General features: G+C 50.6%; 4 protein-coding genes and 2 long non-coding RNA genes across 13 annotated transcripts; 3 read left to right on the plus strand and 3 right to left on the minus strand.

Annotated features, from left to right (window-relative positions):
• The first annotated feature begins 5,446 nt into the window (after positions 1 to 5,446).
• RARA (retinoic acid receptor alpha) lies at positions 5,447 to 49,806 on the plus strand. Of its 7 annotated transcripts, none has more exons than XM_049859216.1 (9): positions 5,447 to 5,534; positions 26,422 to 26,969; positions 41,528 to 41,676; positions 42,953 to 43,094; positions 45,107 to 45,267; positions 45,545 to 45,721; positions 47,016 to 47,220; positions 48,079 to 48,237; positions 49,017 to 49,806. In XM_049859216.1, the coding sequence occupies exons 2-9, from the start codon at positions 26,792 to 26,794 to the stop codon at positions 49,238 to 49,240; spliced, it is 1,395 nt and encodes a 464-aa protein (XP_049715173.1). In that variant the 5' UTR covers positions 5,447 to 5,534; positions 26,422 to 26,791; the 3' UTR covers positions 49,241 to 49,806. The 7 variants fall into 7 exon arrangements, with proteins under 7 accessions (XP_049715173.1, XP_049715177.1, XP_049715174.1 ...); XM_049859217.1 differs by lacking the exon at positions 5,447 to 5,534 and adding an exon at positions 14,474 to 14,564; XM_049859218.1 differs by lacking the exon at positions 5,447 to 5,534 and adding an exon at positions 26,119 to 26,317.
• LOC126062117 (uncharacterized) lies at positions 14,514 to 18,685 on the minus strand. Its single transcript, XR_007513980.1, has 3 exons — positions 18,525 to 18,685; positions 15,950 to 16,074; positions 14,514 to 14,851 (listed from the first exon to the last, which is right to left on the minus strand). It is a non-coding gene; the product is annotated as an uncharacterized LOC126062117 (long non-coding RNA).
• A 2,602-nt stretch (positions 49,807 to 52,408) lies between the features above and the next one.
• GJD3 (gap junction protein delta 3) lies at positions 52,409 to 55,613 on the minus strand. Its single transcript, XM_049859222.1, has one exon. It carries the CDS (start codon positions 55,601 to 55,603, stop codon positions 54,674 to 54,676), a length of 930 nt encoding a protein of 309 aa, XP_049715179.1. The 5' UTR covers positions 55,604 to 55,613; the 3' UTR covers positions 52,409 to 54,673.
• Positions 55,614 to 55,713: 100 nt separating this feature from the next.
• On the plus strand, positions 55,714 to 60,635 carry LOC126062118 (uncharacterized). Its single transcript, XR_007513981.1, has 3 exons — positions 55,714 to 55,725; positions 56,156 to 56,209; positions 59,436 to 60,635. It is a non-coding gene; the product is annotated as an uncharacterized LOC126062118 (long non-coding RNA).
• A 642-nt stretch (positions 60,636 to 61,277) lies between these two features.
• On the minus strand, positions 61,278 to 85,763 carry TOP2A (DNA topoisomerase II alpha). Of its 2 annotated transcripts, none has more exons than XM_049859214.1 (35): positions 85,629 to 85,763; positions 84,677 to 84,832; positions 84,376 to 84,466; positions 84,020 to 84,083; positions 82,312 to 82,457; positions 82,132 to 82,229; positions 81,702 to 81,914; positions 81,145 to 81,318; positions 80,851 to 80,952; positions 80,604 to 80,741; positions 79,115 to 79,253; positions 78,085 to 78,242; positions 77,647 to 77,772; positions 77,324 to 77,434; positions 77,074 to 77,179; positions 76,876 to 76,985; positions 76,530 to 76,622; positions 75,881 to 75,995; positions 75,658 to 75,779; positions 73,992 to 74,140; positions 71,827 to 72,058; positions 71,537 to 71,671; positions 71,189 to 71,389; positions 70,809 to 71,004; positions 69,142 to 69,233; positions 68,875 to 69,039; positions 68,673 to 68,756; positions 67,574 to 67,756; positions 65,752 to 65,842; positions 63,683 to 63,832; positions 63,312 to 63,435; positions 63,173 to 63,216; positions 62,565 to 62,702; positions 61,947 to 62,149; positions 61,278 to 61,635 (listed from the first exon to the last, which is right to left on the minus strand). In XM_049859214.1, the coding sequence occupies exons 1-35, from the start codon at positions 85,647 to 85,649 to the stop codon at positions 61,507 to 61,509; spliced, it is 4,599 nt and encodes a 1,532-aa protein (XP_049715171.1). In that variant the 5' UTR covers positions 85,650 to 85,763; the 3' UTR covers positions 61,278 to 61,506. The 2 variants fall into 2 exon arrangements, with proteins under 2 accessions (XP_049715171.1, XP_049715170.1); XM_049859213.1 differs by having other exon boundaries at positions 61,279 to 61,635; positions 62,565 to 62,705.
• Positions 85,764 to 97,402: 11,639 nt separating this feature from the next.
• Positions 97,403 to 109,071, plus strand: IGFBP4 (insulin like growth factor binding protein 4). The gene is made up of 4 exons (XM_049860479.1): positions 97,403 to 98,044; positions 104,993 to 105,150; positions 105,972 to 106,106; positions 107,840 to 109,071. The coding sequence occupies exons 1-4, from the start codon at positions 97,696 to 97,698 to the stop codon at positions 107,972 to 107,974; spliced, it is 777 nt and encodes a 258-aa protein (XP_049716436.1). The 5' UTR covers positions 97,403 to 97,695; the 3' UTR covers positions 107,975 to 109,071.
• Positions 109,072 to 115,228: the final 6,157 nt, after the last annotated feature.

A 115,228-nucleotide genomic window follows, 5' to 3' on the forward strand; every position in this document is an offset into this window, starting at 1 on the left:
TTTCTGGGTTGGTTTCCAGTGGCATTCAATGGCAGTTTGTGACGGAGACACCAGAGGGCACCATTATAACACTGACTGCCTTAGAAGTACAGGCTTGGGGCTGGGGTATATTTCTTTTAAGAGAAGGGGGAAAAAGTACTGAAGTTTGATTTCTATGGGAGGTCGCTATACATTTGTAACCTAATCAAATGCTTGGAATGCAAACCTTGTGTGAGATGAATGGTCTGAGAGCCAGTGACCAAGTCTGCCTCTCCCTGAGCACCTCTGCTACCTGCCTCCTGCTTTTCTGACAGGGACTTGAGTTTGGGAACTTGATATGTGTACAAATGATCTGTCGGCCACTGTTTCATTCATCCTGCCCACTGTATCCCTGCAATGCGATCTGGGTTACAGCAGGTGGTATGGGATAGAAGAAGGGTGAGCAGAGAACCCTCTGAAATGAACACTACCCACTGATGTGTGTAGCAGAGGGTCATCTGTAGACCCAAGTCTAAGTGCCATTCCCACTCTTGGACCCCTTTATGAGAGCATTCCTCCCCTCTGAGGGTCATTTGCAAGTGGGGAACACAGTGCCATACCTAGAAGGTTGGAAAGTGTCTGGGGCTATAAGGGTTAACAAGCATAATTGCAAAGATTGTCCGAAGGCTGAGGGAAAGCAGAGACTGAATGGGATTGAGAACAGATGCGAGGCTTGATTTAAATTACATTTTATTGGATGCTGCTGCCTTAAGAGACGTGACTGCTTTACAGTTTGTTTCCACACTGTGGGCAGCTGCTGTCTGTTCTGTGTCCACAGTAGGATCCTGCCCAAGAAGGAGCAGCCTCCCCACCTCGTTGTGTTTGAGGCTTGGCGCCTTCCTCTTAACTGTAGGGCTTGAGTCAGGAACATGGCTTGACTCGCAGCAGGGCTGCTACGTATCCTCCATGGCTTCCAGCCAAGACCACATTATTTGCGGATTCAAAGGGGCCAGATTTCTTTCCCCTCTGCCTTCTCTCTCCCTCCCCCCTGGTATTTGGAAATAGGGTTTTCTGTGTATTGGTTTGTTAGTTTCCTTTCCTTCGGTTCTCCCTCCACTGTCAATTTCTAGGTCATTGCTGCTTTTAAGACTTCAGCAAATGGAACAGGGTTGATTCTGTCAATGATGCGTGAAGCAGACTTAGAGTCCCTGCCTGGCTTCCGCTGCCCTTGTGGGAGGAAAACTGATGTATGTTCGTCAGTGAAGTCTTAAGTGTAATTCAGACAGCCAGGGAGCAGCTCGAGAGGAAGAAAGTCCTTTCCTTGCTGGCTTTTCTCGTTGAAGCTGAGAGCTACAGGAAGGTGGTGGGATTTTTAGCGGGATGGGATGGGCTTGTGGTGACTAGTATTTGCCACGATCATAGGGTTCTTCACATGGAGTAGTGGCAAAGATGCTGACCTACATTCTTCCTCTTGAAGATGGTGGGCTGTGTGTCCATATCCTGGTTTCTTTTTTTCTCCCCAAAGAAACAGATTAAGCTTCCTTGGAGCATTGGTGGGTATTGTCATGGAAAGAACACAGACATAAGAAAGCTGGGGTGGGTTTCAGCCCCAGAGCTGGCTCAGTAAAGACTTCCCTGTGGCTACGTAACTGGCAAGAGTGTGAGGTCCAAGCTCCCCAGAGATCAAAAAAGTTGGCGGAGCCATCTCTTCTGTCCCCCCAGTGCTCCCTCTCTTTATTAAGTGCGCTTTTAAGATACACCAGTAAGAACTGAGAAGTGGGAATAAGATGTGACCTAGGGATTTTTAGAAATATCTATTGAGAGATGTTGGTACTACAACTCAGGGAGACCAAAAGAGAGCATCAAAATTGAGGTTTTATTCACATTTGTATCTGCCTCCAACACTTAGTGCCTGGTACCTGGTGGTGGTTAGCTGCCACTGAGTCAGCCCCACCACACATGGCAATCCTGGTCTCATGCCATCCTCGTGATTGGTTGAGGATTAGACAGAGGTGATCCACAGGCTCAGTAAACCAAAAACCCATACCTGTTACTGTGGAGTCAGTTCTGACCCAAGATGACCTTACATGTACCAGCGCAGAACAGCTCTTGGCAGTAATCTTTATGGAAACAGGTTGACAGGCCTTTCTTCTGTAGTGCCACTGGATGGGTTAAAACTGCTTATGCCACCCAGGGACCTCTTAGGCGCCATACCTGGTAGGTATTGAACAAATAATTGTTGAATGAACAGGTAAATGGACCCGCTTCGATGCTGCCTTGCCCTCCGTTTTGAGGACAGTTCTAATCTGGAGGTAAATATTGCTGGTGCTTTTGCACTAAGGTGCCGAGCAGGCCCCTGTGCCCTCTTACAAAATGTGTCTTGGCACACTTGTGGGGCATTTATTGCCCTCACAGATGCATTCCAATGGCTCCCTCTGAAGTAGCAGTATTTTGCTTCAGGCCCCTTCCATGTTGCTCTAGGGAAGCCTTTGTTATGGGGGGAGTCATACCAACAGACAGGGAAGAGGGGTACCTGTCTGGATGTTACCTAGTGTCCCTAGACTGGCCAGGAGCTGTGCCTTTTGTTGGTAAGGGGTTAGGGGAAACCTACTTTCCTGCCCCACTTTTTAACTGTTGGGGCAAGTTGTGATCTCAAGCTCTTCCTGAAAAGATAACGTGCCCTCTTGAACACATTCTCTTTTAAGCTACTAACAGCCTGGGTCTTTCTCAGAAGAGGTGTGTTTTCTGAGGGGGGAAAAGGCATGCCCTCTGGCTTCCCCTTAATTTTCAACCCCAGCCCCAAGGCATGGGCAGGAGAAGCTAATTGGGTGCAAGGGGCCTGGGTAAAGCCTGTCTGAAGCCTGGCGAAAGGAGAGAGCAAGCTCCTCTTTAAAAAGGCTCTAATTGAGTTCTGATTCAGCCTCACTGCCTTTGATCTCTCCTCTGTTTCCCACACTGCCTGAAAGAGCTAGATCAGCACTTTATAACAAGGGTGCGCCTGCTCCCTGCTCCCGCCCTTCCTTTCCTGACGCTCTCTGCTGCGGCCATCCTTTGCTTGTCTCCTTCAGTTAAGATAATGAAGATGCTGAGAGATAAAATGTGTATTTAATAAGGGTGGGGGTAGGGAGGTGGAAAGGGGGAGCCAGGCCCTTTTCTAGTTTGGGGCCTAGCCAAGACTAAAGCTGAAAGCAAAGCCAGAGTAAGACTTGGCCCCAGGGTGTGGGGGTTTCTGGGCCTCAATCCAGCTGACTTCACTGCCTGCTGTTTGCCCTAAATTCCCCCACCTCCACCCTCTCACCCCCACACTCCTTTCTTGCTTGCTCCCAATGGGAGAAGGGACTCTTGCTCCAACTTTCTTTTCAGCTGGTAACTTGGCCTTTCCTTTGGTGCCCCCCAACCCCAGAGTCAGCTGCAAGGTCGGGCTAGGGCAGCCCCCTCTAGCCTAGGCCTGTAGAAGCTGTGGGTTCACAGTGGGGGGTGAAAAAGCTGAAGTTAATGAAGACCAGCTGCTAGTCTGGACTCTGCTTACAGCTAGCTGGAGGCCGGGCTTTGGTGGTGGTTAGAGGTACGGGGTGTGTGACCTCCATCCCTGGGCACAAGGATATCCTTTGGCAGCTGAGGCTTGTGCTTCTCTGGAGCTTGGTTTTTATCCTTAGTTTGTAAGAGTCGGCTGTTTCCCTCATCCCCTACTCTTCCCCTCCCCAAATAGCACTCAACCTTATTGAGCTTTATAACAGTAGTGGTGGCCCAGCTGAGATCTGAGGATCTCTGAGCCCTTTTGTAAACACTCATTAACTCCTCCTAGGAAGAACCAAGAGCCCTGTTTAACAGCTGGGAGAGAACTGAGGCACATTGGGGTGAATGGCATGACCTGAGCTCACCCCATGGACTCTACCCTGGGGCCCTCCATCCTTGCTATCTAGCTCCTTTCCCCAGTTCTTCCTGCGGACAGAAAGAGCCAATGCTATTGCCCTCTCCTCTTCTAGGAAGCAGCCATGCTCTCCTTTCCCTCAAGTCTGTCCCTGAGTTCCCCCGGCCCTTCACCCCGTGACATTTCCCCCACTCTGCTGCTGGAGAAATAGCAACCCTCCTTGCAAAATGTTCTCAATCAAGCTCTCTGCAGATTCACACCCATCTTGCCCTGGCCCGCCAAACCTGCGTTCCTCCCGTTTGAGCTATCCTAAACTGGGTCAGTAACTGTGAAGTCGATCTGATTGTTAAGCAGCCCCCCTGCCCTAAGCGGTACCTGGGGAAAATCTTCCCTTTCTTTTCCTTGTCCATTCTGGTAAAGATTCAGGACCCTATTAAGGGCTGGTGGGGATACTAATTGATCTTCAGGTTCTGCATCCTGTTCTTCCATTGACGATTGCTATTTCTGGTAATGGGTGGAACCCAAAGTCCTTTTATTTTTTTCTCCCTTTTCCTCCAGTCCCACCTGATCATACCCTCATTTATATTTGCATATTTGCACACATCCCTCTTCTTCCCCTCTCTCCAACACACAACACACACACCTCTAAGGTACAGAGCTATAAGGGTTTAAAATTCTACCTGTTTGTAACAGCCATCCTGCCCCCTTTATTTTTTTTATTATTGTGCTTTAAGTGAGAGTTTACAAATCAAGTCAGTCTCTCATACAAAAATTTATATGCACCTTGCTATATACTCCTAGTTGCTCTCCCCCTAATGAGACAGCATCTCATGAGTCTACTTGAGCCAAGAAGCTCACTCCTCACCAGTATCATTTTCTATTTTATAGTCCAGTCCAATCCCTGCCTGAAGAGTTGGCTTTGGGAGTGGGTCCTTTCTTGGGCTAACAGAAGGCCTGGGGACCAAGAACTCCAGATTGCTTCTAGCTTCAGTCAGACCATTAAGTCTGGTCTTTTTATGAAGATTTGAGGTCTGCATCCCACTGCTCTCCTGCTCCCTCAGGGATTCTCTGTTCTGTTCCCTCTCAGGGCATCCTGCCCCCTTTAATTGCTGGACAGGTAAGTTTTCCCCTGGGGTGGCTTCATAGGTCATTAGGAATAATGGGGAGGGGCGGGAAGCCTGTCTGGATCTGTAAGGGAGAGAATAGAAGTGAGCAATTTCCAAAGAAGCATAACCCCTTTCTAAAATTCCCAATAGCTAAACAGCTTAGACGAGTGGTAAGGAAAGAGCTCTTAACCCCATCTCCAGCACCAAAGCCCAAATCTATCTGTTTAGGGCAGCCAGGAAGGAATGTCTATTTCCTTCTGTCCTGTGATAGTCTATTCTCAGCTAAGTCATCCATGTGCTGTGGATTTGAGACGGGGGTGTTCCTATTCCCAGCCTGTGACTCAGACCCCCATCTTTCTTCCAGTGGGTTATATTTCCCCCATCAATCCTCAGCTCTCTGCACTTGCTGACCCAGTCAGGGCTAGTAGAAGGCATGGAGAGCCCAAGTGTGTGGAGAGCGGGCTTTAGGACCCAACGGGAACCCGTGCCTCTTGCAGCAGCCTAACCCAGAAGCAGGGGGGAATCCTGAATCGAGCTGAAAGGGCTTCCCCGGTTCTCCTGGGAACCCATCGCCCCCCTGCCGGCACACACCTGAGCAGGTAGGACCACGCACACCCCTTCTCAATTTTCCCTTGGCCCCCCTTCACCTGGGCCTCTCTGCTTCTGATCTTGCTGTCTCCCTCTGGCCAGTTCAGGCTTTCCCCGTTCCTCCTCCCCCATGGCTCAGTGTAGTCCTAGGAGGTAGGAGCCTGGGAACAGTAGGGTGTCTGAAGGCTCAGAGCTCCTGCACCCTCCAGCGCCCTTCCGACATTTCCCCCGAGCGTCCCGTGTTCTCTAGCGAAGACTGGAAAGTGGGGGGAAGGTCTGCCAGGCCCCACGCCCTTGTACCTTCCTTTGCAGTATTGCCTGATACCCCTTCCCCCACCTTACCTACACAGGAGAACTGGCAAATGCTGGGGTAGGAGAGAGTGGCTGGAGCAGCAGAGAGACCTGAGGCTCCCGGGGGGCTTCTTGCTTCCTCTCTGTTCCCCAACCCAAAGGGCTTGGGACTTTCCCCCTCACTCCTACTCATCTTATAGGAGAACTAATGTCCCCTTCCAGGGTCATCTCATACTTGGGTGGCCAAAAGCTTTTCTGGAGGGTAGAGGAGATCATGGACATTTTGGTGGCCTTTTCCTCTAGGGAAAGTTCTTTCAGCCTTGAGCACCCATCCTTGCCAACAACTAAACACATATTGCAAGGAGCCCCCCACCCACCTCAGGTTATGTCTGTGTATGTGGGGATAGACCATGTGATTGTAAGACCTATAAGCTTTGGATAGAGGTGGCTGCATGCACTGAGGGGGAAGGATCCCAGAGTGTGGCCCAGGCCAGAACAGCCTCAGCCCAGACGGCTGGGAAAGGGGGTGTGGGCCAGATGGGGGAGGCCACCCACCCATGCCAGCTCCCTGGGTTCCTTGGCTTTCAGAGCCTCAGGCTCCTGGTGTTACCCCAGAGCTGGGAGGCCCTGAAGCTTCTGTCTTCCTGCAGCCTCATTGGGAGAAACCTGGATGGCACCTACTGTTTACAGAGACTTAATTTTCCTTCCCCTCTTTTTTTTTTCCCCGTGGTGGGTTGACAGACCCTGCTCTCTGAAGATCTAGGGCATCTCGTTCTGGTTTGTTGGGTTTGCAGGTGGGGTGTGTGACTTCTCTGAGTAACTGTGAGTGTGTCTCTTGCCTCTGGGGATAGTAGACTGGGGAGGGGAGTGATCAAAGAGACTGGTCACACTGCGGGAATCCCTCCAGCTCTCAGTGTGAGGTGGGGGTGGGTGGCATATCCCCATCTGGTAACTGTCTGGGGTGTGCTCTGTATTCCTCCATGGCTCCCCAGAACCCCTAGGGTTGGGTTTGGAGGAAAGGGTGGATAAAGGACTGGCTTCAGACTTGGTTCTGCTCTTGACCCCCAGAGGAAAAGTAGAGATTTCTGGGATTTAGAGGCCTGAATTTGAAACTTGGGTCATTTAACAAGGTGCATGCATATGGTCCCCCCCCACCAAGCCTCGGTTTCTTCATCTGTAAAAATGGCTATGAGTAGCAAACTCTGCCTACCTGAGAGGGACACTGCCATAAGACCCCCCAAGATCATGTAAATCCTTCAGCCTAGTGCACATGCTGGTTATGGCTGGAGGAGTTCTAGCATGGGCTCCTCTTCCTAAATATAGGTCAAGATCTTCGCCTTCAGTTTCCTTCCCCATCCTTGCCCATCTCCAAGACAGAGGAGCCTGGCAGGATTGGTGCCCCAGGGGCTGCAAAATTCTAACACAGGTTGTGGCTGTTGCCGGAGAGCCTGTGGCTAGGAAGGACGGATGTCTCTCCCAGCCTTCTTTTCCTCTGAGGCACAACACCTTTTCCCCTGAGCCCTGTCTTCACTTTCCTTCTGCCATCCCTGCCCAGCGTCCTTGTCCCTGTCTTTCCCCTGCCCAGTGGCCTCCTTGTCCGGCTCACTGGGCAGGAGCCCTAATCGGATTCGACAGCTGAGATATGTGTGGCGGCTGAGAGCAGGCGGGAGAGAAGCCAGTGGAAGGATGGTATGAGGGCTGCCCCTGGCACTGCCTGGGCCTCCTGAATGCCACCTTGGGCCTGCTGACTCCTTGGCTTCACTTGGCCCTTGGAAATGGGTGCCAGAGGAAGCCCAGGAATGGATGGGCTGGGGTCTGGAGATTAGGGGGAGAGCACTGGATGGCCTTGATGGCAGTGTCTCTGACTCAGGGAGGAGAGGAGAGGGAGGTGAGAGCCCGACTGGCCCCACCCCTTCACCATTTCCACAGCCCCTTCTCTTCTTCAGAGTGTGTTCTCCCTCCCCACCCAGCCCCTTTGGCCAGCACCTTCTTATGGGTCCCATCTGGGAGCTGCTGGGGGCAGCATGTGTCTGCCTTGTGCTGGGCTGTTTTCTCCCCTCTGAGGTATTTCTCTTATTCACTCTCCAGGCTGGGTGCCAGGACTCCTGGGTTTCCCACCTGCCTCATGGTGCTGGGCTCCCCTGTAGGCCTCCAGCGTGTCACTAAGCTAGTTTCCTTCCTGCTGTACAGGGAGAGCCTCCTCCCAGGGCTGGGAGGTATCAGGAATCCCAGGTGGGATAGGGGTGGGGGCACCATAGCCCCTGGCACTGTAGCACCCGGCTCTTCTCTCCCAGCTTCTGACTCAGCTCGAGGGCAGCAGATGCTGGCGCGGAAGGGCTGGCAGCCCTGACCAGCCTGGCAGACGAGGCCCAGTCTCACCTCCAGGCTTCCATCTTTTATGTGTAGATAGCCAAGATCTGTCCTTTTTAGCTTTTTTCCCATGGTATCTGGGGATGGCTATCAAAACCCCTGAGTCTGCACTCACACATTTTGGGGAGCAGGGGAATAACATAATTGAGACTGGGGCACTATTTTGTCTTCCCTCCAGCTGGGTCAAGATGAAGGAAGCCAGTACAAATTTCCCCATGCCAATTCCCTCTGCCCTCAAAAGACCAACTGGTGGAGCCAGGCCTGCCCTTTCAGCGCCCACAATGTGGTTGGCACTGATTTGTCAGAAATTGGGAAGGTTTCCCTGTAGTCTGCTTGCCTCAGTCCTCCTCCTGCTGGGTAGGGGCAGCTCTGTGATTGCAGGCACTCATGGGCAGGCCTCCCCCTAGGGAAGGGGTGTAGGATGTCTCCGAGGTGGCCAAGTTGGCGCTAGCCCTAGGCTGGAGTGCTGGACATGGCTCTGAACTGGGAGTTTGTGGGGGAGGGCAGGACATGGGCCTCCCTGCCCCCCTCATTTCCTGCTCTTTGGGCAGCTGTGGGCAAGAAAGGCTGCAGGGACTATTTTTAGTTGGTCTGTCCCCTGGCAGGAGGGACGTGCAGAAAAGCACGGGGCAGGCAGAGGGGCTGGCCAAGGTGAGGGGAAGCAGGCAGGCGCAAAGTGAAGAAGGGCCAGAGGGGCAGCAGATGGAGCAAGGAGGCTTGCTGGCAGGGGCAGGACCTTGCGGGAAAGGGCCTGACTCAGGTAGATGGACTGGGTTCCCAGGATTCAGTCCAACTGGACTCAGAACTGGAAGGGGCTTTAGAGGCTCCCTAGACAACCCTCTCTCCTTAGAGGGGGAATTGAGGCCTAAAGAAGAAATGTGACTTACCCTTAGGACACCCAACCAGTTGTTGGTTACGTTGGGACCTGAACCCAGTCCCCATGCACTGTCTGTCTTCCTGTCTTGTCCGGCACCATACCTAGTGGTGCCTCCCTCCGGCCAGGCATGTCTGGCCTGCTTCCATCTCTGCTTGTTTGTGCAGGGTCTCCAGTCAACCCCAGCTTGGTTTTTTTTTTTTTTTTAAGTCTTCACAGTGTGGATAGCATCTGTGTCCAGGCTGGATGGAGGTCAGGGCTGGGGTTTGTTTGGGTGGCCTGTGGCCACTGGTATGAATGGAGGTGCTGGGCAGGTTCCAACAGGCTCACAGGCTGTGGGGCTTGGAGGCACCTTAGAGAAGAGGCATCTGGTCCAACTCCAGCATTTTAGAGACCCAAAGAGGGCCAGGGGTTTGCCCACAGTTCCAGGATGGGTTAGGGGCAGACTGCGGACTAGGATTCAAGTCTCCAGACTCACCAGAGCCCTTGGTGAACACCGCTGGAGTTTGTTTGCCAATCCCTGGAGGTTGTTTGCCAATCCCTCCAACAAAAGAAGGGAGTGGGGCTGGAGTGAGGAGATTATCACAGGCTTCAAATCACAGATCAGAAGTGACCCCTCCTCTGAGGCCTAGAGGTGGGGCCGCTGTTTTGAGGAGAGTCTGTGAATGTCCTAGAGAAAGTTCAGTGGAGAACTGTGGTCCCTTCAGAATCCAGGCTGTGTTTTGTCTCCTGCCTCAGCCTCGCCCCCAGGGCCACCATGTTGCACAGCTGCAGGAGTGTCATTCTCTAGGCTATGACTTCAGTGGCGCCCCCTGGAGTTGTTCAGGGCCCTGCTTATGTAGCCAGCATCCTGCATCTGTCCCTCACCGTTTTTCAAATCAGCTCTGCTTCAGAGCCAGCTGGAAGGAGGTGTTCCAGACAGGCCTTAATCCAGCACCCCCTCCCACCCCGCTCCTGCCACTCAGCGTCTCCTGTTCCTCTGCTGCCCACCCCTTCCCCAGCAAGCACGTCTCAGTGGGCCACAAATTGTAGCCAGGAGCCCCTCCCCCGCTCTACTCAGCTTCTGTGTCTCTGGGGGGCTGATTTATCATGCCCCCCCATCAGGTCTGCTGCAGTGTGTGAGAAATCAATAGTGCAAATGGATCGAGGCTGTGCAGCCTGTCAACTCCCCTTGGGCCCTGCCAGCTCTCCTGGGACTTGGGGAGTTACTGAGTCCACTTCCGGCTCAACATACACACAAATATACACACCTAGCAGTTGTAGCCCAATCAATGAGCAGAGGAGCTCTTTCTGTTTGTCTGTCTCTCTCATTTGCTCATATACTGGCCTGGTCTTAGCATGACAAATACTCTTGAACATTTATTTTCTAGCTTGAGTGGAGTGGGGGAGGAGGGGGGCTTAAAGGGCAGCAGGCTGCCAGCTAGAGGTGGGGAGGGAGGCAGGTGGGTGAGGAAGACTGGGTCCCAGGAGGAGGACTAGCTGGGGAAGGGATTGGGTGACAGTCCACCCCATCAGCCTCTGGTAACTCAATCCCTGCACCCCACCCTCCCCATTCCCCTCCTGCTGTACTTCAGCAGGTGCTGGCAGAAGCTGGGCTGGCGTAATGTGCATAAGCGCATGTATGTGGGGGTGAGAGGGGCTGTGGGGGCAGGGGGTGCTGCCAGGACATGTTAAAGGAGACTCATAGCCTGGGTACAACTTGGGTGGCAGGAGGAGGTGGGGCTGGTGGGAGAGTGGGTGGAGAGTGATGGGCAGGGGGCAGACAGGCTGCAAGGGGGCAGGGTGGGGCAGGGGTCTCACAAAAATTGTCTGCACTGGAGCAGGGCTTGGCATGGTGGGAGGTGGGCAGCGTGAAGGGGTAGGCGGGCACAGCTATGGCTTGTTCCGGGATGCTGAGGCCTGAACTTCACCAGGGGGCGCCGATAACTCTGTAACTCTGGAGGGCACAGCCTGCTCCTGTCCGGATCCCTGAGCTGTGCCTGCTGGGCATCACAGTCCCGGTGATGGTGACTAAGTCACTTCTGTCCTGGGGCTGGCAAGGTGCCAGACTCAGCTCTTCTCGGTAGGTGAGTCACTGCCCTGGCATCTCCCCCAGATGCAGCTGAGTCACTTGGCCATGCCTGCTGGGGAGGTGGGCACCAGGCTTTGGGAAGGATTATGTGTGTAGCCCCCGGTGGCTTCTCTAATCTCTCTGCTGTCCTGGTCCCACCCATAAACCTGGCCCCACCCGAAAGCCTGCAGAGCCAGACAAGGATGTTGTTTCTTCCATGTGTCCCACTGAGGGGGTAAAAGAAGAGGCAGTGGGCTACAAAGTGGACTGGAAATGTGTTCAATTTGGAATAAATGGGTGCTGGGAGTGGAGAGGGCTGTGGGGGTGAGTCCTAACTATCCCGCTGACAAGCTGTGTGACCTTGGGCAAGGCACTTTGCTCTCTGAACCTGTTTCCTCATCTGCACAATGGAAATAGGAACCCTGCCCTAGATTCCCCTCAGGACTGTGAGAATCTAATGGGGTGGGGCCACGAAGGTGCTTGTGAGAGGAACTCCTTTGGGGATGAGCTGTGGGAGGCTAGGGAGGGAAAAAGTTTGTTGAGGCTGTTTCCAGCAGGCCTCCCTCACCCTGCCTCTGATCAGGCTCCCAGGACTCTATTTATTCTTCAGGAGTTATTCACAGGCTGCCAGAAGGAAACCTTATTTTGCTACCAATATTGGCCCGCCTTGGTGTCTAAAGCTATTTTGAATCTTGTTTGACTACTGGGGGCTGTCACTGGCCCCTGTACCTAGCCGGCCTCTCTGTAGTTTGCAGGGAATCCTTGTCTTGGGAAGCCAGCTGCTCAGGTCCCTCTTCAGCCCATCTCCTCTGTGTGTAGGAGGGGAGTGGGTAGACCCCAAGGAGGGGTGCCTGTCCTAAAGAGTGATGAGCCCCTGGGCCTATGGCTTCCCCCCTTTTCCTGGTGCCTTCTGGGTACTCTCCCCTTCCTCAAGAGGTTCCCTGGTGGGAGGAGGGAGGGACCTTGTTAGGGGTCCAGCACAGCTGGACTTCAGCTGCTGCTGCAGGTTGAAGACTCCAGCCCATCCCCTTCCTTGCCCCCCACCCCCCACCAACCTGGGGACCTCTTCTGACTCCTGAAGTCAGGCTGGAGTAGAACTGGACCTTGGACAAGGAGCACTCCTGCCCTGAATTGTTTGCTTGTGGACATGGGTGCCAGTCTTGTGTGCACGAGTGTCTGACCCCCTGTGGGGAGTGAGTTTGTGTGTGCATGGATTCTGTCCATCAGTCTGCCCCCGGTGCGCCCCACTCTGTTTCATGCCCTTGTATGTGCACAAACGCCTGTCTTGTAAGGGCTTGTTCCATGTCCTCATAACTGTGCATACCTGCATGCCTTGGGTATGCATGTGGGGGTGCCTACATGGGTGACCAGAGTGCGCATTTGCATAAGGGTGCCTGAATCTAAGTGTGCAGGAGCGTACCTGACCCTGTGCTTGCAGGTGTGCACGAAAGTCTGTGAGTGTGTACTCCTAGCTGCCCCACGTGAGAGGCAGTGTAGCTTTGTGTACGTACACTTGCATTTTTGTGTCCACGATCCTTTCCATCTAGTCTCAGCTGGAAGTAGGACTGGTAGGATCTAGACCGGGGAGGAGCCTGTGGGGGCTGGGGGTGAACCCCTGCTAGGCTCAGCCCTCACTCCGGCGGCGCCCCCTGCTGCTGTCTGGGTTCAAGCTGAGAGGCTATTGGGGGGCGAGGGCTGGGGGGGAAGGGGTTAAGCCTCGGCGTCCACATCTGGGAGCCATTGGCGCATTCTTGCCCGCTGAGCGCACGTTTGCGGATGGATCTGGACGGGACAGGGTGGGAGGGGCAGGGCGGGCTGTTCGCACCGCGAACAGACGGAAATCCAGACGAGAGCAGGAGACAGCGCCGGCTCAGTGGGCGGGAAGGGGCCTGGGGAAGCGCTGTCCCGTGCTGCCGGGGCATCCTTCCCCCGCTCCGCACAGCGGCGTGAAGCCTCCTTCTTAGCTCCCCCGATCCTCCATGGGGGGATGTCTCCCCCGACTTGTTCTACCATAACAAGGTGGGGGGAGGGGGCTAAAGTAAGAGGAAGACAATAGATACCTCAGTTCCAGATCTGGCCCTGCAACCAGTGCGACCGTGGGCATACATACCCCTTACCGCTCAGGCCTCTTTCCTCCTCTGTAAAGTGGAGGTGGTCAGACCGATGATGGTATCTGAGAGCTCCGCCAGCTGGATCAGGCTGAGAGTCTTCACTGGGGCGGAGGCCTGGGAACGTGGCACTTCCCCTTCCAATGTGAAGTCCTGTGGGGCCACTTGTGGTCACTTCTCTGCCCGGGAAAGGTGTAGGGGGAGGGTTCCCTAGTGATTTTGCTTCTGCCTCCCTCCATCCAGTGAACTGCTAGAGGTGGGGGAAAGACCCTCCCAAAAGAAGCAGTAGACTGGGAGAAGGCTTGTGACTGTGTTGGGGTCTGGGGTCTCTGAAAATGGAGGTTGGTTCAGACCCTGTCCAGCAGGAACGTGAATCCCAGCTCTCCCGGCTTCTCTAGCCAGAAGCAGCTTCAGTCTGAGCCCTCTAGCCAGGTGTCCTCTTGGCGCCCCCTACTGGAAGACCCAAAGAGCTGCTGCCCGTTTGAAGAAGGCGACTTGAGGGGGGGAAGGGTTGGGTTGGGCCAGGTTCCCCTGGCCGCTCGAGTTGGAGAACTTTTGGGGGAAAGAGTGGGTGTACATGCGGGAGGTCTACTCTTAAGCTCATTTTTTGCACATGAGAAAATTAGAATGCAGAGAAGGGAAGTGACTTTTTCAAGGTCACATAGCTCTCAGTTCCAGCTGGTCCTTGGGGGAGGATTATAAATATGGGAAACACTGGACCCACTGGATCCACTTCCATATTACGCCCCCGCCTCTCTTCCCTGGTTTAGGAGTATGGTGGACGGCGGTGCGCTCCAGGCCCCTGTGAGTGTGGGTATTTGTGGTTGGGAGAAGGGAGTGTAGGATACCACACATCGCAGTTCTCCACCAAGCCCCCTTTTATTTTTTCCGCAGAACTTCATTCCCTCCCCTCTCTGAGTCCCCACTTCTGGGACTGAGGGAGGGTTCTTCCAGATTCCCACGGTCCTGGCTTCTGGTACGGCGTCGCTCCTTTAAGAGCCCCCCTTCCCTGGGCCTATTAAAGAAAGGGGGGGGCGTGATTCTGTGGCCCCGCCCTTGCACTGGTGATTGGCCCGTGAATGGGCAGGGCGGGCCCGAGGGGGAAGCCTCCTCCCTTCTCGGTACCCTCTGCCCGCCCCCCAGCCTGGGGCTCCGGGTAAAGTTTCAGCCTCAGCACGTGACTCACCATGGCCGCTGCCGTCGCCCCGTGCCCCTGAGCCGCGGTCCCCCGGACGGCTCTTCTCAACGGACCCCGCACCCCTGACGCTGAGAGCACCAAGGCGCAGGGTCAGGGCAGGCGCTGCGCCCGCCGGGCGCTTCAGACGGATTGCGCGCCCCCCACTGCAAGGTAAAGCCTCCCCCAGGGATTTGGGGGAGCCCCGGGCTTCCGCTGGCATTGGGGGCCCCGTGGCCTGCTCCTGATGATAGGAATTGCGGAGTCCAACGCGGGAATCCCGGGTTTCCTCGGCTTCCCAACCCGCCGCCGCCGTGTCTAGGGTGGGGGAGCCCCGTCTGTGTGTCTGTCTGCGCCGGTGTTTGCGCGTGGCCGTGAGGTGTCTGGGGTTGTCTACCGTGAATGTCCCTGGTGCCCGAGCTGTGGCAGAACCACCGCTAGGAACTCTTGCTCTTTTTTTCCTTCAAAAACAAGCAAAACAAAAAGACTTTCAAACTTGTTTGGGGAGAGATCGGATGCCCAACGGACTAGCCCCCTCCCTCTTTCTCTCCTGTTATCTGAGCCTTCCTGTGGTTTAGAGAGAATCAGCCTGGGGGGTCCACCCTCACCGGAGGAAACCTGGCTAGGGGGCGGGGCCCCTTCAGCTGGTTTCCCCTATGGAAAGAGGAGAGCTATCAGAATTGGGTGCGGGAGTTAGTGCAGTGTGTGTGTGTGTGTGTGGTGGTGGGTTGTCTCTGGACCTGGTGCTATCTTGGCGTTATAGAATCTTTTTGGGGTCAGAGGCGGATGGAATACATTGGCCGTCCTTGCTCTGCTGAGGGTGTCGGGGACCTGGTGCCACCCACGAGGCGGGGAAGCTGCTAGCCAGATGTGTATGTGTGTGCATGTATACAGGGGTGTGCTGTGAAATTAGCTAGGAAGGTCCCTCCCCTCCTCTCTGGACACTGCCCTACTGTCATGCTGCTCTGTGGGAAGGGTGACAGGTCCCCAGTGTGCTAGGTTGGGGGTGGAAATCAAAGTACCAGCCTTGGAGAAATTTCTCTGTTAGTCCATCCTGCCTTGGATAAGATTCCCAGTGTGCTGGCATGGAGGGGGTGCCCCTGTCTCCACCTGGCACCTGCTCTCTTCTCTGTAACCAGAAGTGCTTCTGCCTGTTGGCTGTGTGCAATTGTGTGTCTGTATACATTCTTGGAGGGAATTGTTCCTGAGAACACCCAGCTGCCCTCCTATCCCCTCACCCACCCTGTTCACCCCTAACCCCAGCTTCTGCTCTTCGCCACCCCCCACCCCAGCTTCTTGGTTAGTAGATTCAAAGATATTTCTTGTCCCATTCATTCGCTGGCTGCAAGGTTGGTCTGGGGAGGTGGTGCAGTCAGGACCCCCAGGTCTTGTTAGGGAATTGGGGCTCAGGCGTCAAACTCCTCCAAGGCCTTGTGCTTGATGGGAGGTGGGGCAGGGGAAGCCCCAGGTTGGAGTGTGGGGGGTGGGCTTGGAGCCCTGGGGCTTCCCCTGTGGGAGGCGGGGGATGAGTCTGGGAGTGGAAACAAGAGAAAGAATACCTGGAGCTCCTGGAGGAGGAAGGGGGTGGCTCTGGAGTCAGGGAGTTTGTGGCTGTGAAAGATGTTGGTGGATTCGGAGGAGCTCAGACATCAGCACTGCCTGGGAATCTGGGCCCTGTTGTGTCCTGAGAGAGAGGGTCAGACTCTAAGCCCTTGGGAGTTGAGGATTTTCGATTTGGAGGGACTTTGAGGGTGTGAGTGAGTATGCATGAGGTGGTTACTTGTGGGGGTAGCAAGAGAAATGAAGTTGCGGTGACAGTTCCAAGGAGACTCTGGGTTTGGAATGACTTAATCCTGTCCCCCTTCTGCAGTAGCCCCTAAGTCTCTGTCCCTTCACTCTGACCCTCAAAGCCCCTGCTGCCATCCTGGGACAGCTCTCTAGCCCCCCTCCTACTCCTCACTGTGTGGCAGCCTGGCAGGAAGCTAGCTGTGGGCAGCCCGCTGGGCACAGTCACTCACACGTGCCATGACGTGGTTCCTGCACCCTGTCTAGTGTGGGGGAGAGGCCATGGTCTGAGCGGACTTTCGGGTTTGTTTTGGGGGGCATTGACCCAGATCCCAGACAATAAGCTCCCTTTCCCCTAAATCATTTGGTCTTGGAAGCTGGCTCTGGTCTCTGGAACTCCTGCCCCACCTCATGTCATTCCTTGCTCAGACTCTAGGGTCTTAGGTGGGATGGTCCCTAGCAGTATGTGATGATGTAAGGGTAGGGTCTGCCTAAAAGTACAAGCCTCAATGTCCAGTTCCTGTCCTCTGGGAGGCATGGGCTGGAGGTGGGTGTGTGGAGCTCTGCAGGGTCTATTTGGGAGCACTGCCTGGGATCTAGGGGGATGGGCACCTGGGGAAGGTAATACCATCCCTTTGACTAATGAACAGGGTATCTCTTCTTGCCCAGCATGCCCACCCCTCTCTGGTGGCGGTGGTTTTGGGAGTGTGGGAAGTTGGCAGGGTCCCTAGCAGGATGACCAAAGTTGTCTTGACTTACTGGGTTTTGGGAAAGGAGTGTGGCAACTGATACCCCAAACTCCCAGGGCTTTGGCTGCACATCCTCTCTGACGCCCGCATTCTCTCCTCCCTCTGTTCCCTTCTCCACCCTCCGTCCGCTGGCTGTCTGGAGCCCACACGGCTTGCGGGTGGATGAGAGGGAGGGCCTGGATCTCCGTGTGTGTCCGGGGAGTGTTCTGGGAGTTGGCAGGATTGGCTGAGGGTGTCTGGGTGTCTCCGCAGGGTGGGCTGCGTGCAGGGACCTGGCCTACAGTGTGAGAATGTGTCAGCGTCGGTGTGTGTGCCCCCGTCTGGCTCGGGTGTGGGTGTTTCTTGCTGCCTCTGGATCTTGCCTCCCAATCCAACACCCCCTCCCAGCTGGGACCGCCCGCCTTTGCTCTCTCTCCCCTGCAACTGGAGCCTCCCCTGCCTGTTCCTGGAATTTGGAGAGGAAGAGGAGGAAGAGGCAGGCAGACAGACCTCCCACACTCTAGCGCCTGCCTGGCATCATGGGGAAAGGCAATAAGTGCTATGGAACTAAGCTTTCCCTGGCTTCCCCAGACCCCACAACACACATCCCATCACGGGGGCCAGGAGCTGGGGCTGACAGAAGGGCTGTGGGCTGCCCCCTACCCACTAGGCAACGATGCCTCCATCTCCTACCCAACATCCCATCCAGGGCCCCTGTCCGACCCCCAGGCACTGCTGTCAGCCTGGGGAGGGGGTGGGGGATTAGGCTGCTGCCAGCCTGGCCCGCACCTGTTGCCAACCCCCAGCCCTGTAACTGGAGCTGGCCAGGAGGGGGCTGCAGAATGACAGGTGGAATTTCTGCGGCTAGGCAATTCCCCCTCCCACTACCACTGCGTATGCCTTTCCCTTCCGGCCTAAATAAGGAGAGCCTGTCCTCCCCGCTCCAAGTGTCAACCCGGTCTCATGGGTGATGCCCCTGTCCTGCCTGTGGGGGCAGGGCCTGGGAGATGGGCAAGGGGATGAGTTTAGTGCTATTGCCAATGACCGCCTCCCACCCCCACTAGCTGCAGAGAGGGGCTGCCCTCCTTCAAGTTTTCAGAGCTCTGCTGGCCTAGCAGTACTAGGGGGTGTAGGGGGGAGTGTAGATGGGGGTGGTTCTCTGTTAATGTTTTAATTGCATAAAAACTGGGAGCTCAGCTCCAGGCCAGTGGGGAGTCTGAGTCTGGCTGGCCGCCTGGTTTGGGCTAAATATAGTCTGGGACATCTGCAGAGAAGGGGAGGGGGGTGGAGGGAGGTTCCATTCCCCCCACCTCCAGCCAAGGTGCCCTCGTCTGGGCGGGCACCTTGGAGCAGGGAGGGGGATTCCTTAGCACAAAAGGCAGGGGAGAGGCGGAGAGGGCTGGGCAGAGTTGGGACTTTGGCTGCCTGGAAGCCTGTAGACGCCTGTGGTGAACCCCAGAGGCTGGAGACCTGGCGGTGGTGAGGGATCCTCTGGCTCTCCGTCCCCTCCCCCCAGAGTTTCCTGAGGTCATGCAGCCTGCGTGAGTGTCACTGTGCCCGACAGAGACATACGGCGTGTCACCATGACCCACTTGCCGTATGCCTGTGTGTACACACCTACCTTGGAGTAGCTCCCTCCCGGCCCCTCCTCCTGGAGCCTCTGCCCCCTGGGTCCTATCGCGGGTCCCAGTCCTCTCTCCCTCTGTCCCTTGCCCCAAAGTGAAACCTTCAGCCCAGGAATCGAGACTTGAGAAGGGGAAGCTGCGGTGGGGAGTTCTCTGATCTCCAGTCACGGCAGGAAGTGGAGGGAAGGCGGGCCAAGGGGGGGGAACCGTAAGTGGCAGGCAGGCGGGGAAGGAGAGCCCTGTCAACCCCAATCAGTGCACACTGCAGTGGAGGGGTGTCCACCTTCCAGGCCCCTCTTCCTTCCAGCTCCAAGTGGGGAAAACTTGGGGGACAGCTGATTCCCCAGGGGCTGCTAACAATCTTCATCCCCCCCCAAAAAAGTCTTCCTGTCACGTGGCTGTCACTTCCTGTCCCACTGTGGTTCCCTGGCTGTTTGTTGTTGGTTGCCATGGAGATGGCCACTGTGGGCACTACCCCTGGTTCTTGTGGGGAGGGAGCTGCCTCTCCCCACAAGGCCCATAGTCGGGGGGGGGGGGGGCTTGGAGGACCTGACTAGGGGGCTGTTTCAGGCTGAGTGTGTGTGGTCTCTGATGCCCCAGATCCCCCAGGGCCCCCACAGACTTCTGTCTGTGGGAAGGAGTCACAGCCACCTACTCAGACTGTGTTGGGGAGACTGTGACCGCGTCTGGCCCTGCTTGACTGTGGCTGTGACTGTGTGAGTCTGACTGATTTTGCAAACCGTCTTCCCTCCAGCCAGGGCCCTTTCCAGTGTAAGGAGGCCCGTTCTGTGGAACCTCTGCCTTGCCTACCCACTTGTACAATTTTGGAGGCTTCCCCCTTCGTTGTTCTAATGGAAACTACCTTTCCCAGGGAGTTTCTATGGCTGGGAGGAGAGGCGCTGAGTGTTTCTATGGCTGGGCGGTATCCGTGGCTGTGTGTGTTTTGGGTGGGTAGACAGGTGGTGGCTCTGCAGACTGTCCTTGTCCTCTCCCCTACACACATAGCCTGTGCCAGCCTCTCCCTGATCTTGCAGGCCCTGTTCTTGAAGGGGCAGACCGTGAGCTCTGGGACCCATTCTCTTCTCCCTTGTGGGATTCCCTGTCATTTGGGGAGGGAGGCAGTAGAGATTCCCTCTAGTTGTAGCCCTAGCTGACTGGACGGGTGTGGAGTAGGAAGTTCCTGGGGGGGGTTGCCTGGTGGAGGGGCATGGGGTGGGGCATAGTCTGAGTCAGGCCTGGTCTGGGGTCAGAGCCAAAAGGATATCCTGAAGGGGGGGCCAGGGGTGTCATTCTCAGCTTCCCCACAGCCTGAGTCCCCAGGGAGTGATGCTGGGAGGGGGCTGGTAGCACTGAGTTCTGCTGACTCTCTGCTCTAGGAGTCAGAATGAGGTAGTCTCAGGGTTGGGGCTGAACTGAGGGATTGCTGTAGCCCCCACCCCAACCCCTGCCCCAGCCTCTAGATGTGTTTCCTTGTTTCCCTGCGATGGAGATGGGCTTCCTGCATGGGGGGAGGCAGTGGTGAGGGGGACAGCTACCACGGTGAGGGTGGGGAAAGCCCCATGCCAGGCTGAGCTTGAGGGCGGTGGTTTCCAGACGGGGGGGGGGGTCCCCTTTTGTCTGTGCCCCTTTGGTTCCCTACCCAGGACAGAGCTGCCTTTGTATGGTCCACACACTCCTGTGGTCTGGTGGTGGCCTTGCCTGGATCATCTCTTCCTCTTCCTGTTTTCTTCCTTTCCCGTGGGTTGGTCTCTCTCCTTGAGGCCTGGGCTGCCCCCTGCCCTTTTACCTACTTTCTGCTCTGAAGGAACATGGAGTGGGAGACTTCAGCTCTGGTTCTGAGTGGGCCCTTCGGCCACTCACGGCTTCTGAGGTCGCGAACTTGTCTTTCTTTGGGATGTGGTCCTTGGGGTGGAGGAATTGGGAGCACTGCCCTACATGGTAGAGACCTCCGCTTCCTCCTCCCAGAACCTGGGCTTGGGTTGTCCACCTGTCTTTTCTACCTCGTATCCAGTCACGCTGAGATTGTGGTGCGTGGAGGTTAGGCAGCTCCGTGTAGCTGAAGCAGAACCTTGGGCAGGGTGGGGTCCAAATTAAGGAGGTATCTGACCCACTCTTGTGGATGGATGCTGCGTTTTGAGGCAATAGGTTGGGTGCAGCACCCAGAGGCAAGAGGCTGGACTTAAGCCTTCCCTTCCCCTCTGAGGACATGCTCAGAGCCTGCATATACTTGAGGCAGGTTTTCAAACAAAATCCCTACTGAGCCAGGCCTGTAGTTCCACGACTTGGTGGAGAAGAGGTGCCCTCTTCCTGTCCCAGCCCCCTTCCCAGGTGATCCTTCTCAGGCCCTCCTGGGGTGGAAGGCTGCCAGGTCTGTTTTAAAGTGAGGCTGGCTTGCCTGGCCTTCTGCAGCCCATATCCTGGTGAGGGAAGGCAAACAGGTAACCCCCATGGCCTGGTTGTGGGCTTGCTGGGGAGGGCGAGAGCCTTGGACAGAGGAGCCCCTGGAAAAAAGAAAAAAGGGAGTAGTGGTTACCTCCACACACACAGATCTGAGGAACATGGGGGAAGGGAGAGGCTGTGGCTTTGTGTATGTGTGTAAGTGTGTTTTCCTGGAAAGTTTATAAATAGCTCCAGCCTACTGTTCTAGTTTGAAATTTGCCCTGTCCTGCCCTGCCCTGTCAGCTCCTGGCAGGGTAGGGGGTCCAGAGGGAGCAGGTCTTTGTTTCTCTGCCAGGTCTGGAGTCTCCCCCTCCAACCCCCACCCCCAGCTGAGCTTGAGCTCTGGGTGTCATTTGCATATGATTCATTGACTGTCTAGAATGCTTAGGAAACCCCCTGTCTCCCCCTTTTTTAAGCTCCCCAATTCTTGTCTCCTTCTCTCAGCCCCTCTGGGAGTGCCTGGCTTCTTCTGTTCCTTGGGAGCCATTGCTGGTGGGGGTGGAGTTGGGGAGCAGAGAAGAGAGAATGAATGCTTGAAGAAAGGAGGCTGGACTCAGCTGGGCTTGGGGACCCCTGGTTCCTCTCTCCTGAGGGTAGGGGAGGAAATGGTCTCTTTCTCTTTCTTTCCTCCCCTCCTCAAATCCAGAAGTTTCCCTTTTTTGGTTTGTGAAATGAAACCAGGGAATTTGGGAAAAGGTTGTGGTCAGGCCTCCACCCACACCCCGAATATCCCTTTCCCCACATCCCTCTCCTCAGTCTGGTGGGAAGCAGACCCTGGAAAATAGGGTGATTCTCCCTCCCAGCCCTGTCAACAGATGTTGGGCCTGTCTCCTGAGGGGGATAGGAAAGCAGACAGGCCGCTGAGGCCCTGGTGAGAGATGCTGGTGAGAGGTGGGGTAGGAGGGGAGGGGAGGGGAGGGGAGGGCACCAGTTACCGGGCCTCTCTGGTGTGCCAGGCTCTGTGCTAGGTGCTTTCCAGGATTTCTCTCTCTAATTGCACACCCTGTTGTTGAGGTAGGCAGTTCACAGACGAGTAAACAGGTGTCTAGAGAGGTGAAGTGACTTGTCTAAGGTCACCTGGAGTGGCAGAGCTGAGATTTCATCTTTCAGACCTCTGGGTCTTTCTACCACCTTCTGGGTTCAACCAGCCCTCTCCTTTTTCTCTAGGTATGTGACTCTAGGGATAGAATGAATAGGCAGCTGGGGATGCCTGCCACCGAGGAAGGGATTCTGGCACCTTTTAGGAGTGAGGGAGACCACAGTGGGCAGGGAGAGTGGCTAGTGGCAGATACTCTAAGCCCTGTCCCCCTTTTCTGCTGTGTCGAGGGAAGGAGGCTGGGCTCAGTGTATCTGGGAGGTGTGGGGGGAAGGAGGCTGGGCTCAGTATATCTGGGAGGTGTGGGCTTGTGGTTTTTTCTCCCTTGAGGGAAGGTATCTGTGGGCAGTGGAGGTGGTGGCAGAGGGTGGAGGTTGGATGTGGGTAGTTTGTTTTCCCTCTCTTTGGGGCTGCTTTTGATTCTCTAATGGTGCCTTCTCCACCCCTAGGTGCAGGGGGCCTGGGTCCAGGCGTCTTCCCGGAGGTTATGACTCCAGGCAACCTTGGAAGTCAGGGCCTGTGCTCTTTTGCCCCTGCCCCCACTATCCCTACCTCTGCCCATCCCTGTTCCTTGGCCAGCCAGGCCCTTGGCCCATTCATGTGACCTTTATCCCCTTCCGCAGCTCAAGGCCCTCCCCAGGGAGCTGAGTAACTTTGCAGGAAAGTTTGCAGGCTGAGCTGGGCTGGGTGTGCTGGAGCCTCTCATAGGGGTTGAGGGAGCCTTGCAGCCTCTCCCTAGGGAGTATATCTGTGGGCGGGGGGCTTAAAGTTTGGTCCAATTTCAAACCCCTTAGGGGCAGAGTTGAAGTATTAATTCTAAGTTGGTTGTGGTTATCTCCTTTCTGGAGAGACCTCCCAAAAACTGAACCTCTCAAAACTGGGTCAGGGTGCTGGGGGTCTGGTGTGAATGGCCTTGTAGGCCTCAGCCTTGGCTCAGAAGGCCTTGCTTGGGGTCAGCTGCCTCCTGGGCCTCACCTCTAGGGAGGAAGTCCACTATGCATAGTTGTGAACCCACCTCAGTTTTTTGGGGGGCACATCTCTGTGTACATTGCCCCCGTGTGTGTTGGGGGAGGCACTGGACATGGGCTGGGCCCACAGGGAGAACCTTGGCTGCATGAGAGCCAGAGAATATGCTGTTTGGGACACAGTGTGGGGCTGTGTCCCAGGCCCGTGCCTGTAGCCCTGAACTGTGTTCATTGTGTGGTGGAGCCCAGGTGTGGAGAGATGGTATCTCCAGGTTCCCTCTCCTCACGTGCGTGCCTGCACACACACAGGCTGGGGCTCGCAAGCGTGCTCTTGCCCACCCGGACGTGACAGTTTCTGCAAGTGTGTGGTGTGCATTTGTGTGTGAAGGTCTGGCTGTCGACACTGGTGAGGTTCAGCCAACCCCTCCTTCCCTTGCCTGGCTCCCCCAGCTCAAGTTCCCGTTGTGTGGGGCCCCACAGGGGTGTGGGGGGGGGGCAGGGCGGCAGCTGGTCGGGTGGGTGGGGCCCCTGTTCCTCTGACGTCAGCCCTCAGCCTGAGAGGGAATCGGGCAGGGGCCTGGGGAGGGAAGGGGCACCTCACGCAGGGACGAGGCGGTCATAATTAGTAACAGTAAAAATCACGGGTATTAACGAGGTCCAGATTTCACTCCTGGGGCAGTTGTCCCCTCACTAGCACCACGTACCTGTTCCCCTCCTGCTCTCCCCCAGCCCAGAACAGGCTGGCCTGCCCAGCTGGGCCCAGAAGTCCTGGCCTTTTCCACAGTGCCCTTGGCAGGGACTCCCCAGTCCCAGGTCTGGTCCTCAGCCAAATGCTGGTCATGTGCATGTCCCCTGGACGCCAGGTCTGAGCCTGGAGCCTGGAACCTGGTATGGCTTGAGCTTGGGAGGCGGGGGGAGGGTCCGAAAGGGAGGCAGTCCTAATTTTGGGTCTGTGGCCTTGTTTCTTTTCTTTTTAAACAGCTTTATTGAGATGTAATTCACATATTATAGAATCCATTCAATTGAAGTATACAATTTCATGGTTTTAGTATATTCACAGAGTTGTGCAACCCTCACCAAAATCACTTGTGGAACATTTCATCACCCTAAAAAGAGCCCCCGCCATTAACAGTCACTTCCCATTTCCCTAAGCCCCACCCCCCAACCCTGTTGTTGTTGTTTTTGTGTGCCTGTGTAGATTCCAACTCATAGTGACCCCATAGGACAGAGTAGAACTGCCCCATAGGGTTTTCTAGGCTGTAATCTTTACTGGAAAAGATAGTCAGGTCTTTCTCCTGCTGAGCATTGATTGATGGGTTCCCACTGCTGATCTTTTGGTTTGCAACCCAGTGCCTCAACAGTTGTGCCCGCAGCCTTAACTAACCCCCTGTGGTCAAGTTGATTCTGACTCTTAGTGACCCTGTAGGACAGAGTAGAACTGCCATGTAGGGTTTCCAAGAATGTAAATCTTTACAGAAGCAGACTGCCACATCTTTCTCCCGTGGAGTGGCTGGTGGGTTTGAGCCACTGACCTTTCGGTTAGCAGTTGAGCGCTTAACTACTGTACCACCGGGGTTCCTTCCCCGACCCTAGGCAACCGTTAATCTACTTTCTGCCTCCATAGATTTGCCATTCTGAACATTTCATGTAAGTGGAATTATACAATATGTGGCTGTTTTTAACTAGCATAATGCTTTCAGGGTTCACCCATGTTGTGTTATGTATCAGTACTTGATTCCTTTTTATCGGTGAGTAATATTCCATTGTATAGATATGACATGTTGTTGGTCCATTCATTAGTTGATGGGCATTTGGGTTGTTTCCTCTTTTTGGCTGTTGTGAATAATACAGCTGTCAGTGTTTGTGTACATGTTTTTGCGTGCACTTATGCTTTCGTATTTCTTAGCTATGTACCTAGGAGTAGAATTGCTGGGTCACATGATAACCCTGCGTTTAACATTTTGAGGGACTGCCAAATTGTTTTCCAACACAGCTAGCTCTACTATTTTACATTCCCACCAGCAATGGATGAGGGTTCCAATTTCTCCACATCCTCGCCAACACTTGTTATTACCTATTTTTTTGATTATAGCCATCCTAGTGGGTGTGAAATAGTATCTCACTGTGATTTGGATTGGCCATGTTTCTTTTTGTCTGTCTCTTTTTTTTTATATATGTATATATACATATGCACATACGTATTTATGTGTTTCTAACCTCTTATATTCAAAATGGAACCCTGATGGCATAGTGGTTAAGTGCCATGACCCTTAATCAAAAGATCGGCAGTTCAAATCCACCAGCCATGCCTTTGAAACCCTATGGTGCAGTTCAACTCTGTCCTGTAAGGTCACCGTGAGTCGGAATTGACTCGACAGCGATGAGTCTGGTTTTTTTTGTTTTAATATTCAAAATGGACTTGAAGCATCGTCTTGTGGTTCTCTTTATTTTTCTCTTTGCTTTTGTTGCTGCCTGTCTCTCTCTTACTGTGTCGTGGAATCTCTGGGTTCATCTCCATCTCCCTCTGCCCCATAGTGTTATCTGTTCATATCCTCTGGTCCCAGCTGTTCAAACAGGGTGTGGATCTGTGTATACACTGGGTGGGGGTGGGGGGCATCTGGCCTTTCATCTTTTGCCTTCCTCCCACCCCTATTCCAGGGGTGTTGCTTTTTGCAGACAGAAGAATGTGGGTGAACTCTGGGAACCCCCCTCCCTTCGTTGCCTGTGGGCAGGGGGCTTCCATCCTGGGCAGTCCCTGCCCTCCTGACACACTGCCCACCCCTGGCCCAGCCAAGCTGTCAAGCACTGGGGTGATACCAGGAGTCCTTGGTTTCCATTTCCCCATTTGCGTGTTTGTCAGCAGACCTCCTCCCAGAGCCTGTGGGACAGACCCATCTGGGGTGCTGGGACTTGGATTTGGGGAGGGGGGAAGTGGTGTAAGAGGGCCCACTGGCTTAGGAGTCATTTTTCTGAGAAGTGCCAATGCTTTAGGGAAGCGACTTTTCCTCCCCTCCCTCCTCCCCCCAGCACACATTCTCTGCATCTTGACCTCAGGTAACCCTCTCTGGGGGAAGAGGGCCAGCTGCCGGCCTCTGCTGCGGGGATCCTCTGGGGTGCCACCTTGGGCCCTTTCCCCCCAGGATTACAGTGAGAGGCCCTCTGCAGCTCTGGGCTCTGTCCCTATCTCCCCAGCCTGGCTGTGCTCTCCTGCCACCCCCAGCAGTGTCTGGGCCCTGCTCCCAGGCTGTTTCTGCCGGCCAGGCATGGTGCCAGCTGTCTGCTCAGCCAGGTGCCATGGGAAAATCTCCGGCCGCTCAGGTTGGGGAGCTCCGCGGGGAATGCCTGTGTGCCCGCTCCTCAGTGCCCACTCACCTGTCTTTCCTCTTTCTGCAGCATCACAGGACATGGCCTCCCCCAGCCACCTCGCTGGGGCCCATCTAGGAGTGGCAGCCTTTTCGGCACCCTGAAGGCCAGCTCTGGACCCTCCCAGGAAAGTGCCAGCCCACAGAGCTGCTTGACCAAAGGACCAACTAACTCCTGGGACATCCCCCAACTCACCTGGCCCCCAGTTCGGGTGGGGGCTCCAAGAGGCCGAGATTAACTTGCTGGCCTTGGACAGCAGTGCCAGGGCAGAAAGGGGGGGTGGGCTGACCACCCAAGCCCCCTCTGGGCCTGGGCCCCATGCCCCAAGGAGGGGCAGCCTGAAGCCTGCCAGAACCCCCTCCAGACTGTGTGCTTGCCCTTTTGACTGTGGCTGCTTGGCATGGCCAGCAACAGCAGCTCCTGCCCGACACCTGGGGGCGGGCACCTCAATGGGTACCCAGTGCCCCCCTACGCCTTCTTCTTTCCCCCAATGCTGGGTGGCCTCTCTCCGCCAGGCGCCTTGACCACTCTCCAGCACCAGCTTCCAGTAAGCAGCTATAGCGCACCATCTCCAGCCAGTAAGTCAGGGCAGGGTGGGGGGCTTAGTGGGAGGGGACTGTGGAGGGCTGCAGGGCCTCAGAGCTCTGAGCACCTCTGTTCTGCCACGGGCACAGTGAGCTTTGAGGTCCTCTCTAGGTGAGGGGACCATTATTTGGGTGGCTTGCAGATGCAAGCCCCAGGATGTGTAGGCTGCTTGGTGATCGTTGTGTTTGATGTTGGGTGGCAGAGGGAGAGAGAAAACCATGCTGTTCCAGGCTCACGGTACTCCTTGGGCCCTTCTTCTGTGCTTTGCTATTGAGGGCCTTATAAATAGCTCCAAGGACTAGACACAGAGGCCCGAGGCCAGTAAACAAACCTCTTGACATTGGGTGGAAATGGTAGCTCTGCCGAGTGGCACCCCACCAACCTCCCACCCCCACACAGGGCCTGTGAGGGAAAGGACTTCAAGTAAAAGGACTTGAAAGAAGGGGTAGACAGAGGGAGGCTTGCTGGCTGGGCCCCTCCTTTCCCCCTGCCAGTGCAGCCCACGGGCCATGCTAAGATATGCTTCCCTTTGTGGGGAGGGTGTGAGGGAGGGCCCACCGGAGTGAGCCTCGTGGACAGGGTGAACTCCCAGGAGGGGCGCTCGACATGGACTCTGGCCGTGGACGCATGCATGGGCTTGAAGGGGCCTGTATTTTCTCCCTGCCAACGCCCTCTGCCACTAGGGTCACCTATGGCTGAGTGGGGGTCTCTGTACCCCTTCCTGGCTGGCCGAGCCAGGTAGTGGGAGGTGGCGGTGGCTACGGCCAACTGGCAAAGTCCAGGCCTGGGGCCTGCCAGGCCGCTTACAGTAACTCTGGCCCCCAGGGCCCAGCTGGGCGCCAGGCCAGGGTGGAGGAGGGAGCTGGGGCCTGGCCTGGGGCAGGAGGGGGTGGAAGCAGCAGAACAGGCGATGGACGGCTGGCTGGCCAGTCAGATGCTGACCTGGGAAACGTGTCCCATCTCTCCTGGCCGGCAGGGACTGAATGCCCTGCCCTGGGCACCGACTGCTGCTGGCCAGCTGCCTGGCACCACTGCCCTGTATGCCCGGCTGGGCTGGGTCAGTGCCCCCTTCTCAGTGTGGGGGCAGCACTCTCTCCCCGGAGCCAGGGAGTCTCTTTGTCCCTGGGGCAGGACCTGGCAGGGCGCCTCACTGCCCGCACTGGCCGTCTGCCCACTGCCACCACTGCTTCCTGGATTGCCTCCCCTGGCTTCGCCGCAGCCCCCTCCCTGCCAGGCGCCACCAGCCGGATAGGAGTTGGGGCTCTGTCTGTTCTCCTTTCTGCTGCCAGCCCTTCTATGATCTGGGGCCGGGGGGTAGGAGATGCGGCCTCGGTTTCCCCATCTCAAACCTTCATTTTATGTTTCCTTCCTCTCTTTTCTACCTTATACAGGAGTTTGAAGTGGGAGACTGGGAGTCTCAATTCTGTCTGTGGTTTCTGGTATCTTGGACTATTTGCTGCATCTGAAGGGACTGGGATTCATATTCTGGGCTGGAGGAGTGTCTGCTACCTGCCTAGGTGGGAATTTTTTGGAGGAAGAAGTCGGGGGCTTGCAACCTGGTGCTTTTGGGCATCTTGCCCTTTGCCCAGGTGATATGAACAGAGCTCCCAGACTCACTGCCCACCCGGAGAGGGTGGCTGGAGCTTGGCTCCTGTCCTTGCTGGGTTCTGTGTCAGACTAGGGAATGCTTTGCTCTCCCCTGAATGTTGCAAGTTTCTTCCTCTTTCTTAGAGGTGGGTGGGCAGGGCTTCCGGGTCTCCGCCCCACCCCTATGACTTCCCACCCTGGTAGCCTTCTCACCCAGGGTAGGGGCAGGGGTGGGGTGCCCACATTTGGGGCAAGTGTAGCCTTTTCTGGCTCTCCCCACCCAGGTTGGGCAATACCCCCTTCCTGCCCCTGCTGTGAGCCACCAGCCTGTTGGTTTCCCAGCTCCTCCCTCTTTCCTAGTAAACAACAACAACTTCTCTCCCTACCCAGATCCCCAGCTTCTCAGCTTCTCCCTGACCTTCCCCTTTTCTGGGACCAGAGGTGTGGCCATGAGCCTGAGGGAGGTAGGATGCTCCCTCCTTCTCCAGCAGGGTTAGGCGGGGCCTGGCCACTGGATCTCCTCAGCTCTGGGCAGCCGAGCATGGCAGATAAAAAATTCAGGAGCATTGGAGAAGGAGACAGCTTTCTCTCCCCAGCTGTCTTCTGGGGCTGGTGCGGGGGTCAGGCAGTTCCTAGGAAATGGTGACCCCTCCTTCCTGCAGTACAGTAGTATGCTCTGGTCCTCAACAAACTTTTTGTAGGGAACCTCACTGACGAGGCTTCTTTATCCTACTCCCCACCAAACAAAGGCGCTGAGGTGGTTCCTCCTTCATCTCACCTTCTTTCCCCCAGTGGGGAGGGGGCTGGGCCTTTGGTGTTCTGGGTATACCCTTCAGAGACCCAGTGGCCTGTGGGATAACAGAAGTCCTCTCCAGGTCACTGTGGGGAGGGGTGGGTGTTTGTCCTGCTACCAGTCTCCCAGGGAGCTAGAGCAGGAGGCCCCAGAGATGCTGCAGGACTGCCCCCCAAACCAGCCCCTAGCTGGGACCTAGTCTCGAGGACTGGCAATTACTGTGGAGGTTTGAGATTCTGTGTGCATTGTGGGAAGGGTCAGGGTTCTGTGTGCTTTGGGAGAGGGTGTCAGGATTATGTGTACTTTAGGGGTGAGGGGTCAAGGTTGGGTGTGTGTTGGGAAAGGGGTTAATGGGCTTGTGTGTATTGGGTGGAGAGGGTCAGAGAGTTGAGCATGTTTTGGAAGAATCAAGTCAAGCACCAGGGAGGGGATCTCAGCTTGTTGGTGTGTTGGGGTTGGGGTGGGGTAGCTTAGGGCATAGAGTATGAAGGGGAGTGGTATGTGGATTGCTATATGTGTGTTTGAGGAGGGAGGGTCTCTATTTCCTTTTTTTTTTTTAATAATTTTTATTGTGCTTTAAGTGAAAGTTTACAAATCAAGTCAGTCTGTCACATATAAGCTTATATACACCTTACTACGTACTCCCATTTACTCTCCCCCTAATGAGTCGCTCTTGTAGGCTGGAAAGGAAAACTGCCCTGCCTTGTTTGTTGCTTGCCCTCAGAATTCAGGGGCAAAGGGGTCTGACTGGGGGCTTGGAGTACGCAGTGTGGCTTAGTGGTTAAGAGCTTAGATATTGGTGCCGGTTCTGGGTTCGAGTTCTGGCGTTGCTGCTTGCTATGTGTTGGTAACCTTTCTTAGCATGTTTCCTTGTCAGCCTAACAAGAATATTACGAGAACTTCCCTTAGAGGATGAGAATTAGGCAAGAACATAGACGTAATGACCTTAGCTGCAGCCTTGTGTGTGATGGTGGGGGTGCAGCGCCTACCACGTGGTAGTGAAAAGGAATTCAGGCCCTTTCTAGGTGGGAACTGGAGAGAAGGAATACCTACATCTGTGGGGCACCTACTGTGTGCTGAGGACTTTGTATATGTTGTACAAATCTTAATCCTTACAGTCCTGGGAGTGGGGCTTGGTTCCCATTTACACATGAGGAAACCGGGGCTGGCAGAGGCTAAGTGAGGGCAGAGCTGGGTCTGTGGGGTTGATAGCTGCAGGAGGGGCTTGTGGGGGCACTCCTGTGTGTGGAGAGCCTTGGGGGGTCAGTGCCATTGTTGACACCCCTGCCCCATGGCAGAGACCCTGCTTCTTCAGTCTGACCCCTGTCTTCCCCAGTAGGGGGCACAGGGAAGGACCCAGGCCACACTCCCTCTTCTCTGTTTTGGATGCTGAGGCTGGAGGGAAAGGGAGACTAGAGGCCAGGAAGATCCGCATCCTATCCTGGAAGCTGCAGATACAGTCTGTTAGCAGCCGTCCCCAGCCCGGAGTCTGCCCGCTGTAGCCTGTGGAGTCTGCAGAGCTCAGTGGGTACCCTCCTTCCAGACAGACACAGAAGGAACAGAATGGAAAAGCCACAGTTGTTATTCTTATTTTGTTTCAATTTGGGGAGTAGGGGCAGGGAAGTTGGAAGCACTCAATAGAGGAGCCAGGTGATGAGAGCCCCAAAAGAGTGGATCAAGACTTTTCTGTCCACATACTTGCTCTGTGTGCCTAGGACTGGGGGATGGCCACAGGATCTCTGGGTGTGCCCCTTCTCCTTGTCCCCCTTCTCTGCCACTTCCTCCCCTTTGCAGTCAGGGAAGGCATCCTGGAGGAAGGTGGCTGGGGCCTTTCCCAAGCCAGCTGCCTGTGCATCCTCCCTCCCTCTCCCTACTCTTTCCCTGGACAATAGGAGGGACAGCCCAGGGGGAGGGGGTATTGCCTAGCAAAGGCTTTCATAGGGTCCAAAATGCAGAATCAGCCAAAAGACTATGATCTGGGGCTTTGAATGAAAATGGGGCCCCTCACCTTTTATCTCCCAGCATTGATAATGCAGCGGCCCCCTCATGGGCAGGATCCCAGAAAGGGCTGGGGGAGGGGACAAAGGAAAGGAAGCCTGTCGCCCTCTCCACCCCATACCAATTGACATATGCTCCTGAGGCTACTCCCATGCAGGGCCTGACTGCCCTTTGGGGGTAACATCTGAGGAAGGAGGAAGTACTTCTCTTCTCCAAATCATTTTGGGGTGGCTCAGACTGCTTCCCTCCTCCAGCTCCCTCCTCTTCCCCCTCCTAGGAACGTGGGCACAGTACTGGCTAGGTCAAAAATAGAGGCCCTTCCCACTTCATTTTGATTTCTGGGTTGCTGGAAACCCCAGCTAGCCCATAGACCACAGCTCCCTTGGGCAGAAGTCTTAAAGGACACCTCTTCCTGCTCGGCCTTCAGCAGGTCGCCCTACCTCTTTCTGAGTCTGTTTCCTCCTCTTTAGATCCCTTCCTGGCTGGGCCAGTTGCTGTGAGGCCACTGTGACCCACTTGCTGGCCAGCGCTTGCTGGCGAGGGCTTGGATGAGCTGCAAGTATCTTGCAAGGGCAGTGATGATGGGGTGGAGCTAGGCATTGTCCTGGGAGATAGTCACCCTGTACTGGGACCCAATGTCTGCCTGGCACCGGGCCTCATGACTTCCTGTTTGTTGGGCCTCCAGATAGGGTTGGGGACAGGAGGGAACCCTGCCTGGCATAAGGTGGCCAGTTCAGCTCAGCCCACATGTGCTGAGGGCCTAATAAACGCAAAGCCCTGGAGGGGGGTGCGGCTGAAACAGGCCCCAGAACTGCCTTTTTCCCTCCTCTCCCACTGCCCTAGGACATGGCGTTCTGCTCTGACCCACTGCACGACCTTGCTCTTGCCCAGAACAGCCATCTCACCCCACACCCCCAGGTTCTCCTCCTGTCCTGCTCTGGAAATACTCTCCATCCTTTAAGGAACATCTTGCATGCTGCCTCTTCCCAGAAACCTTTGCAAATGTTTCCCCCTTTTTTTGCCACACTGTCTCCCCCTTCCTTGCATGCCTATGGGTCCTTATTTTTTCTCAAATAACACTCATTTACCACCTAGTTACACTACCCCGTCTTGTTCCTACTGTGAATTGCTATCACTTGGGAGGCCTGTCCCTGATCATAAGTTCTTTGATGGCAGGGACAGGGTCTTGGGTCCCTTAGTGCCTTGTAGCTCTGAACACAGAGCCTGGTGCATAACTGGTACCCAGGAGCTATATCATTTGGGAGGAAAGATACCAGGGTCTGTGATTCCTTGGCAATCTCATATACTCCCAATGCTTGCATACTTGCTCCAGGCCCCAGCCTTCCAGACCTCATATCTGAGTCCCACACCCACCTGTCCCAATAGCCCAGTGGACTTCTCTCTTTTGCGGTCTCAGGAGGAACTTTGCTGTTGCATAAGCCATACACCAGAACGTCCTCTCTGCTACCTCCTTTCCCATCCCCACATTGATTCTACCTTTAAAGGATCTCGTGACCCCACCTTCCTCTGTTCATCACCACTGCTAATTTCCTAGCCCAGGCCACCATTTTCTGTTGCCTGACCTGTTGCAGTAGCTTCTAACTTGTCTGTTGCCCTCCTACAATCCATTCTTTCCACAGCTGCTAGGAATATCTTTTGGGGCTATTAATCTGATCTTGCCTCTCCCCTCCTTGGAACCTTTCTGTGGCTTCCCATTGCGTTTAAGATAAAATCCAAAAGCCTTATTGGGGCCTTACAAGCCCACCTGTTCTTGTATCCCTTTTTCTCTTGAATTCTCTGCTCCAGCCACCCTGGTCATTTGTCAGTCCCTTGAATTAACTCACCAACTTCTGTAACCCCAGCACCTTTGCACACACTCTTACTGAGACGGTACTCTGTCCTACTCTGCCTGGTTCACTTCTACTCCTTCTTTAGGTTTCTGCTTTATTTTGAGGTCTTCCCTGATCCTTCAACCTAAATTAGGTACCTCCATTAATTTTCCTTTAAAGCACACTATGCTTATGTCATAATAGCACTTGTCTCAGTTTGCATTTATATATATGTGTGTGCATATATGTATATATGTCCTGGTGGTGTAGTGGTTAAGAGCTGTGGCTGCTAACCAAAAGGTCGGCAGTTCACATCCACCAGGCGCTCCTTGGAAACCCTATGGGGCACTTCTACTCTGTCCTTTAGGGACAGTATGAGTTGGAATCGACTCAATGGCAATGGGTTTGGTGTGTTTTAGATATATATATATATGTATACATGTATGTATATATAATTTGTGATTATTTGCTTAATGTCTGTTGCTCTGTAAGGTATACAAGGTCAGGGACTGTTTTGCTCACCAGGGTATCCGCATAGGAGGTGCTCAGAAAATAGTTTTTCTTGAGATACAATCCAGTTGGCCTGGCATGGTGGGAACATGGGCTTTGGCAGCAGAAAGTTCAGATATTCATTGTGCTCTTCATTGGTAGTGTGACCTGGGAACACCCACCCGTAGCTTTGCGGAGATCTCAGTTTATTTGTCAAATAGGAGTAATGCCCATTTATGTCTTGGAGTTCCTGTAAGGATTAAATGACAACATACATGAAGAACCTGGCTACTAGAAGAACATCCTTGGGAAGCATGTAATTTCCCATTCCTTTCTTTTTCAGAGGGAGGGAGCTTGGCGACAGGGTAAGAGGTGGGTAATGGGATGCCCCCTCCTCTAGGGTCATTCCCTCCTTCTAGGGAGCTACCTAACCTTGGTTTTTATTCAAATGAAATAGGCAACCTTGGGCTTCTGGGAGAAAGTGGTCAGCTGGAAGGCACCAACCCCCTCCTTTTCTCTCTCCAAGGCTGGACTGTGAGGTGGGGGCCCCCATCCTGGTTCCTGGGCTGGGAGACACTCTAGGCGGAGGAAGCATGCAGAGCAGAGCTTAGGGAGGAGAGCCCCCTCTATGTGTGTGTGTGCCAACAGCACCCGCCCGCGCTGCCTTGTAGGGTTCTGGCGGGCGGGAAGCCGGAGTCACACATGATGTCACAGACAATGACACAAGCCGGGTGTCTCATTCCGACACAGCGCCCCGGCTACGCAGTGTCACACCCCGGACACCCGACATGCCTCGTTCCTGGCGCTAACACTCGGTCGCTCACACCGCAGCCCTTACCCTCCCGTGTCCTCTCTCCCAGTGTATGGAGGAGCCGGCCAGGCCCGGCTGGGCAGGAGACCGGCCGGCCAGCCCCGGGGCAAGGCTGGTGAGCCGGTGGTGAGCGGGTGTTGTCACGGGCGGCGGTGGGTGGGTCATCCGGAGGTGAGGCACCGCCAGGCGAGTTCAGCCGTATTATATTAGGCAAATGAGACCCAGGCTAGGTGGGGGTGTGTGTTAGGAGGCGGACACCGAGACACCACCGCCTCCTCCTGCTCCCCCCTGGTTTGGCAGGGTATTGACCAAACCATCTGGGAGACCGGGAGGCAGAACGGGGGTGGGTGAAGACCCCCTCCCACGTCTGTCCTTGCCTCGGCCCCGCAGCCCACTCCTCTCCTGGTACCCTGCCTTCATCTGTACTCTGCTTACTCCTCCTCTTGTGCCTTTCTCCCCTTCCTCCCCCTCTTTTCTCCTCCCCTTCCCAGGCTCCCAATCCTCTCCTGTCCACATCCCGCCTCTCCCTGTCGTTCCCTGGTTCCCAGCGTGTTGCCCTCTGCAGCCAGACCCGCTAGGGAAGGGTTAAGCCAGGGGCGGTGCCTGAACCGGGCGGGGTGGAGGGGAGGGGGTGGGGCCTGAAGAGGAGGGGGTTCGCTGTGCTGGGGGTAGGGGGCACGGCGGGCACTGCTGGGGACCCAGCGAGGTGCCTGCTGCTACCCCGGGCCTCGGTGGAGGCGGAGCCGCGTGGGTCCCCACCCCCACCCGGAATCCTCACCCGGAGAAGCCCGGGAGCCCCGGCTGGGAGGAGGAAGTGCTCGGTGACCCCCTCCCGCCGCCCTGCGCCAATCCCACCCCCTGCCTGCGGACTTGGGGAGCGGGTGGACTCTGCTTCGGACACGAGGAGACTGAGACGGGAGCCCCTCGAGGTGAAGCCGCTGAGTTCCCGGGCCTCCGCCAGGCATTCCCTGGGAGAGCCGAGGGACACCCTCCCCCCAGCACGCACAACTTCCACGCTTTTCACCTGGGACTGGTGGAACTGCCAGCGGACTTAGACTCGGGGACTTAAGGGCAGGGGGCGGCTCCCTGCCTGGGCCACCAGTAGAGGTGGGGGGACGTGTCCCTCGCCCCCAGCGGCTTTCCACGGATGGCGCCCACGGCTGAGTGAGAGGGCGGTGCAGGACTTCCCCGCCCGGACCTCTTGTCTTCGCGGGGGAAGATGTACGAGAGTGTGGAAGTGGGGGGGCTCACCCCTTCCGCTAACCCCTTCCTAGTGGTGGATTTTTATAACCAGAACCGGGCCTGTTTGCTCCCGGAGAAAGGGCTTCCCGCCCCGGGCCCCTACTCCACCCCGCTCCGGACTCCGCTTTGGAATGGCTCAAACCACTGTACGTACCGGCCTCCCCTCTCTCATTGTAGGAGCTGCTGATGGGATGGGTGGCGGGGCCTTCACTCCTACCCAGGGATGCGAGCCTGGGGCACGTTGGTGGCTTGTTCCGACCCTTGACTTTCTCCTTAGTCCCGTTTGCTCAAACTCAGATGTCCTTGCTGGACAATTGGTGCGCCAGCCACCAACCATTGGGTGCTGTTTCTGTTTTGTTAGGTCTGAAGAACTTTGGGGGTTCTTTCTTTCAGGAGACATTCGTTCCTCTCTCCTCCCACTTCTTTCAGGGAAAATGAAGCCCCTTTCCCCCAGTTTATATTTTCTTGCTTAGAATCCAGTGCTTTGAAGCTGAGTGGTCCTTTCTCCCACCCTAGAGGGAGGGGTGAAGGTCCTGTCTGTGGGCTTGCCTGCTCTGAGGAGGAGGGGCCTCCTTCCCAGATTCTGCTCCTACCAAGGTCTGAGGGAGAGCCCCCTCCTGTGCAGCAGCTGCTGCCCCCAGCCCCTGCTCTTTGGACAGTAGAGTGTCAGGGGAGTGCTGCTGGCAGTGGGGTGTGACAGAAAGGGGAACCTGATCAGACACCCGGCTGCCATCCTAACCAGTCCTTACACCTTGGGAAGGGGCACCTGATCCATCTAGGGATTGTCCTGGCCCTAGACACTTGGTTGTCATCTTTGAGACTCCTGTCCCAGGAGTGGTGAGAAGCTGCTCTGGTGGGGAGAACCCCCCTCCCCCTAGTCTGGTTTGTTCTCTGGGGAGAAGTTCCGTTTTATGGGTCTGGGGCTACTCTGGAATTGAGGAATGCATCTATTCTCAACCCTGCTGTTTCCATTTGTTACCCTCTCTACAGTCAGGGATAGGGCCAGTCACTGGACTGTTACTTCCTAAGAGGGATGCTGCTAAGGACTCCTGGTGGCCTGGTCACCTTGCTCACCTGCTGCCTTATCTGGGTTCATGCTCCTCTGGAAGGGAAGGACTCTGAGCATCATCACAGGTGCTCTCAGGGCTGGGGTTACACACCTGGATTGTTCATACCCAGCTGTGAGCCAGTGTACCCTGGGTGGGAGTGAGCAGGTGCTTGGGGGTTATTGTTGGATAGCTCAGGTTTCTTCCCCCTACCCTGCTCAGGGCTCTGTTCTCCCAGGAGGTTCTCCCACCCTCTGGGCCCTGCTGCCGCCCACCTGCCTGCCAGGGAGGAGGGGTGAAGTGAGTCTCTGGGGGGCCTGGCAGATTGGAGAATGGTTGAAGGGCAAAGTGCGTACCTCCAGGAAGAGAGAACTGAGGTGGAGAGGCACCCCACCTCTGCCCTTCCTAGGAGCCACCTCTGCCGGGCCTTTGCTATTGTTCTGCCCCCTGACCTTTGCCTCTGGGTCAGAATGGGGCTGGGAAGCTGCAGGAGGAGGTAGGAGAAGGTGTGAACTTCAGGAGAAGGTGTGAGCTTCTGTTGACTTTGGGAAAAGGGAGAGATGACAGGTGTGAGACCAGGCTCCTTCTTCCATTCTCCCAGCTTTGGAGGAAGGTCCCCTCCACGTCAGGGCTAATAATTGAGACAGGCTGCTAGAGTCACTCCTTCTACCACTTTGGTGGCTTTTTCTAGAAGACTGGGGAGAAGCTGGGATCTGAGACCTCGGGCTCCAGTGCCTAGCCTTTCCTTAGCCCAGGAAAAGATAGCTCTGCTACTCCGGGTCCAGAACTGGTGTGGAGAAGGAGCTTGGAGAGTTGGGCAGGCAATGGGTTTGGTGAGCCCTGCTTCCCCTAACCCCTGGGCACTGGGAAGTGGAGACCTGTTCCCCACACCTGGTCTGGGGTGGGCTAGAACTGGAGGCTGGTGTTCCCAGCCCCATGTGTATGTGTGTCTGTGTTGGTTGGGATGCCAGTGTACTTCAAGCCCCTAGGCTGTGGGTTGGGAATGGTGGGGTGTAGGGGTTGTTCTGAGGCCCAGGAATGGCCTGGAGGCAGAAACTGGGCTGGGGTGGGGGTGCAGGGGGGTGACAACCAGACCCTGTCTACAGTACATGGGATTAATGTCGCTGTCTTGTAAATGTGTGGGAGGGTCCTAGCGAGTGTAGCCACCCTCAGCCCCCTCAGGGAGAATTCTCCATTCCCTCCTGCCACCGCCACCAAAGGTGGGAAGAGAGGGCAGGCTGGCCATGGGAGGAGACTTCGTGGGTCCTGCAGGGCACTGGGACCTTGTTTCCCTCCCCAGAGCCCCCATTTCGGTGCAGTGGAGGGCAGGGGGCGCACAGGATGTAGCTTCCCCTCCGTCCCCCCACCAATCCCGCCGCTCACGCCTCCGCCCCACTCCCAGACGTCCAAGAATGTGAAGCACGTGGATGCCCGTAGTAGGGGGAGGGGAGAGATGCTTATCGCTGGCCGCTGGGCCAGGGGCCCGTCTTCGCAACGCCCAGAGCAACCCCCACCCTCTCGCTGTGCCCCCTCCCCACCCTTCCCCAGGGGCTGCGAGGGGAGCGGGCGCCAGCTGGATTGGGAGGGGAGCCGCTGGCCGGGGGCCCGGCTGATTTCCTGCTGATCTCCTCCAGGAAACCGGCCCCTGTGCGAGCCTGCGAACGGTTCTGGGGCGTGGGGAAGCCGAGCGCTCTCTGCCGCCGCCCGCTGCGGGGGGAGGGAGCGGGGGAGGGGCGCCCTGGCAACTTTGGCGGGAGGGATGTCTGGCTTCCTGGGCCGCTGCCTGCCCTCCCCTCCGCTGGGCGCTGGAACTTTGAGCTGAGAAGGTGTGGTGCTCCTCCAGCCTTCGTCCCGCAGGAAGAGGAGAGATTTGTGGGCTGGGGCCTCTGGGAGGGAGGTTAGTGGGGGAGGGAGGGGCCAGGCCGTGGCGGTCCCTCCCCCATTCGTCATCCCCCTGGCGGGCCTGTAGGTGCAGGGAATTACAGTTGTGTCCTGACTCTTGGAGAGGCTGTGAGGGGTCCGGACCTCCACCTGGGCCCTCCTACTGGGGAGGTGGGGACTGGGCCAAGGCCCTGGGTTCAAAGGACAGAGCGCCAAACCTCAGAGCTGGGTTACCTGGGCGACAGGTGGCGATGTGCTGGCAATGGGGGTGCAGCACGTCACAGCCTCCAAGGCGGCCATCTACTGCGGGGTGAGCTGAAATGAGGCCTCACCCAGCCCAAACTGTAGCCTCCCCCCCCCCCCGTCCCACTCAGGTCATTTCTCCTGTCCTGCCAAAAAACAATTTTAAAAAACACATTTTTTCAGCTTCATAAACACCCTGTGGACTTTGCCTTTGCTCCAGATTCCCGCCTGGTCTTCCCTGGCCTTAGAGCCCTCTCCACCTCATCCCAGTATCCTCTGTGTCTCCCCATGCCCCACCTTCCCTCTCTCCACCCCACATTGTACCCCAAAGCCCCCTGCTGTCCTTGCTCCCCCTCCAGTCTGGTCCACTTTGGAGGCGGGCCTCGGGGGCGGGGCCGGGGCCAGGGCAAAGGGCGGCCCAGGCTGCCGAGGTCAGTGCCTTCCTCCTCTGCTTGTTGGAATGCTGACCAGGATTCTAGGCCACGGCCCCCCCCCCCCAATACCCCCTTGTCCTTGATACCCCCCGCACCAGCCTGGATTGTCTATTGTTACCACTTTTACGTCTTGGAAAAAGTTAGCACAACAAAGGGCTTCTTTGTCACTCACCCCTCTGCCTCCTGGCCTCACCCAGGCCCCCCAGTCTCCCTTCACACCAGCTGTTCTCTGGCCTCTCCGCCTGTCTGATTTGCTTGTCTGGCCTCATGGAGAACAGCAAAGGGGTGACCAGGCCAGGCAGTTTGGTGTCGGGGTGAGGAGCAAAAGGGCTGGGCGGTCAGTCTACTGGACTGGTAGGGATGTGGGCATTGGCTGTCCCTTGGTTACGGGTTGGTCTTTGGGTGGGGAAAGGATATAGGGCCACAGCAGTGCTGGACACCAGGGAAGTGGTGCCCAGTCCTACTAAGCCTGGGAAACCCTGCCAAGGTTGTTGGCCTGGTCCCTGTTGTCCACTGCCTGGCAACCATGGTGTGTCTGCAGGCAAGGAGCGAGGGTGGTAGTATGCAGCAGACTTCCAGTGTCCGGGCACTTCCCCTGTGTCTGGTCTTTGGGGCCACATGACCCACCACTGTAAGGTGCTTGGACCAGGAACTGTGGGCACCTTTGAATGCCAGAACCTTGTATGCTAGTGGATGGGGTGGGGCCGGGTAGGATCGGGGATGTGGGAGAAGGCAGGGGAATATACCACTCAGTGAGGCATTCTCTCCCATCCTTGGCCCCGGACAGGTGGACTTTGTCAGGTGGCCCCTTGGGAGTCTAATTGCGTCGATCGTAGTTCAAATCCTGTGTAGTCTAGCCCTCCCAGCCCCCATCCTTGCTGCCCAGGGTTTGGGCACAGACAGCCCCACCACCCAGCCCAACCCTGTTCCACTGTTCGTTCTGCCTGGGGCGATGGGCATGGAGCCAGGCACTGGGGAGGGTTTGGCAAGTGGGAGCTGCCCCTGCTGGCTGGGTCACCCCTCATTGCTGCCCTCTTGGTGCTGAATAACAGGAGGGAAGGGGGATAGTAACCCGGACGTAGTATTGAGGCTGGACAGACAGACCATTGATGAGAACAGATCCCCTTTGTCACACTGCCTCCCCCACACTGGAAGCACCCAGAATGATGGACTGCAGGGACCCATGGGGACTCTTCTCCCTGTCTCCAGGGGGTCCCTCTGCCCATCTCCGGGAGTCCCGCCTGTCCTGCCCCAGCTCTGGCAGGGAGGCAGCACATAATGCCTTTCTTCTTGGCACACCCTAGCCTTGGGTCCCTGGCCGGGGGATTGTTTGGGCGGAGGAGGGGCTGTGGCTGCTGGCAGGGCGGGTGGAGGGGGGAGCGGAAGCAGAGGGGTGGGGGAGTGGCCGGCTTTGAATATCCTGTTGACCCCAGTTTCCTCTGCCCCCAGCTTGTGTCCTCTTCCCTCCCTCCTCTTCAAGTCTTAACTCCTTCCTAACTTGGGGGAGAGCCGGCCTGGCCGCCTAGGGGACTGGGCTTTATACCCAGCTGACTCCCGCCCCACATGCCCAAGTGCAAAGGTGTGCACGCAGCTAAAATCAGATTTAGGATCTTATCTTTCTGATTTTGAAGGCCTGGGAGTGTAGAATGGGAGTGATAGGGTGCTGGAGGCATCATGGGCAGCCTGCTTCCTTTGAAGTCCTGGCTCTCCCTCAGTCTGTGTCCCTGCCCGCAGGGGCAGATAATCCAGTAAGCAAGGTAAGCACAATGCTTACCTCACGTACCAGACAGATCATCTGTAGTGAACAATTCATTTCACATCAAGAATGTGGTGAAACCCATGTGAAATTGTTCACTACAATTACTAAGTAAGCACAAGTAAGCCTGTGGCTACCTCGTTGACTGGGTCGTCTGCCCCTGTGAGGGACTGTAAATTTAGAAAGAGGCCTTGATTCTGTAGGAAGGTGCGTGGGGTTGGGAGAGAGACAGATGCCAGCCATGCCTAGAAGGAGAATCTTTAATGTGATGAAAAAATGTGAAATTGTTTGCTACAGATGATTTGGTAAGCAAGGTAAGCACTATGCTTACCTTGCCTAGTGGATAATAGGAGCTCTGCCTGGGAAAGATCCTGAGGCCAGGTAGGGTGTTTAGGAAGGCCACCTGGGTCTCTGACTGCCTCCTCCTCACTTCTCTCTCTAGCCGTTGAGACCCAGAGCAGCAGTTCAGAAGACATAGTGCCCAGCCCTCCCTCACCACCCCCTCTTCCCCGTATCTACAAGCCTTGCTTTGTCTGTCAAGACAAGTCCTCCGGCTACCACTATGGGGTCAGCGCCTGTGAGGGCTGCAAGGTAAGTGCAGGGGTCATTGGGAAGGACAATCCTCAGATAAATGAGATGTACCCACTGTCATGTTCTGGGAGTATGAAGTTGTGGGTGGGTGGTCCCTGAAGCTGCTACGCTTTCCGAAGGAGGGCTGCCTACAGTAGGACCCTCCTCATAGATGAGCGGGGGTCCCCCAAACCAGAGGTCCCCCCGACCCTGTCTGAGCTCCTCTTTCTGCCTCCATCCTCCAGCTGGCAGGGCGTACACCCACTGCTGCCACCGCTGCCCATGTTGCCATGGTGAGCTGGCTGCCACTTGGCTCTTGGCTGGGGACCCAGGAGGCTTGCCCCCGGCGGCCCTGCCCGAACCTTGCCATGGCAGCCTGGCAGGAGACAGTTAGCAGCAGGCACCCTACCCTGGCTTCCCCTTCAGGTCTCCAGGCTGTGGGCTCCCCAGTGTCTGGTTGGGTTTCCCTGCTCCCATGTTAGGCTCCAGGGTACAGATGTGGCTACCATCCTCCTAGCAGCTCTGGGCCTGGCTTGTCCCTCTCTCCCCAGGGCCTGAGCCTCTGTACTTGTTCCCCCCAGAGACTGGGGCTCAGGAGCTACACAGCTTTGGGACTGGAGGTACTGGGCCACCACCCAGCCTGGAGTGGCTATCCTCAGGTGTGGGGCAGTGTTCAAGGGCAAAGCACAAGGCCTCAGGCTGTGTGTGTCTGCCTGTCCTGTCTGGTTGTTTCAGGTTTGTCCTTAGCCTATCTCTGGTTATTCTGTGTGGGGCCCCTGTGGAGCCTGATCTATCTCTGCGATTGGTCTGTCTGGTTAGCTGTGTGTCTTGTAGCTTGGTTGCTGAGTCTGGGTGCATGTATGTGCACGTGTGTGTGTCTCCATCTCTCTGGCCAGCCCGTATGTCTCCCTCCTTGGCCTCTTCCTGCTGCATTTTTTTTCCTGCATTCTGAGCTCAGGGTTGTGGATTCCAGATCTCTGCCTCTGTCCCATCTAGCTCCTTTTCTTCCTTTTCTTGACTCAGGAGCAGCCCTGGGGTTCTTTTCCCCAGAGGAGGGGAGGCCAGGAATGTGTGTGTGAGTGGGGGGAAGTCCCCTGTCCACGCTGCAGTATTGAGGCAGGTCCTGGGATTTTCCCTGTAGGTGAACCACACTCTGCACTTTGTCTGGCGTGCCTGGCTAGGTGACAGGCAAAGGCTTGAGGGCAGCAGCTGGCCTGGCCCTCTACCCCCAGGCCGAGGCCGGGCACTGCTCCCAGTGTGGGTGTGGCTGACCTGACTCCCTCTGCTCCGTCCCCAGGGCTTCTTCCGCCGCAGCATCCAGAAGAACATGGTGTACACATGTCACCGGGACAAGAACTGCATCATCAACAAGGTGACCCGGAACCGCTGCCAGTACTGCCGGCTGCAGAAATGCTTCGAAGTGGGCATGTCGAAGGAGTGTGAGTGCCACGGGGCAGGGGCCCAGCCATGCCCGGGGCGGGGCCTGAGGGGCTCCTCAAGGCCAAGGGCACTGGGGTGTGGGATGTGTATGGATGTGAATATGCATGCTCATTGGTGTGCAAGGCTGCAGTCACATAGGTATGTGAATAGCTGTGAGGACCTATATGTGTGTCTGGCTGGCTGTGGGTCTGTGTGTGGGTCAGTGCTTACGTACAGGGTCCATTTAACTTCCTGTTTGTGTGCGTTCACATGTATTTATGTGTCTAGCTTTCTTGGCTTTGGAGCCAGGCTCACAGGCATACCTGAGTCCCTTCTGATCTTGAATCTTATGGAGGGGGGGGCCTGAACTCTGATGGGGGGCTGGGTTGGTATTTGTGTGTGGAAGCTGGCACAGGAATCCAAAAACCATTGTCTGGTTAAGCCTGGGACCTGGAGTTGGAAGACAGCATTGGTACCTCCCTAATCCCTGAGGAATGGGGGTTTCCAATTTGGGCTCAGCTGAGGCCCGATGGAGGGAGGGAGGAAGGGCTGGACAGTGAGACCCTCTTGTGTTGAATCATGGGTGTTGCCGTGGTGACCGGTGATTGATGATGTCAGAGATAAATGACGCTGACAGACGCCTCCTTGTCTGCGTGGCCGTTGCCATGGAGCCTGAGCCTTGGGGGATGGAGGATGGGGGAGGGGGCTGCTGGACCCCCTAGCCCTTTGTGGGGAGGGCAGTGGGAGAGTGAAGTGGGGAGGGGACTTGGGGGGAGATGGTTCTAAGTCAGGTGTAGGCAGCCCCGGACAGGAATGGAGGGGAGGAATGGAGGGGACCCGTAGCATCCTGTCCGCCTCCAGGAGGCTGGAGGAGTCCTTCATCCTGAACCCAGGGGGTATGGCTGCCCACTGCTGAGTGGGCGATAACCTGGGACCCAGAGGCCTGGGACCCTCCCCCTGCATCCGCTGCCTTCCGCTCTCTGAGCTTTTCAGCACAGAAGGACCAGGGTGGGGGACCCCCTCCCTCCCACCACAAGCCCCTGTTTCCCGCCCTCTTTCCCCTCTCCTGGCTGCTCTGTGCCCCGGAGCTGAGCAGCTGCCATTTCAATAGAATTAAAGCTTCCGAATGATAAACGTCTTGTCACAGCTGCAATTTTCTCTTCCCAAATTATCCCCCCACTCTCCCTCTCCCCTCTCTCTTCTCTCCCCTGCACTTTATTGAATTTGCAGAATCGACATGAGTGATCTCCAAATTATGCCAGCTCCCCCCTCAACCCGCTGCCCCCTCCCTGGGTCCCCCACCCCCACCCTGCCTTCCTCTCGCGTCAGCAGCCACCACCACCACTGGCCCTGTGAGTGATTGTGTGTCTGGGATAATCGGCTGGTAACGACCCCATCGCTTCTTTAAAGCCGAGTGGTGTGTGCGGCTCAGCGCCCCGGGTGATTTGTCAGCTCCCCAGCTAATGGGCCAAGAGATTCTCTAGCTTGCCCCCCACATCGGGCTGGGGAGCCCAACTTCCCACCCGCCTGCCTGGGGGAGCTTCTCAGAGCTGGTCCCGGGAACTCTCAGGGAGACTGCTGCCTGGAGAACTGAGGGAGCGGAGGCAGAGCAGGTCTTTCCTGGAAGCAGAAGGGAGTGTAGTGGGGGGGCAGGGGAGGCCAAGCACGGAGGTGGGAGACACGCGCTCCGCACACATGCTTTCAACCCCTTACACACGTACGCCTGCAATGTGAGCTTGAGTAGCTGCATGGAGGACGGTGGGCTGGTCATGGGGCGTGTGTACGTGGACACAGCTGTGGGCACGAAGCCCCAGGGGAAGGCGTTTAGGGCGGCAGAAGTGGAAACGACGCCTTGCTGCCTGTGCACGTGTGTGTGCGCGCGCGTATGTGTGTGTGTACACTCACCGCGGGACCTCCCCAACAGCCCGCAGCTCTTTGTCTGGTGGGAGGAGCTCCGGGCTGGGGATGGAACCCGGGCCCAGGGATGGACCATGCACCTCCCTCCAACCAGCCTGGCTTCTGCCCTCCACAGCTGTGAGGAATGACCGAAACAAGAAGAAGAAGGAGGTGCCCAAGCCCGAGTGCTCTGAGAGCTACACGCTGACGCCGGAGGTGGGGGAGCTCATTGAGAAGGTGCGCAAAGCGCACCAGGAAACCTTCCCCGCCCTCTGCCAGCTGGGCAAATACACTACGGTATGGCTCCCCCTGGCCCAGTGGGGCGGGGACACCCAGGGGCCACAGGGCCCAGGATGGCCCCTCACGGAGAACCCCCCTGCCAGGCTTCCCCTCTCCCCGCCTTTGCCTGGTCCTCCGTGTCCTTGCTGCTCTCCTCCCTCCTCCTGCTGTCTCCTCCCAAAGAGCTCTCAGGAAGTGAAGGCCGGGCAGAGGGCAGGCCTGGGGGGCTGGTGGAGCCAGGCTGAGAAGGAGTGCCGTGGAGGAAAAAGGCCCTCATCCTCCCCCCTTCCCCCAGAACAACAGCTCAGAACAGCGTGTCTCTCTGGACATTGACCTCTGGGACAAGTTCAGTGAACTCTCCACCAAGTGCATCATTAAGACTGTGGAGTTCGCCAAGCAACTGCCCGGCTTCACCACCCTCACCATTGCCGACCAGATCACCCTCCTCAAGGGTGCCTGCCTGGACATCCTGGTGAGGGTCTGCACCCTGCCTGCCTGGGCATTGCCCCCATGCCCTTGGAGGATGACCTCCTACTTGGATAATCACCCTTATAAATGTCCATCCGGAATTGACCTGCCCAAATGCCTATTTACCCAAACATCTACCCTACCTCTCACCCAAATGTTCACCCATCTACCTGTCCACTCACCACTTAGCACCCAAATTCACCCAGTCCATCCATACCCCATCTTTCCATTGACCCTTCCATCCAACCACTCCCTTACCCACCCGTTTAGTCAATAATAAAGACTCACCTAGGGTCCTCTGTGGCGAGGCCCTGGTGAACACGACAGGGGTCCCTTCTTTTGAAAACCTTCGATTTGCAAAGCTGTGCTAAATGCTGGTTAGAGATGGGGAGTAGGGCAGTCCCCTCCCCATAGAGGAGGGAGCCACAACTACCTGGGCCCCAGGGAGGACGTCCTGAAGGAAGTGGCATGGAGGAGCTGTTAGAGGGGGCAGGTGAGAGGGCGCCCTAACTGAGGGCCTGGTGCCGTGAGACCCTGCTGGATTTAGGGACTGCTGGGCAGTTAATGGGGGTGGGGGGGCGGGGGGATGCTGGAGTGCAGACTGGGGTGGAAGCAGGATGGGGGGTTGGGAGGGGCCGTCAAAGCCAAGGCTGGAAGGAGAAGTTTCTTCCCTGCTATCATCTGGTTTGTCTTGGCCACCTCCGGGGTGGGGAACCTGGGGTTTGCTGAGGCTGCCATTACTTGTGGGACATCTCTGATTGAATGCGAGGCTGTCGGGAGGGTGGTGGGGTGGGAAGTGCAGTGTGCTGTCTGCAGGGCAGCCTAACATTGCCATGCCCCAGCTGCAGGGAGGCAGGATCAGGGCTCGACTCAATTCAAGCCGATACATATTTATTGAGTACCTGTTGTGTACACAGTCTTGGGAACTATGGATATAAGTCTCCTGTAGTCCTTGCCTCTTGGAAATATTAAAAAAAAATAAATTCTCTGTGTGGAGGTGGAATAATATAGATCTGAGCTGTTCAGTATGGTAGCCACCAGCGACGTGTAACTATTTAAGTCACAATTAAACCGAGCTAAATTTCAGTTATTCAGGTGTGCTAGTGACCTTTCAAATGCCTGGTAGCCACATGTGGCTAGTGGCTACCATACTGGACTGTGCAGACATAGAACGTTCCTATCATTGCAGACAGTCCTGTCGACAGCATTGCCAGGTAGTCTTCTGGGGAGTGCAGGTGCTGGCACTGCCGGGGTGTGTGGGGCTCGAGTCCCTGAGCTTCTGCATCCTCTGCACCCAGATCCTGCGGATCTGCACGCGGTACACACCTGAGCAGGACACAATGACCTTCTCAGACGGGCTGACCCTGAATCGGACCCAGATGCACAATGCTGGTTTCGGCCCCCTCACCGACCTGGTCTTCGCCTTTGCCAACCAGCTGCTGCCCCTGGAGATGGATGACGCCGAGACTGGGCTGCTCAGTGCCATTTGCCTCATCTGTGGAGGTGGGCAGGGGGCCTGGGTCTGGAGGCCAGGTCCGGGGTGGTGGTGCGGCCCTCCGGAGCCTCTCCCAGGGACAAGATCAGGAAGGAACACACCTTGGTCTCTGTCAGGACCCTCTTAGAAGGGAAAACTGAGGCCCAGAGGGGCAGGGGCAGGCACACAGCAAGGGAGTGGTGATAGGAACCTGAACTCAGGCTCCTTATTCCTAGGGAGTGCGCCCTCTATGGGTTAAGAGTGAGGGCTTGAAGGTCAGACCACCTAGATTCAAATCCTGGCCCGCTGTGTGACTTTGAGCAGCTTGCTGAACTTCCCTGAACCACAGTTTCTGTAAAATGGGGGCAATGATGGGCCTTACCTGGTAAAGTTGATGGGCAGTTGAAGGTGGTGATAAGGCCCAGTAAGTGTTAGCTGTTATTCATATTGTTGGCAGGATTTCTGCATATCGCACTGGTTTCCAGGGTATGGACATGTGGAGTGGGATACCTCTCTGAGAGTCCTTCCTCTTAGCTTGAGGATGGAACCACTTGTGTGCAGGGGTCTCCACTTCAACTGGGCTGTTAGAGAGACCTTTGGGCACCTCTCATCCCCAACTCACGTTTAAGGACCTGACTTGATGGCAATGGTTTAGTGCCTTTAGGTCTCTACTCCCACTTGCAGCACACAGTCCTCCTCACTGCTGTAGGTGGGGGTGGTGGGGACCCAGAGAAGCTGCTTAGGGAGGCCTCAGCAGAGAAGCTGCCTGGTGGTCCTCAGTCTGTGGCCTGGGCATGCACGCCCCCTAGTGGCCAAGGCTGGGAACGCAGCTGTGTTCTGGCTCAGCTGGCCTGGGCAGCTGCTCAGGAGGGCCTCTGCTTCCTCAGACCGGCAGGACCTGGAGCAGCCAGAAAGAGTGGACATGCTGCAGGAGCCACTGCTGGAGGCGCTGAAGGTCTATGTGCGGAAACGGAGGCCCAGCCGCCCCCACATGTTCCCCAAGATGCTGATGAAGATCACAGACCTGCGAAGCATCAGTGCTAAGGGTGAGGGTCCTGTGCCTGGAATGATGCTCCATACGTCTGCCCGGGGCAAGGCCCCCAATCCTGGCCCAGTCACCACCGTCTGTGCCCGGGGCAAGGCCCCCAACCCTGGCCCATACATCACTGTCCATGCCAAGGGCAAGGCCCCCAAACCTGGCCCAGTGCCCATTGTCTATGCCCAAGGAAAAGTGCCCTTAACACTTGGCCTAGTACTCACTGTCCATGCCCAAGGCAAGGCACCCCAAACCTGGACCAATAGCCAGTTTTTTTGCCCAGGGCCATGCCCCCCAACATCTGAGCCAACACTCCACCTTTGTGCACAGGACAGTGCCCCGCCTTGCCCTGGGGACTTCCTGCCTGTCTGCTCCAAGGCGGCAGCCTCACCCCAACATAGTGGTTAAGGGCATGGCTCTGGAACTGGATCACGTGTGTGTATGTCCTTGAGCAGGTCACTTGGCAGCTCTGAGCCTCAGTTTCCCACCTGAGGAGTGAGGATAACAATAGGGATTACAGAGTTGTTTTGAGGTGCTAGTAGCACACGATACAGAGGAAGGGCCCTGTGTCAAACCCAGGCAGTCTGACCCCAAAGCCCATGTTCGTAACCACCTTGCCCCACTGCTTCTGGGACCTGGGGGCTTCAGGAAGCTGGCTATGTCAGAGAACCGAGCCCCGAGTTTGTGCGTGGTGGATGCTGTTATTGATCCCCTCACCTCCAGCAACCCAGCTGGCACCAAGCTCCCTGGGCCTGGGCGCACTGACCTCTGTTCCCTCCTGTCCTGCAGGGGCTGAGCGGGTGATCACGCTGAAGATGGAGATCCCAGGCTCCATGCCACCTCTCATCCAGGAGATGCTGGAGAACTCAGAGGGCCTGGACACTCTGAGTGGACAGCCGGGGGGCAGGGGGCGGGACCGAGACGGGGGTGGCCTGGCCCCCCCGCCAGGCAGCTGTAGCCCCAGTCTCAGCCCTAGCTCAAACAGAAGCAGCCCGGCCACCCACTCCCCATGACCACCTATGCCCCATGGACACAGTTCGTGCCCCTGCCCTGGCTTTTCTCTGCCTTTCTACCAACCATGTCACCCCCTGCCAGCCCTGCCCCCGCTGTCCTCCCAGACAGAACCAGGGACCTTCCCCTGGGGGGCTGGAGAGAGGGAGGCTGCAACTCTTCAGACAGAGGCCTGGGCCACGATGGACTGACCGCTCCTGCTGCCTAGGCTGACTTCAGGGGGCAAGGCAGTGAACTGAGTGAGCACCCCCTGTCCTGGGCCTCGGGATGGGGCGCCTGGGGGCCTCGTGTTCAAGACACCCCTCTACCCATCTCGCCACATCTTCATCACCAGCAAATGCCAGGAACTGGCTCCCCCATCCTCAGAACTCATAAGCCATTGCTCCCCAGTTGGGGGACCCTCTCCCCCCTGCCTTGGTTGGTGACAGAGGGGGTGGGCCAGAGGTGGGGAGCTTCCCCCTGTTCATACCCTGTCGTACCAACCCCCAAGTATTAATTCTCGCTGGTTTTGTTTTTAATTTTTTTGTTTTGGTTTTTTTAATAAGAATTTTCATTTTAAGCACATTTATACTGAAGGAATTTGTGCTGTGTATTGGGGGGAGCTGGATCCCGAGCTGGGGGGGTGGGTCCTAGGGGAGGGGAGTGGCTCAGAAGGGGCTCCCCCTCTCCCCCCACATCCCTGTGCCACCTCACCCTCCACAGCTTTTTTTCTCCTCAGTTTTCACTTTCAAACTGTGAAGTACTAACTTTCTGAGGCCTGCCCTCCCCTTCTTTGGCCAGCCCCCACTTCTCCCTCTGCCTAACCACTGCTATGGACAGTTTCAGGAAGCCCTTAGAAGGAGGAGGCTCCTGGCCATTGACACCTGCCACTGCCCTCAGTGAGAGACAGGCAGGGTCAGAGAGCATGGGGCCCCTTGGAGTACACAGTGTTTCTCAGCCCTGTCTCCTTGGGCAGAGCTGTCTCCCCATTGATGCCCACACCATCTAAGCTCCCAGCCCCACTGTGAAGCGGCCAGTCCAGGGGTCTGAGCTGCCCCGCCCCAGCCTCACAGCCACCAGCACTCCACACAGGCCCCCAGACACACACCACACACACACGGCACACACAGCACATACACACACACACCACACACACACATACACACAAACACACCACACACACACACACGCAGACACACCACACACACACACACGCAAACACACCACACACACACACGCACAGATGGGCTGACAGACATTTGGCCTGAGTTCCTCCATCTCCCCGGCCAGCCCTACTGCCTGCCCCACACCGGTACCCCCTCCTTGCCCCGCAGGACGGGCCTACAGGGGGTCCCCTCCCCTTATCCCTGTACCCCTGGGCTGGGGAAGCTGGCTCTGCCCTGCTCTCTTCACCCTGGGGTTGGAGTTTCATCGCCCCGGAACCCGCTGGTGCACCTGTTACTGTTGGACTTTCCACTGAGATCTAGATAAAGTTATATTTATTCTACACGCGCCTCAGAGCCTCGCTGCCTCCACTCCTTCTCTCGGCGTCTGGGCAGGGGTTAGGGACGGGGGCTTTCCCAATGGGCTCTGGGCCACTGTAGTCAGCTGTGAGCACTGGGATGGAGGATTTGGCAAATGTACCCTCAAGCGCCCTCTGGGCCGCCCTTCCTGGGCTGGAGAGTTTGGAGATCCTGGGGGAGGAGGCAGGTCTGCCTTTGGGAAATCCTTGGTCTGGGGTTCTAAACAGCCCAGTCTGGAGGCAGGAGAGGAGAGCCTAGCTCAGTCTGGGCTCGGGGAGCCAGGCCCTACCCTCAGAACCCCTGACCCTTGGGAAGCCTGACGTTGGGTCTGGGGTCACTCTGTGGCAGAGGAGTTCTGGGAGTGACCCCAGACTTGACCTTCACATCAGGAGTGGCAGGGACACGGGGGCTGGGGCCAGGGGCTTGTGGCAATCTAACAATATCGTGGGATTGGGATGGAAGCGGAAGGTGACCCATCTATTCTGTCTCCAGAAGGACTGTCCTGACACACAGCCATCCTGTGGGCAGGCAGCGCAGAGCAGAGGGCAGGGTGCAGAAGGATCCGAAGGCTGCTGGTCAAGAGGAGTGAGTCTGGGAGGCCCAGAGGGCCCTCAGAGGCCAGTTTTTCCTAGCTCCTCACACTACACCTGAAGGCCCAGAAAGGGCAGTGTCCTTGCCCAGGGTCACACAGCAGGTCAGTGGCAGATCAGTGCTCTGGGCTCCCACCTCAGTCCAGGCCTCTTTCCTGGATCCCTGAAGCCAGTGAAGAGTCAAGCACTGAGACCTGTGGGATCTGGGGAGAAGGCCATGAAGGCTGTGTTCGGGCAAGGTTAGCAGTCGCCAGCCATTCCTATTTTAGCCACCAGGTGGCCACAGCTCCTTGCTTATGTCTTCATCTAGCCCAGGTTGGAGCCAGCCATCAGGGACAGAGATTTTTGTTTTCTAACATTTTCCTTTGTTGGTTGCGGGTGAGTTGATTCTGACTCCTGGCAACCCCGTGTGTTACAGAGTAGAACTGCTCCATAGGGTTTTCACAACTTCTTTACCAATCTGAAATGAAATTCTAGTACCAAAACAACAACAAAAACGTTGCTGAGGAGTCGATTCCAACCCATAGCGATCCTATAGGGCACAGTAGAACTCCCCACAGGTAGTGATTACAGGGCTGTAATCCTTAAGGAAGCAGAGTGGCTGGTGGATTAGCAGCTGAGCGTTTAACTGCTACGCCACCAGGGCTCCTTTACCTACACACATGTTCTCAACAATCAGTATGCTATCAATCATAACTGTATTATGAAGGAGAGATTAAGGGAAGTACTTTGACATGTAAATGCCTGGGCACAACCACATGGCAGATATGATGGAGTCATAGGCCTATCTCTATTTTTATTAATGAATACATTTGGGTTTAAAAGAGGTAAGTTCAGAAACCATTCTGTACAAGAAGTTCAAGAAAATGAAAGAGCAGAAGTATAGGTGGGTGCTGAAATAAAAATGGACACACAATGTATAATAAAAACCCTAAACCTTAATGTTTTACGTGTAGCACTGAGTCAGGTTTGGGGCTCGGTGACTATAAAGAGGTTTTCCACTATGTGACTGTCCAGTGGGAGATCCTAAAGTTGTTCCTGACAAGTCCTCATTTCGAGAGGACACCTTGGCATTCCTAGCCCCTGCCCACTAAATGCCAATGAGGACCCCATTGTTTTGTTCTATTTCCACATAAGATGGACATGAGTCAGAGCAGGCTCATGGGGTTACCCTGAAGGCAGGGGAGCCCCAGAGGACTTAAGTAGGGGGCATATTTACAAGTGCCACCTAGGAATGGTGCCATCGCCGTTGGGAACCTCTGGGCTTGAGGTTGCCCTCACTCTTGAGCAATTCATCACTGTCAAGCAGAGCTTCTCACTTTCAGCACTGACATTTTGGGTCAGCTAATTCTTTGTATTTCTTCTACAACCAGAATGTTCCATAGAAGCAAGGATGGCAAGACTTCTTTACTTTGGGCTCATCATCGGGAAAGACCAATCGATAGAAAAGGACATCGTGTTTGGTAGAGGATTAGTGAAAGTGAGAGAACCCCTCAATGAGATGGACTGGCACAAAAGCCACAACAATGGACTCGAACATACTAACGGTCATGAAGATGGTGCATGACCAGGTAATGTTTTGTTCTGTTTCTACACAAGGTAAGGTCATCGTGAGTAAAGTGACTCATGGGCTTGCCCTGAGGGAAGGGGAGCCCCAGAGGGCTTAAGAAGGGGGCATATTTAGAAAGACCCCCCCCAGGCTGCTGTGTGGAGGGAGCACAGGTAGGGAAGCTGAGGAAGAGGAGTCCGGGGAAGGAGGTGAGAGGGGGAACGGCCAGGCAGGCAGGAGAAAATTGGATGGAGTGGGGGCACGGCAGAGAAAGAGCGTGTGGTCAATGGGGTCTGGTGAAACTCCAGAGGTGCAGGCAGATGGTGGCTGAGAAATTGCCCTGGATTTGCCATTTAGGTGGAGGGTGATGTTTTTCAAGGGTGACCTCCCCTGGGGCAGTGAAGGAGGAAGACAGATGAGGGGGCAGAGGAGAGACAGAAAGGGGACATGAGGGAGCCATGTAGACAGCTTTGGATGCCTGGGAGGAAAGGGGGTGGCATCTGGAGGCTGAGGCAGGGCCAAGAGCATGTTCTGTTTTGTGGGATGATTTCTTCTGAGGATGGAGGGAATTTAATCACATTTATAGACTAGGGAGATAGCAGCAGATAGGGAGGGTAAAGATGGCAGAGAGAAAGGAGTTTAACACTGGGCTATCCTGCCTTCTGACCCCACTGCCCACCCCCAGTCGTCTCCATAGAAAGGGAGGGGCCCAGCTACCCTTCCCAGGCCACAAAGTGGAGAGTGTGGATGGTGCTTACAAGCCCTGCCAGACTGAGGCCTGCCCCTGGGGGTGGGGGGTGGTGGCGCCCCCTCCCTTCCTGTGTGGGCTCCTATGGGAGGGGAGCCCTTCCTGAGATGCCCTCACAGATGGAATGGGTTTGGGCAGTAAGGAGGGAGTCATTTCCGCTGCTGTTAGCATGGGATCCTGGCCACCCACACAGTGCATATCACAGATCACACATACAGAGCTCACAGGGATGTCCAAGTGCACATGTACAACACACAGCTCACACAGGGTGTATGCGTGCACACACACACCTCACATGGGTATACAAATGCATGCATATACACACAGCTCACACAGGGTGTAGGCATGCAGATACACACACAGCCCACACGGGGTATACATATGCACGCACATACTCAGCTCACATAGGGTGCGTGTGTGCACACATAGCTCACACAGGATGTATGTGTGCACATACACAGCTCACATGGAGTATACGTATGCACGCACATACACAGCTCACATAGGGTATATATGTGTACATGTGCACACACAGAACTCACACAGGATGTACATGTGGGCACATAACTCACACGGTGTATATGTATACATGCACACACAGCACAGTGTATACGTGTGTAAATATGCGTGCACACAGGCCACGCCTCAGCCTGAACACGGAGAGGCCCCAGAATGCTAGTCTCACAGTTATTTTTGTCCCCAGTAAAACAATCAGGGCCCTCCACCTTCCACTCCGCTCTACCCTCCTCTTGTCCATTCTCTCTCAGGTCCTCCTGCCTCCTTTTCCACTTGGATCACCGCGCCAAGGAGCAGCCTTGGTTCATTCTCTGCCCCTAGCTCACACGGGGAGCGGAGAACGGGTTGTGCAGCTGGGAGCACCACGGAAGTGCAGTTGCTGCCTTATGGGCCATCCCCGCTACGTGTCTCCTGCTCCGGTAGGGTCCTGCGAACAGTTCTTGGGAAGTCACATCTTGTTTCTGCTCTGAGGTCCGGGGTGGTGGCGCCCTGCTTCTGGTCTCACCTTCCTCCCGACGCAGTGCCTGCCGCTAGATGGCCAGGTCCTGGCGGACCGTGGCCAGAGACGCCTTGCTGCGGCCGCTGCCACCCTGGCTGTCGCCTATCGGCGCCCGGTGCGCGTAGGCGGGCGGGGCGTAGAGGTCCGGGGTAGGCCGCCGGGAGGGCAGGGCTAGAGGCGGCGGCAGGGGCGGCGGCGAGAGCAGCTTATGTGCCTCCTCGTGCGCGCGGTTGCAGCGGTTGTCGCGCTCGGCCGCTTGGCGCGCGCGCCCGGGGTCCTGGCGGTGCGGGCGGCCCTTCCAGAGTAGGTGGCCTAGTTCGGCCACGCTGAGCAGCGCCGAGAGCAGCCCCACGGCGAAGTAGAAGACCACGAAGACGGTCTTCTCGGTGGGCCGGCTCACGAAGCAGTCCACGATGTGCGGGCACGGGGGGCCGGCGCATGCGAAATGCGGGGCTACGCGGAAGCCGTAGAGCAGCGTCTGGCCGGCCAGGAAGCCCAGCTCGGCCAGCAGGCGCAGCGCCACGCTGAGCAGGTAGCAGCGGCGCGCGCGGCGGGCGCGCAGGGCGCAGGGCGCGCATGGGCCCTCAGAGCTGCCGCGGGAGCACGGCGGCCGGGTCTCCGCGCCCCCGCCGCCCGCGTCCGCCCGGCCTGACTCCTTGCTGGCCTGGTGCATAGAGTAGATGACGAAAAGGATGGGAGGCGCCGAAAGCAGCAGGATATGAAAGAGCCAGAAGCGGTAGTGGGAGACTGGGAAGGCGCGGTCGTAGCAGGTCTGGCGACAGCCCGGTTGAAGCGTGTTGCACACGAACTCCTCCTGCTCGTCCTCGAACACCGCGCCGCCCACAGTGGCCAGCACCAGGATGCGGAAGATCAGCATGACCACCAGCCACAGGCGGCCCACGAGCGGCGACTGCAGCTGCACGGCGTCCAGCAGCGAGCCCAGGAACGCCCACTCCCCCATGGCGCTGGGGACGCAGGGCCAGGAAGTTAGGGGCAGTGACAGAGCAGGGACTACCCCCTCCTACGCCCATTGGGGTGGGGTCCGTTAGGCATATGTAACTTCAGAGTGAGTCGGAAAGTCAGGTAGGCCTGGGTTCAGCAGGGTTTTTGTGGGCGCAAGTGAATTAATGCCTTGGAAAGCACGGGGAGGGGAGGCACTGAGTATGGTAGACTTTAAAATATGAGTTCCTGTTTCCTTGGGGTCGGTGGGTGCTGGCGTGGAGCCCCACCCTGGCTTTTTAGCCAGACACCCATGGGCCTGCTTGGTTAGACTCCAGGATCCCCTAGATTCCAGAGTCTTTGAAAGGAACCCCCAAAATCAGAGCCTCTGACATATTTGTGGAAGCAGACACACAGAGGGTACCATCATGTGCTCAAGGATACGTTCCACGCACAAGAGTGCTGCCTTCCACCCACATTTCCTACTGTTGGGAGAGATGCGGGCCAGCAGACCCAATGGTACCCCACCTCCTTTTTTCTCCACCCCTCATTTCCCTTGCCCTTTTTCCTGCAGTGAGTGAACTCCTCTCAGGATTGGCGAGCCGATGCAAGTGTAGCCCCGAATTCCGTAAGTCTGTTAGAATTCTTTGTCCTAGGTGTCCCAGCCACCCCAGCGCAGCATGGTGGGAATGTGGGCTCAGCCGGCTCTCCTCTCTGGAGTCCCTCCAGTCTCTTACATCCTCTTAAAGTGCCTCCCATGTACAGGTCCCCACAGGCCCCTACTGTCCCCAGGCCCTCCTCGAGCTGCACTCACCCTGTGATTGTGGCTGGGATGTCAGAGTCGAGCGCTGGAACTCGGGAGATGGTTGGGACCTGATTCTCCTGGTCCCTCTTTCATTTTCCCTTTCGGATTTGGCTGGGATGGATGACAGGACAGGATACAGAGGGGGCTAGTTCTCCTCCTTCTCTTAAAGGGACAGGGTGACCCTGCTGGCTAGCTCCACCCTAGGGAACAGATATAGGGCCACACCCCTTGCTGGCCTTTGCCAGCCCCCATCCATTGCTCACCTACCCCACCCCCATCCCCATCCTATGGCTGTCTCCATCTGGAAGTGGGGAGATGGAGTTAACCGGAGCAACACTCTTTACTGAGAGAACTAGGGGGTTCATGGAAGCCTTTCTCCAACATACTCCCCCCAAACTGGGAAGCCTAGATCCCCTGTTAACTGACTGTTCTCTCTAAATATGGTCCTCGGGGCTGGAGGGAGATTTGGTGCTGGTGTTGGGGGCATTGTTGTTTTAAGAGGCAGCAACATCTAATGGGTTCTGGCTCCAGCTCTGCCACTAGCTTGACTGTGAGCAAGTCATTGAGCTCTTCTGTCTCCTCCTTTGCCAACTGAGGAGTTTGGACCAGCTGGTCCTCAGGTTTCATTCCAGCTCAAAGGCTTAATGGTAAGGTCCCAGCCATGTTAGAACCTAAAGATCAAACCCACTGCCATTGAGTCAGTTCTGACTCCTGGCAAACCCATGTGTTGCACAGAGTAGAACTACTCCACAGGTGTTTTTTTTTTTTTTTTTTTTTGCTGTAATCTTTATGGAGGCAGATTGCCAGGGCTTTGAGGTGGCACTGGGTGGGTTTGAACCACCAACCTTTAGATTAGTAGTCAAGCGCAAACCGTTTGTGCCACCCAGGGACCTTCCCACCCAACCATGGTTCGGAGAACCAAAACACCCATTCCCAGAAAAAATTCCGTATGGAAAAACATTATCAAGAGTGGCTAGCCTTGGTAGTTAAGTGAAAGCTTTGTTTTCTTTCTGCTTTTCTGTTAATTTCCATACGTTCCGTAATGAATATGTTGTTTTATAATGTGAAATGTAGAGAGAAAGGCTCCCCCACGCTCCATGGCCCTGAGTTGAGTCACCCCCCACTGCCCTGGGTGGTGGCAGGTGTCCCATGGAGGGGGGTTTAGGGTGACTGATGGCAATCTGAGCAGCCAGGGAGGGGACACTCTGAAGTGGGGAAGTGTTGTTTGTCCCCTCCACCTATCTAGGAGGCTGCCCAACCTGCACAGTTTCCCTTCCTCACCTGTACACCTGCTCAGGGCCAGGCCCTGTGTGGGGATCCGTCACATAATTTAGCTCATTTAATCCTCTCAACGACCCACAGTTGGGGAAACTGAGGCTCAGGGTCTAAATCACTTGTCCGCTGTCACATACCCAGTAAATAGCGAGTCCCGGCCTCACACCCAGCCTAATTCCAGAGCCCATGCTGGAGGTTGACCATTCCTGCCCTCCCTGAGGGGAAGGACACCAAGCCTTGTCTGCTCAGTGACACTTCCTCTCAGCCACAGGGGATATGGAGGGTGGGGTGGAAAGGGTGGGAGTCAGGGGGGGGCTGCATGGTTCTTCATCTGCTGAGGACCCCCTACCTGCTTTCCGGAAGGCATGGGAAATGTACCCCCTCATTTCCACTGGCTCAGCAGCCCAGCCCACCCTGGAAAACTCTAGGTTAACCACGCTTGGGTGTGCCAGGACACCTCCCCAGTCTCATGCAGGGTTCCCTTGGGAGTGAGCCTGGGTGGCGGGATGCTACCCTGGACAAAGTCCAAACAAAAGAGCATGTGCCGGGTGTCCCACATTCTGAAAACAGGATGTGGGGTGGGGGCGCTGCTGCCTCCCCATCCCTGATGTTCTGCTTCTGGCAGAGCTGCTCCCTGCCCGAAGCATGGGGCTCAGGGACACACATCTCACCTGACTGCCCAGAAACGGTCCCCTCCCTGTCCCTGTGGCCCCCTCTGGGTCAGGCCATCAGCCCAGCCTGGAAAAACCCCATCAGCCTCCTGTCTGGCTGTGGGACTGGAAAGAGGGAGGTGGTGGGGTAGGGGGGGTGAGGGGTGGAGAGCTCACGGTCACTCTTCACTGTCCCCCGCCCCTGCTGCCACAGGGCCCGGCGGAGGAGACTGTACAATCTCTGAGGCCCATCCTCCTTCCTAGATAGCACCGTGAGGAGGGTGTCACTGACACTGTGCAGAGCTGGTGGGCACACGGTCCCTTTCTTGGCCATGCTTGAAGCCTGGTGCTAGGCTGAGAGGCCCGGTTCACATCCAGGTGTCCCAGACACCTCACCGTGGTCCTTCCACCCGCCTGCTGGGCTGCAGGGCCGCTCTGTCACTTGCACACAGATGTGCATATGCAGGAACTTACATGTTTGTACCCAGTATGTTAACACTAATGACATAAACAAGACATTTGTATTTTCTGTTTCCCATGCCCCTCTAAGTTTTTTAGTCTTTACAGTAATATCTCCTTTGATATTTTCTTAGCTACCCTAATTGAAATTTGATGCCCCACTTCCTATTCGCCTTCCAGCATCTTTCAGGGAGTGGGATCAGGTTAGATCAAGATCAGTTGACCTGCAGACCACAGTAACTTCCTCCCTGAAAACAGTAAGTCCTGGGTCCAAAGGACTGCCTTGGGGACAGGTCCTGGAAAGTTACTGGGGACAGAAGACAAGGTCACCTATGGATTAGGCTTCCTTTACTCCTGCTAAAATAACATCTACTAGAATATCTATTTGTGCTCACCAGGCTGTACTGGGGCCACCTTGAGGCCAGTGAAGCTCTGGTCTCATTCAAAAGAAACACAAATCTGACTCCTGAAAATACTGAGGAAAAAATGTAAGACTGAAATGATATAATCACTTTGGAAAACTGGCAGTTTCTTATACAGTTAAACATACACTTAATGTATGACACAAAAATTCTGCCCCTAGGTATTTACTGGAGAGAAATGGGGGGAGAAGAAGCCCGTAAGGACTTGTACTCTCATGTTCATAGCAGCTTTTTTCATAACAGGCCCAAACTGGAAACAACCCAAATGTCCATCAACAGGTGAACGGATAAACAAATCCATACAATGGAATAACATTCAGCAATAAAAAAATAAGGAACTATTGATGCATAGAACAACATGGATGAATTTCAGAAATATTCTGCTGAATGAAAGAAGCCAGACACAAAAGGATACCTACTTGACATACCTTCAGTATGGTTTACATCTCAACACAAAGAAAACAAAAAATCCTCACAGATGGACCAGTGGGCAACATTGTGATAAATGGAGAAAAGATTGAAGTTGTCAAGGATTTCATTTTACTTGGATTTCCATGGAAACAGCAGTCAAGAAACCAAATGACGTATTGCATTGGGCAAATCTGCTGCAAAAGTCTCCTTCCTTTCAAGTGTTAAAAAGCAAAGATGTCACTTTGAGGACTAAGGTGCTCCTGACCCAAGCCTGGTATTTTCAATTCCTTCATTTCCATGTGAAAGCTAGACAATGAATAAGGAAGACCGAAGAAGAATTGATGCCTTTGAATTATGGTGTTGGCGAAGAATACTGAATATACTATGGACCGCCAGAAGAATGAACAAATAAATCTGTTTTGGAAGAAGTACAGCCAGAATACTCCTTAGAAGGGAGGATGGCGAGACTTGTCTTATGTACTTTGGGCATTATTAGAAGGGGCCAGTCCTTGGAGAAGGACATCATGCTTGGTAAAGTAGAGGGTCAGTAGAAAGGAGGACCACCTTCAATGACATGGATTTGACACAGTGGCTGCAACAGTGGGCTCAGATATAGCAATGACCATGAAGATGGCACAGGACCATGCAGTGTTTCATTCTGTCGTACATAGGGTTGCTTTGAGTTGGACCAGCTCGATGGCACCTAACAACAACAATTGTAAAATTCCCTTATATGAAGTTTTAGAATACTGGTATGTAAACATTTTGGGATGAAGAATTTCTCCCAGTACCCGTGCACAAAATCCCAGGAAAAACCTGATTGGCTTCAATAAGGTCACGGTGCCCTTCTCTTAGACCTATCACCATGGCCAGGGTCTGTCAGGCCCACCAGAATACCACTGGAACAGTTCTCAAAAGGAAGAGAAGACAGCTATATTTTAGAGTAGGGAAAGTGTGTAGTACAGAAAAAAAAAAAAGGGCAATCAAAGGGCTGCAACATTTACATTTTATTTAAGTAAAAAATTGTTGGAATTAAGCTAAATAGAAAAACATAGTAAATATTTACAAAAACATTGGTAACACTGCTGAAGTAACACACATAACAACACGGAAAGATCTTATAAAGTTCACAAGTTGAAATTAAAGAGATTTCACAACATGGATATAACAGCCCACCACTGAGCATGGCAAGGATGTAATACGTGAGATCTGTGAGAGAACGCTGCTCCCCACTCTTCTGTAATCTGCGCTCCCTAGGAATTTGTTTCTTGGGAGAGTTAGACTCAGAGGCAGCCAGAGGGGACAAGCCAAGAGTTGGAGATAGTTATACAACTGGTCTAATTGTCTTCATCCTGTTGACTATGTTGAGAGGTTATATAGACAGAGCTAGGGTGTTCTTCATTCTCCGATGACACTCAAAAGATATGAAGAATATGAGCAATTTCTCATTGCTCAGAATGAAAATTCAGCACAAAAGAGGCTGAGCAGGGAGTAGTTGTACTGGAATTATAAAGTTCTATCTGCTGAAAAATTATAACACTAAGATAAAATAGGATTGATTGTGCTCAATCTTAGCTTAATTAATGGTCAATAACCAAACTACATTGTGCTGAAGTGACCACACAAGTATCACTCAGATTTTAAAGACAAAAAAAAAAAACAAACAAATCTAAAAACATAGACAAAGTAGAGAAAAAACAATGCCAGTGAATGGTCATTCTTTAGATGACAGTATTATAAAATGTTAAGAAGGTACTTGGGCTCTACTCACTTCACTTTGATGGTTCTGGATTAAAATACCTTCCAAACTAATTCAGAAGGGATGAAAATAAGAGCTTCGGATAAGTTTTAAGCCAATCCTAGGCTCAATAAAATCATTACTTAAGATTAGTCACCTCACATTTTAAAACAGATCATCTTCATCGGATTCTTCCAGGTATCTTATAGGTTTCTTAGCCCGTACAGACTTTGCCCGAGGAGCCACAGCTGCGTCTAAATCCATCTGGAAGTCATTACTCTCTCCCTTGGATTTCTAAAAGAGAAAAGCCCAAGGAATTTGTAAAATGTATAATGTAAAATATATATATATCAACAGAGTACAATTCAAGGAGCTTTCTACCTTGTACTAGTAAAAGTAAGAAATAAATCTACAGCAACTTTTCCCCGTTTGCTAAATAATTAAATGGCATATTTAACTCTGTTACAACTAAACTACATACACTAAAAGCTAATGGATTATAAGATTTAAATTTTCTTTAAAAAGTGACAAATTATTAAGAGCAAATGTTGGTTATGTGTTTAAAAATACCTACAGCAAAAGGACTGACTAGGATAAATACTCACCTTGCTTGTCACCGCTTTAGAAATCATTTTCTCAAAATTAGAGTCGGAATCATCAGAAGTGGATGGCTTCCTTTTGCGGGGATTCTTGGATTTGGCAGGACCAGGCCTTTTTGGAGAGAGGTCAGAATTCAAGCCTGAGTCCTTTTTGGTTCCTTTTGGTGCAGCCCTTTTTTTGGTGCCTGCAGTGGAGTTGGAAGACTGACCTGCAAGTCAACACAGGCATTCATCATGGCTACCCTTAGATGAATTTTTCTCACTGTGAACTTTCTTAGCAACCTACTGTTTATACTGACGTGAAAAGATGATCCAGTACAGCTGAAAATACAGCAGAGAATCAAAGTATTCCTAAGCAGTCATTTTCTCTCAGATACATGTTTTAGATTAAACATTTACAACTGCTTATAAATCCTATCTTTCATATAAACTAGTTAGACAATGTCTGGCATTTTTAAACCTTTTAAACACCAATTTTGATTATAATTATCTAAAAAGAATTGCTTCCATTTGTAAAGGTTTAATTTCAATACCATTAATAAATTTGAGGGACTGAAAAATTGAAACTGATTAGGGGCAGCTAGTTAATCCCAGTATTAGTCCATCTCAAGGATTTAGGCTTACTTTTTGCTGCTGTCTTCTTCACTGTCGCGCCTTTTTTAGAAATTGGGTTCGTAATTTCAGTTTCGGCTGGTAAATCAGCAGTAGGAGAGCTTGAAGGAAGTGGCACATTGTCCTTAGCATCATCAGCATCAAGGTCCACTGCTTCAAATGGTAGGAAAAATAATAATACATGTAAACAGAACATGAACATCTACTTGTTGCTTTGTCTGTCCTATGAATTCTTATTTAAAGACCCACTCTGACTTTCCTGGAATATTTAAAACATGCTCTTACAACTTGAACCTAAATTTTCTTTTAAAGGGAGTATTTGGAAAAATACTAGAAAATTTCATCCAGATTGTTAAAAATCTAGAAAAGATTTTGAATTTGAAAATGTTCCTGCCTGTTTTGGCAGTGTTTTATATAGTTTATAAGACTCACATCTATAGGATCTTCGTATCAATGAGGGGCAGTTAATATTACCTTCCTCCCACTTTAAAATGAACCCCAGAAAGGCTGTGACTTGACCAAGGTCACAAGTTAAATAATGCAGCCAGGATTAGAACCCAGTTGGTTCTCTGAGTGCCTTGGTAAAGCAGACATCTCACTGTTTTTACTTAAATACATACCTGATTTGGCACTTTTCTGTGGCCTCAGTTCTTTGTTAGTGTGCCTAGAAAAAAAAAAAAAATTTCTATTGTTATTTATAGTTTATTTTAAGTGTGTCCAAATAATCACAATAAAATCCATATTAGATAAGATACTCACTTTGGGGAAGTTTTGGCTTTAGGTGGACTAGGATCTGATGGGACAAAATCTTCATCTTGAGTTTTTTCATCAAAATCTGAGAAATCTTCCTCTGAATCCAAATCAATTATGAATTTGGATTTTGCTATTAAAACACACATATACAAAGAATTAAAGAGGGTAATAAGAGAAATATTTAATCCACAGATTGATATAACATTCCATGAAGATTTAAGCTTCTGTTCAATCTCCTAGAAGATATTTTAATTTTCCAAAATTTTACTACAATTACTACTCTAAGATTACGATTACTGCTGTGGGATTAAGGGTCCTAAGTATACTGGCCGTTCAAATCTTGCAGCATAACTAGCATATTCATTAGTCTTCCTTACCTGCTCTCCGGGGCTCTGTTTCTCGTGGAGGGAGATCAAAGTTACTTTCATTATCACTAATATCTGAATCTGAATCAGACCAGGGATTTTTCTTCTTTCCTTTTTTGACTGGTTTAAATGGCAAGGTAGTTTGTTTCTTTGTCTTGGTACCTTGAGGGGAGACAGGCATTAATGACATTTATATATATATATCCTTAGATTCACTTTTCTCCATCTAGCATCTATCCACCATTCAAATATTTATTGAATATGGGTATTTATGTAGTATATATATAAATGTGTGTGTGTGTTTATGTATATTAGACTTCTTCAAGAAAGAGATGCTTGAACTGAGATCTGAAGGTTCAACAGGAGTTAGTTAACTAGTTGAAGGAAGGTGAGTGATGAAACACTCTGATGCAGGAAATAATATGTACAAAGGCCCTGTGAGGGAACACAGCGCATTTAGAAAACTGAACGGCCATCATGGCTAGAAAGCAGAAGTCAGGGGGAGAGGAGCATGAAATAAATAAGGCTGGCCTTGTTAAGCACTTTTTTTTTTTTTTTTTTGGCAGGGATCCAGTATAAATCAGATTTGGATTTTAAAAAGTTCTCTGGTTGCAGTGTAGAGATTGGAAAGGGGCAAGAATAGATGCAGGGATATCAACTGAAAGTTATTGCTTAAGTCAAGGCAAAGGAGACGGTTCAAAAGAAAACGAATGGCTAGGATTAAACCTTGATGGAGATTTAGTGTCTGGGTCACCAAACCAAACCAAACCCACTGCCGTAGAGTTGATTCCGACTCAAAGTGACCCTATAGGACAGAGTAGAACTGCCCCATAGAGTTTTCAAGGAGCGCCTGGGGGATTTGAACTGCCGACTTTTTGGTTAGCAGCGTAGCACTTAACCACTATGCCACCAGGTTTTCCAGTGTCTGGGTAAGGAACTTTAAAGTCACAAAGTCTTATTAATTATTTTCCTCAAATGTCTCTCACACCCATCTTTTGCTCTTTTATTTCTTTCATCTTGGCCCTCTCACAAGGGTGGTCTCTTTATTGGTCTGATGCAGTCTTAGATTTACAGCCTTGAAAATTCTATAGGGTAGTTCTACTCTGTCCTATAGGGTCGCTATGAGTCAGAATCAACTGGATGGCAGTGGGTTTGGTTTGGTACATCTATTTCTTATTTCCTAACTAAATCTATGGAAACCCTGGTGGTGTAGTAGTTAAGTGCTACAGCTGCGAACCAAAGGGTTGCCATTTCGAATCTCCCGGGCGCTCCTTGGAAACTCTATGGGGCAGTTCTACTCTGTCCTATAGTGTCGCTATGAGTCGGAATCGACTTGACGGCACTGGATTTGGTTTTGGTGTTTAACTAAATCTAAGGAAACCCTGTGGCGTAGTGGTTAACAGCTACGGCCGCTAACCAAAAGGTCGGCAGTTCAAGTCCACCAGGTGCGCCTTGGAAACCCTTTGGGGCAGTTCTATAGGCATTTCTCCAAAGATAACACAAATGGCCAGTTATCATCAAGTCTCTCCTAACTCATGGTAACCCCATGTGTGTCAGAGTAGAACTGTACTCCATGAGGTTTTCAGTGGATGATTTTTTGGAAGTGATCACCAGGCCTTTCTCTCGAGTAAAATTAAGTAGGTACTCAATAAAGGCATAATCGATTGTTAATTCTGTTTTAGTTACTGAGTGCTAACTATATACCAGGAATGGTGTTGAATTCTACAGATAATACAATCACAGCTAAGTTGTGGTCATTGCCCTCAAGAAGCTGTATATACTAGAACCTCAGGATGGGCTAGAAAGTGAAATCTAATAAACTGGTGTTTTACTAGACTCCACCTAAGGAATTCAGTGTACCAAATTAACAAAATATTTCATTACAAGATGATTTCTCCTAAAATGAATCAAATCCCAAGGACATTGGGGAGGCTCAAGTATACTTCAGACATAGCCTTCCCTTATGCTACTCAATTCGACTCGATAAAAACTTACTGAACATCTATCTGTGTGGAATGTACTAGGCAACAAACAATCTAGTCTCAGTTTTATACCATTTTCCTTACAGTGTTTTAAATTACCTGGTTCTCTTTTCTGTTTCTTCTCTAATCTTTGTTTTAGGCTCTCTGGTTCCACACTGTCCTCTTGAGGACTTCCTTCAGTATTTTCACTCTAAAAGATAGGAAAACAATGGTCGAATTCTGTCAAAATGTTATTTGGAATGACATTAATATATATAGTCAAATGTGTACATACATACGTATGTATACGTGTGTGCGTGTATATTTATTTAGTATAATAAGTTTACTTAGATTTTAGCTCTTAATTTTGTCAAGAATATCCTTACATAATTTATGGATATATAGATTTCCCCCACCCCCCCAAAACAAACAAACAAAAACCTGTTGCCTTCAAGTCAATTTCTACTCATAGCAACCCTATAGGACAGAGTGGAACTGCCCCATAGAGTTTCCAAGGAGCCGCTGGTGGATTCAAACTGCTGATCTTTTGGCTAGCTAGCAGCGATAGCGCTTAACCACTGTGCCGCCAGGACTCTTAATTCTCTCTAAAAAAATCTTTTACACAAATTTATAAACCAATTTACAACTTAAATGCTTGGTTTATGTGAAAAACAAACAAATTTTAGGTCTTTGATCAGAAAAAAAAAATGCAGGAATACAGATTAGTGCTTAGCTATTTAGATGCAGAGAATATCAGAAAGATGTTTACCTGTGTTTTATTTACTATGCAAAGGTATTCGACTGTGTGGATCATAACGAATTATAGATAACATTGCAAAGAATGGGAATTCCAGAACACTTAATTGTGCTCATGAGGAACCAGTACATAGATCAAGAGGCAGTTGTTCGGACAGAATAAGGGGGTACTGCATGGTTTAAAGTCAGGAAAGGTATGCGTCAGGGTTGTATCCTTTCACCATACCTATTCAATCTGTATGCTAAGCAAATAATCTGAGAAGCTGGACTAATATGAAGAAGAATGGGGCATCAGGACTGGAGGAAGACTCATTAACAACCTGCATTATGCAGATGACACAACCTTGCTTGGTGAAGGTGAAGAGGACTTGGAGCACTTACTGATGAAGATCAAAGACCACAGCCTTCAGTATGGATTACATCTCAACATAAAGAAAACAAAAATCCTTGTAACTGGACCAATAAGCAACATCATGATAAAGATTGAACTTGTCAAGGATTTCATTTTACTTGGATCCACAATCAATACCCATGGAACAGCAGTCATGAAATCAAGACACATTGCATTGGGCAAATCTGCTGCAAAAGACCTCTTCAAAGTGTTGAAAAGCAAAGATGTCACCTTGAAGACTAAGGTGTGCCAGACCCAACCCATGGTATTTTCAATTGCATCATATGCACGTGAAAGCTGGACAATGAATAAGGTAGACCAAATTAGAACTGATGCCTTTGAATTGTGGTGTTGGTGAAGAATATTGAGTATACCATGGATTGCCAGAAGAACAAACAAATCTGTCTTGGAAGAAGTATAACCAGAATGCTCCGTGGAAGCAAGGATGGCGAGACTACGTCTTACATACTTTGGACATGTTGTCAGGAGGAATCAGTCCCTGGAGAAGGACATCATGCTTGGTAAAGTACAGGGTCAGTGAAAAAGAGGAAGACCCTTAAGGAGATGGACTGACACCGTGGCTGCAACAATGGGCTCAAGCATAACAACAATAGTGAGCATCACGCAGGACCGGGGAGTGTTTCGTTCTGTAGTACGTAGAGCTGCTGTCAAGTCAGAACTGACTGACAGCATCTAACAACAACATTTAGAAGTCAACTGCCCAAAAAGTGTTCAATTTTAAGTGGAAATATAATGTTTGAATTATTTTATGTATAAAGTTCTCATGAATATTACCTTAATTTTCCTTTTAATTTTCTTTTCTGCCTCTGCTTTCATCTCTACAGTTACTCGGGGAATGACTCTTTTGCCAGATGGAGAAGGCAAAACTTCGGCCATTTGTGCTTTTTTCCCTTTTCCTTTGCCCCCTTTCCCAGGAAATCCTACTTGTTCATCTTGTTTTTCCTTGGCTTCAACAGTCTATAAAAGGGATATAAGAAAGCAAGTTTATAAGGTAACAAAGGCATTAAAACATCTATTATTGCTTTAAAGGGATAGCCTAGAAGGCAACGGTTAAACCCATTTTGTTATATTTTAAGATATATATGTGATAAACTGTTCCATTACTAAGTATCCCAATTGTGGAGCTATAATTAAGGTACACTTTGAAAAGGGGAATGTGGAGAAAGAAGACTGGGTTCTACTCCTGATTCTACCACTTACTTTTTGTGAGAATAAAAAAGGGAAGTCAGGTTAAGGATAAAATACATACTTTTTTTTTTTGTAAACTCATACAAGAAAACAAAAAACCCATTGCCATTGAGTCAATTCTGACTCATAGCGACCCTATAAGAAAGGATGTGATATTAGTAATCTATAGTTATCCAACCAAGTGATTACAATGTGTTGGACATCCACACTTCAATGTAATAAAATAAATTTGAATCTTAAGCCTTTTAGCTTAATTTGTGAAGTGAAATGCCTTTTCTTATGTAAAAATAATGTTGGGCACCAAACACCGCTAGGGAAATGCAGGGAACAAAGGATCTTCTAAAAGTATGACTGGTTGGTCCTGAAGTCGCCTTTGTCCTATTAAGTTGACCTGGGGAACTGGGGTGGTTTTCCTCCATGTTTAAACTATCTTCTCAGTTCCAACGGGTCCTTTCCTTTGTCAAAAATCAAAAACAATTCCTGTCCTTTCCTTGTCGAAAAACTTCTGGGTAATATGCTTCCTGGCATCATTTACTTTATTCTAACTAGTATTTAATCATCTGTTCTTTTATGTGTTATCTTGGAACACACATCCTTATGCCTCCTATGTTTCTAATTATGAGATTCCTGACAAAGAGAGATACATTGCTAGAATAAATATTTCATTAAGAAAAACTCTGTGTACCTCCAGTTCTTCAATAAGAGCAGCCAAATCTTCTTTCCACAAATCTGATGGACTCTTTTTCTTTAATGTTTCCAGCTCTTGTTCCTTCATGAGATAATCAGAAATTTAAAAGTTAAGTTATATGTACAAACAGCCTTCTCATGCAGACAATGATTACATTTTCATTAGAATATGAAAATCCATGTGCTACACAACAACTCACTTTTTCATTTCTTAGTTTGCACAGTTCATCTTTCTTCTCCTTGGTTAGATACCAAAGGGGCATATCAAGAAGGTAATTGAAAGTTGGTCCAGAATCTGTCACAGAGTCACTCCTTTCAGTTTCCTTTTCATTGTCACTGTCTTCATTTTCTTCTTCCTCTGGAACCTAAAGGAGGAATTAAATTGTCGCTTTAATAGAAAATGTGAAACATAGACACTAGGTTATGCAGTGTTTACCAATAGAGAAGAATGCTAACCAAGAAATTACCTTTTGCTGTGCTTCTTTCCAGGCTTTCACAGGATCCGAATCATATCCCCTCTGAATCAGAACTTTAATTAATTCTTTCTTAGGTTTATTTTCTATTTAAAAAAATGTAAACAGAGGTAATGGTTTTGTGCCGTATTTTAGTAAAGGGATAGTTTTACCATACTGTTAAAAATGAAAATTAAATTTTTCTGTCTTGAATAATTTTATATATCCTGGTACATAGAAGTCTTCCTCCTAAAACACTGACAAATGTAAATCACCACAAGGGGGCAGTCAAATCATTTAAGTGAGGTGGTGAGCTCAAGACTGCAAGGGCGATAATTAAAATCTTTATTTCTAAGAGAAACCTCTATCTGTCTCAATTATACTCCCTAGTTTTTTGGTTTCACCACTTGGTTAGGCACAACTTTATTGCCACTCACCCAAAAACTGATTTTTCCTGACCATGGTCCTCCATGATACACTCCCTTTTTTTCTGCAGCAACTCTTCTCAGTGTCTACTATGGCAGTCAGTTCATTATACTTCTGGGGGACATTGATAGTCCTAGTTACGTACGGAATGTGTTTCAGGGTACCACCGTTATCAAGTAGCTTGATACAGATCCCACTTTTAGTCCCTTCATATTCTTCAAGACTAGATAGTCCCTAGTGTTTCCAAATTCCAGTCAACTGAGTACATTTATCTTTTTTTGAATCATGTCCAACATTATTTATTTTAGCCTTGCCTTAAGCAGTATCTATGAAATTAGGGTTTGATGTGCTAGTTTAAAATTTTTAAAAAATATTCATGAAAATGAACGGTAACTAATAATATTTGAAAATTTTTGTGTATTGTCACGAAACTCTTCTGTGATCACCAGTAGCTTGTGTTATCCTGTTTTGGGACCCATTGACATAACCCATTAAAGTTAACTGGCTTTCCTATAAGGAGCTCTGGTGGCGCAGTGGTTAAAGCCCTTGGCTGCTAACCTAAATGTTGGTGATTTGAACCCACCAGCTACTCCGTGGGAGGAGGATGTGGCAGTCTGCTGCTGTAAAGATTTACAGCCTTGGAAATCCTATGGGGTAGTTCTACTCTGTCCTATAGGGTCGTTATGAGTCAGAATCGACTTGAGGGCTGTGGGTTTTTGGTTTGGCTTTCCTATTTCCTAGTTAGTCCTAGCCAGAGTTGAGCCATTTAAGTTTTCTTATACCTCAGCTTCAGTCAAAACCCTTTTCTTCCTGATCACTTAAACCATGACTTGGTTGCCTCTAGAATTTCTCAAAAACAAAAAAACCAAAGCCCCGTTAAGGCATTAGATTCTTTTAGTCATGGGCACACAATTTACTTATAGCCATTTATAATCTTCCTTCCTGTTCCCCCACTTCTATCAGACTTCTTATTTCTACTTCTCTTGAGTTCACACAGGATCCTCTTCTAGCTTTCAGTTCTTTTCTATCTAAATGTCAACTAAATCATGATTTCCCAAGATGATCAATCCAGTAAAAGCTATCACTCTCTCAAACTACAAATACCTCATCAGGTATATGAAAGGAATGTTTGTATAAGTACTTAGCTGAACTAAATGGATTTTGTGCCCTTCCACCATGACTCTCACCAAAAATGTTCAAAGGAAGTTTGGCATGATCACAGTTTCAGTAGAGGCAGTTATTAATCCAAAACATACCAATGATTATTTTGCCATCGATTTTCTCTAAAATAAAGCGAGCTTGATTGTTCAGTTTAGCAGATTCAGCACCAAGCATTCCTAGAAGCCATTCTTTTCGTAATCCGTAATATTTAAGCCTGAGTTCAAAGAAGTCTCTTAGAATATCCAACACTGTGTCATATTTCTTTAAACAGCCAACATGGTCAAAAAGCACCTAGAAAAGGAACACATGGTTAGAGCCAGGAATAGATAAATTGGTTAAACACTATTAAAAGAGCTTTAGAGAAATGACTTTATTCATTAAAGATATAAAAGTAGCCTAAGATATAATTTTTTAAATTGATATTAATTTTTCATATAAATTGAAACACATATATCCCTCTCGTTATGAGACATACCATAGAGTTGCATGTGAGACTAGTCTGGAGCTTGAATACTTTGTGTAATCCAGCTCTCTCTGCCTCTGCTAGTTTTTCTTCAGTCATCTTCACGACAAACTTCACAGTGGTATCTGTATGGTATTCCCTGTAGTCTGTTATGAGAGGCGGTGTCTTCTCAGTGCCATTCAACATGGGCTCTAGAACCTGTTCTTTATATGTCTAAAGAAAGAACGCTTTTGTAAGTTTCTAAAACATAGGCTCCTGAATATTCAATAAGTAGTAGTATACAAATTTCTGGGTAGTAGTATACAAAGTGTCCCTCTCCCACCATCATAAAGTCAAAAAAAGAAACCCAAAATTACTTACCTGGGTCCAAGTTCTGATGGGAAGCTCTGAGATTTCAATGGTTGTGGAATTGAGAATAGCTACTTCACCACTAATCACATATTGATTAGAAGCCAGTTCTTCAATAGTACCCTTGAAGTTCTTGTAACTCGGAAGCTAAATTCACATTTTAAAAAATATGATATTGAAGACAGAAATCACAACAGCATTAATTAATAAAACTAACATTATTAAGTATGAAATAAACTTATTTGTGTCGTCTTTGAAAACCAAAGGGAAACTACGGCTCCTAAGGCACTCAGAATAGTTACCATTGGCAAAGGTTCTTCTCCATCCATCAGTCGCCTGATGTTATTCACAACTTCACGAACATCAAAGTTGGGGATTTTGCAGGACCACCCGGTACCGATTCCTTCAGCACCATTTATCAGGACCATGGGTATAATAGGAATGTACCATTCAGGTTCAACGCGTTGGTTGTCATCATATAAGAACTTTAATGTGTGATCATCTTTCGGTGGAAATAACAACCGAGCCAAAGGGCTAAATAAAACAATAAAAGATATGTTATTTTATAAAAAGGCAGGCTTTAACATTTAACTTTAGTGGAAAGGACATGTGTTATCTCATACCTGTACGTGAAAATTACCTTTAGCTTTACTTGTGACTAATATGCTTTTAGTAATATTTATTGAAAACTTTCTATGTGCCAGGCACTGGGAACACAGCAATGAATAAAACAAAGTCTCAGTCTTCAAGGAACTCATATTCTAGTACAGGGAGACAGACAATGAATATATATTTTGTCAGTGGTAGGGTAAAGTGCTAAGAAGAAAAAGAAACTAAGTAAGAGTGATTGAAGGAATGCTAAGGAAAACTAAGCAGTTTCTGACAGAATAACATTTGAGCTGAGAGAAGAAACGGAGGGAATGAGCTATGTGGGTATTGGGAGAAACAGTGTTACAGGCAGAGAACCAGTTAAGTCCTCTGACAAAGAAGTATCCATAACAGGCCAGTGTGGCTGGAGCAGAGATGCTATGAGATGAAATCCAAAGATACGGCAAGTGGGGGTGCAGATCACAAAGGGTCTGGCTAGCTAAAATAAGTTTTAGATTTTACTCTGAAGGAAGCAGTTGGAAGGCTCTGAGCTAGTGTGACACATTTTAAAAAATTACTGTTATAAAGAAAGGATGAAAGACTGTTACGAAAGTCTAGATGAATCTTAGAACAGGGTGGTAGAAATATGAGAATGGTCAGATCCTGAACATTTTTCCAATGTAAAGCCTATAGAACTTTCTGATGGATTAGATACAAATTTGGAGAAAAGGAGTCAAAGGTAACTCCAGTTTTTATAATGAGCAATTAAAAGGATGGAGTTCTATTTACTGAAACAGAAAGACTTGAGATACTTATTAGACATCCAAGATGGAAATATTGGGAGGGGAGCTGGACCTACAAGTTTGGAGTTCAGGAGAAAGGTCACGACTGGAGATTTAAAGCTATGGGATTAGAAGGATGGGAGATCATTTGGGAAGTTAAGTGTGGATAGTGAAAAGAGGTCTGATGAAGGAGCCCTGGAGCAGTACAGTACTTAGAGGTTAGGAAGATGAGAAGAACCCAGGAAAGAAGACTAATAAGGAAGGGAACCAATAAAGTCTGGTGTCTTAGAGGTCAAAGTTGAAAAAGGTTAAGAGCTGGAAATTGACCATTAATAATGTACTTTCTTTCCATGGACTTTTTAAAGGAAGTCAGATTTCAACTGTGGTATTTAAGGAGAATCAAGCTCTTTTTTACTCAGACTCAGCCTCAGGATTTCTCAACCTTGGCACTATAGACATCTTGGGCTGTATAATTCTTTGTGGTAAGGGGCTTTTCTATGTACTATAGAATGATTAGCAACATCCCTGGCCTGTGCCCACTAGATGCTATTTAGCACCGACCTCCCTAGTCATGATAATGTCTCCAGACATGTCCAAATGTCCCCTGGGGGGCAAAATCTACCCTGTTGGAGAACCACTGTTCTACATGAAGAAAGAGGAGAAAAATATAAGAAATGGAAGTAAAAACTTTTATTATCTGGCAAGGAATCAAGAGATACAAAGGGTATGGCTATCAGGTTGAAACAGGATTTTGACTTTCTGCTTACTGCAAAAACAAAACAAAACAAAACAAAACCCAAACTCATCGCCGTCGAGTTGATTCCGACTCATAGCGATCCTGAAGGACAGGGTAGAACTGCCCATATGGTTTCCAAGGATTGCCTGGTGGATTTGAGCTGCTGACCTTTTGGTTAATAGCCGTAGCTCTTAACCACTACACCACCAGGGCTTCTACCTACTGCAAAGACCAGCACAATGAAACTTGAATGAATTTTTCAAAATTAATGATTCAAGCATCTGCATCAAAGTTACATTTTCTGAGTAAGTGAATTTATATATTTTTGGTCAACTAACTCTCATATTGTTTCAAAACTGACCTGAGCATTGTGAAGATGTATCGAGGACTAGCTGAATCCTTGCCACCATGCAGCCTGGTACCAAACTGACCAATGGGTTGCAAGAGGTTCAGATTATTGCTGCCCACAAAATTCTGAGCCAAATTAATAATGGTCATCATTAGTGACATCTGGAGGAAAAAAAAAAAAAAATTCCTTAATAAGTAAGTTTTAATAATACATATCCATATGAGCCTCACTATAATTCTGTAAGGTTTTATGAGTTTCAGATGTTTAGTGACTTGTCCCAGATTAATACATAACAAGCAGAAGTAGTCCTAAACCTAAAACCTCTAGCTCCAAGTTCAGAAGGCTCTTGCCTTCCAAGTCCTATTCATCCCTGAAGGAATAGCTCAAATGTCTCCCTTCCTCTCCTCACCCTCAGCAGAATGAAATAATTTCCTCCTTTGTGTTACAACACTGATGACTTTTGTGTTACAGCACTGCTCATTTATATTACAGAAAGTATCGCTTTATTCTATATTTGTGTTGGTCCCCTGGCTAAATGTTGATTACTTTGAGGGTAGGGAACATATTTTATTTATCTGCATATATCTGGTACATGCTAGGCATTCAACAAATACTTGCTGGGTGAATATTTATTGAATCCCCACTATAGTCTGATTTACAGCAACAAGTAAGACAATCCTTGTATTTAAAGTTAGTAACCAATCTAGAACTTATAAAATTCTAAAAAACTAAGCAATCTAGTTTAAAACTGTCTTATACAATGACGGCACAAAAGCAATTCAATTACAAAAAAAATTTTTATGTAAAATCATATTTTGAATATATATGACATACAATATTGACTACACTATGGACTGCCAAAGGAACGAACAAATCTGTCTTGAAAGAAATACAGCCAGAATGCTCCTTAGAAGCAAGGATGGAGAGACTATGCCTCACATACTTTGGACATCTTATCAGGAGGGATCAGTTCCTGGAAAAGGACATCATGCTTGGTAGAGGGTCAGCAAAAAAGAGGAAGGCCCTCAATGAGATGGACTGACACAGTGGCTGCAACAATGGGCTCAAACATAGCAAAGATTGTGCAGATGGCACAGGGCTGGGCAGTTTTTGGTTCTGTTGTACATAGGGTCGCTATGAGTTGGAACCGACTCTACGGCCCCTAACAACAACATGTAAAGTCAAATAATTCAAATATATATAAAGTAAAAGTTGCCCTCTTTAATCCTCAGGGATAACCAAAGTTAATTTGGAGGATATCCTCCTAGATGTTTTAAGTTTTATTGTGCCTCTTTTCTTTTTGACAATAGACCATGGACGTTCTTTACTGTCAGTATATACAGATTTACTTAAGGTACATCACTGATACGTCACAATTTATTACAACAATTTTCCAATTGATGGACATTTTGGATATCTAAATTTTGATATCATAAAATTATAATAAACATTGTTAAATATCTTTGAACACAGATCCTCACATACTCATAACTGTCCTTCTAAGATTACTTCTAGAAATAAAATTAACTAGGTTAAAGGGTATACACATTTTTCAGTTTGATAGATTTTACCAAATTGTTCTCTAGTGGCTCATACTCTCCAAAAAGTGTTTGGAGAATAATTTTGCAGGTGTTTCTGCTACAATGCTTTCTTGAAATGTTACGGATAATATGTTTACCTCACCATGATGATAAGAGGACATCTCAGCCACTGACCCAGCTAACTGGGCAACCTTCACCTCTCGCTTGTCATTCCGTTTGAAACAAGTAAATAAAACCTTTCTCTGACCTGGTTTCAAACCTTCAAGATCAAAGAATGGCAAACATTAGTTCTCAATTTAACCATTTCCGAGCATTGGTTTCTATCTTATGATAAAAACAGACTAACAAATTGGAACTCACCATCCACCATAGATGGGATAGATCTCTCATTGTCAGAATTTGAGAACAGGATAAGTTCCTTGTTTATGAAGTCATTGTAGGTTAGATATGTGGTAGCCTGCCCATACAAGTAATCCTGAGGAACCAAAGAATATCACAGGCTCTAGTTTAAAATAAAAGATACTGGTCCTGGAGGAACAACTCAGAAAAAGAGGGTGAGAATGGTTGCACAACTCGAAGAATGTAATCAATGTCACTGAATTGTACATGTAGAAACTTGAATTGCTGTATGTTTTTGCCGTGTATATTCTCAACAACCACAAAAATAAAGTATTAAAAGAAAAAAGATACTGGTCTTACAAATGCTTAACACAATCAAACAAGCCTCTCAAGAACTGTAATTTCTGTGATAATTTTAAGTACTTCAAAAACAGAATTATGTAGAAGCTATTTTATATATTTTAAAGATACAGCAAATTTAATTGTTGCACAACTAGTAAAAAATGTGCATTGCCTGTGTAATCTTTTCAGGCCCAATACATTATTGTGGCAGCCTGAATAAAATAAGAACATTTCTATAGTAAACTATTAATTTGCTATAATGGTGATCCTATAAGGTCAGTCAAATAACAGAATAGTAAATTTTGTGTGATATATTTAAAACTTTTACCTCTGGAAGGCCAAGCAACTTCCGTTGTCTTCTATCCTCCATGAAATGAGTTAACCACTCCTTTCGATCATCAATCTGTTTTTTGCTAAAGGCCTACAAATAAGATGAAAAAGATGACAAAGGTACTGATAGTTCCAAAATACCTTCTATAAGAAAACAAATAAACAAATTACAAGAAAACCTCAGTTTTCTAAAATGTCTGGTCCCTTTTTCAGAGATATGCTTGACTGGACATATTCTATCATATAAAACACTCCTAAGAAAAAATTTAAATGCTTCGATTGACTAGCTAAAGCACTGATTTCTAATATTAGAATGTATATACAAAATACAACTCAAAACTCACCAGGCTGATTGCAGCATCATCTTCAGGACCAGAATATTTGAATTGAATCCGATGTCTTTTCATATCTGCAAAGTATTCTTTAGCTTCTTTTGATGTGCTGGTGCCCAAACCTACAAAACCAACAGACCAAGTTACCCCATATAATCTTGTACAAAGGTATAAAACAATGAGAAATTCTTTATCAGTTTCATTACAAACCTTTGTAATACTTGACTTTCCATTTTTTATGATTTGGAGTAGAACTTTTCCATTCTTCAAATTCAGGAAGGCTATAGAATGCTATTTCTTGCTTATTTTTAGATACCTGTGGTAAAGAATACATCGTTGTAGCTTTCCAGACTGCTGGATCCCCTTCCTACCATCCCACATTTCTGGGGTCATATGTATATCCAGGTCTGAGGAGCACAGTCTTAAAATATCCCTTATGATATCTTAGAAATTAATATACCTTTACAATGGGGGTGATAAATTCCTCCAGAAAACGATGTCTTAGAAGAGAAGGCCAGTTGTGATGGATAAAATTAATCAGCAAGCCTTTGATATGGGAACCGTCTTGGTCCTAGAAATATTTGGAAAGCCAAAGCACAAGAGAATTGTTTAGAAACTAAAGGGATTATGATTGACCTACTGGTATTTCTCAAAAAATTTCTACAAGGATAAAAAAAGGCTGTTCATATTCAGACTCACTTAACCTGTACATAGATGATATGCAAATTTAGTATCAAATCTAAATTCAGTATCAAATCTAAAATATCTAATAATAAAACTGACCTGATCTGTCATAATCATTATCTTCCCATAACGAAGAGTCTTCAATGAATCTTCATCGTCATAGCTTTTCTTGTACTGAAGACCCACAATCTTAATGATATTGTTAATTTCGGCATTTTCCATTATCTGAGATGCAATATACCAGAAAAATAATGTTTTCATTATAATTTTCAAAAGAACAAAGAAATACAAGAGTATACAATGCTTGGATTTTCTTGCGCTCCAGTATTTTCTGTCATTAGCCTAGGCTTTATTTTATTTTTTTTTTAGTAAGCCACGAACGTCTGTTAAGATGTGATACAATGCACCCGATTTCTTAAAATTAACAACAAAAAACTGTATATATTTCAAAATGCCCTTTTTGAGGGAATGAAATATAAGCATGAAGTCCTACATTATAAACTAAACATAGATCCTAAAGATAGTTTTATATGCTACCTGTTTATGAGAAGCTTCTCGAACATTGAGTATTTTTCCTCTAAGAGGAAAAACCCCATACTTGTCTCTCCCAACCACACCAAGGCCTGAAACAGCCAAAGTTTTAGCTGAGTCTCCCTCAGTCAGGATAAGAGTACAATCAGTGGAGTTTCGGCCCCCTAAAATAAAAGTCCACAAATTAGTATTAGCACATTTGGTTCAATTTCAAATATACTAACTGAGACATGTTAATAGCTTTGTGACAAGGCACAAATAATTTACAATTCGTAACAAGTTTACTTTGGAGGAAAATGGAGCTAATAATTAAATATATATTTTAGCTAAACCAGAAAACCACACCCAGTGCCATCAAGTCGATTCCGACTCATGGCGACCCTGTAGGACAGAGTAGAACTGCCCCCATACTTTCCAAGGAGCGCCTGGCGGATTCAAACTGCTGACCCTTTGGTTAGCAGCCATAGCACTTAACCACTACGCCACCAGGGTTTCTGTTTTAGCTAAAGTTCATAATAAATAAAAAATACCTTAATTTCTAAGGCTAATTTCTGATATTTTTATTGCTGTTAAACATTCGTCTGATCATATACTATTAACGTATTTGTTAGGTAATAGGTCACTATTCAGACATCTTTGTTCTACACACACAGCTAATCACCAAGCCAAAAATTAGAAATGTTAATTGGTTAATAGCAGGGAATTATTTGATTAACAAAATTATTTTGCTGAATATTAAATGTCTAGGGAAAATAGTCATGATATGTGGCTAAAGTTCAAAATAATATATCAGAGATGGTTGAAAAAAAATTTTTCAGGTGTTTTATGTTCAAACACACCTGGTGAAAAGACTGAAGGATAGCAAACCAACAATGTGGGCAATATTAATTCTTTTCTGTATTTCCAAATTTTCTACAATGAATATACTACTTTTGAAATCTAGAAAAACATTTATACAGTAAAAAACAAGCAAAATGAATAAAACAAATAACTGAACTACAAGATTTAAATTTTGGAAACATTATTAAATGTGTACCTGCATCATTGGCATCATCAAGTTTGGGAATTCCCTTAATTCTGTTATGTTTTACAGCTGAACACTTCTTGTTTAACTGGATTTGGGCCTTAAACTTCACCCAGTTTAGTATGCTTTCTACAATACCGCAGCCAGTTGCCTGAAAATGAGACATTTCACGTTAGCGAAGAAGGGTGTGATCAGAAATCTAGAATATAAGTGAGTTCCCCTCCCCAAAATAATGAATGTTATGAATAAGTGAGAAGTGTGTTACATATAAAAAAAGTCCAATGTTATGTTGGAACCAAGTCAGTTGGGGGAGGGGTGGAAAGTAAAAGTTTTCCTAAGGAAATAAGGTTTAAGCGCTAAAGTAGTTAGCCAGGTGAAAAGCATTTCAGGCAAAATGATTGGCATATGAAAAAGCTCTAAGGAAGTGAAGAGACTATGCATTTGAGTAACTGAAAGCCAGTAGAAACGAAGCTTAGACAATACAGAAAAATGTGTCATGAGATGAAGTTGGAGATACAGGTGGAATTAGATTATGGCAGGATTTTGTTGGCTAAATTAAGGAATTTTGACTTTTTCTAAGGGTGGAAGTCACTGAAAAGTTTCAAAAGTAAGAGAATGAAGAGAAAAATGTGTTTTAACATAAAAAGATCGCACAGGAGGATTGCAGAGAAAGGACTGAAGATGTATGAGGGTTAAGAACCTATCATCAAATAGTAATCTAGAAAAGACGATGGTCGGACGTTATTAAAAAAAAAAAAAAAAAGACGATGGTGGGAAGTTACTGAAGTATCCAAGAAATGACTCTTATTGGTTGTATTAGAGAGGAAAAAAAAGAAATGACTCTTATTGGTTGTATTAGAGAGGAGAGGGGGATAAACAGAAAGCTCCCAGACTTGGTTGGTTAGTGGCTTTTACAATGATAAAACCAAATGCCATTGAGTGGATTCAGACTCATGGCAACCACATGTATGCCAGAGGACTGTGTTTTACACGGTTTTTAATGGCTGATTTTTCAAGGTAGATCATCAGGCCTTTTTTCCGAGTTGCCTCTGGTTAGACTTGAACTGCCAACTTTTGGTTAGCAGCAGAACAAGTTAACTGTTTGTACCACCCAGGGATTCCTCCTACTCTGACAGGAAATAGTTCTGTTTGTTGGGGAGTTTGTTGTACAGGGTTCAGTAAGTACAGAGGTAATTCAGTTTTGGATGTGTTGACTGAGAGCAACCACAGGCCACTCAAGTGAAGGTATTTGGTAGTTAAACAGTTACACAAACTGAGTTCGGAGTGTTCTGAGCTGAATATAATATAACTGGGAAACATATATAAACGGTGACTAAGCTTCTGGTAAGACTAGTGGAGTAAAAGGTATTTTTTACTTCCTGTTTCAGATTAGGATGAACTGGAGAAGTGCAATGTGGTAGGATCTGTTTCTGCAGAGCTGAGAAAGACAATGGAAAATAAAGTAAGGTGCTTCTATTTTTATTTCCCTGTAAGTACTCACAGCTTTGATGAATTTTTCACTTAATTGGCATGTTGATCCAAAGCTCTTGACCTGTAAAGTCATGTTTTCCTTTGTTTGAGAGTCAAAGGTTGGGTTTTCAATTAAGGCATTCACAAAAATCCACATGTGATTTTTCACCTGCAGTAAAAGTTGATATTAAATTACTAAAAACTTATTCATGCTTTATTTATAGCTTTTCTCTTCTCTCTTGGCTTTAGAAAAAGAAAACGGTGCTAAAATATCATACCTGATGCGCTTTTACAGCAACACCACCCTTGTTCTTCTTCTTCACAACATCAACAAGTTTAGTCACTATCTGGTCAGCTACATAATCAACATGTCTGCCTCCCTGATGAAGAAAAATACCAAATTGTAAAGCTCAGTATCCTCAAAATTATAATATTTGAACAGTAAAAAACAAAACAACAAACTTAGCTTCCCTTGTACCAACACAACCAAATATCTGAGTTCATTTCATATATTAACATCAATAAAAATTTGAAAAGATAAATCATAATTAATAACTCAAGAATAAAATTACCTTGGAAGTAGCAATGCTGTTGACGAAGCTAATTTGCTGAAAACCTTTTTCACTCATTGTTAAACACACTTCCCACCTGTGGTTTACTTGTTCATAGATAACTTTCAGTGGGTTGCCAGTTTCATCTACCTTATCCTTCAAATACATGTCCACATAGCTACGGAATCCTTTTACCTGTACAGGAATTCAATGTGATGATATTAAAAAAAAAAAAAAAAAAAAAAGAATTATAAAAAGAAGACTCAAAAATAGATTATGAAGATTTTTCAAAACTAGTAAAATAGTGTTCACTGATTAGTTATCAAAGGAGGACATAAAAGGGTTTATTTAGGTGTTCCTTTGAAGAAGACATTCCTTTATTAAGTTTTAAATGAGATGATTAGGGAAATGGTATATACCATTCTCTTTTCAGGAACATGTCTGAACATATTTGGTAGTTAAACAGTTACACAAACTGAGTGGTAAGAAGAACATATAAGAGGACAAAATTAATTTTGTACTTGATGACCATGATCGCAAAATCCCTCATTACCCTTAACACTCAGGGGAATACTCACTGGCAGTGTATTTCCATTAAGAAAGACTTTGACATCTTTAGTGGATCCAGCAATATCATAAGCTCTTCTAACCATCAGTGCAACAATATCTTTGTCCAAGCTTTGCATTTTAAACTTAGACAAATCAGGCTGGAAGGTGATACATGTATAATCTTCTCCACTAAAGGGCTTGAGTTCCATCTCGCCAGCTTTCCCCATGTTATCCATCCATGTCTAAGGAAGTTAAGAATAGGAAAGGTGAAAAGCTTAAGTCATCTCACAAACTAGAATAATGTAAATTTACAAGTCATAGAAAGTAACAATAGTTATTTTCACAAATACTTTCCCACTATTTAATAGTTTATAAATTATATTAAGTCAAACCATTAATGCCATTATAAATTGCTGTGGTAAAATTCATAATCAAGGCACAAGATACTTATTTACTTGCCTGTTTGAACTTTTTCTTGTATTCTCTACTGGCTGTTTCTACAGTGAATTTGGTACTGAATATATTACACAATTTGGCTCCATAGCCATTTCGACCACCTGGGCAAATAAAACAGATAATCATTTAAAAGATCTATTTTTCCAGCAACTAATATGTTCTTTATGTTCCTCAATACTCTACCTGTTACTTTCTTTTCATCATCATCATAGTTACTAGAAGTTAGGAGCTGTCCAAAAATGAGAGCTGGGACATACATCTTCTCAACCTTGTGCTCAACAACAGGAATACCTTTTCCATTATTCCATATACTAATTAAATTGTTTTCCCTAAGAAAACAGATTAAAGTTTTTATTGTAAAATAAACATTAAATTAATACTCAGCATTTTTATATCTAAACATTGATATTATTTCTAAAATATGGCAATTCACAAATGTCAATTTCCTATGACTTCTTCATATACACCTTCTGAAACTCAGCACAAACTACTTTTCCCACCATGCCACTTCAGGAGTAGCTACAATGCCAAAGGAAAGATAAACAAAACTTAACATTTTTAACATCTGGGCAGACACTGATAATGTTTTAAAATATGAAATTTTTAAATGTTAGCATAAACAAAGGGAAATGATTTATTCCAAATGGAAAAAAAAAAAAAGACAAAAGTTGGAAACAATATTATTTTACTGATTTTAAGAGGATCACCTGTACTCTAGTTCCTTTAGCGTTCTCACTGTTATGGATTGAACTGTGTTGTGTCCCCCTCAAATCCTAACCTCTATGCCTGTGGTTATAATCCCACCTGGGAATGGGTTGTCTTTGTATGTTAATGAGACAGGATTAGTATAACGTAACTTGACTCAATCTCTTTTGAGATATTAAGAGATCAAACAAGCAAGCTAGAGAAGCAGAGATGGTGGAAGATTGATGCTCCAAAGAACCAGGAAACAAGCTAAATGGACAAGAACCTTCCCCAAGAGCTGACAGAGAGAAAGCCTATGCCTAGAGCCTGTGCTCTGAATTGGGACTTCTAACCTCCTAAACTGTGAGAAAATAAATTTGTTTGTTAAAGCCATCCATTTGTGGTATTCCTATTATAGCAGCACTACATATCTAAGACATACACCCAAAAAGTCACAGTGCAAAACAAATATAAAAGGGAAAAACATTATCAATCATAAATGAGACTTCTTACCAATAAAATGCTGAAAAGTTGGACTTACTATTATTTTAGGTTAACTCTCAGAAGACAGGATATATTTTCGTTATAACTGGCACACACTATGATTCTTATTTTAAATAAGACATAATATTACCTATAAGAGACCAAAACTAGCTCAATTAACATTTTCTGAAAGACAATCATCAGGTTCCTGGGAGTATCCAAGTACTTCATCATTAACACTTACAAAAAGAGCCTAAGGTGTAGTTTACTTCACAAGTGACCAGGCTAATAAAAAGGTAAAACAAGTACCCTGACCACCCACTAAGGGACACCCAGCATTTATACCTATTCTCTACCACCATCTGCTGGTTCATTATTTGAATAGCATCATGAAGAAAAGTTAAAACTCTAGGCTTCAGAATACTTAGAGAAATTATTTACTGGAGATGCTTGCTAAAGTATTTAGGGCTGAAGTGTCATGATATCTGCAATTTATTTTGAAATGATTCAAAAAATATATATATAGATGGAGTAAATATGACAAAATGTCAATAACTGTTGGATCTAGGTGGTGGGTACTGTAGGTGTTCATTTTAATGTTCTGATTTTTTTTGCAAAGTTTTTATTTAAAAAAAAAAGCCAACTTCACTAGCAGCCAAAGTAAATGCAACTAGGAATAACACTAACAATTTGATATAACAAAAGACTAAGCAAAAAGACATACGGGTCAATTGTGACTCTGATACAAGACATTTTTGGGTCCCTTTGCTTGTTGTCCGCAGCATTGACTGAAAGACAATAAAATACACATTTGTAAGAAAAGTATTTTTTGAAAACATTCTTTAACATGTAGAAAAAATTTCCCAAATAGCACAGGAGTAGCATTAACAAGGTGTTAATTTAGCAATTTTTGTCCACAGTACTGTTTCTAGAAAAGAATTCAATTTCCTGGGCTCCAGGAGACGGCCCCATTTTTTCCAACTATTCAAAATCACAGGAGCTCTGGAACAAAGGGTTTGATAGGAATGATACCTGTGAAAGATCTGACTTATAAATCTTTAGGTGAAAAAATTTACTCACCTAGAATCTCATCAAAGATTTTGTATAAACCAGGAACAAAAGTGACTTCCCTGTAGTTAATGCCAATATCTTCATCGTAAACCCACATTTGCTAGAAATAAGGCAAAAAAATATATAGTTATTTTTATTCTTTATTCTGCTTTACCATCATGATTACCATAGCCTTCTGGATTAACACTACAATAGATGTATGACCGCTAAGGCCAGTTCCAGTGACAAACTACGTGAGATATAGAAAGTTAATCTGCGAAAGAACACATTTTAACGACTAAATAACTGCTTTTCATTAGCTTGATTTTACCTGGGTCACTAATTCCACAGAGCCAATGTAGGTGTCCGGGCGGAGCAAAATATGTTCCAATTGCGTTTTCTTTTGATAGATTCTTTCGATAGACAGTCTTTTCTTAGCATCTTCATTTTTCTTTATTTTGTTGATTTGCATATTTTCATTCACAGGCTAGCAATTTCAAACAATGGGAGAAAAGGAATTTTTAATCATTGATTTATCAGAAACTATGAACAAAAAATCTCCATCATAACGATACACTTAAACCCACTATAACAAATTGCAAACTTCTAGCAGGCATTGGTGGAGTTCAGTTTTGTACCAAAACGGCCATTACAGTTAACTGCAGCCAGCGTCAATTTCAATAAACATACGTATTATCTCACCAGGTGCATCTGAAGGGAAACATTTTCCTTGAACACTGCCTTAGGTCATCACTAAAATCCACCCACTTCGTTCAGCTACACAAATATTTACTGAGTTCCCCTCCCACCGTGTCGGGTCTGCCGGCTCCTCGGATGGGGAACCCCGTGCCATCCTCAGCATCTTCCCAGATCAGCGACATTCAACCCCATTTTCCACAGAGGGGAGAGAGGAAAGCATGGATGCGCTACTTGACGCCACACGCAGACCACTAGAGTACAGATCTACCACAGACCGAAATGAATGCGGTCCCTAGAAGCAGTCTAAAACACAACACTCCCCCCGGAAGCCCGTTTAGCCGGTAGTACTTCAATACTAGCACTACAAAGGGGGCTCGCCCTACTCACCATCACCCAGAGCCCAGGGAGTGGGGCTCCACAGGGAATATGGGCTCCCTACCCTTCAGGGAGCTCTAATGGAGAGCCGGGGCTCTCCGCCCGCCGCGGGGCCGCACCGCGGCCCAGAAGCCCTCACCCCTCACGGGTCGCCAGAGATGCCCGAACCGCGCTGAGGCTCCACGACCGGGCCCCTCCGCGAGCTGTACCTGCAGTGGTGACACCTCCATGGTGACGATCGTGAAGGGGCTCGAGAACCCTGGAAGCGACTAAACCGGCGGAAGCCACGAGACGACCGGGAACCACCAGATCACTTCTCCACAGATCCGCGTCGGTTAGGAGAGCGCACCTTGCCCCATTTGAACCTTCCTTTAGCCCGCCCAAATCGGATAAGCCAGTCCCTGACTCTCTCTCTCCGGCTCTGTCGAGAACAACCAATCGTCACTGGTCTTTCATATTCACCTATGAACGGCGGAGTTGTTTGAGGGCCTGTTCGAATGAACCAATTAGACAAGGGAGGCGGGACTAGAGGGTTTCAAAAAGGCACCACTCCAAGTCGTTATCGGAGAGACAGACAGGGAATCTGGTCAATGAGGAGAAGTCATTTTTTCCTCTCGGCGCGGAAAACTCCGTAGAGACGAGGTGTGGAAGGTGGAAGGCGTTTTTTGAGGTTCCGGCTCAGAGCGAAAAGAAAGGAGAACGTGAAGGCTGTTTATTTTCTGGGAATCACTAACCTATTCAGAGCCCCTAAATCTAAAAACCGTCCAGAGATTGTTAGCGAGAGAAATAGGGATTTTAGCACCATTTTCCTGAGGAAACTAAGCGCGGGGTTTCAGGACAGGCAGTCCAGTGGTTTGGTTAAGCGAACAAGTTCTGGAGCCTGCCTCAACCTCCCCTCCCCCCAGGAATTTAATTGCAAAGAAACGAGTGTGCTATCCTTGTGGCTTTTAGTTTCCCTAACAGAAGATTGTAAAGAGGCCATGCAAAATAGAGGACAGCCTTCAAGTCCCCCACTAGTGCAGCGCCGGACTGCAACCGATAAATAAGAAGATTGGAATAAATCACCGCCAGTCTCGCAGAGATATGTTTTAAATTTAGGGGTCGTTCTGGAACTGAAATCTTTTCCTTAGACTGCCAGTAGGATGCCCTAGTACTTGTTACTTTTGCTGTCCTCAGAATTCAATTCTGCAGTGCAGAGCTGGCGTTCAAATTTGACTAGGAAATGCCAAATTGATAACGAATTCTGACTTATAAATTAAATGGTTGGATTTATACTTTCTTCGTCAATCCAGAGTTAAAAAAGAACCCCCCCCCCATTGTTTTTGCCCTTACAAGTTGTTAGAAAAAAATACCGCACAATTAGGATGATTACTAATTACATCTGAGCCAACTCCTTCCGATTATTTCTCCCTTAGTAATAATCTGCAATTTGCCAGTCGTGTGATGATGGAGGAAGCTTGCCGGTCCTTCAGTTTCCTTTGCTAAAAAGGGGAATAATATTACCTCAGAGTTGTGTGAAGATTACATGAGATAAATGTGAGGCGTTTAGAATAGTAGACTAACAACATCAAAATGAGAAGCAGGAATTATCCTTAGGCTGGCATGACAATTTGTGGATTTAATTCTTTTTTTTTTTCATTGTAAAAGAAACCAGAGGCCGACCATTGTTAAACAAAGCCAGCATCCAATGTTTACTCTGCTGGCAAAGCCCAAGGAGGAGGGACACTTCGGGGGGTGGGGGTGGGGGTGGGGAGCAATGTGTTAGGAAGCGAAGGATAGAAGTAGCCCACAGGGCTAGGATGATTGAGAAAGCCAGAAGTAGCCCACAGGGCTAGGATGATTGAGAAAGCCAAGGAATGGAGCTGTGGAGTTCCTCTAATCCTATTTTTTTTTCCTGACCTCTAATGGGTCCCTGGAGGCACAGTGGTTAGAGTGCTCAGCTGTTAACTGAGAGGTTGGTGGTTCAAGCCTACCAGCCACTCCACAGGAGAAAGATGTGGCACTCTGCTTCCACTAAGATTTAGTCTTGGAAACCCTATGGGGGGGCGGTTCTACTCTATCCTCTGGGGTCACTATGAGTTGGAATCAACTTGGTGGCAATGGGTTTGTTGTTGTTTTTGCCTGACTTCTAGGAGTTTCTACTTTCAGCTCTGTGTTGATCTGGGAAGACAACCTTGCTGCACAGGGACCACCAGAATTTCAGAGCAGTTGTAGAGAAGCCCATCCAGTAGCTTCTGCCCAGAAAGCTGGCCAGACCCTGGCTCAGGGGCAGAGTGCCACTCTTTGCAGTTTCTCTAGGACTCAGGATGGCCCGGCCGGTCAGAGACCAGCCATGCTGCCTTCTGACTCCTGGAACACAGAGGCCCCAAGAGGGTGGGGGTGGACGGTCATGTAGGAGAATAAGGAGGGAGAAGTTACCGTGCTTCCCCAAGGATGGCAGTCTAGCCTCTGCCACTCCTGGCCTCTACATTGTAGCTCATGCCATCTGTGGCTGAGGCAACAGTTCTACCCTTTTTTCTGGGGTACAGTTTAAAGTCTCCCCTGAAGCCTAATCTGATACTGACTGTGTGAGTTTCAGTTCCAGAAACCCAGAAACAGAACTGTGGAGCCAAAATGACTTTGGAGTAAAGTCCTGTGTCAGAATTTTCCCTGAATCTCAGTTTCCCCATGTCATTATCAAAGGTACAGATGGCTGAATGAGATAGAGAAACACTTAGGATAACCCTCCTCCCTCCTGCTAGCCCAGGATGGTCTTGCTTTGGACACTTTCTCCCCCAGTCCCTCTTCTTCTTTCTGGGCCCAAGCTGTTTCTCTGCCAGCCCTGTCTCCTTCCCAGAACTTACTGCAGAGGGTCTTGCAGGATTTGGCAGCAGCATTTGAAGAAGGAGATAGAAGTCTGGGAAGAGTGGGCTTGGGAAGCATTGCCCACAAAGAGGCAATTCCAGGTACCTGTCAGCTGCTGGCCCTGAGAGGCAAAAAAGGAGGGGGAGTCAGTTCCAGGAGGCCATGGTGGGGGTAGGGGGCAGAAGAGCCTTTACTTAAGACTCCTGGGGGCCAGAGGAGGGAGCTAGCCTGCAAAGGAAGAGGGTGGGAATGGGACTGAGGGGTGAGCTCTCCATCCCATTTTTCCTCATTGCCCCAAAGTCAGAGACAGCCCAAGGGAGACCAGGCCTTCTCTGAACATACTAAGAGGGCACCTTCCCCAACACCTTTTCTTTCTTTCAGTTCCCCAATCTCAGATCTTCTGCCATTAGTGGGATGGGAGGCCAAGACTAACCGGGTCCAGGATGGGAGCTGAGAGTGAGGTGGGGGTAGGGTGGGTGAGGCACTCTTACATTGACATGTCTCATCTGAGCTCCGCAGAGAGGTGGGAGCCAGGCTAAGTCCATCCTCTGGAAGCAGAGACAGGGCAGTCATGGGGTACCTCTGTAGACACCCTCCTACTTCTGCCACCTGGGAGCTACCTGGAGCTAGAAGGTGTCGGGTTGGTGGTACTGGAGGTACTAGGGGTAGCAGAAAGCAGAGAACGGAGTATCCCCTTCTGTCAGAGCACTTTGAAAGAGATGGAGCATGTGAAGGAATGAGGAGAATGGCAGGGTATGCCACTGGCTTAAGTCTTGAGCAAACAGAAGAGAGAAGAGAGTATGGGGAGGCATCTGGAATTATTTATCCAGAGAGAAGAAAGACATTTTCATAGGATTCACTGACATATAAGAAGAGACACATTCAAGATCACATAATTCTGGGTATATTAGGTGTTGTACTACTCACACTGCCTCCTCAAAGCCAAGAGTGGGAGGTGAGATTAGCAAGGCATATTTGGGGATGTTGTTTTGGGGGGGAAAAGGAGGTGGAAGAGAAAGAGGGAGGAATGGCCATAAAGTAGGCGAGCAATGGCCTGGGGACACTGGCCTCTTCTGCCCTCACAGAGACCTACCTCAGTGTAGATCACCTTTTTATTTTGGCTGGGGGCTCCAGGAAGCCCCTCCAAGCCTCTCTCACCAGGCAAGCCTGAGACACAAGCAGGGGTAGGGTGGGGTGTGAGGTGGGGTAGAATAGAGGCTCAGTGAACCAACAAGTATTACTGTGCATCTATTATGCACCAGTCTGAGACCACACAGGGAGTTGTAGGGCATAGTGTCTTACATGTGAGCAGCGTTTGTTGTGGGAAGGGCATAGGGAAGGATGAGGGGGCATGGCTAAAGAAAAGGAGGAAGGGAGAGACTGAAGGAGTAAAGGAAAGGAAAGGTGCATCTGTCAATGTCTAGTAACCTTGGTGGCATAGTGGTTAAGTGCTACAGCTGCTAACCAAAAGGTCGGCCGTTCAAATCCTTGGAAACCCTATGGGGCAGTTCTACTCTGTCCTATTGGGTCGCTATGACTATGAGTTGGAATCAACTTGATGGTAACAGGTTTGGTTTTTAGTAACTCACCTTCTAGTTGTGGCGACGGGTGACCTAGAGAAAGGATGGCTACAAAGCTCAATGATAAGTGAGAGGTCCCCAAAAAGAGTTAAAAAAGAGTGTAGAGGGAGGTCTCAGGAGGGCTCGAAATAGGGAACTGGAGGGCAGAGGAGAGGGCTGGCAGGGTGGGAGGCCTCTTCTTCCCTGTGGATTTGGCTGGCCTCATTGTCCTGGAGGAGACTCTGACCCAGGAGGCCCCACTGGTTCCTGAATTCCAGGGATCCCTGAGAGCTCACCTGGGCCTGGCAGCCTTGGAGGGACAGGGTAGCCCTGGAGTCCAGGAAGGCCTGATGTTTCTGGGGTTCCTGGGAACCTTTCAATCCCTGGGTATCCAGGGTTGTCTTGAGAGCCCTTCATGGCCAGGTAGTGCCAAAGTCCTCCGGGTCCTGGAGACCCCGGGGCAGCTGAGCGACCAGGAGGTCCAATTCCATCTTCCTGGAAGGAGAGAGAAGAGGGGTGGAGGTGAACCACAGAGGTTAGAGTGTACATTTAGGGTTGGGGGACACTTGTAGGAGAAGGCAATGGGGCCAAGCTCAAGAATCCCAATGGGGTAGAGAGAGAAAGAGAGTGTGTGTGTGCGTGTGTGCGTGTGCATAAAACTGCCCATGGCCCTGAGATCACTTAGGGACATTTAAGACGGACCTGGGGGTGGGGCAGAGACTGAACCACCCATAGAATCATTTATTGTCTATTGGGTTACAGGTCCTATCATACCCAGTACTTGGATATGAATATACAAACTGCCTCGGAAGAAAAGTGGTTTCGTGGTTTGAGATTCCTGTCACCATCTTCACTCCAGACCTCTGGCATAGAGAGCCCTCAATCTACCTTTTACTCAAAGAATGCTTCCACCTGTTATCTGCCCACTACCCATCCATTACCCACTCTACCTACCCAATCCATCCAGCTCCACTCACCATTTACCCACCTCCTCCCACCTATTCACCATTCACCACTGTCACCCATTCCTACTTACCACACACCAACTGCCGCTCCCTCCAAAGATGGTACTGATCTGGTCCACAGGGTGGCGCTTGGAGGCCAGGGATTTCTGAGGGGCCCTGAAGATCAGGCTTCAGTACCCTGAGCTTCCCACAAGCTCCTTTCACCTTCTGGCTTAGGGGACCTCTCCTTTATTGCTCTCTGTTGGAGCAGACAGGCCATATAGAAGAGATGGAAGTGGGGATGAGAGGGTTTCTTCTCACCCCAGCTCTTCAGTCTCCTTTTGTTTCCCCACCCCACCCCCACTGCCATCTCAGAGAATTCCAAAGTCCCTGGGAATTTCTCACCCAGACTGGCACTTACCTGACATTCAGGCAGGCACACGCAGTAGGTGGGTTGGGAAGCAAAGTGGGATGGACATGGAAGAGAGAAGGGAATAGGGTGGTTCTTAGATTACTAAATCCAACCTCATTATACAGATGGGAAAACTGAGGCCCACAGAAAGAGGTCTCTGCAGATGACTGCAATGTGGCAGCAAGACAAACTGGGGAATGAGATAACAAATCCAGTTATGCCTCCAAATGTGGTGGACCTGTCATTTCCCCCCCAGCTCTGGAATGGGAAGAAATCCCAGATAAGGTCCTTGGGAGGAGTTAAGGTGGGACCCAGAAAGAGAGGGGTAGGATGGGGGGAGCTGATTGTCTACCCAGCATCCATCTGCTTCCTTGGCCGTATCACCTCCTTGGGCTCTAGATCCTTACCTCCTTCCCTGCTTACTTGTGTGCTGGTGGGGAGAGCCCGGGTAGGACTGGGTATTCCATGCCCAGTTCCCTGACTGAGACCAGCAGAACTATCAGTTTGGCATCAGAGCTGGGCAGGCAAGGAACACACAACAGTCTCTGGGCACACAGAGCCCTGATGATTGGAGCTGGCAGGACAAGGGCTTTAGCCATAGCAGGGCAGCCTGGCAGGAGGAAGAGATGCTGTTTATGTTTGGGGAAAAGTTTCCAAGGCAGTGGCACCTCTGGAAGTGGGGTAGGGGTGCTGGCTGAAGGCTGTAGAAGGGCCAAGCCTGGGCATGGAGGGAACACAGGCTCTGATGTCCCATAAATGAGCTTGAATCACACTTAGTTGCATGTGACCTTAAGCCAGTCTTTTTACTGCCTGGGGCCCCATCTATAAAATGGGTTTATAGGATTACCTTGGGAATCAGTAGTCATAATGGCTAACCTATATTGAGTTTTAATCTGTGCCAGGTACTGTGCTAAATGCATTACATGCATTGCCTCAACAGGTTCTCGCATAGCTCTATCAGGCCAGGCTGGTATTATCCCTCTTTTACAACTGAGGGCATTTGAGAATAAGAGGGAGATGCCACCTAGCCAAAGTCACAGAACTAGTAAATGGCAAAGCCAGACCTGTGTACAGGCATTTTGGCTCCAGGACTCTAACTCTTGCTCATTTGGCTGGTAGTGGCTAGTAACTAATATTCACTGGGCATTTAATGGGTGGCAGGCACCATTTTAAGCATTTTACAGGGATTCATTTATGTAATCATCATGACCACCCTATATAATATTCACCTAATATGAAAGACGAGGACACTGAGGCACAGAGAGGCGTGGTAACTAATCCTAAGTCTAGAGTCAGGAATCCAGTCCAGGCAGGATGACCCAAGAGCCAGCACTCTTTAAAAAAAATTAAATCGAAATACAATGCACATGCAGAAAAGTGCAGAAATAAGAAACGTTTAGCTCAGTGGATGTTCACATAGTAAATACATCTGTGTAGCCAAACTGATGGATCAACACAGTGGCTGCAACCACGGGCTCAAGCATAACAATGATTGCGAGGACGGTGCAGGACTGGGCAGTATTTCATTCTGTTGTACATAGGGTCACTATGATTTGGAACTGACTTGATGGCACCTAACAACAACAATCAAATCATAAACACTACCTACACCTAATTTACACCTAATAAGACCCCTCCCAGTCACTAACCCCACCCTCTCCCCCAAAGATAAGCTCTATCCTGTTTCTAAATTTATAGATTAGTTTTACCCGCTTTTGAATTTTATGTAAATGGACATACAGTAAGTAAATTTTGCTCAACATTATGTTTGTGTGATTCATCCATGTTGCTGGGTGTAGCTATCATTCACTCCTTTTCATTGTGTAATATTTCATGGTAGAAATATAGATTTGTCTATTCTGCTATGGATTCTAATTTTTTTGGCTATTTTAAATAATGCTGCTATATATATGTCTTTTGGAATATATACATGCACACACATATTTCTGTTGGGTATATATCCAGGAGTGGAATTGTTGGTTGCATCCAAGTGGTTGTGCAAATTTGTTTTCTTACGAGTATTCTATGAGAGCCTCCTTATTCCACATGCTTCCCAACCCTTGGTATTGTATTTAAAATTTTTACCAATCTGGTGGTGTGTAGTGATATCCTGTTATGTTTTTTGCATGTATTTCTTAAATGAGGTATATCTCTTAACCCTCACACTATACTGCTTCTCCCAACAATCTTATGAGGTAGGTATGGTTATAGTCCCCATTTCATAGATGAGGAAAGGGAGGCACACACAGTCACTCTCTTTCCCCTTCCTCTCCTGTAATTTACCTACTTTTCCTTGGGTGAGGAGGGGTTGGTCACCACTAAGCTTGGGAGACCCCTAAGACCAGGATGTACTCCTGGGGAGGGGGGAGAGGAAGGCTGGGGTGAAGTGGACTGGGATGGGGAGGAGAGAGGGGATGGGGCATAAAGGCTGGTGTGAGAGACCAGAGATCCTGGCTCTGGGAAGGGAATGATGAGGCTAGAAAGAGAGGCCTAGGGATAAGTAGAAAGCATGACTGGTTGGAATTGACTGGACAGCAATGGGTTTGGTTTTAACAGGTAGTGCTAATGGGGAAAAGGGAAGGCATGCAGCTGGGGAGTAAAGGCCCCTGTGGGTGTAGCTGTTGGGGATTTCACTGGATCCCAGCCTCTCTTTCTGGGATTTTATTGGGTCTGAGGACCCCTCTGTGGAGTTTCTCTAAGCCTAGAGCCCTTTTAGGTGTCCTTCCGGTTCAGAGGTCCCTTGGCGTAGTCTCTTTGGGTTTCCTAAGGGGTAGAGAACACTCTGTTCCCCAGGGCTGGGGAAGCAGGAGGCAGGGCCTGGAGGCCCTCCAGGGAGGGTGGGAAAAGGCAAAAGTTCTGTTCTGATTCTGGGTTCCTAATCTGTCGGGCCAAGGGGCATCCTGCTCTTTGACCCAACAGGTGTCAGGTGTAAGAAGAGGTAAAGAATCTCCCCACCCCAATATCTGGCTCTCTTTGCTCAGAGTCCAAGTCCTCTCTGTGGCTCTATTTTGCTAGTCCTCTGGATAGATTCTCCGAGATGGCACCTTCTTCTCCTCCCACCCCCATCCTCCTTGAGTCCTGAGCCCATGACTAGTTGGCGATGGCTCTGACAGGAGAGTGAGCATGGCACAGGGGGCCAAGTTCATAGCAGGCAGAAAATATATTTGGCACAAGTCTTGGCTCAATTCTTACTTACTAGCTGTGTGCCCTGGGGTGAGCCTTGTTACCTCTCTGCATGGCGACAGGGCTCTCACAAAGACCAATATCATTCAGTTGGCTCGTCTCCTGTGTAGGCTTCAGTTAATGAGGGAGAGAAGACCTGTCGGTGACAATCAACCTGGAAATAGGGCAGACTCTGGAAGGTAGGGAGTCATGCCAGCATGGAGCTTTGGACCATGCAGATGGTCACCAGAGGTCCTAGATTTCCAGACTGCCAGAGCTGGAAAGGGCTCTACAATTCAATGTATTCCCTTTTCCTCTCTCCCTCATTTTACAGATGGTGAAACTGAAGCTCAGAGAGCTTAAGTAACTTGTTTGAGGCTTTCCAGTGAGTCCAGTGGCAGAGCTGGGATTAGAATCCAGGTCAGGTTGATGCACAGAAGACTGTTAACTTGAAGGTCACTTCAATGAAGGCTTTCCATGACCTGGATGTAGAACTGACTACTGTGCTTCTGGGTCCCCACAGTGCCCCCAAGAAACGTGTCTTAGGGAGCCTGTACACTTCTTGGGCTTATTTTAGTTACATACTGTCTCCCCTCATTAGGCAGTGTGCTCCTTGAGGGCATCTTTATGTCCCTGGTAAAGACCACAAAGCCTGGGTTATACAGTGAAACCTGTGAAAGCCGGAACTTGACAGGACTGCCTTGTTTTTCTGGGTTTCACAAGTTTTCCGCCTTTGACAGGGTGCAGTCTTACCACTTTTCTATCACTCCCTATTAGTGGAAAATATTTGAGTTTTCCTTCTCTGACAGGTTTCCCCCTTACACAGGTTCCGGCTTTCACAGGTTTTACCGTGGTAGGTGTTCAATGTGTGTTGCATGGATGGTGGGGAGGCGATTTGAAGGCCTCCTGTTGTTACCCTCTGTCCCTGGAATTATCCCAGACAAAGAGAGGAGGGTGTGAGGGACACCAGAGGATGGGGGGAGGTGCTGGGGTGGAGGTGTGGGCCCCTGCTTCACCTAGAAATCCTTCCAGACTTCCCACACTCACCTGCACTCGCCCCAGTCATATCTCTTGGCTTCAGCCCAGCCTCCTGCTTCTCCTACACTCCTTCCTTGGTGTCCCAGCACCTTTGCCCCTCCCAGGTGTACTGTCTAGGGGACAAGTCTGGCTTTAGAATCAGAGCCATCTTTCCTTGTCCCATTTTATTCTCACAAGAGCTTCAAGAGGTAGGCTGGGTGGGGATGATCTATCTCCAGTTTATAATTAGGGATATTCAAGCTCTGAGTGGGTAGTGTCCAAGTTCACACGATGAATTGGTGGCAGAACTGGGTTCAGTAATGATGCAGGGGAGGATGTACGGAGGGCTAGGGGCAGGTTTCTGAATCAGGGACAGGCTGGGCTTCGCCCAGGGACTTGAGGAACCTGGCTCTGTTTGCCCTTCACAACGCAGATGGGGCAAACGAACCCCAGTGCCTAATGAGATGGGATGGAGAGAATCCCAGAATCTTGTGTCTCTGCCCCTCTGTAGTCTCGATGGCTGCCAGTAGGTGCCGTCAGTTTGCAACTTTTTGATCCTGTCCCTAGAGGTCCAGCTTCTAGCCCTGGTTCCCCTCCTATCACTTGATCAATCTGCACATGCAGAAAGGGGTAAGGGGTAGCCCACCACTGTGAGGCTGAAAGACTCCTACCCTGGGAGAGGAAGCAGGAACGGGGCCTAAGATCCTTACTTAGGCCTGGCTGCCTGCAGCTTTCTAGCCCAAGCCCTCCCTCTCCCAAAAAAATACACAGTGGGTCACCAACTACGCCTGAACAGGCAACCTTACCCTGAAACCCGGCCCAGCATAGTGGAAGCCTTTGTAGAGGAGGATGAGTGAGTATTAAGGGTATATGAGAGGGAATCTGGAAGAAAGGCCTGGCAATCTACTTACAAAAAATCACCCATTGAAAACCCTCAGGAGCACAGCTCCACTCTGACACACACGGGGTCACCATGAGTTGGAGTTTACTCCCTGGCAATTGGTTTTGATAGGGAATCTAGGAGAAGGGTCCTGGCTCCAGATGCTACTCTAGGGCCCCTCCCAATCTCAGTGGCATTGGGGCAAGGGTGGACTATAAAGTCATAAAGGCACCAATAGGGACCCCACAGAGGGGCAAGCCAGCCCCAACACTAGCCCAAGCAGCAACACGGTGAATTGAAAAAAGGTACCCCTTCCTCAAAACGCATGGTTGCCATCTGCTGGAAAACTGTCCCAACAGCTATACAAATCTACAACAACTACAAGAGGAATGGTGCCCCCTGGAGTTGTGCAGTGCAATCTCCCCGAGTCCAGGAGTGGGTCTGGGCAGTAGAGGCAAACACCCAGAAAGGAGGAAGTGGCTTGACACCTCCCTCCCTGGGAGTTCGGTCCATTCCATCCTGGGAAGGCAGGGTGGACCAGGACCCGAGTGAGTCTGGGGAGATGGTGCTAGTGGGGTGGGGCGAGGTTTGGCAGGGGCAAGTGGGAAGAAATGGGGAAGTACAACTAAGTCTATTAACGTCTTAAGGACACACCAGGCCCTTCAGTATCTCTCGTTGTAGGCCTGTACCCTTTTCTCTACCTTAACCCACTCGGTCTCTAAGGGTTGAGCCTGGAAGCACTGGGATGGAGTGGAAAGGACTCAGGGAGACTGAATCCATCGAGCCGGGAGCCAGGACTAGGTCCTTTTCTCTGTGCAAGGGACTGCAGGTGGCTTGCTGGGGCTGAGGACAAATCCTCCAAGGTCGGGGGAGGGGGCCCAGGAGCAGCGTCTTCCCTTCCCGCAGTGTTCCTTCCCTCCCCTCTCCAGCTCTGGTTCAGAGCCGCTCTAGGCGCCTGACAAGGCTTCCAAACTGCGCCGCTTCCTTCCTCGGCAGAAAGGGACTTTCAGATGTTGTAGCGGCGGCAGCGGCGGTGGGGACTGAGGACAGCGCCCCCTCCCACTAACGGCCGCCTCTCCCTCTCCCCCTCGCCCGTCCCGGCTCCCCCACCTCTGAGAAGGCGCTGGGGGTGTGGCCAGGGGCCTGTATAAAGTCCGGGGGAGCCGGTCTCGGGCAGCCGCTCAGTCCTTTGCCACCCCGCCGCCCGCTGCCTGGGCCAGGCCGAGGATGCGGCGCAGAGCCTCGGCGGCCAGGCTCGCTCCCCTTCGGCCCGCTTGCTAACTTCCCTGGCTCGGTCCCTGTCCACTAGCCGGACCGCCCCGTCTCCCCGCGCTCTCCGGGTCGGGTCCTCCAGGCGCGCCGGGCGCTGCCGCTGTGTGCCCCTCGCTGCAGGCCTGAGCGCCCGCGCTCCCCTCCCCGCGCCCAGCGCCCGCGCCCGCGCCCGGTCCTCGCCCGGCCATGCTGCCCCTCTGCCTCGTGGCCGCGCTGCTCCTGGCCGCCGGGCCCCGGCCGAGCCTGGGCGACGAAGCCATCCACTGCCCGCCCTGCTCCGAGGAGAAGCTGGCGCGCTGCCGCCCCCCTGTGGGCTGCGAGGAGCTGGTGCGGGAGCCGGGCTGCGGCTGTTGCGCCACTTGCGCCCTGGGCAAGGGGATGCCGTGCGGGGTGTACACCCCCCGCTGCGGCTCCGGCCTGCGCTGCTACCCGCCTCGTGGGGTGGAGAAGCCCCTGCACACGCTGATGCATGGGCAGGGCGTGTGCATGGAGCTGGCGGAGATCGAGGCCATCCAGGAAAGCCTGCAGCCCTCCGGTAAGGGGCCCCCCGGCCCACCCATGTCCACTCTAGTGTGCCGCCCTTCCAGCAGCGTCCCCAGCAGTCATTCTGGCTAGGGGCCCTTTAAAACCCCTTGTGAGTTGGGGAGAAGGCAGGTACGTGGCAAGGGCTGGAGTGGCATTGGACAGGCTCAGCCAAGGCAACCACTACCGAGTCCCTAGCAGCTTGTTGCCACCCTCAAGGGGAACTCTGTCCCATCCCTTCATCTCAGACCTCCCAGGGATGCTTATTTGAGACGAGTGGTGTCCATGGTAGACCTGGCTGCTGGTGCCCAAGTGGTGAATTCAGTGACCTGGTCCAGCCAGCCACCTGCTGGTTAGCAGTCTAGGGCCAGGTAACTGGAGAATAGGGGTGGCAGGGTGGGCTCAGCCTTCTGTTCCCAGTCCAGGGACCTCCCTTCACCCTGACTGCAGGTGAAACCTCAGGGGCCTGAGGAGCTGTGGCTTAACTTTGATATTGAGGTGGGGTGGAGTGGGCTGTGCAAATTAGAGGTGCCTCGGAGTTGCCCTTCCCCAAAGCCCAATGCCAGTTCATCTAGGTATTTGAAAGTTAGTGGGAAGACAAGGGTCTCCTTGCCATGCCTGGGCACCTCTGTCTGCCCTGGCATACAGGCATTCCCCACCTTTCTCCTGGCAGGTGCCATCTGAGGCGGCAGAAGAGAAGCTAGTCTTGGCCCCCAGCCCAGAGCTGCAGAAAACTAACTGGTGTGGGATAGGGAATAGAAAAGAGAAGAGACAGAAATAGAATAAGACAGATAGAGAGAGAGAGAGAGACGGACAGAAAGACAGAGAGAGAGAAAGACGGACAGAAAGACAGAGAGAGAAAACCCTTAAAAGGCCCTTTGCCCTAATCCCATTCTTGAACTTTCTCTTTTTCCGTTTCTCACCGAGCCTTTCTTAGTTTCTCCTTATCTTCCTGTCTCTTTCCTTTTTTTTCTTCGTTCTTTTGTTCTTTCCTGTTTTGTCTCTCAACCTCTAGTTTCGCTACTAATACTCTCAAACTTTCTTCTTCTCAACATCTGGCCATTTTCGCTTTCTTCATCTTATTCCATGTTTCTGTCACGCTACTTCTCTCACTTTTCTCTCAGTCTCTTTCTCTCTGTGTCTCTGTCACTGTCTTTCTTTCTTTGTCACTTTCAGAATCTTTCCCACTGTTGTATCTCCACCTCTGTTTCTCCTTCCCCCTCTGACTCTGTTTTGCTCTCTCTGTGCCTCTGTCTGTGTCTGTCTCTTTTCCTGGTGCTTGAAGCTTCCATTGTTGCAGTCCGGATGCTGGGACTCCAGCCCGAGCTTCCTGCCCTGGGTCCCAGACCGCTCCACTTCCTCAATCTTCTGCAGCTTGTTAACTGGAGGAGAGCAGGATGCAGGGAAAACAGGAAGGAGGTGGACCCCAGGGGTCTGGGCCTCAGGCCTCTCTGCCCTTCCTGCCCCCAGGCAGGGAGAGATGGGTCAGCAGAAAACGTGCTAGGAGAAATGCCAGCCTGGCACCCAGCACTTCTGGGAGGTAGGTCTTGAGGGAGTAAGTCGCTGATCCTTAGGCAGAGATACCAGTATGTGGGAGAGGAGGGTCACTGGCACCAGACCAGACTGGGAGTGAAGGCTGAGCTCACTGGATATAATGGGTCACTTTCCCTTTGTATCTCAATCCTCCATCAGCCAGCAGGCATCTGCCACCAGATAAGGATGGCTGGTAGCCTCCTCCTCTCTCACCAACTTGAACGTGTGCCAGAAGAGCCCTCAGAGGGTCTTGGGCACCCATTCTTCCCTGGTTGGGTAGGAGCACCCCATCCCGTAGTGGAGGAAAATTTGATTCCCTAGGGTTTTTGGAGGGCATGACGTCAACAGTCTGTGGTTGCCTCCTGGGCACCATGTAAACCTAGGAATGGGGGTGTCTTTAGGTCCCCTTTGGGTTACAGAGGTCCCTAACAATCCCTCCCTTCCCTCTTGCCTCGTCCTTCACCCATGCAGTGGATACAAATATCTGAGGGGGGAAAGGGGAAGCCTGAGGAATCTGGAGGAACTAGGTACCTGCTTGGCAAGCTCTGCCCATGCCCTCTCATGTCTTAGTCATCACAGAAGTACTCCCTGCCACAGCCTGGACCACATTGCACCATGTGAAAGGTGCCCTCTAGAGTTGTGCAGCAACCCTGCAGGGCCTCTGGTGAGACAAGATGTGTAGGCCTCTGCCCCACCCCTACTATCCTCTTTAGCCTTACACTGTTGATAGCCCACTGAACCTCCTAGGTCTAAGGCTTAGGCCCTCCTGCCTGGGGAATAGCTTGGTGGAGGGTATCAGGCTCTTCTTTCTGCCTTATCTTCTTGGGGCTGAGCTTCTGCAGGTGGTTTTGGGGAAAGTAGCCACTTGGCACGCATCCTTCCTTGGCCTGGCATGGTTCAGCTGCCTCCTATTTGCTCTAGGGACAGGTCTCTTCCTTCCCTCTCTAGTTTACCCCACCTCCACTGGCCTTCCTGCCCCCAGCTTCCTGAGCCAGAGAGCCAGGTTGTGGATTAATATAGTTGAGGTCACTGGAGGTGAGAGGGGTGGAACGTGTGTGTCAGAATTCCACAAATTCTCCATCGGTGGTGCTGATGGAATCTGGGGGGAGTGGACACAGTGCTTGGACTGGGGAGCTCTTTAACTGTGGTCTGGGTCCCTCTGGAACAGGGTTAGGGAACATAGAGGCTGGGTTAATTTTTAGTCAATGCAGCAAATATTGTCTCCCCTACTTCAGTACTGGGAATCCAATTAAGTCATGAGAACAGGGCCTTCCCAGAAATTCTGTGCCTTGGGGGAGGGGGGTAGGAGGAGCATGGCTGCCTAATATTTTTTTCTGCAGTATTGACAAAGCCAGAGTTATTGATACCTTGGGTATAAGGAGTCTTTTCCTTTTAAGACATAGGAACTACAGAGATAAGTCTCGCCTCCTTCTCCTCCATCCAGTCCAGTTCAGTTTCCTCGTGTGTAGAATGGAATGACAACAGGATCTGCCTGACAGGGCTGGTGTACCTGGCATGGAGTAAGAGCTCAATAAAGTAGAGCAATGATGAGGATGGTGGGACATTCAGAGGAGTTGAGAGAAGTGGGTGGACTTTGGTGCCTCTTGCTGCTGCGAACAGTCCTTATCTGACTCCTCAGTCTGAGGCCAGCAACGTGGCATTTCAGTGAGAGGGATGCCCCTTGGGCCTGCCATTCAACACGGGTGGTCTTGGCTTCTTCAGCCAGAGTCCAGGGAAAAAAGAAAAGGCCTTTCTTGCTGGGCAGGTGGGTGACCCTCTAGACTGTGGCTGAAATGTCTGTCTGGGTGGCTGGGACCACCCAGCTCACAGCCTCACCCTGGGTATTTTCTGGGGAAGGGGGCTGGGGTTGAGGAGGAATCGTGGATGAAATCAGGCAGTAGTAAAGAGGAAATCCTCCAGCTTTAACCAGAAACTTTGCATCTGGTGGTACCAAGGTGGTGAAGCCTCTTCTCTCGGGGCAGAGACCAGTTTCCCTGGTAGCTGGGTATCAGTTGGCCTAGCTCCAAGCAAGGGGCTGGAGAAAATGACCTGGTCTACCTTGGAAGCCCCACCTCTTAGACAAGCCTTTCAGAGGTCAAACCTTTCAAGGGGACAGGCCCAACTCCAACTCCTGTTCGGAGAACCCACAGGGGTTGGGATTTTTCCAGAGGGCACTGCCTGGGTGAGTAGCACGAGATGGCTGGAATTCCTGCATGAGCAGGGAACCAGCAAGTGTTTACCCAGCTCTGGAGCTGGGAAGGTTAATATTTTCAAGGTACACAAGGCTACAACCCTCATTGTCCCAAACCTAGTACCTAGGGGTGGATCCGGGGGTGGGTCCTCAGTCTGCCAGTTAAGCAAGGCTGGGCAAGGAAAAGTTACAGATTAAATGGAAAGTCAATAAGCCATGGTGCAGGGAGACTGCCAAAGTCATTGTGCCCTACCCCAGGTCTGTGTGTCTGACCAGAGCAGGGTCAGAGTGCCTGAGGGCACGAGGGTGTGCACGCCTGGAATAATGTGTGTCTGGACACGTGACTGCTTGTAGACATCTGTGATTCTTGAGTCCCAGCCTGTCTGCGTGAGCTGATATGTATTTACTCTATTTATCTGTGTCCTCGTGAGAGTAAGGAAGGAATCTGCTCTCTCTAGCTGATGTGTTCTACTCTAAGCCTAGACATGAGCTAGGGATAAGTGGGCCAGGCGCTGGGAAAACCAAAAAAGGGGAGGCCAAGCAGGCTGCCTACTCAGTCTTTCCCAGGTAACCCTAGGGTCATCATGAGTTGAAATTGCCTTGATGACAACTGGTAAAACTGGGTAGATATGACCTAGGGTCATACCAACTTAAGAACATAAGTTATGCTTCCAGGCTCACACTATGCCCCATGCAGCCCCAGGTTTCAGTACGTAAGTCCAGTTTTTCTCTTCAATGGTACCTTCTACGTTAGAGAGACTAGGAAGAAAGGCCTGGTAATCTCCCAAAAATCAGCCTATGTAGGTCACAGCAGTCCGACCGATGTCATTGTGCATGAGGTTGCTGTGAGTTGGGGGCTGACTTGATGGCAGCCAACAACAAACAGTAACACAGTTAGGGGAGAAACATCTCAAATATCCATTAGTAATTCCCCTAGAGTTTGCAGTCAGGCCAGGAACGTTGGAAACGTAGTTGCAGTTGAGCTTCTACTCCAGATCTCATTAGATTCCTGAGGCCTAGGCCCTGGTGGCACAATGGTTAAGTGCAATGGCTGCTAACCAAAAGATCAACAGTTCAAATCCACCAGCCGCTCCTTGGAAACCCTATGGGGCAGTTCTACTCTGTCCTACAGGGTTGTTATGAGTCAGAATCGACTCAGCGGCAAGGGGTAGCTACCCCTCTAATGCTCCACACCTCTAGGGGGAGCTCTCTACCTCCCGAGGCAGCCCTGTTGGCTAGAAAACTTCCTTACTCCTCTAACCCAAGAACATTCTGCCCTTTTACCAAGAGGAACAAATGTCACAGTGCAAAGTAGTGTTCTCCTTTATGGTCACGAAAAGAAAGCAAACTCAACGCAAAAAACATAACAAAGCCTCTCCAGGTCGGAAGGATGCCCTGTAGAGTTAGTTGCTGGGCTATGGCAAATGAATCACCGTGGTCTCCTCTAAAACTCCCCAGGTGAAATGGTGGGGCCTTTGTTCCCATCTTGGCTCAGCCTCTGTCATTCCAAGACTAGGTTCTAATTCTTTTAGGTTTCTATTTCCCTTTTCTCCCCCTTCGCCAGCGCCAGCCTACACCCCTGGGACACTGACCTGATCTACAAGCCTAGTGGTTTTATGCAGATTGGGGGAGTGGAGGAGCCACTGGTCAGCGTGGGTCTTTCTGGCCAGAAGAGCTCCTTGGAAGGGTCTCCAGGGAAAAGCCTGAATCCCAGGTCTTTTCTGTGGTTCCTGACTGAGAGCCCAGGGTCCGTCTTTGGGACAATCCCGATTGAGAGATCTTGCTGTTGTGTCTTCTCCTTGGCTGACCCTCAGGAACTTGATGTCATCTGAGGACTGTCCTTTTGGGGATGTTAAATATCCAGAAGGAATGATTTATATCTGTCCGCTCCATTTGTCCCTTCCCTTTGATTCCTCTTTCTAAGCCAGCCCTCGATTGGTGACAAAACCTTCTTCGCATTCTTGATGACTCAATTTTATAAATAACCTGTGATGTGGAATCTTGACAAAGACTTTCTGAGGGTCTAGATTCCTCCTTGCCTTTTCTTCTCTTTATCTGCATGTTTCTTCCACATCCCCAAAACTAGGAGAATAAAAAGAGAAGTAAACCCCCCAGCTTTGGCTAGGCCGAAAAATACCATTTGACCCAGAGGCAGCTCTGGGACTGCTGCCACGCGTGGAGGAACCTGCTAACTCCTCAGGAAAAAAATCCTGACGCAAACCAGATGTACCCTCCTGTCTGGCTGCCAACATCTGGAATGCTGGCAGGGCTTTGCACTCAGGCCGGCGGTGAGCTGCCAAGACCGAGCCTTTTCAGAGGTGGCTCTGATCTGTGGAGAAGCGTTCCAATCTCTTTCTCCAGCTCAGCCCTGTGTTCCGGTTTTGGCTGCCTGGAGGGAGGAGCCGGGGTTACAATTCTGGGACTTCTGGATGGGTTTCTTTTGAGTTTGGTCAGAGCCTTCGGCGGCTCCCAGGGAGAGGGTAAGGGTCTAGGCTCACCACTCCCACCTACTGGCTCTGGACAACAGACATGGACTTTGGGTGGGGTCTGAAGTCTATGGAGGGGAGACTTGAGGGGGGAACTTAAGGGATGTGTGAATGTGTCTTGGTCCCTGGGCCGCACAGTGTGAGTTACACAGGCACTTTCACATGCAGGCATACACACCCACTCCCACGTCTTTTCTCCCACCCAGCCAATGGGGAGAGCCTTTGGGCCAGATTTCACATCACTCATGGAAACTTTGATTCTGGCCATTTGGAAGAGGGTCAGCAGAACCCACAGTTCTGGGGATACCCTGGCTGGCTCAGCTAGACTCTGAAAAGAGCAGGAAAGGAGACAGCAGGAGAGAGCAGACAGAGAGGGGGATGTTGGGAGGAGCTGAATAGAGGAAGGGACCAGAGATCAGAGATCCGATCTGATGGGGGAGCCGACCTGCCTGCCTTAGACCTCCCTGCAGGGCCCAGGGGACCCTCCTGCCATCTGGACAGCTGCAGCTATGACTCACTCATCTGAGGGCTGGACTGGGAGGGGTGAGGGACGAGTCAAGGACTTCAGGGGGAATATTCTCCAGAGGGGTCACAAGGGAGTGGGGAGGAGATGGGGAGCTGTTTTCCTTGCCTTCCTTAGGTACCCCCAGCTCTAGGCTGTAGGTTCGCCAGGATAATGGGGGTCTGGATGTTGGTCAAATGCTTTGTCCTTCCTCGGTGCTGACCTCTCCCCATCTTGGCCTGACTACAGACAAGGATGAGAGTGACCATCCCAACAACAGCTTCAGCCCTTGCAGTGCCCATGACCGCAGGTGCCTGCAGAAGCACTTCGCCAAAATTCGAGACCGGAACACAAATGGGGGCAAGATGAAAATCACTGGGGTTCTTCGGGAGGACGCCCGACCCGTGGTGAGGACTTCTGACTCATGAGCATGCATGCAGATAGGCAGGTGCACACACACACACAGACACACACATGTGCACACCTCCCCCCATACCTTCACCAGATCCAGAGATGTTGGTTTAGCAAACATTCTTTGGGTGCCTACTGTGTATAAGATGCATGTAATATGTATCACCAGCATCCAGAGAGAGTCTTCATTCCTTTTCTTGGGATTTCTTTCCTGCTCATCAGTTATATACACTGGTACAGCTGAACCCATTGTTAAATGCTCAAATACTTCTGCACTGGTTGGTAAATCACTCTTGCCCGGAGCCCCCTGGTGTTTCTTGACCCTTCTTTTGAACCCCCCCCACCCCAGACATTCCCAGTAACTAAAAGATTAATGCTGGCCATAACAGGGGGCCTTGGAAACTTGCTCCAGAGTCTGGCTAATGCCGTTTCTGATAGGTGGTTCTGAGGGATCCATGCATGGGTCTTACAAGTTATTAACCTTATTATTTTGTCTATCCCTCTGGCTTAGAAATCACCCCTCCCTGTCCTTCTCCATGGGCTTCTCGTGACCTCTTGCTTTTCCCACGTGGTCCCATCTCTTTATGCTTCTCCTTTCTGGAAGCTTTTTGACTTAAGACCCACTCCTCAATGTCCCTCTGTCCTTCCTGTCAGTGTTCCCTGAATCCAAGCCTCACTGTACACCTCAATGGGCCCTGCCCAGCCTCCAGACCTTGTCCCCCCTTTCAGGACCCTCAGCCCCTATTTAGCTCTGACCCCCAGGCCTGGTCCTTTGGCCTTTCTCCCTTCCACTGAGCAGTTTTATCCTCTCCCCAAGCCCCAGGGCTCTTGCCAGAGTGAGCTGCACCGGGCCCTGGAGCGGCTGGCCGCCTCACAGAGCCGCACCCACGAGGACCTCTACATCATCCCCATCCCCAACTGCGACCGCAACGGCAACTTCCACCCCAAGCAGGTGGGTCTCACTCTCCTGCTGGCTTGGCTCTGGCCTCAGCTCCAGGGACATTCCTGGCCTCTCTATAGGGTGGTCCAGGATGGAGATCTCAGGATGAGGAGCCTCCCCAACTCAAACCTAACCCATTGAACCCTCCCTAAGCCCTACCCCAGCCTCAGAACCTCAGCTCATTTTGTCCATCTCACTTATTTCAGAGGATACTGAGGCCCAGAGGGGTAAAGTCTGGCCCAAAGTCACAGAGTGAGTTAATGGTCCATCTGGGACTTGAACTAGTTATCTTGCCTTCCCTCCAGTGCTATTCCTACCACCTCTGGTGACATCTGTGGTGGCCTTAGCACCTTTGCCAATTTCTGGCTCCCAACACTCTCACTCACCCTACTCCATTCTTATGAGTAGTTCTCCCTTGTCACTGAATGTCTGACATTTCATCTGGGAATGGAGGGCTAAGTCATGAGAAATCAGAGAGGAATCTTTGCCTGCCCCTTCCCCATGCTGAGCAGCAAAATCATTTGGGGTACAGTAAGGCTGGAGGTGAAGCCAGATCCAACAGCTGGAGATAGGAACTTTGGGTGGAAGCAGAGGCAGGAGGGGGACTGTGGAGAAGACATGAAGGCAGCAATGTCCATACTCACTCATATCCTTGGTACGCTGGGCCCCCTGACATGCCCCCAGGAGGCTGGGATGTTCAACAAGGTTGGTCTGCCCCAGCCCTGTCTCTGGCCCTTCAGAGTTCGGCCCACTACAAAGGATATTACATCTGGGCAGGGCTCTGAGGTACTCCATGCAGGATGTGGCCTGGGGAGCCCTGGGCCAGATATCCTTCTCAAGATCTTTGTGGATCTAGACCCACACACCACCCCTTACATGCCCTACAGACAAACCCACAAAGTGAGCTGCCACTGGGCTAGCTAGGCGGGGAAAGCCTGCGTCTGAGTTTACACAACCCATGATGGCAGGAAGAGGAAGGGCATGAGGTGGTATGCAACGAGTACAGGAACAGAGAGGGCCCCCCAAAACAAATGCTGAGCCTATCTCCAACTTTTATATCAACACCAATTTTATCCTTGACCCGATTTTTATCCCAGTGAAAGTTCTGACACTTGACCCTTTATCCCCAGACCAATTCTGACCCTTGACTCAACCTTCACTCCAACTTTAATTTTGATTCTGAAATTCACTTTTGCCCCCTCTACCATCTAACTCGAACCCAAACTTTAGTCCAATAAGGTCAGTTGTTCTGATCTAGACCTCAGGCTTTACCCTAATTCCATTTCTGACCTAGACTCTACCCCTCGCCCAGCTCAAGTTTTAGTCATAATTCCTAATTCAACTGCAACTTTAATCTTAACCTCAGTTTGGATTCTACTCTTAACCACAACCCTATTCTTAAAGATCCAAACCCAGAGCACACACTGGAAATAGCTCCAACCTGAACCCTAGTCTTTCAAATCCAACTGCATCTTTAAACTGCAAGGATCTAGTCTCTGCTCCAGCTGGGCCACAGAAGCTTCCCAGGGCCCTGCTTCCAGAAACCCTCTGGACTTTCCCATCTTGGCCAAGTTCTCTCTATTCCAGCGAGCTCAGGGGAGCCACACTCAAGAAGCAGCCTCAGCCTCCGGAGGCCATCTTGGAGCAACTGTCTGCCTTGGGAGCTGGGCTGGGTTTGGGGCAGGCTGGTTGGGATCTCTCTTTTCCTGCCTGGGAACTGACCCATAATACCCTTGTCTTGGCAGTGCCACCCGGCCCTGGATGGGCAGCGCGGCAAGTGCTGGTGTGTGGACCGGAAGACGGGGGTGAAGCTTCCGGGGGGCCTGGAGCCGAAGGGGGAGCTGGACTGCCACCAGTTGGCTGACAGCTTCCGCAAGTGAGCCCTGCCAACAGGCAGGGAGCTCAGTGCCTCCTGCTACCCCTGTCCCCTGGAGGCTGCAGAGCTGACTCGGAGCATGGGTCTGAGTCCTGGCTCTGCTTCTGGCCCAGAAATTTTCCCTTGGGGTATGTGTATGTGTGTGCATGTGTGTGTTTATGGGCATGAGTGTGCCTTTGGGGTGAGCCAGAGCCAGGGTGTGTCCTATTTGGGCTTAGATAGCCTGAGAGGTCTGAGAGTGGCAATGAGGAGCCCTGTTGTGCTTCCAGATTGATCCTGCATTCATTCATTCATTCATTCAGCCAGCCATCCAGCCAGCCATTTAAAACATTTATTGACCACATATTATGTGCCAGCTCTAGTTTTTGGTCCTAGGGACTCTTGTTCTGGTTTCCTCTGATTTTGGCATGTGGGAGCTGCTCCTATAAGACGAGTGCAGGCCTCTGGGAGGAAACTCATTCCCAGAGTCAGCAGAGAAGAGTAAACATGTACCTTGACCACTGCTTCTCCTCTAGTCAGAGGGTAGGGGCTGTAGGGGTGGCAGATGGTTCAACAGTTATGAGACCCAGACCTACTCCCAAAGCCAAGGCTTGCTAGGCTCCCCTCTCTACTTCCCCAGGTCCCTCTGGGAGGAAGGACCTGCAGAGATAAGCCCACCTTTGGGTCAGGGTGGGGTGCCAGATGGTTGCTTGGCAGCTGAGACCCTGGGGAGAAGGAGGGAAGAGGGCCAGAAGAAGACCTGCAGGACAGACGGCTGGAGAGATGGGCCTCATCTCTGAGCATTCAGGGTCAGGGGAAAGAATGCAAGCTCAGATTGAATGTGCCTGATGGAGTAGAGGTCCCACAAAGCTGGGGGGTGCGGGGACTTGCCTGGGGTCCTGCTCCTTACCCCATTTGTGGTCACAGCCACAGAGTCCCAGGATGACCCCATACTCCCCGTGGCTCCCCACCTGCGGTTCTGCCTCCCTTCCACACCTCCTTCTCCTACACCTCCCTCCCTATCTCCCTGGCACCCTGGACATTTTCTGGCTTGATTGGATGGAAGGAGACTTAAGGACCTTCCAGTAGGACATGATGTCCTTTTTTTTTTTTTTTTTTTTTAACAAAACAGAACGAAACCAAAAAATATGTAGACAACTGTGTTTCGTTGATTTATTTAAAATTAAGAGACGAGGATGCGCCAGGGGCGAAGAGTAGGAGGCAGATTTGGGGAGGTGGGCACTCTGTGTCCCCCGACTTGCTCTGCATGGTAAAAGGACTGCAAAGGGCCCTTGAATTCACCCTCATCTTCCTATGCAACCTCTTCCCAGGGGGCACCCCATCTCCAACAACTGTGCTGTCTGTGCTCAGACTGCTGGTGGGCAAACAATGAGTAGAGAGAAAAAAAGGGGGCAGATTTTGGGAGGTGGGAACAGTGTGGTCCCCTGACCTACCCTGTGTGATGGTGAAAGGACTGCAATCGGTCGGATTTGCATCTGGATTTGATTTTTTAACAACTCTGTTGGGTGGGGTGGGGGTTGGGGGGTGGGGGGCATTGTCCTACAGTTGGGGGAAGGGGGTAAGCTCTCCAACACATTCCACAGTACTGACTGCCTGGATTCCTGACTGAGGGGTTGTGCTGAGATTTGATTCTGAGGGGTTGGAAGTAGGGGCACCCTTGACCTTGCTGTTGTGGGCTCATTGTGGGCTCTCAGTGTTAGCCCCAACCTCAGAATTTGTGTCCATGTGGTAGGACTGGATTCCTGGCAAGCCCCCAAGTCCCCTCTCTCTACCATACCTCTGTGCCAGATGAGGGGGGCAGCTGGTCTCTTGGAAGGGGGCTCCTTCCCTGGAGGTCACAGGCAGCCTGGAGACTCTGCGCACCTCTGGGGAGCCCCCTCCTGTCTGGCTGTCTCCACATTTTCAGCCCCCTTCCCAGCTCCAGAGGTGCTCCGCTCCCAAGCCTCTTGATTTCACTGGTCTCTGACACAATGGCACCTGTGCTGTCTGCATCTTAAGTCTGGGGCCTCAGTTTCATCTCCCCAGTTCTGAATCTGCTCCATCCTGCAGCCATCTGGTCTCCCTGAGGCACAACAGCCGCTGCCAGAGGCAAGAGATAAAGAACAAAGTGAAGCTGAGGGTTGTTGCCTTGTCCCCCTGGCTACTCTTCATACAGCCCCTCCTTCTGGGGCGCAGGCCAAGGCATGTGTTAGGGTGGGAGTGGGTGCAGACTGAAGATTAAGTTTTAGGTCCCTAAGCCTTTTTTTTTTTAAGCCAAATATAGGGAAAGCATTTTCAATGCTCTGGCCTTGTACCCTTGGCAGTGGGTGGTAGGAGTTCTCTTTTCTTTCAGGAGCTTTTGTGCATATCACAAAGGCACAGCCCAGGCCATAGATGTGACGTACATGTATCTGTGGTGTGTGTGTGTGTGTCTGTGTACAGCAAAGTGGTATCTGAAACGTGAGGGTTAAGGGCATTTACAAAGTTTGTATCACACTTGGTGTAACATGTCAGTCTGGATGTGTATAGATAAGATGTGTATTTGTGTGGTATGTATACTCGGGCTTATGAATCTATATGAGTGTGTTCCTGAGAGTGAACTTCTGGATGTGTGATGTGTGATGTGAGGAGAGAATGAGACATTCAGAGAGTATGTGCTTCCCTCCCTGTTGTGCATGGGTGGACCTCACGCATTAGTTGTCCTCACTGTAGGGTCTTTGTCGAGCTGTCTAGCACCAGGGAATAGAGAACATGTACTTTTGGCAGGGGAATTCTACATCCCACAGAAACACACCGTGCCCCTGCCACTTGCCCCCAAGGATCCTGGAGCCCAGATCCTAAATGTCAAAAGAGAAGGAAATATAAGCAGTTCCATATCCACATGGGTGTCTTCTACCAGGCCAGAGGAAGTGAACTGCCGTGGGCAGTGTCTCCCAGTAAATTCACACTGGGGAAAACAGTGGTCTAGACAGGTATTGATGGCCTAGTTTACATTTAGGCCCTCCCACCCTGGCCCCCAATATCCTTGAATAGTCTAGTTCCCAAAGGGTCAGAGGTGGGAGGGAGGAGGAGAAGGGGAGAACCAAATTCTTATGTCTTGATGGGACCACCACACCTGGATGAACTGAAGAACTGAAGCGCTTAAAATGCTCTGCCCTGCCTCCCCCAAGAAATGTGATTCCCCCACAATCTGACCTGGAGCAGGGAGATGGAGGTGCTCTGCTAAGATCCTCTAGCCCAGTGGTGCCAGTCTATATCAGGCATTTGGCTTCCATTTCCCAGCTCATTAGAGGGTTGGGGGCTGGGTTTTCCCCTGTCAAGAAGGCGGGGTGAGGGTAGGATGAAAAAAACGGGGACTTGGACTGACTCTAATGTCCAGTTCAGGTGGGGCAATCTCCGGAGAGCTGGCCAAGCCTCCTGGCCCCTCTCCCTCCCTCTGTTAGGCCCTAGAGGTCTGGCCACTGAGGTCCCTTCAAGTCCTTCCAGGAAAAGGCCGGTTGTCCTAATCCCCTCTGCCCTCTGGGCCAGATTCCGCCACCAAACTGCTCCAGGAATGTTATGAGGTATGCAGGACTTAGGGGCCAGCTCCGTCCCCCTTCCTGGGGGGGGGTATATGGCAGTGTGGTAAATGACCCTGAAACATTCCTAGCTAGAGAAACTCCCCCTGCATTCCAGACCCCTATGGCAATGTCATCTCTGACCTAGAAAGAGAAAGTCAAGATGATGTGTTTAGAAGGAGGTGGAAGGCAGGCTTGTCATAGGGAGGAGGAGAGGAAAGGAACAGTTTGTGAGTCAGGGGAGAAGGACAATGAAGAGGAGGTACATTGGGGGGGCGGGAATAATGGGGACAATAAGTGGAGGAGAGACAGTGGAACAGAGGTTTGGACAAACCCAGGAGAGCAGGCAAGACTCCAGCCAGCCAAGGGTCTAATTAGATCCTCACTGTCAGAGTGACCTGTCCCCTCTGTCTCTGAGGCCCCAGGGGTTTGCAGAGGGTTGGGTCAGAGAGCAGAAGGGGGAGTGGTGGTTCTGCAGATAATTAGAAACACACTCTACTGAGTGAGCAGGCGCCACCAGGACCAACTCTCCCCTCACCTCCCCCTTCTCTTCCCCAGGTCCCCAACCCCTTCCCCATGACCTGGACAACTCCAGCCAGACTGAGGGAGGGGCTAGTGGAGTCTGGGAGTAGAATCCTGGTGGGATTGGCTTCCTGGGCCTTACGCAGTCTCTAAAGTGCAAACAACATATTTTTGTCATGCAATGGTATTTAATTACACATAAAAACAGAGCCATTAAGCTGAAATTAAAGCTGTGTTGGAATCACTTAATTCAGGGCATGACAAATTGCTTTCAGTGGAGGCATCAGTGCAGTCCCCTGGGGGAGAGATGAAGATTAGCAACTTCTATGGCTGGCTGGGTCCCCTCTTTCTGTGAGCTCCCCTGCCACTCTGAATTCTGAAACGGGGGTCAGAACCTTCTTGCTAAAGACCACCTAAGCCAAGGGGGAAGCTCCTAGGTTTGTTCAGAAGTATAGGAACAGAGGGTTGGGGAATCACAGAATCACTGTCCATCTCAGTTTTTTACAACCCAGTCCATTTTATTGATGAGGAAATGGAGGCCCAAAGACACCAAGGATATCCAGAGCAGGGATTAGAACCCTGGCACCAAATCATGATGAGGGAGGCAGCTTTTTCAGGCTTGTATCCTTTGACTCTAGACCTAGAAAGAGAGGTTGGAGCTGGGCCAGGAGAGTGGGGGCAACCAGAGCAGACATTGGATGGCAAGACTTCTCCAAAACCAGGCTGCCACCAGGTCAAAGTCTGGAGACAGCAGTGAAGGCAAAATGGTGGCCCTGGGTTTGAGATGCTAAGATAGTCTTATCTTTGTGGAGGGCAGCCTGGTGCCCAGACTCTGGAATCAGACAGATTGGGCCACTTACCACCTGGGTGAGGTTGGGCAAGTAAGACCCTTTACTCCTGTGAGCCTCAGTTTCCCCAACTGTCAAATGGGCTGGTAATTCCTACCTGTAAAAGTTGTGAGGACCAATGAGGATAATGCATGTACAGTGCTTGGGGTCAAGTTTAATAAGTGGTTCAGTTAGTCTTTCTTCTCTGGGACTGAGTTTCCCCATTTGTAATAACATCCAGTTGAGACCTGCTGGTTTCTAGAACCTTTGCTCCTTCTGTATGTTTGCAGCCTTTCCTCCTCTCCCTAGTCCCCTTCTCTCCTTCAGTTTCCTTCTCTTCTTTCCTCTGTGGTTTTAAAGACTAACTGTGGACAGAGGTCTGGGGTCTGTGGCCAGGCCATAGGGTAGAAGAACTCGTGTCCCCTGAGGTATCCTTGCTTCACTTGGTCTTCCAGTGGCTGTGTGTGTGGTACCCATCTGGGAGGTGAAAGGAGACCAAATGGGACAGGGGCGGCCCTCTGGGGGAGGGGCTGCTGCGGGTGCCACAGTGAGGTAGGGCTGCTTGTCACCTGTTTCCTCCATGCCCCATATATCCTCTGCAATCCGGGAACCTGCTCTCCTGATTGGAACCAGATGGGTCTGCTAGTGGCCGGAGGCCTGTCTGAGCAGCCCACTCTGGTCCCTCATTCAGTGTCCTCCCCCAAAAGGGGAGGGGGCTAGACCAAGGGGAAGTGGAGGTGGGGGGTTCCTTCTTTGCTGGGGCTGGGAGAGAGAACCCTTTTTCTCTTCTGCCCACTCTCCAGGCTAGTGGTCTGGAAACTTTTAACTTAGCCCTTGGAGGGTGGTGATAGGCAGATGGTCAGCTGAGAACAAGTCTCCCACTGAGGCTTGTGTGATCAGGCCTCTACCTGAGGATGGCCTCCTCTGGGAACAGCACCCACCCAGCCTGTCTCGAAGGTCAGCTACAGGTTACCAAGTGGGGGCTGACCATGTCTGTCCCCCAGTCACCCCAGGCCTTCTTGGCCTTGGTGGACAGAAAGGTTTCTGTGCTGGGGGCTTGGGTGGGAGGGCTGGGGCCAGGCTGGGGCCCAGGGTTCCCATCATTTCAGGCCTGGCAGCTACCTGGCTGCAGATGGCTCCCCTGGCCAGCCTGGCGGCCAACATAAATACTTTACAGCTATAACTCTATCTGCTTGCCCCGGAGAGCCTAGAGACGGGGCTAGGGCCTCCGGGAGCCACAAAAGGGCACACATGGAAAGCCAGGAGGGTGGGGGACAGGCCAACACAGCTGACCAGCAAACCCAGGTCCCTGAGAGAATAAGAGGCAAGGAAGCCTGAAGCTCTGGGAAAAGCTTCTCCAGCATGCAAGGGCAGGGGTGGGGGCTTCCTGAGGCAGGCCTGCGTGGTGGGGCGGGATGCTGCCTTGCAAGGCTGGGGCTCAGAGTCCTGTCTTCTGGGTCCTGGCCTTTGTGCAGAGCCAGAAGCTTCTAAGATTAGCAGTGAGGGGAGCCTGGCCTCGTCCCTCCCCGGGGGAAATTGGACCAGACTGCTCAGGAAATAAACTCAATTTTCCAGCAACATGGAAGGTTAGTTGGACAATAGAGGTTTTTTTCCCCAAAAACATGAAAAAAAAAAAAAGTCAATTGCCTTTGGCTGAGCTGTTTCCCAACTTCATTTCTCAGCCTCAGTTCAAGGCTTCTCATTCAAAGTGACATGTGACTGCTTGGTGACCCTGGTCTGACTGGCCGGCCTTGAGAGGGGTCAGGCCAGGCCAGCCCAGAGCCCGTCCTCCCAGGGTCCGTGACCACCCCTACTTCCAAAAGCCCTCTGGGGTCTTTTCCGGAGGCAAGGCCCTCTCGGGCTGCCTAGCCCTGCGCAACAAGGGAGGAGCTCTGGCAAAAACAAAACACCCTCCCCCAAAAGGGATTGCGAATTCAGGGGCGGGTGATTCCTAAATCCCAGGCAACATGCCCAGAAGGGTTTATATTAAAATGTAAACTGGGGCCTTAAAAATTTTGAAAAGTTTCTTTATTTTTATTATTTTGTGCGTGTGCGTACGTGTGGGTAAGCTGCCTTTAAAACGCAAGTGGACCTTGTAAACTCATTGCCTAGGGACGTTTAAGCCCATGGGCGGTTTCTGCAGACGGTGACCTTGTGAGGAGGGACTCAGGCACTGGCAGAGGAAGGGAAGGTCAGTACAATCCAAAGTGGAGGGCGGGCCCAGGGTGAGGGAAGAGCAGAGGCTGCCAGGAGGCAGATCCCCAAGAGATTCTAGGGTAGAGGCAGGAGGTGGGGAAAGACCACACAGGAGGCTCTGGGGAGAGCAAGGCAGTGTCCTGGCTGGATTGGAGAGAGCAGGGTGTGTGTCTGGGG

Source organism: Elephas maximus, chromosome 19 (genome assembly GCF_024166365.1).
Source record: "Elephas maximus indicus isolate mEleMax1 chromosome 19, mEleMax1 primary haplotype, whole genome shotgun sequence".
Lineage (NCBI taxonomy): Eukaryota > Metazoa > Chordata > Mammalia > Proboscidea > Elephantidae > Elephas > Elephas maximus.

Excerpts from the sequence above, each read along its gene's own strand:
- RARA (XM_049859215.1), top strand. The coding sequence starts at position 34,057 with ATGCCCCCTCCTCTAGGGTCATTCCCTCCTTCTAGGGAGCTACCTAAC. Across the intron at positions 45,268-45,544 it reads AGCTGGGCAAATACACTACG|AACAACAGCTCAGAACAGCG; the intron begins GTATGGCTCCCC and ends CCCTTCCCCCAG. Across the intron at positions 45,722-47,015 it reads GTGCCTGCCTGGACATCCTG|ATCCTGCGGATCTGCACGCG; the intron begins GTGAGGGTCTGC and ends CTCTGCACCCAG.
- GJD3 (XM_049859222.1), bottom strand. The coding sequence starts at position 55,603 with ATGGGGGAGTGGGCGTTCCTGGGCTCGCTGCTGGACGCCGTGCAGCTG.
- TOP2A (XM_049859213.1), bottom strand. The coding sequence starts at position 85,649 with ATGGAGGTGTCACCACTGCAG. Across the intron at positions 80,953-81,144 it reads ACAGCATTGCTACTTCCAAG|GGAGGCAGACATGTTGATTA; the intron begins GTAATTTTATTC and ends TTTCTTCATCAG. Across the intron at positions 63,436-63,682 it reads AACAGAGCCCCGGAGAGCAG|CAAAATCCAAATTCATAATT; the intron begins GTAAGGAAGACT and ends GTGTTTTAATAG.
- IGFBP4 (XM_049860479.1), top strand. The coding sequence starts at position 97,696 with ATGCTGCCCCTCTGCCTCGTGGCCGCGCTGCTCCTGGCCGCCGGGCCC. Across the intron at positions 105,151-105,971 it reads GGGAGGACGCCCGACCCGTG|CCCCAGGGCTCTTGCCAGAG; the intron begins GTGAGGACTTCT and ends CCTCTCCCCAAG. Across the intron at positions 106,107-107,839 it reads GCAACTTCCACCCCAAGCAG|TGCCACCCGGCCCTGGATGG; the intron begins GTGGGTCTCACT and ends TTGTCTTGGCAG.